This window comes from Podarcis melisellensis, assembly GCF_964234715.1.
Source record: "Podarcis melisellensis genome assembly, chromosome: 9".
Classification (NCBI taxonomy): Eukaryota; Metazoa; Chordata; class Lepidosauria; order Squamata; family Lacertidae; genus Podarcis; species Podarcis melisellensis.
The window spans coordinates 6,592,998-6,737,176 of NC_138541.1; positions in this window are offsets into that span (position 1 = coordinate 6,592,998).

Sequence of the window (144,179 nt, forward strand, 5' to 3'; positions counted from 1 at the left end):
TCATAACCACTACACCACACAGTGGAACGGACCACGTTGGAGCGGGGGTGGACTCTCCTTCATTGGAGGTTTTTAAACAGAGGTTGGATGGACAGCTGTCAGGGATGCTTCCGGTGCGATTCCAGCATTGCAGGGGGTTGGACTAGATGGCCCTTGAGGGGATCGCTTCCATCTCTACAATTCTATGATTCAATGAACAACTGGCTGGAAGGGAAAGGGCTTTAGGAGAAGAGGAGCCAAATGTTCTTGGTGGAGATGACCTATAGCTCCATCCCTCCTTTCAGTGGCACCAATTCCAGGGCGCCCAGGGGGCCCAGGCACCCACAATATTTTTTGCTGTAGGTGCCCAGCCTCTGTGCCTCCCCTGTTTTTCTTTCTTGCCCACCTAGAAATATACTTCACTCTTTCTGTACCCCCACAAACCATTTTTCTGCCACTGATTGCAACTGCTACCCAGCATTGCCAAAAGCCAGGGATGATGTAGCCAGCAGCCTCAAGGGGGGGCCTGCAAATGTTCCCCACACCTGGTCTAGAGGATGGTAACTTTTTTACCACTCCCTGTGCCTTTATGCTGCAGTTTTACGTGCCAGCATTAGGCAATTTTGTTTATCTCCTTCATGCTGTGAAACCTCCCAATTTCTGCAGATGAAGCCATGGCTGAATGCACAGGAGCAGGCCAGGCTATGTTTTTCTGGTCAGTTGGCAAACGTACAACCACCTGAAAGGAAACTTTGCCTGGAGGAGAGAGAGAGAAATTACTTGCATTCCATGCTAACTGCAGAGACATAATGGTCTGACATACTATTATTTTTTTATAACGTCAGTAGCTTATGACTCATTCCCAAGAGAGGGAGGGTTTTTTGCCCCTTCCTGGTCAGTCTTCATATTAAATCTCCATTTAAGCACCACACCACACACTTGCCACTTACAGTGCTACTTTATCTGCATCCTAAATAGGTACACAAAGCTTTGAGAAAGACCGAGAAAAATTAAGCTTATCTGGCTTTTCATTGTCTGTTTTGAATAGTTAGCTTCTGTTTCTTCTCCAGTCTTCGTTCCCTTCAAGGAAATTAATGCACCTCTCTGAAAATAAATTCATGGCATAATTCTTTACTCGAGAGTTGCCACGGAGCAGCCAATAGGATTTGACAGAAGTCTGGCTATACTGGAAGAGAGAGATGCTGGTGGGACACACCAAATATGGTGATGAAATAGCCAAAATGAGCCAGAGTCGCAGGATGTGAGCAGATGAGGTGAGGACCAGATGCTATCCTATACCCCTTCAATCCACAGGCATGCCCTCCCCAAATTGACGTGGTAGCTTTACCTGGGCCAAATAATGCATTTATTTATTTACTTAATGCATTTTTTAAAAAAATGTAACACTCAATGTTTTATAGGCAAAATGAAGGATCCACAGAGTCCATGCGCTAAATGGGAGAAGGGGGGTGGGAAGTAGATATGCATGTGGTCCATCATCAAGAGAGTGTGGGTCAAGACCCCGGCTGCAACCTATTCATGGAGGAGAGGGTGACTGTTGGCTACTAGCCAGATGGCTCTGCTCTGCCTCCACAATGCTGCAGATATTGAATGAGCCATGCAATATAAAGTATTTGGTAGGTAAAGTTAAATTAACTAAAAACAACTTCAGGCAACTGTGTAAATAATAGTTTAATTGTAAATTAGTACAATGGGTATAGTCAGAAGTTTCTTTTCTTTGCTGATTCAAACAGTGGATATAATTATGTCTTGAAAGACCTACATTGGCTCCCGGTACATTTCCGAGCACAATTCAAAGTGTTGGTGCTGACCTTTAAAGCCCTAAACGGCCTCGGCCCAGTAGACCTGAAGGAGCGTCTCCATCCCTATCGTTCTGCCCGGATACTGAGGTCCAGCGCCGAGGGCCTTCTGGCGGTTCCCTCCCTGCGAGAAGCCAAGTTACAGGGAACCAGGCAGAGGGCCTTTTTGGTAGTAGCACCCGCCCTGTGGAACACCCTCCCACCAGATGTCAAAGAGAAAAACAACTACCAGACTTTCAGAAGACATCTGAAGGCAGCCCATTTGGGGAGCTTTTAATGTTTAACAGGTTATTGTATTTTGGTGTTCTGTTGGAAACCACCCAGATGGGCGGGGTATAAATAATATATTATTATCATTGTTGTTGTTGTTGTTGTTGCCTTTACAGTGGTACCTCAGGTTAAGTACTTAATTCGTTCCGGATGTCTGTACTCAACCTGAAACTGTTCTTAAACTGAAGCACCACTTTAGCTAATGGGGCCTCCTGCTGATGCCGCGCCGCCGGATCTAGATTTCTATTCTTATCCTGAAGCAAAGTTCTTAACCTGAAGCACTATTTCTGGGTTAGCAGAGTGTGTAACCTGAAGTGTATGTAACCCCGAGGTACCACTGTATTCACACTTTCATTCTTCTTCTTTCTCTTTGTTTTTTCTTTCTTCTGTTCTTTTCCTTTCCTTTCTTTTTATACTGTATTTATATTCTTTATAATCTTTATAACATAGTGGATGTTATTTTGTTGGTATTGCATGTATTTTAAGAATCTGTTTGTCTAATAAAATCTTCAATAAATAAACAAAATAAATAAATACCAGTTGCTGCAAACCAGAGGATGGCAGAGGGCTCTTGTTCTCAGGTCCTTCTCACCAGTTTCCCACAGGCACTATGAGAACACGTTGGACCAGATGGGCCATTGGCCTGATCCAGCACACTCTTCTCAGGTTATTGTCAGCAACTTGTCCCACATCCAGAGCTGTTCAGGTTCTTGCCTGTGCATCTGTGAATGTCCACATACTAGGAGATGCAACAATCCAGGCATACAGACTCCCCTCAGACAGCTCAGCCTCCTTGCAGTGTGGAGGGGCACATTTGCAATGGTGGGCATTGATCATTCTCTTGTGCACATCAGCCATCATCTCCAGTTCCTGCTCAACTGCCAGCTGCTGAGCCCGCACGAAATTCATCATGCACCCAACTATTTGCCCTTGAAGCTCTAGCCACAGATATCAGCCATGAGGAACCCACTTCACCCAATTTATATATCACTCAACGATAAGAAAATATCTAAGTAGTTTACCAAAACAAAACAAAAAAGGCGGTTTTGTGCATCTCTCATATCATTGCCAGTGGAGCAATTTCATTGAGTGCTGAATTAAACCATAGTCACTTTTCTTCACATTGACTTCCCATTATTCAAAAAGTTTTAAAAGGTTTAAAAGAAGAAAACAGCCACTATCCCCATACACAGAGCACAGGATATGGTGTGATTCAGCACCTAGTGGGAGAAATTAAACTTCACGCTACGTCGATTGTACCATCACTTCTCTCTACTGACTGGAGGCCTGCAAGGCAGCTTATATCCAACGCAACATCATCTGGAGGAGCCACAGATTTCCCATCTCTGGTTTCTTCTGTGCGACAGCCCTGCGACCCCACAGCTCCTTAGGGGGTGGATAACCAGACAGGACAACACATAGATTTATGGGTTCAAATAGGTCACAATTTTATTGGTTGCAAATGTGAATGGTTTGGCATAGGCATTGGGTGAAGCCAAATTATACCACTCCAGCCCATCTGCTGGGAGTGAATTTAAGGATAAACCACCACTTGGGGGGGCTATGACCTACATCAAACAGGGGTGCCCCTGAGTGGTCCCCGTTGGAGGAGTGGTATGACCCTAGCCTCTGCTTGGGGGTTGTACAGAAATCACTCCCCATGGATCCGTTTAACAGGATGCCCTTAACCCAAGAGGGGCAGGCAGAGGCTAGAATCTCCTCGCCAGTCAAGACCAAGGCTTACCTGATGCCTAACCTAAGTTGTGACGATTGCTATGAGGTAAGCAAAGAGCAAATGGCTGGTGTCAACAGCACCCACCGATGACGGTGAGCGGACTACTTGCCTATGATGCTGTTTTTTTGTTTATAGCTCACTCTCCCTCCTCTCTTCCCAAGCAAAAGTGTGATGACTTCAAGAGTAAACAAACCTGGACAGAATTCTCCCATCATCGTGGCAGGAAGAAGAATTAAGTCTCTTGATTATTCTCATCACCAGGTCTCAGCCTAGGGAATATGACTCATGCTGCAGTAAACGGATCACGGGCAACAATAACTTCTGGATTTTGGGCCTGTGTCTTGTATGCAATTGAGTTCTGTCCCTTGGTCAGAACTTTTGCAAGTTCCAGCCTCATGGATCAGCTCCTTTACACTTAGAAGTGAGACACGAGTATCTTCATCTGTGTCACTGCAGAGTTTGTAAAGCCATTCCACCATTCTGGCCCAATTGATGCCCATTTTGTGATGGCCTGGGATTCGGACTTGGAGGCTGAACCTGAGGAATCCCAGCCTGCACAGGAGTCCCCACCTCCAGAACCAGCTGAGCCAGGGCTGGGGCATGAGCCTGTGCTGGATCCTCAGGTGCAGGCGTCAGCTGAGTCTGCTCTGGCTCCGGAGGTGATGGAGGACCCATTGCCTGTAGGTGCTCCACTCTCAGCCCCGTCAGGGGAAGAGGAGGTTGCCTCTGGGTCCGGTAACTCCTGAGCTGCAGAGGCTCAGGGCAGAGAGGCGGAGGGAACTAAGTTCCCGCAGGAGGAGTGCTTGCCTCCAGGCCAAGAGAGGCGAGTCACCTGTGGACTGGGGCCGCCCTATGCCTCAGGGCAGATAAAAGCCAGCCAGCCCCAGTCCCAGGTGGCGGGAGCAACATCGTTGGTAGCTTGTTCCTGCTTGCACCCTGTCCTGCTCTTCTGCCAGAGTTCCTGACCCCACCCGACTCCCTGCCTTGGACCCAGCTACAGCTTTGACGGACAACCTCCATACCGTACCATTGACCGTGGACTGGACTCGGACCTCGCCTCTCAGTTAGCCCCCAGGACCAGCACACATTCTCCTCTCAACCTCAAACATGTGTTTGTGATGAAATCCAAGCAAGGAGAATCCTGGGTACTGTAGTTCCTCCCCTCAAGACGGCATCATTCCCCAGAATTCTTTGGGAGAAGTCATCTGCTTTAAAAGAACATTGAACATGCTTTAAATGTATAGTCCCCATGGAACACCCTGAATTCAGATGTCAAGGAGATAGAGAATTACACAACTTTTAGAAGACATCTGAAGGCAGCTCTGTATTAGGAGGTTTTTATGCTTGGTGTTTTATGTTTTTAGATATGCTGTAAGCCACCCGGAGTGGCTGAGAAAACTCAGCCAGATGGATGTGGTAAAAATAATAACATTATTACTATTACTATTACTATTACTATTACTATTACTAATCTAGCCTGAGTGAGCTCTCCAGGAGCTGTCCTCCCAGGTCATTGCGGTTTCTAGTAGATCAGTGGTTCCCAAACCGACATAGAATTCTTGTTATTCAAAAAATGAACTCCTATTCACATGGAGAAAGCCTAAAAGGCCATTCACTGTTAATAACTCATTCTCAAATTGCCCCCCTTAAAAACTGAATTGTCCCCCTGTGGGGCGTGTGCTCCACATTGGGAACTACAGTACTAGAGGAACCACATGCCAATATTTAGTCAATAATGAATACATCATGCCCTCCATTTGTACTTCTCCCTGGCTTGAATGTGTCCTTGAGCTATGATAATGCCTCTTGTTTACATGGATGGAGAGTTTGCTTAGGAAATTATGAGCCCTAAGAGGCTGGAATGTAACCTGCTGTACAGAAGTGACAGCCAATGAAAAACATTCTTCATTCCAGTTCTTGAGCAACACAATGCTCAGGATAGTGCACTTCACACTGGGTGAATGGAAAGAAAGGGCATATCTCTTTATTACATGCCCTACTTGATGTCCTGGGTACCTCTGGTTAGAAGGATGAAGATTACAGTGGTGCCTCAGGTTAAGTACTTAATTCGTTCCGGCGGTCCCTTCTTAACCTGAAACTGTTCTTAACCTGAAGCACCACTTTAGATAAAGGGGCCTAAGTTCTTAACCCGAGGTACTATTTCTGGGTTAGCGGAGTCTGTAACCTGAAGCGTCTGTAACCTGAAGCGTATGTAACCCGAGGTATCACTGTATATGAATTTCTCCCTCCAATAAACAACATCTCCCTTATCTCTCTACAAAACATTGTTCACCGTTACTCACTGCAGTAACAATATTATCAAGAAGATGCTCCCAAGAGATCAGAGATTTTACTTTTTAACACAAGAGGTACCAACAACCACTAGGGTTGTGTGCCAGATCCTGCTGAATCTTGGGTAACAAACTGAACTGAGACAATTCTGGTCAACCTAGGATTGGCCAGATCAGGCTGAAGCAGCCCTGGAATGCATCAGGTCCACTCCAGTCTAGCAAAAGGTGGGCAGTGTGGTGGTGAGGAGAGGGAGGGGAGAAGGAGACATGCAGGCAATGGATGTGGGTCTTCTTCACCCCCCCCCCACACACATTGCATGCTTAATCAGGGTTTTGTGATTTCACATGTTCCTGCTTAGTCCCACAGAGCCTTGTCTCATAAAGGCCAGCAGTTTCCAAACAGCATTTACCCTCCAACATTTCTCTGAATGAAAATAGGGAAGTCCAATTCTATATTGATAATTTTACTATTTATATCCCACACATCTCACTGGGTTGGCCCAGGCACTCTGAGCAGCTTCCAACATATATAAAAACATAATAAAGCATTAAACATTTTTTAAAAAATTCCCTATACAGGAATGCCTTTAGATGGCTCAGGGGTTGGATAACTCCATACCCTCCAACATTTTCCCAATGAAAATAGGGACATCCTAAGGAAAAGTGGGACATTCCACGATCAAATCAGAAGCCGGGATGGCTTATTTAAATCAGGGACATCCCTGGAAAACAGGGGCACCTGGGGGGTCTGAAACAGGTCTGGGACCACCAAACGTGTGATAGGCAAGGGCATAGCCACAGCAAAATCCTACCCCTCATAAGCACAGTGGAAGAGTCTCGGAGGGCGCAGCAAAACTTCTATGTAGTCACATGCTGTTAGCAACAATCAGACCCTCAGTCCATCTAACAGTGTTACCTGCACTTTGGGACGCAGGTGGCACTGTGGTCTAAACCACTGAGCCTCTTGGGCTTGCCTGTCGGAAGGTTGGCGGTTCGAATCGCCACAGTGGGGCGAGCTCCCGTTGCTCTGTTCCAGCTCCTGCCAACCTAGCACACCAAGGCAAGTGGATAAATAGGTACCTCTGGAGTGGGAGGGGCACGGGTAGTGCTTTGGTTAAAACCACAGGGCCTAGGACTTGCCGATCAGAAGGTCGGCAGTTCAAATCCCCACGACAGCGTGAGCTCCTGTTGCTCGGTCCCTGCTCCTGCCAATCTAGCAGTTCAAAAACACATCAAAGTGCAAGTAGATAAATAGGTACCACTCCGGCGGGAAGGTAAACTGCGTTTCCGTGAGCTGCTCTGGTTCGCCAGAAGCAGCTTAGTCATGCTGGCCACATGACCCGGAAGCTGTATGCCGGCTCCATTGGCCAATAAAGCAAGATGAGCGCCGCAACCCCAGAGTCGGTCACAACTGGACCTAATGGTCGGGGTTCCCTTTACATTTACCTGGGGCGGGAAGGTAAACGGCATTTCCGTGCGCTCTGGTTTACATCGCGGTGTCCCATTGCACCAGAAGCAATTAATTCAGCCAGCCACATGACCCAGAAAGTTGTCTCTGGACAAACGCTGGCTCCCTCAGCTGGCAAGCGAAAAAAGCACCGCAACCCCATTGACTGAACTTAACCATCCAGGGGTCCTTTACCTTTACCTTTATTGCCTACACTGACTGGCAGCAGATCTCCAGGGTTCCAGACAGGAAGCCTTTCTCAGTCCTTCCTAGAGATGCTTAGGGATCAAATCTAGGACCTTTGATGTATGGAGCATGTGCTCTAACACTTTGGCCTGATAAACCACAGCTTGGGCTAGTAATATGACTATTACACATAGATCCTTTGTATTAGAGTGACACCATGAGGCTTTGGAGAGTGCGTGCATCCAGTTATCTAATCCACCCACCAGGCAACGATAGCGCCGTGCAGAGAGACCTTTAAAGTTCCTTGTAATGGAACTGTAATCCACCTACCGCTTAAAGCCACCCGTTCCAACACTGGCATTATTAAAAATAAATATTAATCAGCTGCCCTTTAGCACTATCACCTTCTTACCCCCACTGTTTCAAATGCTGACGTGAAAAATATACGATTTGGTCTTGGCAAGGAGCTTGGAAGCCCACTCCTCCGTCCTTTCTTAAAAAAACCCCGCATCCTTTTTTGATACCATTTCAGAGCCTAATGAGGAGAGATTAAGAGTCATCATGGATATTACACTCTGCTCAGTTGTGGAGTGCAAGCTTTACATTATAAGTGGCATAGATAAGCCCCTCTCCTGCTGAAGATTCGTCAAACAGGTAGCAAGGACCAAGTTCGCACCATCTAGGCTGGGGCTGGGGAAGCCGTTTCAGCTGGAGGGCCACTTTTCCCCATTGGCAACTTTCCAGGGGCCGCACACCAGCGATGGGCAGGTCCTGATGGCAAGGTAGGCAAAGCAACGTTTGTGACAGTTAAGACCACATCCCTGTTGTGCAAAAACCAGAGGGTTGTTTTTTGTTTTGTTTTTTTGCACACATGCAAACACTCTGTTCAAGGGCTATTAGCCATGATGGTTGGAGGCAGGAATGCTTCTGCCGGAAGCCACAGGAGGGGAGAGGGCACTTGTGCTCAGGTCCTGTTTGAGGTTTCCTACAGCCTGGGGGTCATTTTGTACTCACAGCTGTCCATGGAGGTGCAAGTCAATTCTTTATCCAGGGCAGCTGTCTACCAGCTCCATCTGGTACGCAGGTTGAGACCCTACCTGCCCGCAGACTGTCTGGCCAGAATGGTGCATGCCCTGGTTATCTCCCGCTTAGACTAATGCAATGTGCTCTACGTGGGACTACCTTTGAAGGTGACTCAGAAACTACAACTAATCCAGAATGTGGCAGCTAGACTGGTGACTGGGAGCAGCTGCTGAGACTACATACCACCGGTCTTGAAAGACCCACATTGGCTCCCAGTACGTTTCTAAGCACAATTCAAAGTGTTGGTGCTGACCTTTAAAGCCCTAAACAGCCTCGGTCCAGTATACCTGAAGGAGCATCTCCACCCCCATCGTTCTGCCCGGACGCTGAGGTCCAGCTCTGAGGGCCTTCTGGCAGTTCCCTTGCTGCGAGAAGCAAAGCTACAGGGAACCAGGCAGAGGGCCTTCTCGGTAGTGGCACCCACCCTGTGGAACGCCCTCCCACCAGATGTCAAAGAGATAAACAACTACCTGACATTTAGAAGACATCTGAAGGCAGCCCTGTTCAGGGAAGTTTTTAATGTGTGACATTTTAATGTATTTTTAATCTTTGTTGGAATAAATTATTATTATTATTATTATTATTATTATTATTATTATTATTACTACTACTACTACTACTACTACAAACTTCTGGGTGGCCACTGTAAGAACAGGATGCTGAACTAGATGAGCCATTGGCCTGATCCAGCAGCCTCGTCTTCTCTAGAGACACTGCTGCCTCTAACCAGAGCTGGATTTAGGTTTGATGAGGCCCTATGCTACTGAAGGTAATGGGGCCCTTTATATGTCCAGCTGTCCTTTGTCAACAACAAATTGCTGCTGTTTTTTGTGTTGAATATATGCTATATAGTAATTTATGGACCTAGTAGGTATCTAAAGGCATTTGCACGTAACAAAATATGTATTTTATCAAAGTAATTGTTGAACTGAAATACAATCAAGAAGAAGTATATTAATAGTGAAATACAATTAAGAAGAAGTATATTAATAGTGAAATAATTATTAAGCTCTAACTGTATGTAGGTTTTACAGAAGAAACATCTCCATGCAAAGGAGCTGTTAAGTTTTCACTAGAACTTCAGGTACGTTGTTCTGACCCATCTCAACCTCACACGTTAATGTAAATTCTACATTAGCTGAACTTCATAAGCAATCCTACATTTCCTCCTAGTCTATGCCTCTATGTTTTCTACTGGCAGTTAATCACCTAAAAATAGGGGTTGGTGAATCTGCTGATTTCAGTTTCTCACAGCTTGTCATTTTTCCGGTCGTAAGTTCAATTTGCCACATCTCTGCTTTAGTTTGTGATTTAAAAAGAAAAAGATAAAAAAACCCTCAGGAAAATTAATTGGCAGTTTAAGGTGGATTTCTTCTAATATATACATTTCTGGACAAGCAGACAGACCTGTTGCATGTAGACAATATTCATCAGAAACATGGGAACAGTGTGGACAATTTGTACAATTAAGATTCGTCTTGTAGAAAAAAATTCTACAGTAATCAGATCTAGAATATGACAATTCACAGCACCACTTTTCCCCCAAAAGCATTTCCTTTATGTTATTAACCCAGTGGGAACAGAAAAGAGAGGAAATGTCTGGGAGCAAGACAATATGTCTTGATGAGCCAAACAAAAAAAGAGACTTCGGGATATTCTAGAGCAAATTTTCCACAAAAAGTTAGGCCAACAGGTGATGCATTTATTGCATCCCGTGATTGGCATTGGAACAAAATGCCTGTGATGAGGCTGCCATAAAAGTCATTATCTTGCAGCAGTCGAGATCATTTCTGCAAGCTCAGAAATACCTTTAGACTCTAGATGAATGGGAAACTCAGTGGGACGTCCTTGGTTAAAAGCTGCCAATCATGGCAATGGCTACCCGATGCTTTTAAAGCTGATGAGATGCCATAAAATCCAAGCCTTCATTAAGTCTTCTGAGCTGGGGCAGGTGTGGGGATGAGAGGAATACAGATAAGCATGCCGTGCTGAAACATGCAGAATTCTATATCGAATCAAAGGGCAAGATGGGAATCAGAAAGTTATTTCAAGTTAGAGTCCCAAGGTAGCATCCTTTTCATAAACTACATAGGGTCCCCCCTTTTTTACTTTTTAGAAAAGCAAGAGAAAGATGTCCCAAGCCACTAGCTAAGAAAGTAGATTCCAATCACTTCCGCTTCTGAGTCCATTGATACATCACAGGCAAAGGATAAAACTTAGACATTAAGGCATCCCAAATTTCTCAGAATAAAGTTATTTGGGCAGGGGAAACTGATGGATAATCCCACCTCTTCTCCCCTTCCCTGAACAGTATTTTTAAAAAACGCTCCCAATTTCCCGAACCACAAATAACATGGAGAACGTTGGGATATCATTTTCATTCAGTACAGCCTGCCTTGAACTTGCCACCTGAGATCAATTCTCCTAGCTTCAAGCACCAGGTTGCAGAGGACAGAACTCTGCAACCACCACATCTAAAATACCGACCACACAATACAGACCTCTTCAGGTGTTACAACAGCAAGGATGAGTATGTTAACTCCACCACCTCTCTATCACCACTGAATTCATGGAAGGCAAAGGTCTGAAGAGGTGAAGGGGGATTTGGAGAGACTTTCTGCACTATTTAGAACTCTGATTTTCCAGCGTTCTGAAATTACACAAGGCGTCTCTACAACAGAGGCGAGGGAACTTTTCCCAGCTTGAAGGCCACATTCCTTTCTGTGCAAGCTTCCAAGGGCCATTAGCACAATTGTTGTTGTTGTTGTTTAGTCGTGTCCAACTCTTCGTGACCCCATGGACCAGAGCACACCAGGCACTCCTGTCTTTCACTGCCTCCCTCAGTTTGGTTAAACTCATGCTGGTAGCTTTGAGAACACTGTCCAACCATCTCGTCCTGTCATCCCCTTCTTCTTGTGCCCTCCATCTTTCCCAACATCAGGGTCTTTACCAGGGAGTCTTCTCTTCTCATGAGGTGGCCAAAGTATTGGAGCCTCAGCTTCAGGATCTGTCCTTCCAGTGAGCACTCAGGGCTGATTTCCTTAAGAATGGAGAGGTTTGTTCTTCTTGCAGTCCATGGGACTCTCAAGAGTCTCCTCCAGCACCCACTCACCCACCCTTCTCTACTCTCCAGTTAAACAAGCAAGAGTCAGTTTCAATCTCAGGGACGCGTCCAGGCAGGCAATGACATTGGAGGTGTGGAGTGGGGCTGGTGAAGGTTGTGTTCTGGGCAGAGGGTGTGCAGTCCAGGGAAAGGTCTTGGGGAGCAAAAGAGGCATGAATGGACAGATTTGGTCTCCAGTCTTGACGTCTTCCAACCCTGCTCCAAAAGTACAGGCAGCCTACTCCTTTACACCTGTGACATCCACAAGTTGTAATGCAATCGGAACAGTGACAGAGCGGGGGAGGAGCTAGCACTGCCCCCTCCCTCGTGCATTTTCCTTAACCTAATTGTCACACTGGAACCCAAGAGGGCTTTAAAAGAGGATTGGACAAATTCATGGAGAGGACTATAGATGGTTCTTAGCCAAGGGTGCCAACTTGAATTAAATATTGGGGTGGGGAGTGAACCCAGCCCTGAATAATTGGTCACAGGATGTGGCGATGGCAATGCCCATCAACTTTGTGATGCCTGGCTCCCTCAAATATTTTATTGGGGGACAAACGGACCTCTGCCCATGGGAATTGGCTCCTATGTTCTTAGCCATGATGATTATGATTTGACTCCACAGTTGGAAGCAGTAATGCTCCTGAATACCAATTGCTGGAAGATGCAGGAGGGAAAGGGCCAGAGTTGTACCCAGGCTCTCTTGCACCCTTGGCAAGTGTGGGATGTAATCCATTGGAACAGTCAAGGGCAACATTCCTTATTTCCCTAGAGTGGGCACAGGCAGGGGGACTTCCAGTCAGTGTAAATTCCTGTTCCCCTGGTCTGGAGATTCCTCCCCTTGCATGTGATCTGGGAGATGGGTGTAACTCTGGTTGACTCCATAAAAGAGCTGAGTCATGCAGCCATTTTCTCAGTCTCTAGTTTTGTGTTTCCATTGTCTTGTTGTTCTATATTTTGCTGCCATGCTGCTCTCCTGCAGTCATTTTGTTATCTTAATGTCATTTTGATGTCTGCCGGCACTCAGCCAGCAGCACATGAGTTCAGTCTCCATATGAGATGAACTCACATGTTTTTTGTGTAACTAGCAAGTAAAGCCTGCCTTTCAGGGATCATACCATGAACTGAAATGTGAGTAAACTTTTTGTTACTTTACTGAGAAAGACTCTTGTGTCTTTACTCCTTTAGGAGGGATAAAAGGGACCCCAGGAATAAACTTAACTAAGGGATTCAAACGAATCTGCAAACTAGCTTCCAGCTATATTGAGGGAAATCAGCTCTGCTACATCATTTACTAGCATGAGTGAAGGAAGGATAATACTTATTCAATATATTCTTTCCTGATATCCTTAACATTCCCACAGCAAGGAGCTATATCAGCACCTCCAAAGCAAGGAGATGGAAAACAAACTCAGAACGTTTGCTTTTTGTCACCTTTTGTGCTCCACCGGCGACTTCCTCTACAGCAGAGGTTGGCAACCAAAGGCCCGTGGGCCAGATGCGGCCCACTCGCCTTCTCAATCCAGCCCACGAATGGTCCAGGAATCAGCATGTTTTTACATGAGTAGAATGTGTGTTTTTATTTAAAATGCTTCTCTGGGTTATTTGTGGGGCGCAGGAATTCGTTCATCTCCCCCCCCCCAAAAAAAAATAGTCTGGCCCACCACATGGTCTGAGGAATGGTGGACCAGCCCACAGCTGAAAAAGGTTGCTGACCCCTGGTCTACAGCTATAGAGGTCAGGTCGGGTCTGCTCCTCCTCCCCTCCTCTTCCTCCTCCATCAGTCTATCTACCTGCCTGCCTTCCTCCCTCTGCTCACCTCCAGCATGCCTCAGCTGGACCCCTCAGAGCAGTGGAGGACAGTCCACTGGACAGCTCTGGACAGTCCAGAGCTCAGGGAATCCAGATGTTCACAGAGCCAAGGGTCCAGATGGAGAGCTGGAAGCAGCAAGGTGGAGCCAGGAACAAACAGGTGTTGTTTCCAGCATCTGACCACTGCTGAGAGCTCTGTTTAAGAAGGCTGAAGCGAGCTGGTTCTCCTCAGTGCCTTCTCCTCCTGTCCTTGAAGGCTGATGCTCAGCAGGTGGAGTCACTCCACCTTCTCCTCCTTCAGTCTGCTGTTCAGCAGTGAAGCTGACTCCTGGCCTATGGCACCCAGGCGCCAACCTGGTCAAGCTCTAAGTCTGTCCCTGGATTGGGCTCTTGTGCTCAGATCCTGCTTGCTGGTTTCCCACAAGGATTTGGTTGGCCTGTGAAAGAACAGGATGCTGAGCTAAGTGGACCATCAGTCTGATCTGGAAGGCTCTTCTGTTCTTAAGTGGGCTTAAATTTTAGCAGAGCTAGGGGGACGGACCCTGAACATTCAATACAAATCTCATTGTGAATCAAACTTTCTCTGCCCCCCTCCCATGCACGATTGTCTGTGTGGTTTGGAAGCTTGCAAGTTTCCCAGCATATTTGCTGTTCCACCAGAAGAAAGCATCTCACTTCCTCTTCAGGTTCACCCGGGACGGTTTCCATGGCCTTTTCGCGCAAAGGCTTCTTATTGAAATCCTTTTCATAAATTTCTCAGAATTAGCCTTTAAAAGCTGCTGACACTCGGAGTCATTCCCATTTAATAACATCCTCCCCCACTGCTGCAGCCTATTCACAGAGGAAATGGGAAGAAAATGAAATTTCAATATGTGATAGAATGTACTGTAGCAAATCTTCAACGGGGGGGGGGGGATGTACCTCTGATCCCCCCGAGGAAATATGGTTTTAATTGCTTATTCCAGCAGATATATTGCTTATTTATCTAAATATCAAGTTATTCAGATGGGGAGAAGGCGAAGGAAGAAGTGAGGGAATCGGCTGAATTGTACTGTGACAAAAACCATTAATATTTTTCAAGTCATGCGTTGGCTGCTTACGCAAATATGATGAATCCTCCTAAGTAATACAAACATTTCCGTTCTACTAATATGTACCACGGCTAATAAATTAATCTTGCATTGCACTGTAACCCCAAATAAAAAGAATAAAGAGACATAAGGGATGGGATAAACTGGGCCAGCAGCTTTATCTGAAGGTGCAAAATGCTGTTTTAAATGCTGTTTTAATTGTATTGTCATGCATAGCCTTTTTGAAGCAAAATTCTCCAACAAAATCTGCAAAGCCTGTGTGGGGAGCAGCAGAGAGAAAGGCTACTTCTTTCTTGCCTTTTTATCTTCGGGCAAGGCTAGCCCTGTCCCGGACAGAAACCTCAAGATCAGAGGTACCAACTTGAATAAAATATAATAATTGATCACATGATGTGGTGCATGCTCACCATTTGAATGGCAATGTCCATCAACTTGGGGGGGGGCAGCCCCCTTAAAGATTTTATTGTGGGGGTGAAGGGACCCGGCCCCTAGGAGTTGGCTCCTATGCCCAAGATCATTGAATTGAAGTTTGTTTTTAATTGTCGTTGTTTTCCAAAAGTTTTGATCTCTTTGCAGAATGGAAAACGTCCTGTGTTCCCCCTCCACAGCATGAATGATGGTAAGGCAGAGAAAATTCCATCAGAATTCCCTCTGCGGAAAAGGGAAAGGAAAGGAAAAAACATCAGAACGACTTGAAAGACCAAGAAAGGAAGAAATAATAATAATGCATGGAGCACTGACAGAATTGGTTATTGCTGTAAACGTGCTGCAATCTTGCAGGAAATAATTAATATTTTATCTCGGTTTCTTTCGCACGATTCAGCCCTTTCATTCCCTTCTGAATGATACAAAGGATGTTTGCTGAAACAGAAATGGCTGTGTTCTCTTTTCTTCTCCCTCAACACAAGGGATTACTTAATATTAAACCATGTTTGCAGAATAACTTTCAAAATGCTTTTTGGGGAAAAGCTCTTGTAGAACTAAATAGAATCTTTTTTATTGAAAAAGGAGGGAGGGAAGCTTTGTTCTTGAGGTTCCTTTGGGACTTCCAGGTTTGCTCGGGGTTTTTTTTCTTACTCATAGCTTATCATTTGGGCAACATTAGCAGGAAATGGAAAATACCACCATCTTCCACTTCTGCGCTTCATCAAAGAAGAATGGCCCTCTCTGAGCAGAAGTTGCTGAATTACAACTTATTACTAAACTGAAAACTATGGAGAGACCTGGTCTGAATAGAGATATTGGACTCTTGTCTCATTACATATGCTAAAGCTGTTTTTGGTCATCTGCACACTATCCCTTGCTTTTTCCTTTAAGACTAATTGCAGTCGTTAACAGTCGTCAACAGGTTTACCATACCCATTGAGTCTATCACCCATCTCCCACTACCCTCCTGAGAAAAACCCCACCCCACCCCACCCTCCCACTATATATAAGGGTCCGGTGACTTCTGTTTCTGTGGTACCTCAGGTTACAGATGCCTCAGGTTACAGACGCTTCAGGTTACAGACTCCGCTAACCTAGAAATAGTACATCGGGTTAAGAACTTTGCTTCAGGATATATGGAGGTGGGGAAGGAATTTCTCAATGGAATAAAAGCAATCTATACTGAGCAAAAAGCGAAATTAATTGTAAACAATATGATTACGGAGGAAATAGGGATATCCAAAGGTACGCGACAGGGATGTCCACTCTCACCACTGTTATTCATCATGGTACTGGAGGTTCTTTTAAAATCACTAAGAGAAAATGAGACAATAAAAGGGGTCACAGTAGGCCAAAATGAACATAAGGTGAAAGCCTATGCCGATGATCTGGTCATAAGAGTGGAAGAGCCATTGGAAAGTATGAAAAATATACTTATGGAGGTAGAAAGATTCAGCCAAGTAGCAGGATTTATATTGAATAAGAAGACTAAAATAATTGTTAAGAATATGGATCAAGATAAGATAGAGAATATACAGCAACAAGTTGGCATAGAGGTGGTGAAAAAGGTGAAATATCTGGGAATTTGGATAACCCCCCAAAATATAGATTTATATCAGAATAATTATACACCAGTGTGGAATGGGATAAAGAAGGATCTGGAGGTGTGGGGACGAATGAAACTGTCTTTCTGGGGAAGGATTTCAACGATAAAGATGAGCGTGCTACCAAAATTGTTATTTCTGTATCAAACGATTCCAATAATCAAGGGGACCGGGGTACTTAAAGATTGGCAAAGAGTTATTTCTGGCAGGGAAAGAAGTCAAGAATTCAATTTAAGTTATTAACTGATGCAAAGGAAAGAGGAGGCTTCGCCCTGCCAGACTTGAAACTGTACTATGAAGCCTCGTGTCTCTGTTGGTTAAAGGAATGGATAAAATTAGAAAATACAGAATTGTTAGATTTAGAAGGTTTTGATAATAGATTTGGATGGCATGCGTACCTATGGGCAGGAAAGAAGAAAATCCATAAAAGTTTTGAAAACCACATTTTCCGAGGATCGTTAATAGAAGTATGGGAGAGGTATAAAAACCTACTCGAACCAAAAACTCCACACTGGTTGTCTCCGTTAGAGGTTATGTCCGTTAAAAAAACTAACATGAGAAAGAATTGGATTACATACGGAAATTTGACTATGAAAGAAGGGGGGAAATGGAAAATGAAACCTTATGAGGAAGTGAAAGAATTTGTGTACGACTGGTTGCATTATTTGCAGATAAATGAAATGTTTAAAAAAGATTTTAAAGAATATGGATATGCAGAGAAGGACTCAAAATTTCAAATAGATATAATAAATAGTGAATATAAAATCCTATCCAAAATGTATAAGATATTGTTGGAATGGCATACAAAAGATGAAGAAGTTAAATCAGTTATGATAAAATGGGCCAAAGATATTGGATACAATATACAATTTAATGATTGGATAAAATTATGGAATGAAAGTATCAAATTTACTGCATGTACTGCATTAAAAGAAAATATTATGAAAATGATGTATAGATGGTACATTACACCAGTAAAACTTGCAAAAATGTATAAAACATGTAAGAAGTGTTGGAAATGTAAAGAGACAGATGGTTCATTTTTTCATATGTGGTGGGAATGTAAGAAAGTGAAAAGCTTCTGGGAGCTGATATATAATGAATTGAAAAAAATGTTGAAATATACATTTGTTAAGAAACCAGAAGCTTTTCTCTTAGGAATCGTAGGTAATGAAATAAATAGAAAGGACCACAAAATCTTCCAGTATGCAGCAAGAATATTACTGGCTCAGAAATGGAAACAAGAGCAACTACCAACGCTGGAGGAATGGAGAACAAAGCTGATGGACTATGAAGAACTTGATAAACTGACTGGGAAGATCAGATATCAACGAGATCAAAAATTCATCGAGGACTGGGGAAAATTAACAAATTATTGGGAATGTTTAAGTGACAAGGAAATAACGTTAGTGGCATTTAGAGAAGCTCTGTGAAAAAATTAAGTAATATTGTAAAAAAGTAAAATAAAAGAAGGGGGAAGACATAAAGGCAATATAAAAATTTGGAAATGTGTATTTAAAGAAATTAAATACGAATGATTGGCAGGAAAGCCGAAGGAAGTCAAAAGCTGAAAAGCTTAATAGAAACTGTAATGTGGAATGATTATATGTTTGTATGGAAAATTAATAAAATATGATTATAAAAAAAAAGAACTTTTCTTCAGGATAAGAACAGAAATCGCGCGGTGGCAGCGGGAGGCCCCATTAGCTAAAGTGGTACTTCAGGTTAAGAACAGTTTCAGGTTAAGAACAGACCTCCGGAACGAATTAAGTTCTTAACCCAAGGTACCACTGTATCTGAAGAAGTGTGCATGCTCAAGAAAGCTTATACCCAGAACAAACTTAGTTGGTCTCTAAGGTGCTACTGGACAATTTTTTAATTTTTTAAATTTATCCAGTCTGATCAAGCCAGACTGGAACGCTTAAGTAAAGAGATTCAAACAAATCTGCAAACAAGCTTCGTGTTGAATTGAGGGTAATCTGCTTTGCTACATCACTCACTAGCGTGAGTGAGAAAGGATAATATTTAATCAATATATCCTCTTCTATTATCATACTGTCATCCAAGATGGCGGCGCGCATAGACGCTGCGGCTTAGTGCTCTCCCTTTGTTTTTCAGCGTTTTGTTTTTGTTTTTATTATTTTTACTTGTTCTGAGTATGTCTGGCCGGGCAAGAAAGATTTACAGCAGGCAGGAACTTCTGAAGGTCGGGTTACAGTGTGAACAAGCTGTAAGAGCTGATTATTTTCGCCCAGATACCGTTCCTGTGGGAGTAGCCAGGCCACCGGGCTCTCCATGGATTACTATGCCTCCAGGGAGGAGGCGAAGGCGGCGTAGAGACAGGAGGCAAAGGAGGGGTTGTCGGGCCGGCGTCCTGGTAAGATTGCAGAGGAGTCCATCTAAACCACCACTCCCTAGCATATTTCTTGCGAATGTGAGATCTCTTGCCAACAAGATGGATGAATTGAGGCTGCAGGCAGCAAAGAACAGCCTTGTAAAAGATTGCTGCGTTTTATTTGTCATTGAGACATGGCTTCAACCGTCCATACCAGACATAGCTATTCAGTTGGAAGGCTGTGCGGTACATCGTCATGACCGAGGCATGGACTTCGGAAAAACCAAAGGAGGGGGGCTGTGTGTATATGTGAACAAATGCTGGTCCAATAATTCTAAGACTGTGGGCAGTCACTGTTCACCGGATTTGGAATATGTGGCTGTTAAATGTAGACCAGCCTATCTCCCTAGGGAGTTCACAGCTGTTATGCTAACTGGTGTGTACGTGCCACCAGATGCCAATGCCAACTTGGCTTTGGGATGCCTGCAGAGCCTTATCAGCAGCCAGCAAGACAAGTATCCTGAAGCTGTGCACATCATTGCGGGAGACTTCAACCATGTTGAACTTAAAACAGTGCTCCCAACGCTCTATCAGCATGTGAAATGTCCCACAAGAGGGGACAAGACACTGGATAAAGTTTATTCGAATGTAAATCACGGCTATAGGGCTTTACAGCTGCCACATTTGGGCCAGTCCGACCATATGTCTCTGTTCCTGGTACCAGCATATATCCCACTCAGGAAACGGGCTCCCACAATATCAAGGACTGTTAAAATCTGGCCTGAAGGTGCTATTCACCAGCTGCAGGACTGTTTTGAGAGAACCAATTGGGATATTTTCGATCGTTCAGACCTGGAGGAGCACACGGCGGCAGTTCTGTGCTATATCAATCACTGCACAGACACTGTTACAGTAAATAAATCCATCCGGTTTTACCCCAATCAGAAACCCTGGATGAATAGAGAGGTCCAGTGCCTGTTGCGGGAAAGGAACAGGGCTTTCAGGTCGGGCGAGGTGCAGCTTTACAGTGTGGCAAGAGCAAACTTGAAGAGGGGTATTCGACGGGCAAAACTGGATTATAGGCAGAGGATTGAGGATAATTTAAGGAGCAACAACACAAGACAGATGTGGCAGGGGATTCAGCATATTACCAACTACAAACCTAACCTTGGTGCTGTCGACGGTGACCCTTTGCTGGCGGAGGAGCTTAACCTCTTCTTTGCTCGCTTCGAGAAGGAGCCACCTGAGACGCCGGTATTACAGCCACCAGCCCATAGGGGCCCCTCATTCACTGTAGAGGAGCACGAGGTGAGACAGGTATTGAGGATGGTGAATCCGAGGAAGGCTGCTGGACCTGATGGCATCACTGGAAAGGTGTTGAAGGGCTGTGCGGATCAGCTGGCGAGGGTCTTTACTAAGATCTTCAACAAGTCCTTACACCAGTCTATTGTCCCACCCTGCCTGAAGTCGTCAACTATTGTTCCTCTGCCTAAAAAACCCACAATCAGTAGTTTGAATGACTACAGACCAGTTGCACTGACTCCAATCATCATGAAGTGTTTTGAGAAACTGGTGCGCCGTCACATTATTTCCTGTCTTCCATCAACTTTTGACAACTACCAGTTTGCATACAGGGCAAATAGATCCACAGAAGACGCTATCACCACCACTCTCCATGCTGCTCTGTCCCATCTGGAGCAGCCGGGGAGTTATGTGAGGCTGCTGTTTGTGGATTTTAGCTCTGCTTTTAACACTATCCTCCCCATAGACTGGTGTCCAAGCTAGAGGCGATTGGACTCTCCAACTCCACCTGTCTCTGGGTTTTGGATTTTTTGTCAGAACGTTCTCAGAGGGTTAGAGTAGGGTCACATATGTCCAAAGCCCTTAGCCTTAACACCGGCTCACCACAGGGTTGTGTGTTGAGTCCCCTGCTCTATACTCTCTATACGTATGACTGTACAGCCATCTATTCCAGCAACAAAATCATCAAGTTTGCTGATGACACTACGGTGGTGGGGCTCATTTCAGGAGGGGATGAGTCCGCCTATCGGGACGAGGTGGAGCGGCTCTGTGTTTGGTGTGGAGAGAACAATCTGGCTCTTAACACGGCTAAGACCAAGGAATTGGTGGTGGATTACAGGGAAAAAAAGGCGGACATTCAGCCCTTGTATATCAACGGGGAACGGGTGGAGAGGGTGGCGGAATTCAGGTTTTTGGGAGTGACTATCGATCAGGGCATGACTTGGAGCGCAAATACCACTGCTCTGGTGAAGAAGGCCCAGCAGAGAATTTATTTCCTCAGACTTTTAAAGAAGAACAATCTGAGTGAGAGACTGCTGGTGTCCTTCTACCGAGGCTCCATAGAGAGCATTCTCACATACTGTATTTGTGCTTGGTTCTCCAGTTGTACAGCTAGGGAGAGGAAGGTGCTCCAGAAGGTCATAACCACAGCCCAAAGGATTATTGGTCATCCTCTCCCATCTTTGGAAGAACTGTACGGTTCCCGTTGTCTTAGGAAAGCAAACAACATCCTGCAGGATTCATCTCACCCGGGATACAGTCTGTTTGCTCTACTGCCTTCTGGCAGGAGATATAGAAACATCAAGTCAAGGACAAATAGACTGAAAAATAGTTTCTATCCAAGAGCTGTGGCCTTTTTGAATGCTGTAACTCGATAGTGTGACCTGGGAGTTTGATGGGTGTGGGTGTGGGTGTGGCTGGAATGTGGTTTGTTTGGTTGTTGTTGTTGTTTTGCTTTTGTTGTTTTTTAAGGGATGGCATCCAATTTCGTTGCACTTGTGCAATGTTGCACTTGTGTAATGACAATAAAGAATCTATCTATCTATCTATCTATTAACATTCCCACAATGGCTTCCCCCTGAGAATCCTGGACACTGATCTAAAGGTGCTAAGAGTTATTAGGAGACTGCTATCCCCCCCCCCCCGGTAAAGCTCCCAGAATGCTTTTGGGGAAGCCATGACTACTTACAATGATATGCTATTGTGTCTATGGTGTGAACACAAAATATTTGATGGGGGCAGCTCCCCCAAAAAGGTTGATGGGCATTGCCATTCAAATGGGGTGTGTGTGCCATGTCTTGTGCTCAATTTTGTGGGGTGGGCCTTATCTGCCTCCCCACCTCCAATATTATATTCAAGTTGGCAACGCTGAATGTGAATGTGGCCTCAGTGTCGTCACTTGTAGAACTCTGCAAGCAAGAGGATGGGAACAAAACTGCCTATCAGTGGCTCTAGCGCCACCTACTGTTGTCCTCCCTGCCTTCCACCCTATCATTTCCAATAGGTATTGGCCGCCACTTGTCGCAGTGGTGGGGCAGGAGAGAGAGATTGCTTTCAATTTGAAATTCTACACAGGGCAGGCAGCAAAGGAACAGGAGAAAGATGGAGCCAAAGTAATCTGGTGCGTGTGAGGGGCTTAAAGTCAGCAGCATATGCCTAACTGCAGTAGGGAATGAGAACAAAAAGGTTAAGTTAAAGGATCTGGGCGGAACTCACCCTCCCCTGACTAAGAGGAAAGAAAGACACAATTAGGTGCGTCAGCAGAGTGTTCTCTGCTGACGGGTTGCTAATGTAATAGGGGTGTGACCTTCAGAGCTGCCACTGGAAAATGTCACATTGCACATAAGGTAACAAGATGGCTGTGGCCACAATTAGCTTGAGAACATGAGGAGGCTGAACTTAGTGGGTGAGCACATGGAAATCATCACATCACCTATGCAAGGAGGATATCAGGTCTGCATGGTGATGGAGAGCCTGAACAATGAAGCAGGAGACCTCTACTTCAAACCTTGCTGCTGCCATGAATTGACTAGGCATTCCTCGACAAGTCACTTGCTCAGCCTCAGTACCTCCGCCTGCAATATGGGTATAACAGCAACAGCAGTAATAGTGGCTACATTGACAAAACTGCATTTCCATACCGTGTGGACAACGTATGTAGGTGTTAGATGTAGGAATGTAACAGTAGAACAGAGGTGAGGATTGTGTGCTTCTCCAGCTATTGCTGAACTCCAACTCCCATCAGCCCCAGCCAGCTTAGCCAGTGGTGAGAGATGCTGGGAGTTGGAGTACAACAATGTCCAGAGGGCCAAAGAGTCCCTTTCCCTGCACTGCACTGCACTGACATCTTCATACCTGTGGTCAAGGCATAGTCAAGGCCCAATATTCTCTTTCTTAAATTTATAACTTGCCTTTCCTCCATAGAGCTCAGGTTGCCAGCATAGTTTTCCCCACACATGAGGTAGGTCTGGCTGAGAGAGGTGACTGGACCAAGGTCACCCACTGAGCTTCGTGGCTGGCTAGGAATTTGCATCTGGGTTTTCTCAGTCCAAAAATCTAACCACTACACCACATTGCTCTTCATGTCCCTCCCCCCATGTTATATACAGTTCCTGGAAAAAACCAGTTAGAGTGTGATCAATAGAAACACTTGCTTGACTGACTTTTTCTGACAGATTCAGACAAGTATGCAAATTTATTTCTTAATTTAATTGTTGCTTTTTATATTTTGGCTAAAGAATAGCATGCACTAGGTATAATAAAAAGGAGGATTCCCTTAATGCCAAGATCCAGGTTTGGGGCAAGTACTCATTGCTGAGAGGACCCCAACTGATATTTAAAAATTAAAGCACTTGCAGCAAAGTAAAATGTGTAAATATAGGCTGTTAGACCTTTAAAATATCCCTTTTGGAAGTTCCTTCCAAAGTTCCCCTCTTCCCATAGCAAAGAAAAAGATTACGCGTTTGGTAAGTTAAACATGGTTTACTTACAAACTTCAAATGTCAGATTCATGTGCTTTCCATACAGCAGCAAGAAAACATAGACAGTGCAACCTAGGTTCCAAAATGGTAAATATTTCTAAATTTTTTGATAGAAACACAAAGATGGCTTGCTTAAGCCACATGGTCTACCTCCTTACTGGTAAGGTTCACCTGCTGGAATGATGGAAAGTGGGACAACAAAGAGCTTGAGAGTAACCTAGGGGGAGTAACCTATCTTAGCTTGGCAGGGCAGCTTACTCTATGGTCTTAACCCCTTCGTGCATTAATTAGGCTTAAGCATGCTGGTTATATGAGGCTGGATATCCCACATTAATCAACACATTGGATATCAGCGCATTTCAGGCCATATGGGGGAATATTTGCTCTGTATGAAACAGAAATACAAACAGACCCCACTTTCTTGGATTCAGAAGGCTTAGTGAAATTTCACAGTGGGGAGGTTCGTACATTTCTTAAGGTTCTTAATTCTCATAACTTTCATCTGTAGGCTGGTCTCATAGCAGATGATTTTACAGAGTACTGTGCTCACTCAGTGACTAATAAGATGGAGGCATGAGTTAAATACTAAGGATCTGCCTAACTGCAGTGCTTAAGTGCCCACATTATCCTTGAAATGAAGGAAGATGGGGAGGCAACCAGAACAACTGGCCACACTCCTGAGACCTCATTGGTCACAACCCATGACTTCCCAGCAGCCCTGCCAGGTCCAGAGGGTACCACCTGCTACTGAATAAGGGCCAGGCATCCCTTTCTTAACCCGAGAAAACCATTGACAAGGAGGCACAGAGAAACAACAGCATCACATCCAAGCATCCCCACCCCACAAAAACACACACACTTTAATCTTGATTATCTACAAATACAGTGCATTGCTGTCAGGGCTGGATTTGGGTTTGATGAGGCCCTAAGCTACTGAAGGTAATGGGTTCCTTTATATGTCCAGCTGTCCTTTGTCAACAAGAAATTGTCACTGTTTCTTGTGTTGAATATATGCTATATGGTAATTTATGGACCTAATAGGTACCTAAAGCCATTAACACATGCAGAATGTAACAGCCTATATATAGAAATGAGCAAACCAGTGATATTTTAGGGAGCAGGCTAGCAGGCGGGGCCCATTACTTACATCATAGGAGCCTACACAACACAAAACACTGTTGTTGTATGTAGGTTTTATTTTATTTGTTTATTATCTTATATTTTGGAAGTAAACATCCAGGTTTTTTTTCCTTTAAAAAATTTGGGGGGCCCCAAGAGAGTGGGGCCCTAAGCTATAGCTTGTTTAGCTTATACGTAAATCCGGCACTGATTGCTGCAGTGGTGTCCTTCCAACATCTTTCTTTTCGTTTGTGGGAGGAGAGGTAGGGAAGCAAAACAAAAAACGGTCTAGCATTTATCCAAACCATTAATAAAACTTTCCCCTGTAGCAGAATACTGCGCATCACGGGTCTCTCCTTAGTTTAGGATCTGAAGACATATGTTCCCTCACTCTTCACTGGCAAAGCCAAGCCTGGGCTCCACCATCCATCAACCCCCTCCATCAATAATATTCCGCCTTGCTGGCGACGCTTTACATTGGCTAGAGGGATTGTCTTCCTTAATTGCACCATTTATCCTCGGTGACATCTCAGCATACTTCTCTTGCGCTCCCGCGACGCCAACCCAGAGACAAGATTGATCATGCCCCATCATAGCTTCTCATTACAAGGTTGTGAAATCATATTTATGGCAGGACCGCGGCAGAGTCTTGTCTGTCCCTGTGGCCAGTTGATATGTAGCCATTTCATAGGGCTGTGGATGAGGACAGAAAACACCTGGGGCTGGAGAGCTTCTGTGATGACGAGGAATTCCCTGTTCTCTGGGAACACCCCAGCAATGCAAGATAATTCCTTCTCTCACTCGATGTCAGCCTGGCAAAGGAGCAAGCGGAAAGGTTGCTGCTTGGGGGGGGGGGGTAGTTCAGAGAAAAAGTGAGCAAGAAGTGACACAATAGAAGTTTGTAAAATCATTCATGGCATGGAGAAAGTGGATAGAGGGAAGTTTTTCTCCCTCTCTCATAATGCTAGAACTTGTGGACAACCAATGAAGCTCAATGTTGGAAGATTCAAGACAGATAAAAGAAAATACTTCTTCACGCAGCACATAAACTATGGAACTCGCTGCCACAGGATGCAGTGATGGCCCCAACTTGGATGGCTTTAAAAGAGGATTAGACAAATTCATGGGGGATAAGGCTAGCAATGGCTACTAGCTATGTTGGCTAAGCTCTTCCTCCACAGTCAGAGGCAATAATGTTTCTGAAGGCCAGTTTTTGGAAACCACAGGAAGTGAGAGTGCTGTTGTGCTCGGGTCATGCTTGTGGGATTTGAAATGAAATGAAATGCTTTATTGTCACTTGTACAACTTGTATGCAATGAGATTACACGAGCACCCCCACTCAGCTCTCTTAGTCTAAATTCCCCTCGTTTACTGATGCACACCCACCAAACCTGAAAGTCAGTTGCCCTGTTGTTATCTTTTCATTCAGCAGCCTAACAGCCCACGGATAGAAGCTGTTCTTTACCCTGTTGGTGCGACTAATCATGTTTCTATATCTTCTGCCCAAGGGCAGGAGATCAAGTAAGTGCCGGCCAGGGTGTGAATCATCCCTGAGAATTTTCCTCACTCTTCTGAGGCAATGTTCTCCTGCTTTTTCATCCAGCACATTCAAGGGACAGCCTATAATATCTTGTGCTGTATTCACCACCCTCTGTTGGCACTTCCTATCAGTTGACTATCAAACGAGCGTACCACACCGTGATGCAGTATGAAAGGACACTTTCTATTGTTGACCAGTAGAAGGAGATTATCAAATGTTGATTGACATCGTTCTTTCGCAATACTCTGAGGAGATGGAGTCTCTGTTGGGCTTTCTTAACCACCTGGGTTGTATTAATTTTCCAAGTAAGGTGTTCACTGAGATAAACTCCTAGGAATTTAAAGGAAGAGACTCTCTCCACACAGCCCTCCCCAATGTACAGCGGGGCTAGTTCTCCTCTCTTCCTCCGAAAGTCCAACACTATCTCCTTTGTCTTGCTGATATTAAAGTGCAAGTTGCTCCCTAGGCACCATGTAGATTTTTTATTTTTATTTTTTATTTCTAGAGGCATCTGCTGTGAACACAGGATGCTGGATGAGATTGGCCATTGGTTTGATCCAGCAGACTCTTCTTATGTTCTTGAGCTCCTATACTGAAGCTCCTTATACTGTTAGACCACTGGTCCATCAAGCTCCATGATATCTGCACTGACTGGAAGAAGCTCTCCTGGATTTCAAACACAGGTCTCTTCCAGCCCTACCTGGAGAAGCTGGGGGTGCCAACCTAGGACCTTCTGCATGCAAAGGAGATGCTCTGCTAAGCCACAACTCTTCCCCTCTCATGTAATCTGCCATTGCCCTCTGTTTCTGCTTTCCGAATGACTTTGGTAAATCTTTTAAACCCATCTTCTTGTCAAAGTGTATTAAAATTCAACGTAGATGGCAGTAGCAGCAGCAGCAGCTGGCTAATTTCTGTGCGCAGTGCAGCAACTTGCTTCCCTTGCTTGCAACAGAGAGCTGTTGCTTAAGACTTCGATCCCACATCCTTATGCATAAATCACATTTCAAGTCAATGAGATGTACCCGCCAGATAACAGACAGACTGTCATTACCTGGATTTCAGAGCCAAGAGGTGAGCTAGGCTGCAGCTATGAGTTACAATAACCTGAAAGCCTATTCTCCATTGCAAAGCAGTTTAGCTGGAACTCTACCCCCCACCTATTCACCCTCACTGAGTTCTAGATCCACCTTCCCCCAATCTAGTATTCTCCAAATGTTGCTGGACCACAACTCCCATATCCCCTGACCATTGGCCATGTTGACTAGGGCTGATGGGAGTTGAGGTAATGGAGCATTGGAGATTCTAGATGTTGTTTGATCCCAATTGCCATGTGAATGGCACCAGGCTGGGGAAGGTTGTAGATGGCCTGTGATATGCGCACACAGAGGGAGTATAGAGACTGACTTTGGAGATCAAACATGGTTGGAAGAAAGGCTTGCAGGACCTTGGACAGATCACAAGGATCTATTTGCTCCAGTGGAATCCCAGCTGTACCTGAACCATAAGTCTCCTGGCCCTCAAGACAGTTTCTGTGTTCCATCACTTTGTTGAGGCATCAGTATCCTTAAAGAGGAAGCCTTCAGATTTGGGGCTGTGCATTCCATCACTTCTCTGGTACTCTGCTTGGAGCATTCCCTTCGCTTGTGAGTGTGTATTGGAGACCTGGTTTTTGGAGCCTATTTGGAGAAGAATGGTTTCTGGAGACCCAGGTTCAAGGGTCCTGAGCCCCAGAAGTTCTTGGCTGGCACATTTAGGCTTGGTGTGATGCATGAGACCGATACCTTTGCAGGTGACACTAGTGACCTGAATTGGACTGATTCTTCCCCTTCCATGCCAAGAACCCAGAATCATGACAATGATGAGCCAGGCAGACCACTAAACCCTGATCTCCCCTACCCAGGTTTGCTTTTTATTTCCCCACCCTGGTTCTTATTTAAAGGAGTGAAACAGAACTTTAGGCAGTGGCATCCATCTCTACCAACTCTGCCTTTGTTCTGGTCTACTTGTTAGCTCATCATCATGTCTTTAAAGCCCTGGTATTCCTCTTAAAGTTTGTGAGCGGCATGCTAAAGCCATCTGCTGCTTAAAACACAACGGTGTTGGAATAAGTCTTGGTTCCTGCTCCATTTTACATTGTCAGCTGCCATTTTGAGTGTAATTTTGCAACCCAGTAGTACAAAACAGAAAAAAAATCAATTTCGCTTAAACCCAAGACAAGTTGTGGGGCAGTTAAATCTAAATGGGAGAAGATATTTGCAACTGCCTTCTTGGACTGTTCTATGCCTCTCATTCAACAAGTGGAAGACCCAATGTGTCTGCCCAAATCTTCCATCCTCCATGAGTTTGCCTTCCCCTCAACCAGTTTGCCCCAACTGCATCATATTTTTCAAACTTTTGGGCCACACTGCATTTCATGGTGTGGGGAAATGTAGAATATAATGGCTAAAAGAAAAAAAGAAACATTACGAAGGACTTTCTGAAAGTAAGAGCTGTTAGACAGTGGAGCTGACTACCTCAAAATGTGGTGGACTTTCCTTCATGGCAAGTTTTTAAACAGATGATGGATGTCCGTCTATCAGGGATTTCTGCATTGCATGGGGTTGGTCTAGATGACCTTTGTGGGTCCATTTCAACTCTACAATTCTATGAAAGCTATAAGAAACACCCAAACCTAAAGTTATTTGTTGTGGGTGTTTTGTTTTGTTTTAAGATTCTTAAGGAAAGCTTAATCCACACAAATATAATTTTCTAAGCAAGCCAAGGAAAATTTACCTATCTCTAGAAACCATGCATTTAGCAGGCTGTGCAGAACCACACACAGCTTCTGTGTCTCTTTGCAAGGATACAGCCGCTAGCTTTGGGTATCATATTTTTTGGCACACCTGTGGCAAGAATCCCAGAAATGTGTTCATCTCTTTGCCGTTATAATCTGCTTAATAGTGTTCCTAGCTAAGTGCGCTGCTTTAGCACAATGCCAATAAAACATGATTTACAAATTCTCTTAAGAGCTAAATTACATTCACAATGTGCACAATTAAGAGAGAAAGTCATAAAATGTGCCTAATTGCATTTGCCTAATGCAAAGCCTGATATATTTAGCATCATTTTTCTTGGCACAGGTCCCAACCAGCTCTAGGAAAGGGACTAGAGTCTTTTCACATTGTGGACAGGGCAAGGGTCCAGTTCTCATTGCTCAATTCTTCCATGCAATCCTATATGCTAGTAAAGTACTATCATTATATCACCACCTTGGGTTCCATGATGGGAGAACGGCAGAAAAGGAATGTAAACAAAGCTGGGTGGAACATTCTCAATATTAATTTTGTGTCACACATAAAACAATTGTGCAATGAACAGAGCACAGACAAATATTTATGGGGCACATTTATGACATTATTCAACAAATTGGCCTCCTTGTCTGTGGATTTGACCACTAGGCACAATGAGCAAAACCTCCAGAGTGGAGATTTACTTCTGGTTTAAATGCCACAGGATTTAGACCAGAAACCCTGAGTATGAAACAGTGGTTTCCTGCTCCCAGCGCCCCCAGAGCTTTGGGTCAGATGGGAGAACTGGCAGCAGTTCCAGAAGCGGAACTCAGTCAACAGCCCAGAATTCTACTGAGCCAAAGTCAGGTGACGGCAGAGGGTGAACCCATTGTCACCATCACAAAAGTCCTGGAACCTGCACCAGGCTTTGCTGCCTTCTGCCACCCAGCTGCCTGCCTGCTCTGATACTTTGGGCCTGAACATCTGACAGCAGGAGTGCTTCTGCTTAATACAAGACACAAAATCCCATTCATTTTCATTATTAAAAATGTTGTCCACTGTGGATATTTGTTGTGGATATTAAAATCATACTTTCATTTTGTAATTTGTTTGTCAGGGACACACTCATTTTTATTATTCAACTTCATGTGTGTATCTTCCTAATCTTTGCTTATTACAATGTTGGCCTGAATGACAACGACATAATGCAGTGCCTAGGACACTGTTTGCAAATGAGATAGCAAGGAATCAGTCACTGAGTGCACCTCTGCTGCCACCAGAGAAGGCAAACCTCTCACCCCAAAATGAGCAAGGAGACATTCAAAATCCTTTGCACAAACTGGATAATGAAAACGAACTCTGCAGGTACCCTTTCTTTCTTTTTTGCAGAGGTTTTGTAATGAATGAAATCATTTTTTCATATTAATATTAAATTCATATTAAAACAAGCACACACCCCGACTTTTCATCACATGAAAAAACAGAAGGGCCAGCTCATTGCAGTTGTTCTTGGAGAGCTGAAACAAAATTTTGCAAGTTGTTATGAAAAAATCACTTCCTTTCCTTAAATGTGTTGGGAACTCGGCATAGAGAAGAAGAAGAAGAAGAAGAAGAAGAAGAAGAAGAAGAAGAAGAAGAAGAAGAAGAAGAAGAAGAAGAAGAAGAAGAAGAAGTTGTTTTATTTATACCCCGCCTTCCCCAGCCAAGACCGGGCTCAGGGCGGCTAACACCAGGTATAAAAACAATTGATTAAAATACAACTTAAAAACAAGATTAAAATACAACATTAAAATGCAGCCTTATTTCAGTAGAAACTCAAATCAAAAACTTTTGGGGCATGAAAATGTCAAATCTTCACCAAGGCCAACTATCCAGACTGGTCCTACATGGGCCAGAAAAAACACCAAGGAAGTCCCCAAATAGGAGTTCCATCACAGAAAGAGAAATGTAAAAGGAAAGAGGGGAAGGGGATCAAGTTGATTGCAAGCCAAAGGCCAGGTGGAACAACTCTGTCTTACAGGCCCTGCAGAAATAAATCAGATCTGACATTGCATTCTTTTAGCAGCATCAAAAACCCAGTACAAGCCCATATATGTATTAATCCTTGCTGTCTCTTCTTCCTTCAACCCCCAGTCAAAACGAAAAAGGAAATAACACAACTCTGCAGCATCAGATGTCAAGCTTAGGGCACCCTCTTGTGTCCATACGCCATAAATGCATGACTGACTTTTATTCTGTAACTGCTTGCTGTATTTTGCCGCTGCTGATAGAATCATAGAACAGTAGAATTGGAAGGGACCCCAAGGGTTATCTAGTCCAACACCCTGCAATGCAGGAATCTCAGCTAAAGCATCCATGACAAATGGCCATCCAACCTTTGCTTAGAAACCTCCAAGGAAGGAGAGTCCACAACCTCAGGAGGGAGTCTGTTCCAGTGTCGAACACCTGTTACTGCCAGAAAGTTCTTCCTGATGCTTAGTCTGAAATGGACCCCCTTGCTTAGCGAGCCCTCTGGGAAGAACTGGTTCTAAACATGAGACAAGAACTGATTAATCTTGAGTCTTGTGCCACATTAATGCAAAACGATGCATGCATAAACGCTGGGGCACCTGCAGGTTGCCATTTCACACACTGTAGCTCCTGTGATATATTTCAAACTATTGAGAAGATATTGTAGAGGATTTCCATTTTCCCTAATATAGCTAACAAAAGAACACCATACAGTGGTACCTCGGGTTAAATACTTAATTCGTTCTGGAGGTCCGTTCTTAACCTGAAACTGTTCTTAACCTGAGGTACCACTTTAGCTAATGGGGCCTCCCACTGATTTCTCTTCTCATCCTGAAGCAGGATAGACCTGAGGTAATATTTCTGGATTAGCGGAGTCTGTAACCTGAAGCATCTGTAACCCAAAGAACCACTGTATCTGACTTTTAGCAGATACCTGAAAGCAGCCCTGTTTAGGGAAGTCTTTAATGTTTGATGTTTTATTGTGTTTTTGATGTTCTGTTGGGACCGATGGGCAGGGTATAAATTATTATTATTATTATTATTATTATTATTATTATTATTATTATTATTACTGATTTGGATTGAAACCTGCCCTAATAGTAGTGCTCTATTTAAGGACAGAAGAGGCAAGCCCTGTGTTATGGGCACAACTCTCCAGGGTAGGCATGAGGATGGGGAGGAGGAGTATCGTGAAGACCAAAGGGATAATGTAGGATGTTGGAGCACCGACAAAGATGGAGGGACCCATGCTGGATGAAATTATGTAATTGTTTTATATATGGAAGTTCTCTTAATTGTTTTTAAATTTCTGATTGTTCTTCATTGTCTTAGAGTGATCCAGAAACGGAATTAACCAAATAAATAAATAGAGGCATGCCCTCCTTTTTATCTCCACCCATCAAAAAGTTGCAGTATATTATTTGCTTTGGTTCGGTAGAAATGAGAAGCTGGTAGTGGAAGGGGCTCTGAGTCCTTAAATTCACAACTTTATACTTTATCCCATTGAACTGGACAGCTATCATTTTCTTTCCCAGAAAGAAGGTGGGGGGGAGAGAATGGTTTATTAGTTTAAACCAGTACTGCTTTATTGTATCCTTGGGGTCTTAAACTTCTCAACCCCTTTTCCTTTCCTAAGCTTATAAAAGCACTTTTAAAACCATTGATGGATGATCTGTGATATCTAAAGAGCTTTTCCTGATCCCTTAGCTTACCCTGCTCTTCACACACACACAAATACCCCTCTCCCTCCTCCCAGCCTGCTCTGGGCATTTTGCCTAAACCATTCTTTCTCTACTGCTTGGTCTTATTCCCAAGGGAGGAAAGGATCCATCAACCCTGTATCGATCTCCATGTTGTCAGCATAATTTCCTCGTATCAATTTCCCTTTTTCTTGGCTCCAGCCCCACCGTTGCTAGGCCTATTCAGAAATCTCTCAAAGGCCAAGAGGTCAGCCTGCAATTCTCACATACACAGAGAGGTGGAGGAAGAAACTAGGATTGTCATAGTCTTTTCGCAGAAAGAAAGCACACCTCTTTCCAGCACCACGAAACACAGTGAAGACCTGAACTTGGAGCTGGCTGATGATCAGTCATGATGGCGAAACCCCACTTAGGGATGAAAGGAGAAGCTGAATTCTGTACACGTCTAATTTACCTAATCTGCATTTACTGAAACATGACCATCCTTTAACATTCACACCTCTCTGAATGTTGCAAGGCAGTTCTCCAACCAAGTAAGGTATACAAAAAAGCATGTACTGGAGAAAAACGTGCCCATAAATGCATATATTAGTGAAAATAACAAACAACAGTGCATTGTATTGAGGGAGATATTCCTTTGCAAAAACTGTGTACATTGGCCAAAATTGCATACAAAAATGTATGTTTCAGGTGAGATTCGCACTAAAATGCTGAGGAATTTTCCTGAGGGTTTTTAATCACAAACTGTAGCAGAAATGTGGTGAATTGGATTTAAAACTGGGGGGGAAATGGCAGTGAGAAATAAAAAATGACATAGACACCCACGTCTGCTGTGGTTACCCTGTAGGAATTGCCATATGGGCTGAGAGTAATGAATGGCTCCACTGGTGTGTTAACAGTGTTGACTTCTCCAACACCTCACCCTTCCCACCCTTCTTCCTGGTAAGTGTCAATGACTCAACTGCCAGGAGGTCGTTTGAGTGATGTTGCCCCACCATGTCTTCCACTTCTTGCCCCTTCCTGTACTGATGAAAGTCTCCCCTTGCCGCATATGCTACCCAGAACCCCCCAATGGCAAAGAGTATCTCCAGAATGTGAACTTGTTTGTTTCATGGAACCCCATGCAGAAGACCATCTCCAAACAAATAACCTGCTCTCCCAGAACCTCCATATTGTTGAGATTGTGTTCCAATTTATGGACCTCCTTGCCAGTTCTGGGGAACCTGTGTGAATTCCTGTGTGAAGCCATCTGCTCCACATCTCACAAACTAAGGTGTGGATCCGAATTTTGTCATCCACCAGATTTCTCGCTTCCCCATATGTTGCAATGCCATTCTCAGCAATTTGAAAGCATTGGCATATGTAGCTTAGTGTGTGTACAGATAGTAAAGGAAAAAGAGTCACAGGTGAAGTGGCAATGAGATGCAACAACAGGTAAAAACACTCAGAAGTGCCATGAATGATGAGGTCTGCCTGGCACCTTTGCTGAGATCTTTTCTATGCCAGGCAAAGTCACAGCATTTTCCCCCAGACTTTTGATGAACTCAGTGCTTGTTGTTCTCAATGTCGGGTTTTTTTGCTGGTTGGGGGAATATAAGCATTGATAGTTAACAAACTGCAGTTACCCCAGGATATGAGTAATGCCATTGCTTGTTGATCTAAGGGGGGCAGCTCCTTACAAGTGGCATTTAGGCATTGAGAGATCAGGATACATAACCCCCCTTTGAGCCTCTAAGGTAGTCCATTTAAAAGCTTTTACGTGTTTATATGACTATCACACTTTTAAACTTAAAAATCCATTGTTGTATATTGCTTTAAATGTGTGTTTTGCTTTTGGGATTGTAGTTCCATTTGTGTTTCTCAAGCTGGTCTCTGACCATGATTAATTTCATGTTCATGAACTCAGTGCTTATTTTCTGGGGGGATGCAGGGGGACGCGTACCCCTAAACATTTTGTGTTGCCCCAACTGACTGACCGACGGACGGACTGACATGCCAGCTGTCTCCCCAGTAGCAGCACGGACTCTAGCTCCATCATTTTCCCCACCGCTGCCTGGGGACGGGAGTCTGGAGTGGCTGTAGTGGAAGCTCCTCCTCCTCTTGCCAGGTTAGAGTCAGCCAATGAATACTCACCCCTACTCATTCAAGTCGACCCCACCACTGTTGCTGGGGGCCTTCCCATCCTCTCAGCACTGCCGCCGCTTTGCGTCCCTCGTCCAGAGGTTGGGGGGAGGGGGAGAGGGAGAGGGTGTTGTGAATTCTTCGCGGCGCTTTAGCAGAAATGCTCAGAGTTCCAGGTTCTGCAGTGCAGTACATTTATTGTGAGCTTGCCAATCAGAAGTTCGGTGGTTCGAATCCCCGCGACAGGGTGAGCTCCCATTGCTCAGTCCCTGCCCCTGCCAACCTAGCAGTTCGAAAGCACGTCAAAGTGCAAGTAGATAAATAGGTACCGCTCCAGCGGGAAGGTAAACAGCGTTTCCGCGTGCTGCTCTGGTTCGCCAGAAGCAGCTTAGTCATGCTGGCCACTTGACCTGGAAGCTGTACACCGGCTCCCTCGGCCAATAAAGTGAGATGAGCGCCGCAACCCAGAGTAGGCCACGACTGGACCTAACGGTCAGGGGTCCCTTTACCTTTTATATATACTAATATCTACAGGCTATAATACATGAGTAGTTCGTACAGTCAAACAGAGTACCTGGCTGCACCTTCAGGCAAACAGGAAGGCCTTTCTATCTCTCTCTGACCACACTCTTTTACACCACCACCTTACTGCTGGACAGGTTTCCCTTTTAAACCGATGACAGCCATTCAACTGACAGCACATTACTGCTGAGTTATTCTGACCCAGCACATCCATAGAAAGTATTGCAGGCTGATTGCATTAGCCAGCTGCATCAGATAGCAAACTCAAGCCTGCAGACTTGCTATCTCACACAGCATTCTGTGAATCCCGACAGAGGGAGAAGCCAAAATGAGAGTACCCCTAAAGATTATTATTATTATTTTGAAAAAAAAACATTGGATGAACTCTTGCTCTGTTTGACAGTGTGCCGCCACAGCTTTCTGTGACTGTTCAGGGTGGAGATTGCTTTATTTATGTTTTAAATAAATTGCATGTGTTTTTGTGTGACTGAACATAAGTGACTGAACATAAGGGCATAAGAAGAGCCTGTTGGACTAGGCCAATGGGCACCCAGATATCTGTGGGAATCCCTGGAAGATCCATTCACTACTTTCTACTTTCCCAGCAACTAGCATTCAGAAGAATAACGGTCTCTGCTTGTAGAGGCAGATCATAGCCATTGCAAGGCAGATCAATAGCCCTCTCTCCCACGAACGTAACCCCCTTGTAAGTGGGGGGATGCCTGCACCCCACTCCCTCGACCAGAGAGGGCTCCACAGAGCACACTGGGGCTGAGGGTGCTTCACTGAGAAGCTGCAGTTCAGTGGCTCCCCACACGAGGCAGATGCTTACAGGAGCTCCTGGCAAAGGGTTCTGCATCCCTTCAAACTGAGGAAGGTCCTTGCCTGAAGGGGGGGGGATTATCTGATAAGTCATATCCGTGTCTCTATGCAATTTGTTTTGCATTGCGCAAGCAACCCAATATGGCATTAATACTAAATCCGATAAGGTGAGGGAATGGTCCTGTGGGCGCTGATAGAAATCTCCAGATTCATTTCCTTGTTGTTGTTTGCTTGGCAGCTAATCAGGATTTGGCAGCTGGGTAAAAATCTCAGCGCAGTCAGACATAAAAATGTAAAACAGAGGAGTAAGCTCTCTGGTTAATTTCCAAGGAGGCAGGGGACTTAGCGGGGACCACAGTTGCTGTGGCAACCAAGCATGACAATGTATCAGACAAGTTAATTTTAGGAAATCAACTGTTTCTGAAAGTTGTTAAATAAACAGATGGGTTATGTCTTAAAACAGCTCTGGAGCATTTATTCTCCCAAAATAAGGATTGATGCAGTTTGCACAAAACCTGCTCGCATGAGTGTTTTGCTGAGAGGATAGGGTACTTTGAGGGTACGTTGAGACAAGAATGGTGCAACCATTCACCTGAGCACCCTTTGGATCTGGTTTTCACCTCTATAATAGACATAAGCAGCCTTCCCCAACCTGCTGCCCTCCAGATATTTTTTTTAACTACAACTCCCATCATCCTTGACCATTGACCATGCTGGCTGGGGCTCACAGGAGATGTAGTCCAAAATATCTATAAGACTGGGCTAATAAATAATGATCTGTGGGTGAGGCAGCCAATGATGACTCCATTTTATGGTCTGACCTTCAGGATATTTATAGCCTCCGCAGGAATGGAGCACCATTTTCTATATCCCACCCCTGGAGACTGGTGAGCTGGGTGGCTTTTTTAAAACAACAGCAACAATTCTAGGGTGTTTTACTGTACTTTTATCCTGCCAAAGCCCTAGTATCTGCTTGGAATGAGGTTTTGGCCCCCAGACCATGGATACAATTACTCCTAAATACCCTAAACTAAAACATAGAGATGTTTTTGGATCCTTGTTACACCAAGGAGCTGAAGGCAACGAAACAATGGAGCCAGCAGCTATTATTTTTATTATTATTACTAATTTATAAACAGCATGACAGCCTAAGGCCATCAAGGCTGCGAGGGAAAAGATAAAATGAAATTAAAAACAATTAAAACCCCTCCCACAATTAATATTTAGTAAATGACTGGGTTACGCTTCAAGGAAAGCCTTCCTAAACACAAAAAGGTTCCAGTGTTGTATATAGGAAACGTGCATGGAAACTCAATTGCATCCCAGAAGTCATAACACCCAGTCTCACCAGGTCACCGTCAACTCTTAATTAGAAGCAGATAATCTCACCCTGCCAGGACAGCATGGAGCTATTTGCCTGCTTACTTGCTGGGGCTCTATGAAAAAATAAGTGTAGCTGCATGGGACAATTGCAAGCCACAACTAATTGATCTTCTCAGTGGTGCCTGGTTCTGCAGGAACTACGTTAGCACAAACCCTTAACAGCATGTTTTCTCCTCAGTGAGTATCAATTTATTTTTCTGTGGAGTTTGGTATTCAGGTACATGGCCTGCAGAAAACCGGTATGGTCCAATGAGTAGGGCTTATCCTAGCCTCCCATTGCTCCTGTCCTATTGCATGAGGAAGTGGGAATCAGGCCTGTTTCTAACCCCACAAGGTCAACCAACATAACAATGAAGTATTCCATGACAATCTCATTTCTCTTCCATACTATCAGCCTCAGCTGGTCCCCGGATCAGGAATTTTTCTGATACTCCCACCACCGTCAAATGAAAATACTAACTCTAGCATGCTGAAAGAATAAGGAGTCAGTTGGCTTCTCTCACCAACTATTATGAGCTTGAATGTCCCTGTTTGAGGCTCCCCACTGACCACTGCTGGCCTTGTCTGAGAATAACCAGAGCTTCCGAGTCAGCACTCTAATCTTCCTTGAGCATCTGGAAGCTTCATGGACTTGGTCTATGCAAGCATGAGGAACCAAGGGCCTGGGGAACAAATGTGGCCCTGCAGGCCTTTCTGTGTGGTCCTTGGCTCTCCCCAAAGGTCTTGCCCCATCTCCACAAGCCACATTCTTCATTGGTCCAGCTCCACCACTTCCCTGAGTGTCCTTGAATGGTTATAACCCCTCTGAGTTGCTTGGATGGAGGATTTAGAGGTGGGAGGGGTCCACAACCTTCTTTTGTCCAGTACTTTGTCTCCCTACACTTCCCTTAGTGATGACCTTCGCTGACTAAGTGCCTTCACTTGTGCAAAGCCCACATTTACAAGTCATATGTCCTCCAAACGTACCGTCTATGAGTCAAACGTTTCACCGTTTCTCCGTGTATGTATGTGCTTCTGTAGAGCAATGGGCATATGCAGAGTTCCCAGTCCTCTTTCTTATTGCTAGCTGTAGCCTAACCACAAGCTGTATTTACTGTTCTGACGCAGCTAGCTTCTTACTGGATAAGTAAGCAGCTTTCTTACTTTTGAAATACGAAAGGTGCTAAGTCTCAGCATCACTCAAATGAAATTAATTTCATTTCTAAATTTCTCCTACAGTTTCAATCTGAGTTTGAAATCAATAAATGTGGTTTAGCAGGAGAAGTGGGGAAATCAAATTTTGTTTTAGTTTTTGTTTTAAATATGTAAATTCTTCTTATCCTAATACAGTGGTACCTCAGAATTCGAGCGGAATCCATGCCAGAAGTCTATTTGACTTCCAAAACATTCAGGAACCAAGGCACAGCTTCCGATTGGCAGCAGGAAGCTCGTGCAGCCAACTGGAAGCTGCGGAAGCCATGACAGACATTCGGGTTCCAAAGAACATTCGCAAACTGGAACAACCACTTCTGGGGTTGTGGCGTTCAGGAGCCAAAACGTTCAACTCGCAAGGCATTCAGCTTCCAAGGTACAACTGTACACATGTACTTTTCAATTACCTAATTATATATTCAGTGTAAACTCTTCCAAATATCATTGTATTTATCCAAAGACCATGTCTATAAGTTGTCTGTTCATATGTTGCCAATGTTGTCATGCCATCAAGCCATAGATTAAGGGGAATTGTAACTCTATTCTTCCAATTCATCATATCAGTCTCTTGGCCACCATTATTGTGTGCAGAATTCATTTTTGCTGCCTGTTGTCAATTTCCATACAATAGGTATATAGTTCAAGAGCATATTTACCTCTGAAAATCTTAATTATTTCCATGGAGTCTTGTTTCCATAGTCTAGCACTTTCTCCCAAAACTCAGTAAGTGTGGGACACAGTAAAAGCCTATGTTTCAAAGAAGCATTGGTCCATATTGAGTGGGGAGATCAGATTATCTCAAAATATAATCATATGATGACAAGGTGCCTACATATTGTTTGATTCACTACCATGGCTCTCGTGATTTCCCTCACCTTATGGCAGTGATATAGCTACATCCCATATCAGCATTTAACATTGCACTCTGTCATGTCTGGGTCTTCACTGACTGCGTAATATCACATGACATAGCAGGTGTTATTGTCTGCCTCAGAGACATCAGAGCTGGAGGCACTTTCAGTTCCTTTTCCCCAAGCACATAATAATGTATGCAAAATGACACAAGTTTATGCTCTCAATTGTACAAATGCAAAAAGAAAATAACTCTGCACATCTATAAATAGATTGTATTCTATTGCAAGAACATGAGATTCCACAATACTAAAGGAATGGCAGAGAACTAAACCAAGGACCTACCATTTCAAAAAGTATTTTCCAAAGCAAGTACTGGATAATTCACCAATCGAAGGAGATGGGTTCGGAGTTTCTTGGTAATGGCCCCCTAAGTCTGCATCGTTAATTTAACAAGGGAAGCAGTTCTGAGCCAGAAAGGTAAATGGGCAAATTGTCCGCTAGTTAGAAAGAAAAAAGGCAGAGTTGGGGTGTGTGAGCTAGAAGCTAGAGGCCGGCTGTGGGCTGGGCAGCTGAGAGACAGAGCCATGCCTGATTTCTGCTGGGATCCAAGGCTGTGGCTATGGGAGAAGCAAGACCTTATTGGAGGGACTGGGAGAGTTAATGGTGTGAGCCCCTCCATTGTAGGCTCAGGTTGTAAAGGTAAAAGGTAAAGGGACCCCTGACCATTAGGTCCAGTCGTGGCCGACTCTGGGGTTGCGGCACTCATCTCACTTTATTGGCCAAGGGAGCCGGCATACAGCTTCCGGGTCATGTGGCCAGCATGACTAAGCTGCTTCTGGTGAACCAGAGCAGTGCACGGAAATGCCATTTACCTTCCCACCAGAGCAGTACCTATTTATCTACTTGCACTTGACATGCTTTCGAATTGCTAGGTTGGCAGGAGAAAATGTATATGATGGCACTATTGTATGTCAGTCTATAAATCTTATCCCATTTCTCTTTTCAATGTATGGTTCTGCTTGTACCTGTTATTACAAAACAAAAAAATACATGTTGTTGTTGTTTTTTAAAAAAACTCTGCAGCAGAACTGGTTAAACAGTACAATCCTATGCATTTCTACTAAGAAAAAAGTACCGCTGAGTTCATTGGGTGGGCTTCTTTCCACTTAATTGCTCATAAAATTTCATCCTCCTTACAGCCGTGAGGGCTAGACACTCAGCTTTGTTTATTGCCAGGATGAGAAATCTACAACCCTCTAGACATTGCAGGCCCCCAACTCCCAAAAGCCTCAGCCAGCATGGCCAATGATCAGAGATTATGGGTGTCAGTGTCAAGTTACATCTGGAGAGACACAGGTTCTTAATTCCTTGCTTAAAGGAACAAACTTGAAATTCTCGTGTTTTTAGCAAGCTATGAGCTAGCACAGGCTTCCTCAACCTCGGCCCTCCAGATGTTTTGAGACTACAATTCCCATCATCCCTGACCACTGGTCCTGCTAGCTAGGGATCATGGGAGTTGTAGATCAAAAGCACCCAGAGGGCCGAGGGTGAGGAAGCCTGAGCTAGCAGATTCTTTACTGTGGACAGGCCGTTTCTCTACGAATTCCACACTCCGTTTAATCATGATGCGTTTAATGGGGATCCCAACTTCATGGGGACCTCTCCCATAGACCTAATTTGCCATATGAACCAATCTGGACCTTGTATTCATCTTCTGAGGCCCTTCTTTATGTGCCCCCTCCTCAAGAGGTCTGCAGAAGAACAGACCCTTTCTGCGGTGGCTCCCCGTTTGTGGAATGCTCTCCCTGGGGAGACTCACTTGGCATCTTCACTCCACATCTTCAGTCAAAAACTTTCCCCTAGGAAAACCAGGCCTTTGACTTTTAACTATCTGTGGCCTTTTACATGTGGGCAGGCTGTTTCTAATCTATTTCTATTTCCTCTTGGTTTAAATGTCTGTGGGGTTTACTGTCTGTCTGCTTGGGTGGTTGCACGTTGCTTTGGGCTGCCTGCAGGCATCTCTCATTCTCTCTCTAAAAAGAAAAAATGCAAATTTGTGTCATGTGCCTTGAATCCTTTAAATACCCAGCAACGCCCTGCTGGACCTGCAAAATATCTTCTCTAATATTGGCTAACAAAGGAATTCATCTGATAGAAAGGAGATCATTGACTGATCTACAGAGAGGATCTGATCAGCCGACAGAACTAATCAGCACAGCCCAACACCCCAAAAGGCCTTTGTCTAACCTGAGGTAGGTTGCAAGACAGATGGTGAATGTCGATAGCTGCTGGTTGTTCCATAGTTTCTAATTCTCTTGAGCAGATAACAGGCAGCACCGAGAGGCGTTCAGAGCTAAATAATTGGTTGATGACTAATCCCTTCTTCAAAAATGAGAAAGCAATCAGTCCTGTGTTTTGCTGTCTGGGCTTTCCTCTACAGGTGGTATTAAACTTGGAGCCAGCCTTCCTAACGATAATATCCACAAAATGAATTTCCCCAGACTGGCACTTAAATTAAATTTAACCAGAGGCCTGACATGATTTAACGAAATCTCGAGAGGTGGGGGCGGGGACCTAATTCTTTGTCAGAGTAAAAACCACACGCAGAGAGAGGAAAAGCAGGGCAGCAAATGTCTAACTGTGTGGCTTTGCGGGGTGATTTGCTGAGCATTTTAGAATAATGGTTATGAGGATAACTAGATAACTGAACTCCAGTGCTCTGGAAATGTGTGTGTATGCACACACATGCACACACACATTTTTAAAAGACACACTCGGGAAAACCAGAGGAGCCAACATCTAACTGTGTGTCTTTCTTGGTGATGGGACTACAGCAGCAGATGCTTAGATGCAGCGGTGGAGACCCTCTGGCTGTTCCTCTCGAGCAGCCAGTCAGTTCTCTCTGTTGGAAGGCAGAGCTGTGTGTGCCACACAGTCTGTTCTGAACAACTAATCTGATGCCTCAGAGATGTGATGAAGCATTACTGATGCTAAAGATAAGATTCTGCTGCTGACCTGGTCGATTTCTGAACAAGGAATGAGGACCAGGTGCCACCTTGTCCTTGCATTCAGGCAGCAAAATGCCCTTCGCTGGCCCTGTTTGTATTTTAACAACAACAACAACAACAACAACATATATTTATTTATTTATTTATTTATTATTTATTTATTTATTCATTCATTCATTCCCCAGCCACTCTGGGTGGCTTCCAATAAAATATTAAAATACAATAGTATATTAAACATTAAAAGCTTCCACAAACAGGGCTGCCTTCAGATGTCTTCTAAAAGTCTGGTAGTTGTTTTCCTCTTTGACATCTGGCGGGAGGGCGTTCCACAGGGCAGGTGCCACTACTAAGAAGGCCCTCTGGCTGGTTCCCTGTAACTTCGCTTCTCACAGCAAGGGAACCGCCAGAAGGCCCTCGGCACTGGACCTCAGTGTCCGGGCAGAACGATGCGGGTGGAGATGCTCCTTCAGGTATACTGGATTGAGGCCGTTTAGGGCTTTAAAGGTCAGCACCAATGCTTTGAATTGTGCTTGGAAACGTACTGGGAACCAGTGTAGGTCTTTCAAGAATATGTATTAGGATAAGTAGATAACAACTCTGGTGCTATGGAGATACACACACACACACACACACACACACACACACTTTCATAATTGGAGTGTGTTCTCCCCCAAGGGGACTCATTAACTGGGCAGAATTAGGATGGCTAAGTGTCCCACTTTATGGAGGACAGCCCTCTATTTGATGGGCTGCACAATGATGGTCCTCTGTTTGGGAGTGTCCTCTATTTGAGGGCTGTCCAGCCCAAGTCTGGTTTAACAGTGAGGAACTATGAAAAGGGAGAGCAGGTGAGCCTTGAAGTTGCTCATCAACAGCTAACAGTGTACAGTCAACAGACCATAGCACAAGCCACTTGGTGTCCAATGCAATTGCATGCACCTTATTTCTGTTCAAATTTTAGTTGCTGTTTCTAAATTTGCATCTGATGTGCATGCATTACTGCATGCAAACTGGTGTTCTCTCTTTTGGTGATGCAAATCCTCTGCTTTGGCCATGCATCACGGGCCATAGTGTGTTCATTTATACATTGCATTTCCACAAATGCATTGTTTGTGCTGTGGTTGGTAAGCCAAACCAGCCTTACAACAGTCCTGAAAGGTAGATCAGTGTTATTATCACCATCTTGCAGGTGTGGGACTGAGGCTCAGAGAAGGTAGTTTTCCTGAGGCCACCTGCTGAGGAGTCTGTGTCCATTTCAAGCTTCTCCCAAGCTGGTGGAATTCTAGCCAAGGATATTTGTGTCCTGAAACATCCTAGCACATTCCTCTACATTTCCTCTGCTATCTTTATCTTTTAACAGGGAGTGATCTCAGCGAGGAGAGACATGAAAACGAAATTTAACAAGCACTAAGAAGTGTATTTCTGGCTTTTCCAAATGTGTGTGCGTCTGTCTTTTAACTGAACTTATAAATCTGGAGAAGATATAACGGGGAGTGTGAGCGGGGGGGAACCTTGCCTGAAGAAAGATAAGGAAGATGAAATGATAAAAGTCAGAGGCAAGCTGTTAAACTAATTTAGCAATCGAATGAATGAAAGGATGCCGAGCTTTTATCAGGGTGGGTTTGTACTGCCTGCAAAATTTGCCTGGAGCATCACTGACCTTTAAAATTACATTCTGCGCCCAAATATTGTTCTGTTTTTGCTATTTTGCAGCCTCTGTTTATCAAGCTGCTCCCTTTCTATTTACCTTGGGCCTTTCAGAAGCAATTATACAAGAGATGAGAAGCAGCCGCAGATAATATGGACATGGAGTAATAAAAGGAAGGAGAGAGGGAGATTCTTGGGCATAGCTGAGCAAGAAGAAGACTCCAGACCCTACTGCACAAGGCCAGTTAGAATGGTGTCTGTTCCCATTTGGCCCTGTGTTTGGCGGTGGGGAGAGTACCTTTCCCCTCCCTCCACTTCTGGTGCTGCTGGTTGACATCTCAACCCATGGGCTCATCATTGGAGGAAGACTTAGGAAGCCTCAGCATTGTACCAAGTTTCAGGTCTGGCTCCATCTGGGGATGGCAAGCCAGGACCCTTAGATGAGTCCAAAGCAGAGCTGTGCTGTATCATACAGGAGTCAGGCTTATGGTGGCATGGTTGATTGAGTTCTGTAACCATGTAATCATGTGATGATTGATTCTATACACCTGTATTGTTTTTAACTGCTTGTTATGAGCCCGAACACTAGCTGTGCCTGTGAATACTTTCTTTATCCTGAGCAAACCGTTTTGTATGATTGGGTAAGGTATAGTATGAGACTGATATTTTCTAATTTTTATGGTTTACCACACATTGTAATTGGAGTGCTATTTTGTATCATGCAGCTTTTTGGACTGAAGAAGCGTGTAGCGAAACCTGTAATATATCCGGAGAACAGGTCTCCTTTTGCCCGCTTGAGTTATTCTCACCAGGGTGGTGGCTTTGATTTGTCTTCCCGTGATTGATCCATGCATATGGCTTTGTGTTCCCAACTCAAGACCCATTGAAGAACATCTCATCCAGTTCAATCTTTGAAAAACAGCTTTGAAAAACTTTTTCATATTCTTCAGTGTGCTACCCTTGCCGTTGTGGTAGCATGGGGTTGCCGTTCTGTGATTGGACTTACACTACTTGTTGAACGGTTCATTTATCCAGTCTGTATAATGTTTACTGCACATGTAACTTTTTAAGATAGAGTTGTACTTTTATCCACTCCATGTTTACAGTATCTCCAGGCTTTGTCTTGCACATGACACCTTAGTATGTTTGTTGTTTGAATGGTTATAAGTCTACCTCTATTCTAGCTATTATTCTAGTAAATTTGGTTTTATACTTATCAGCCAGTTTGTGGTGGTGTTGTTTTGTTGTATGATTGAGTTCTGAGCCTGTGGGGAAGATGGTACCTCAAAGGCCTGACTGAAGCCTGCCCCATCCAGAGTAAAAGTTTCCTCTCAAGGAGACCTCTGGACCAAAGCAGCAGATAGGAGTCAGCTCAGGTCAAGGTGTGGTTCCAGGACCTCACAGAATCATAGATTTATAGATTTATTGAGCTGGGATGGACCCCAGGTGTAATCTAGTCCAATGCGGAAATTACAGCTAAAGAATCCCTGACAGATAGCCATCCAATCTCTGCTTAGAAATCTCCAAGGAAAGAGAGCCCACAACCTTCCAAGGGAGTCCATTCCAAACAGCTCTTACCACAAGAAAGTTCTTCCTAATGTTCAGTTGGAATCTCCTTCCTTGCAATTTGAAGCCTTTGGTTTGGGTCTTTGTGGGATGTAATCCATTGGGAGCAGACAAGTACAACATTCCTTGTAATGCTAGAGAAGACATGTGAGGGACTGTTTGGTCCAGCCAGATGAAACTTCCTTCTGGCTGGAGCATCCTTCCTTTTGCATGTGATAGAAGGTGGGTGTGACTTAACCTGTCCAGGTAACAAAAGGACAAGTCATGCAGCAGACCACTCTCTTTTTCCACCTTCCTTTTACTGTGTGAACTGCTGGACTGCTAGCTTGCAGTTATTGAGATTATTCTCCCACATGGGGGTAGATCCACATGTACATATTTGTAACTAAGTCTGCCTTCAGGGATCACACTGTGCTCCGCCTGACGCAAGTAAACTTCTTTTATTAGCTTTGAATAAGATTGTGGCGTCTTTATTCTTTTAAGAGGGACTCAAGGGAACTTACCAGGAACATGCAATTCATTCTGAGACAGACTGAATTGTATAATAGTGAGAGGCTCACACGAGCCTGCAACCAGCTATCCTCTGTGCTGTGTGAAGGGGACTGCACTATGCTAAGTAAAGAAACTTGCTAATGCAAGTTAGGAAGGATATTAATACATAGTATATCCTCTCCTACCACCCTGACTATTCCCACAGTCTTCCGCTCTGGAGCAGCAGAAAGCCTCCAAGTTAATCCACCCCATTCCAGACAGGAAGAGCCGCTGGAACAAAGCGGTGTGCCAGCTCTGTGCTTTGACTTTAACTGGAGCTGCTGAGCATGACCTTGGACTGCCTTGACCTTGTCTCTCACCTGCAGCTGTTTGACTATGGAACACCCTGATTGTGGTCTTGCCCCTCCCCCCTTGTATTCCAGTTACCTAGACTAGACTTAGTCATAGTAGTGATGGTGGTGACCATGATGATGGCTGAGAATGGGTTTGATCCTGCCTTGCCCTAAGGGTTCCTTCCAACTCTACAACTCTAGGATTCCTTGTCTCCCAGGTCCTGATCTGGCACTTTAGCCTGTATATAACAGAAGGATTTATCCAAGTCCTTCAGTGTCCCTTAGATGCCCTGTGACCCTGCCATCTCATGCCTGTTCCAACATCACCTTAGCAGGGTGTTCAGTTGTTTCTTTGGGTGTTCCTGGAAATTAGCAGGGGACATGTTTTATTTTCCCTTCTGGGAGAGGAAACAAGCAAGAAGGAAACAAGAAAACGCGCCAATTAATTTGGAGTGGGGGGGGAATGAAGAAACACAACCAAAGCCTGATTCTGCCCCAGCCTTTCAAGTTGTATTAGACAGAGCGGTGAAAGCAATCATTAAAAGCAACACCCTGCAAGCATTTGGCTTGGTTTACATGGAGGCCGAAAGCAAAAACAACATAAAGATGGATGAGTTTGTTAAAAAGGAGAGCAGAATTCAGGTATCGCTTGTGGAGAAAATGAATAGCCCTTTCTTATCCCTGGGAACCGGCCACAAATTCAGCTTCCCTTAATGACCCAGGTCATTAGTAGCTTACAGACCGACTGAAAAATAGTGACAGCCTGGCATTCACTGATAGAATGAAAATGGGGTGTCATTTAAGGTTGATGTCAGGGAGATGCAATTCAATGGTTGTGATTTCTGTTTGGGCACCAAACTCTTGAGTAGCTCCCATTCACTTCGTGGAGGCTTACATAGGAGAGGCATAATGGCTGGTACCCATTAACTGTATTGGTGTGTCTTGTGATTTTGTACCATACAATGTTGTGTTTTCATACAAGTGGGGCTTGGTCCCTACAACTGGCAGGGAAGACCCTGTTGTAATGCCACCTCTGGGTGCTGCCTGACTAGCATTGACATTTGTTGGGGTCTTTTTGGTGGTGGTTCCCCATTTTTGGAATGCCTTCCCTGGTGAGCTGTGTCTCTCATCATTAACACACATTTGAATTTGAAAACACTGTTTACTCAGGGATTGGATGGCTGAAAGATACCATTGCTGGCAACAAACCATTTCTTATTTGGCAATTTTCTTTGTTTGGGCAGGGCAGAAAGGACTGTTGCTGCTCAGTGTGGTTAAGCAAACACTTGAGGAAGAGTTTTGGGTGGAGCTTCCCGAAATAAAATTTTACACCATTTCAAAAATTTTGCAACCCTTCAGAGAATACATATTCCATAAGACAAGTTGTGAATTCAAACAACACTTGCTGGCTTTGAACTCCTTTGTTCAGCCTGGAAACCTTTCAACGCAGAGACTCATTTGTTCTCGTTAAATTAATTGCACAAATACCTGCAGCGTCTTGTGTCAGTTAATGATTTATCCCCACAACACATGGAGAATGGTGAAATGCAGGACAAAGAATGTCAAATGTTGGATCTTAATATACAGATAGTGATTGGGCGGACAGCAACAGTGCCTGGAAACAGACAGACAGGTTATACATCTATAGCATTGACCAGAGGAGGAATAACTGCTGAGAGGAATGCACAGAAAATAAACACTATGATACATCTGTAGCAGTGAAACTGGACACCTTCACCTGCCACCTGCAACGAAGCATATCTCTCCCTTATCGGTCTCTACAGCTGCATCAGGCTCTGTGACTTCCTAATGGTTTGACATCACCCCCAAAGGCAGACTCCTCCATTGCCTCCTGAGACAGATGGATACCAACCAAGGCAGCTGTTTCATTCTTCATAGAACCATCTCATCCAACCCCCTGCAGTTCAGGTATCTCAACTAAAGCATCCATCTCAGATAGACAGATATCCAACCTCTGCTTAAAAACAGCAAATGAAGGAGACTCCCAAGGGAATCTGTCCCACCCACAACCACCCAAGGGAGTCTGTTTTCCTTCCCTGAGCTGCAGCTGTTATTGAGTATTGTGGCGCATAACAAATGCATCATCTGCAATCCTGCAAACGTTCCTCAGTCCCTTATCAATGGAAAGATGAGAAACGAAATTGGCCGATCCGCCCATCTTTTACCCACAAGGCCAACTGCAGCTCAACAGCTCAGTAACTGTCATGATCCTTGACCATCTTAAGAACATAAGAAGACTCTGTTGGCTCAGGCCAAAGGCCCATGTAATTGAACATTATCTGCCTGCTTTTGCAGCTAACACCCAGCTAATGGCATGCACAGATCGCAAGCCACTAAGTCAAACACAATGAAACGAAGAGATGTGGCAGGTTCCTGGTAGGCCCATAGATGATATTATTATTATTTTATTTTATTTTATTTTATTTTATTTTATTTTATTTTATTTTATTTTATTTTATTTTATTTTATTTTATTTTATTTTATTTTATTTTATTTTATTTTATTTTATTGGTTTTCTTTTTTAAAAACACACACACAGTTAATCTTAAACAACTCACTGGTTTAGGATTTTATGAGCCAACCTCTGCCAGGCACTACAGGGGAGAAAGCTATGCAGCAGATCCAACTTGATCTTAAAAGAAAACTAATTACATCAACCCCGTGTTCCTTCAAACAGGCTTTTTTAATCGAACAACGCTTACATCGTGTAGGGTGCTTGTGAAAATATAAACAGCTATTCACCTGCTGAAAATCCCATTAGAGCCAAAAGAAAAGAAGGTGAATTGAACTGAATGAAAGGCTGAACTTTCTCAAAATGTATTTGGAGTCTGCTGTTTAGTAAATAATTAATGGGTACAAATCCTGGCTTTGGTTCAAGATTATAAAAGAGCAAGTATTTTAGAGACCAGAGCAAGTATTTCAGATACCAATATTCCCCCGGGGGCATCCAAACTCGCCTCTGCTGACAAAACTGAAAATATAAAATATATTTTCATTTCATTTCGTTTTATTAAGTGGCACCATCACTTTCTAAACTTACCTCCTTCCTTTTCCCATGGACTATGCTTTTCTGGATTCATTGCAGTGTTGAGGGGGCTGGCCCCGCTGATTCAAAATACTGAGGGGGATGGGTCCCCTTGGAGCCCATATACCCGGTTGGCACGTCTGTGCAATTGAGAACTGTTGTGGCCATTTCATGCGGACCACAACTCTCTCATCCTCAGCTGCAACACATGCCAAAATTTCCCCCCACATAGGGTTGCCCCCTGTCCCTAGAAAAAGGTGATTGTCCTTTTGTGGAGAAAAGTGTCCCCTGTCCTGTTTGGATGCCTTTGTTCATATATTTGAGTTCAATCTATCCCTCATCTTCAAAACTGTGGGAATGTTCAGGGGTGCATGAGAGGATATATTGTGAGATTATATTCTAATCCAATTTGTGCTAACAAGTTCCCAAAATATCAGCAGAGTTTATAGACATTCCCCTTTAAGTTTACAACGGTAGCATGTGCACAGGTTCGCTAGAACCTCTATAATAATTACTCTGGTAATTTCCCCTTTTGTTCCCTCTTAAAATACAAGACACGACAAAGTCTTCATAAAAGTATAAAAGAGTTTACTCATGTTCTGTTCACAATATGATCCCAGAAGGCAGACAGCAAGATAGTCCTTATCTCCTCTCTTGGCTGGGAGCCAAGAGAGCATCCTTAGATGTTTCCTCATCGAAGGAAGATGGCAGAGAGAGAATATGGCTGCCTGCCCTGTGCTTTTATCATTTACCTGCACAGGTGAGGCCACACCCACCTCTGGTCACATGCGGAGGAAGTCCGTCCCAGGAAGTTTACCTGCTTGCTGGACTGACATCCCTCCCCGTGTTCTAACATGTACATTCTAGGAATGTTGTCATTGACTGCTCCTGTGTTTTACATCCCCCAAAAATTGTGTGGGCAGAGGGTGAGTCCGGTTGCAGGAGGAGAGCCAAGAGTGAGAATGAGAGTTAGCATAGGATGCGAGCAGAAAGGGGGGCAGGAGGAGGAGTTTGAGAGAGACAGAGTTTTTGCACAGGGAGAGGGTGGGTCGTGGAGAGCAAGAGAGGGGGGTTGCATGGGCCTGGTTTGTCCTATCCAGAGGGGCAGGGTTTGCTTGGGCAGAGGCAGGTGTGTGGGAGGGTGTGGAAAAGTGAGAGGGGGTGTTGCACTTTTGCAGCGGCCTTGTGCATCTGGTTCGAGCATCTGGTGCATGGGCAGCGAGAAGGAAGGATGGCTGGCCAAAGAGCAAGATTGGAAGATAAATAAATCACTGAGTGCAGTGCAGCAGCCAAAACAAGAGGGCAATTGCCCCCCAAACTCGTTCCTTGCAAAGGTATTGGTGAGCCAGCTCAAATTCTTGCTTTGTGATTGTATTTACACTTGTAAATCAAGGTGCTTTATTATTATTATTATTATTATTATTATTATTATTATTATTATTATTAAATAAAGTGCCGTAAACCATGTGTGCCATTGCAATGGATTGCTTTGAAGTGATTTCTGCAGCAGGTAAATTAAGTGGTAGCCTCCCCAATTCGCCCTACTGACCTGTCCCCTATTTTGCCTGACCAAAGGTGGCAACTTTACCTGCACATCATGGTTAGGCTACTGGAAGGAGGGAGAGAATTATTTTGGCTTAGAGGTTGTATTGCAAGCAAGCAGTAGATAAATCTTGTTAAATAAAAATAAATAAATAAATAAAATTGCACGCAGAAATGTAAGCAGAATTTCATTGACACTGATGAATTTCCACAACGAGGTTTTTCTTTGAAGAGAAAAGATCTTTTAAGAAAAAAGACTATATCTGATGTGGAAATTAACTTAAGATTGGAGGAGAGGGGGAGGAGAATGAGAAACTGAGATGGACAGATTCACTGATCCCTAATTAAAACAAATTTACAAGTTCTACAACAAAAGCCAATGGAAAGAAACAAATGGTTTACTCTTGAATTATCATTCACATTTATCTTTCCCCAGTATTGTTAAAGGCTCTCATAATTTATCACAGGTTTTTAGCATTCAGTTCCATCATTCCTCAATAACTATTGGCCTGTTTGGGTAATTAGCATTAGCTATTGAACATTCCAGCGACTTTGCTATTGATCTACTGTGTAAAAATACTTGATCTATAGCTGCAAATATTTGACTGATCCATAGTTGCTCTGTATATATTTATCACAGTTGAACAAGAACATGCCCTATACGGCTGACAATAAAATAAGCACAAAATGGAGACTATCACATGAAATATCACAATATAAAATCCGGCATGGCCAATGGTCCATCAATATTTATAGGGCAATATCTGGAGAGTCTGTTTTCCTTACCCCTGGGCTGAGAAACTTAGGAATGAATCAAGTGGTAGTTTTTGGTTCAAACATTGCATACCCTCCAACACCAGAGTGAGGCAAACCGGGACATTACCTCGACAGAAGCAGCACCCCGTCTTACTCAAATCCTGCCCCCCTCTTGGCTCCCTCCCTCCCTCACACTTTCACTTGCTGCAGCTCACCGCAGTCACCACAGCCACCACCACAGTCGCCACCGCCGTACTTCTGGAAACTGGTGTCCACTTCCGGAAGCTGGTACCACTTCCGAAAGTAGAGCCCTGGCTTCCAGAAGTATGCCGACCGAAAAGCTGTAGTGGAAGGAGGAAGAAGAGTGGACAATGTTTGGGAATGAAGTAAGTTGGTGTTGTCTTTTGGTTCCATTTTTTGTTGTTGTTCCACACTCTGGTGTTAGCCAACTAGACTTACTTCACCTATCCAGGCAAGCATTGGACTCTTCTGGCCAGGAAGGAGACAAAGAGGGCTTCCTGTTCTCGTTGAGCCTAAAGGGAGACATTGGACACCTGCTGTGCTTCAGATATGAAGTCTTCATGGCCCAATGCCACTCCTCGCGTGCACTTGAGAACTCCTACAAGAGCAATTGTCATGCACAAGCACACAGACACATTAGCATTTCTGACAGGATGTGCAACGCTATTTTGATCCTTCTGGCAAACCCTCACTGCAATCAACTCCCTCCCGGAAACCTATGTCTCCACTGTAGAAGGACGTGTGGATCCAGAATTGGCTTCCACAGCGGACTCACTGTTAAGACCGTGTTCATGGAAGACAATCTTACTCGGCTACGAGTGATCGCCAAAGAAGAAGAGGAATAACATGTTTTAAAGCATGGTGAAATTTTCCGTAGGGGAACAGTTAGGGCCAGAGGCACCAACTTGAGAGGGTGATGGGAAGGCAAAACACACGAGATGTGTCTCCCTCCCTATGCCTTGCAGAAGTTTCCCGGGCTTTGGGAAGGTGGTGCCAGGGGAACATTTAGGGGACTTACCTAGTAGAGATAGAAGGGGCTGGCTGCAAGCTTTGACTTTATTTTTTATTTTATTTTTTGGTCAGGGAGTCTAATTCTCAACCTGATGTCCCTCTCTGCTGCTTTGAAAACATTATCTACTAGCACTGCATTCTTTTGTTTCATTTTGCCTAAGGGACTACGCAAGCCCTCGTTTCTTCTCAGAGGTTTCCAGCAGCCACCCTTAAAGGGATTTTGCAAGGCCTGAGCTGGAAGCAAAGCTCTTTGCAAGACCTCAGCTTCTCCACAAGCTCATTAGCTCGTCGTAGGGCTGCTCTGGGGCAGGGGATGTGGTAAAGGTACATCATAAATCATCCTGAACTTTTGGGACTGGGGTGAGAAAGAAATCCAAGCAAGCAATAAAATAAGCCTTAAGGCATTTTGAAAGAAAGAAAAGCTTTTTACAAGATAATTATAATAGAATTGGCTTAGCCAGCTACACCACCATTTGATCTCAATTGTGCCCAGTGCAACTTTAATGGGGAAGGGTGGGGTGTTCCCAAAGCAGAGATGAGGAGATGATGTTAAACTGCAGCTCCTACCTCCCCTAATTACTGACCATGGTCACTAGGGCTGATTAGAAATGGAGTCCAATAACATTTGGAATGAAACAGGTTCTCATACAAACATAGGCAGCTGCCTTAGTCAGATCATTGGTTTATCTAGCTTGGTGGCAGTGGCTGTCTAGAGTTCCAGGCAAAGAACATTCTCAGACCAACCTGGGGATATTGGACATTGAGCCTGAGAGCTCCTGCATGATCCATGGTGGTTCAAACCAAAGATCTTTCTATCTAGCCCTGCATTCTGCCTCCAAAATTGGCAAGCTGGATACCTCTGGGAAGCCCACAAGGCAGACCTGAAGGCAGCAATTCTCTCTCACTTCTTGAAATTGGCACCTGACACTCAAACGGTATATTTCTGCTGAACATGGAGGGTCTTGTTTAGTGACCGTCACAAATACCCATTGATAGGCCAGTTCTCTCTGCATTGCACTAATCACTTCAAAAAGCCAACTGAGCTATCAGGTATCAAGGACGTTCTTCAGAGTTTCCTTTTAAGAACCCCAAACTAATCATTGCAATAATGGCAACACCTCATTAAATTATGATTGACGGTGATAAAAGAATTAATTCCGCCAGAGTCTGAAGAGTAATTGAATATGCTGCTAGCTTAAATGACTTCTGTCCTTGCAGTCATTCTCACTTAGAAGCTGAAGATGCCATCTGTTGGGACTTTGAAGTGAGAGCATCATTAATTTCTTGCCATCCAATCACAGTGTATGAAGAGCAATCAACAGCCCTGTTTATTCTTTCTTCTCCAGCTGATGATGGCATTGTCACACATTTTAAGCTAGGGAATGACAACTAGAGCCCTAGGGGTTCAGTCTGGGGGGTTTCCTTCATACTTCTGGAAAAGTGCCCCCCCCCCCAAAAAAACCCTCCTCCATTTATTATACATCTCAGATGCTCCTTCTCATCCACACTAAAGCATTCTTGTTTATATGGCATAAGGTAAAGGGACCCCTGACCATTAGGTCCAGTTGTGACCAACTCTGGGGTTGCGGCGCTCATCTCACTATACTGACCGAGGGAGCCAGCGTACAGCTTCCAGGTCATGTGGCCAGCATGACTAAGCCGCTTCTGGCAAACCAGAGCAGCGCACGGAAACACCATTTACCTTCCCGCCAGAGCGGTACCTATTTATCTACTTGCACTTGACGTGCTTTCGAACTGCTAGGTTGGCAGGAGTAGGGAACAAGCAATGGGAGCTCACCCCATCACGGGGATTCAAACCGCCAACCTTCTGATCGGCAAGTCCTAGGCTCTGTGGTTGAACCCACAGCACCACCCATGTCCTTGTTTATATGCAAGCATACCTATAATCGAATTGTAAAGTTGGAAGGGACCCTGAGGGTCATCTAGTCCAACCCCCTGCAATGCAGGAATCACAACTAAAGCACCCATGATATTTTTTTTAAAAAATATTTATTGGGATTTTTAATAAAAGAAATACAAAAATAATAAACAACATTGCTTTGTTTTAACAAAATTTCATAACTTCTTTAGACTTCCTCACGTCTCCCGCTCCCACTTACATCGTTAATAAATTTTTCCAAGCAAATTATCATCTTATTTGCAATTTTGTAACCACTCATTTAAATATAATATAACAGTTCTCCAACAAATTTTGTTTCTCTTAATCTCACTTATCATCAAATTCCGATCCACTTTAGTGATGGCCAATTATTTATAACCAAGCATCCTTCTTAACATTCCACTAAATCACAATATTTCTGTAAATAAATCTTGAATTTCTTCCAATCTTCTTCGATCCTTTCTTCTCCCAGGTCTCGAATTCTGCCAGTCATCTCCGCCAGTTGCATATAGTCCATCAGTTGCATCTGCCATTCTTCCAGTGTGGGTAGATCTTGAGTTTTCCAGTTCTTAGCGACAAGTATCCTTGCTGCTGTTGTTGCATACATAAAGAATGTTCTATCCTTCTTTAACACCTTCTGGCCGACAATACCCAGAAGGAAGGCCTCTGGTTTCTTAGTGAAGGTATACTTAAATACCTTTTTCAACTCATTATATATCATTTCCCAGAAGGCCTTCACTTTAGGGCAGGTCCACCAGAGGTGAAAGAATGTTCCCTCGTTTTCTTTACATTTCCAGCATTTATTATCAGACAAATGGTATATTTTGGCAAGTTTAACTGGGGTCATGTACCATCTGTATATCATTTTCATTACATTTTCCTTCAAAGCATTACATGCAGTAAAGTTCAACCCAGTGGTCCACAACCTTTCCCAGTCTTCAAACATAATGTTATGCCCAATATCCTGTGCCCATTTTATCATAGCCGACTTAACCATTTCGTCTTGTGTATTCCATTTCAACAGCAAGTTATACATTCTTGACTAAAGCACCCATGATAGATAGCCATCCAAGTTCTGCTTTAAGGTCCTACCCATCTAGGTCAGCTTCCAGGACTCAGGCAAGTACCTTAATGCAGCCTTTGCCAACTTGGTGCGCTCCAACTGTTTTGGACTCTAGTTCCCATCAGCCCCAGGTAGCATAGCCAATGGTCAGGGGTGATAGGGGTTGTAGTCCAACAACATCTGGCTTGTATGTATGTATGTATGTATGTATAAATCTGGGTGGCCCAACTTTTCAAACCAAGTGGACCACAAGAGGACTTCAACACATAATCCACAGACCTTGTTGGAGGGGTGAAGCTAAAATTTGAAGCCCCCCTGCCAGCCCTTGCACTACCTTCCCAAAGCTAGCTAAGCTAGACCCTGCCAGAGCCCTCACGCCACTTCTTTTACAAGATTTCAGGAATTAGTTCACTTTTTCAAGCTTCTCCTTCTGGCAAATCGCTGTCTGTTGCCCTGACCGCCTCCAGGTTGGACGAAAGTGCTACCTTGCAGCAGTGATCACCAAAAGCCGTGAAGGATCATTGAACCAGCAGATTGCCTGTCTTCTCCTGCTCTGCTGGGAAATATAAATGTATTTCTCTGCTGTAAAGAATCTAGGAAGGGAAAGTGAGATGGAATTTCAGCTTTTAAGGGTTCTGAATGTGGCCTCCCCAGAGGACAGTAACTCTTTGGTTAGACATCCATGTAAGTGCTGCAAGATACTGTTATGGTTTATTAATGCGCAGTCATCGTGACCTCCAAGGGTTAATTAATAATGCTGGAATCTTTATGCAATTACCTCTCAAAAATATTTCATGAGCAAAATCCTGTTCCTGGGGTGATAGACAGAGTCAGGGCATTAACCAATAAAGAGGCAGTGCAAAAGAGGTCTGCCAATTTAGGAAGTTGGCTGCTCACATGATAAGGAATCGTAGAATTGTAGACTTGGAAGGTGCTCCAACCCACTGCAATGCAGGAATCACAGCTAAATAGTCCCTGACAAATGGCCATCCAGCATCTGTTTAAAAGCCACCATGGAAGGAGCGTCCATCACCTTCTGAGAGAGTCCACTGCACAGTCAAAAATCTCTTACCATCAGAGAGTTCCCCTCATGTTCAGTTGGAATCTCCTTTCTTGTCATTGGAACCCATTAGTTCAAGTCCTATCCTCTAGAGCAGCAGAAAACAAGGTTGCTTTGGCCCAGTATACCTGAAGGAGCGTCTCCACCCCCATTGTTCAGCTGAGGTCCAGCTCTGAGGGCCTTCTGGCGGTTCCTTCCCTGTGAGAAGTGAGGTTACAGGAAACCAGGCAGAGGGCCTTCTTAGTGGTGGTGCCCGCCCTGTGGAATGCCCTCCTATCAGATGTCAAGGAAATAAACAACTACCTGACTTTTAGAAGACATCTGAAGGCAGCCCTGTTTAGGGAAGTTTTTAATGTTTTATGTTTTATCATGTTTTTAATATTCTGTTGGGAACCGCCCAGAGTGGCTGGGGAAACCAAGCCAGATGGGCAGAGTATAAATAATAAATAATTTTTATTTTTATTTTTATTATATTCCATATGACAGCTCTTCAGATATTTGAAGACAGCTAACATATCATTTGATTTGATTATTTAATTTCTATACCACTATATATAACTGCCCACTCACAACTGGCAGATGCAGTGAGTTTATTTTGAACCTAAATAGTACAGTACAGTACTTCAAAAATGTTTTCATCAGTGTGTCTCTCTGGGTTCCCTGCTCCCCTCTGATCCCAAATGACAGAGCATATGCTTGTAAATTTCAAAGTGCTAATTAAACTAAACGTGCCTAAGTAAGGAACTTTTAATATATTTCTTCCAAAAAGAAAAAAAGAAAAAGGAAAGACAAACATGGTCTCCCATTATCAAGAAGGAAAGCAAATACCAGTCTGCTAAAGGCGTTTTAATGGGCTGTGCCATCTGCATTTCAAATGTTGGCCGCCCACATTGAAATCTTTTGACTCCAACATCCACATTTAACCTCTCCCCACAGAAAGTGACACATTGGAGACCCTGCCTGCACTGCTCCGGCACAACCACTGTAATGTTTTGTGGTTATTAAAGTCTATGGGGTACAGCCGCCAAAGCACTCGCTGCCAGATTACTCTAATCGAAAATTGCACGATGCAAAATTGAACCATCCTTTAAGAGCTCAGGAAAGGGAGTAATTGGAATGAAATTGAAATCCTTTCCTCTCCCTTCCCCCCACTAAATTAAGGAGTAGCGGCCTGGTTTTAAATCCCTTCTAACATAGAGAGACCCATAGACTGCAGGATCTCTGGAAAGGTGATTGTTGGACTGAATTCTTCATGTGAGGGTGGGTGGTGCTGTGGTCTGAAACACTGAGCCTCTTGGGCTTGCTGATCAGAAGTTCGGCAGTTTGAATCCCCATGATGGGGTGAGCTCCCGTTGCTCTGTCCCAGCTCTTGCCAGCTAGCAGTTCGAAGCATACCAGCGCAAGTGGATAAATAGGTACCACTGCGGTGGGAAGGTAAACAGCATTTCCATGTGCTTAGTCATGCTGGCCACATGACCCGGAAAGCTGTCTGTGGACAAACGCCAGTTCCCTCAGTCTGAAAAGCAACATGAGCGTTGCAACCCATAGCTGCCTTTGACCAGTCTTAACCGTCCAGGAGATCCTTTCCCTTTTACCTTTTGTCATACCTTTCAAGTACCCCAGAAAAAAATGAGACATCCCATATTTTTCTTGCTAATTAACATCTTGAAAGATAAAATATTCTGGTTAAATATACTGGTAGTGGCAGGTGTTGAACTTCAGTATACTTTATTCACCTCCTTTATTTATACCATATGTGCTACATCAGGAAGATTTTGGACATAAGATGGCAGAATAGAGTCTCAAACAACGATGTGCTCTTCCAAGTACAGATTCCCAGCATGTTCGCACTCCTGCCTCAGTGACACTGAGGCTTGGTCATGCTTACAGGATGGAAGATGGCAGGATCCCCAAGGATGTGTTCTAAGGGGAGCTGGGTTCAGGCACCAGGACAGTTGGCAGACCAACTCTGCTTTTCAAAGTTGTCTGCAGCCATGACATGAAGGCTGGCAACATTGACCCTGCCATGTGGGAATCCCTTGCAGATTATCACAGTGCCTAGGGACAGGCAGTCTGGTCATGTATCCACAGCAGTAAGCAGAGGAGGAATGACCACTGGGAGGAACACAGAGAGAAGAAAGGCCATGGTGCATCTGCAGCAGAATGGCCAGACACCTTCATTTGCCCCAGCTGCAGCAAAACATGCCTCTCCTGTATCAGTCTCTGCTTCCCCAGCAGGCTCACTCCTCCAATGTCTGCCAAAACAGATGGATGCTTGCAACATTTATTTATTCGATTTCCCTTCACTTCTTAGCTGACTAGTTCCCAGAGTGGCTTACAGTAACAAAGTAATCACATTAAAATGCAACAGAGCAGCAATTAAAATGATATTTAAAATCCATCAGTCAAAACAATCAAGGGCAGGTGGAATGACAGATCTGTTGGTTAGGGAACCAAAGTGTAGCAAACCCCACTGAGTTATAATTAATAAATCCTGAAGTGCTGATTCAGGTGGCTGTGTTTGGGGAATGGAGGGAATGTAGCCTTCAGGCTGAAGAACATTCCCTACCCTGCTCTACACCGATTTTTTCTATTAAAAAGAACTTGGACCTGAGCTCAGAAGGTCATTCCACAATAGGGGTGCCCATAAGGATCTGGTGACACCTTGGATCTGGTAGATTGTTTTCGTAGTTTAGTTGTGTCCAACTTTTCATGATCCCATGGACCAGAGCACACCAAGCACTCCTGTCTTCCACTGCCTCCCACAGTTTGGTCAAACACATGCTGGTAGCTTCGAGAACACTGTCCAACCATCTTGTCCTCTGTTGTCCCCTTCTCCTTGTGCCCTCCATCTTTCCCAACATCAGGGTCTTACCCACACATTAAAGTTCTGATGTTGGGGGCATCCATAAGAGACACTCTCCCACTGATTTCAAGAATCAGCTCAGGACAATGAGACAATTTAACGGGAGAAGAAATTCACTATATTTATTTTTCCCGATTAGAACAGGATTTATTTTTCCCTGGTGGTGATTTTCTTGAGTCAAAATGAGAGCACCCCTAAACATTTTTTTTTAAAGCACTGAATTATACCAGAAAAAAATGAGATATACAGATTAAATTGCTGTGTTGGCACTTTGTGATAAATAAGTGGGTTTGGGGTTGCAGTTTGGGCACTTGGTCTCTAAAAGGTTTGCTATCACTGCTCTATGATTATGACTATAGTTCTGAAGTAAACAAAATGAAAATGTAAAGAAGAAAGAATCCAGTGCGTATTCCTACAAGAATTTCAGTTGCAGCCAGTATAGCAATTTGAGAAGTGCTTTTAAGTGGTCTATCTGAACCATCTTTACCTCCATATTCTGGACCATTTGCCATTTCTGAACACCTTCCAAAGGCAGGAGATTGCAGCTGTCCAGTCATGTGGTTACCAGGGCTTGAATCAGTGCTTAGGTCTCTATTCACCAGGAGAGGGTGCAGCTGGCACAGAGTTGGGAAAAGTCACTCTTGACCATCAATCAATGCCACATAAATATGAAACAGCATGGCCTGGTTCAGAATGCCTTCAAACTCTTAGAATTATAGAATATTAGAGTTGATACCCCAAGGATCATCTGGTCTACCCCCTGTAATGCAGGAATCTCAACATCCTCAACTGAAGGCGAGACCACAACCTCCCAAGGGAGTCTGTTCTTGAACCCTATCACCCAATGGGATTGCTATCATATCCAGAACCATGGCACCACAGAATTGTAGAGTTGGAAGGGACCCCAAGGGTCATCTAGTCCAACCCCTGCAATGCAGGAATCTCAGCTAAAGCATCCAAGACAGATGGCCACCCAACCTCTGCTTAAAAGCCTCAAATGAAGGCGAGACCACAACCTCCCAAGGGAGTCTGTTCTTGATCCCTATCACCCAATGGGATTGTTACCATAACCAGAACAGCTGGGATACCTCATCCTAGTTTAATAGGTTAAAGAGGTGTGTCTTCAGCAGCCCAGCTGGTGCAAAACATATTGCTCTTCTTTTGTTTAGAACACGTCATTGAGGTCCATAGGGGGGTCTTGTCATCTGAGCAACCCAGGACCTCCATACATTGCCAGGCTTGTGCCCCAGAGAGGTCACTTGTTGTGGCTAACACAGCAAAAACAATGCAGCAGCTACAAGTCTCCAGCCTCCAGTTTGACTTCACCCCTAGGAGTCTCACTCCATTGTCTCTCAAGACGGACAGATGCCAACAGCATCAACAACTTCAGCAGTCCCCAAAAGCTATGTAATAGAGGTTTCCTGGGCTGCCACCCTCTGAGTGCCTGAGTTCAGTGAAACAACCAGGAAGGCCTCTTCCACTGATCTTAGCATCTCGGTTGTCTGTATGGAAAATCCAGCATGACCTAGGGAAAATATTGGGTAGATTGGTGTACTCCCAGCCCTCTCCCACTAAGAACATAAGAAATGTCCGGCTGGACCAGCCCAAAGGCCCATTTGTCCAACACCCTGTTCCCACAGTGGTCAACACCACTGGGAAGCCTGAAACAGGATATGAGTGCAACAACACTTTCTTGTGTTGCGCACTCCAAGAACTTGTATCCAGACACCAATGGGTGTCTAGAGCCTCATCGTATCAGTGACTTGGACCATGCTGGCTGAAGACATCTTGCTACTTCAAATGGAGCCCAAATATGCTTCCTCTTGCAAAGATCAGAATGTTAATATGAGGGTATGGGATACACCTGATGAGAGAAGGAAGGAGGGGGAAAGTAATTTTCTGGGACATGTCCTAGTTTTTATGGAGTCAGAGAAAAGCCTTTCTATGTACAAATCAAGCATGAAGAACCTGTGGCTTTGCACATGACATCGGACTCCAACTTGTATCCATCCTGGGCATCACAGGCAATGTTCAGGGATAGGGAAAGGTTGAGTGTGACATCATCGGGAGGGATACAGGCACTCTAGCAAGGCTTTTCAAAAAGGTCCTGCTGCAACATTCAGACACCAGTCGTGCCTTCATGAGCTCAGGTGAATTCAGGTTGCTACAGTCTGAGGGTGCGGACCAACCCTTTGCAGATTTTTGCACTTCCTGGCTCATTCTGGTGATGGTCCAGGAGGTGAGTTTGTGGATTCATCCGCTGGCAATGAGAAAAGCATGGAGGACATTCCATTCATTTCCTTAAAGCCACACATAGTGATGGAATCTTTTTGCAGTCCCGTGTAAAAAAAAATGTTCACACTGCATACTCTGTACCCATTAGGGGACCTGCATTCAGAATCCAGCAGCTGTCTGAGTTAAGTGCTAAATATTCACATTGGCAGGTGCTTCATAGTGGAAAATCCATTGCTGTGTTCTTTTTTCCTCCCTCCAAGCCAAACAGGTGCTACAAGTGATGGGCTAATTGCTCCATTACTTGTCTTTAGAAACTAAGGAGGATAGTTAACAGTAATTAAGTTGGGAGTAGAAGGGCTTATGGGTCGGGGGGGGGGCAGAGGAAAAGGATAATTTGTCAAGTGCTGCCCAAGTCTAGGTCTTTGGACCTTGGAATCCAGGGCTGACTGCCTATGCCCTGAGTGCCCCTTTTTTCTAGATCACATCAGCTAGAAATACAGTTAAAATATTGCATTTATTCTCATAGATGATACATTGGAGATATTGCTGGCACAAATACACCCCTAATGGCTTTATGGAGTCTCCTTATAAAAGCAGAACAGGATTACCAGCCATTGCAGTTTGTTTATTGTTCCAAAATTGTTTGAACCATTTCCAGTGTTGTTCAAATTCCATGCAAGCATACATTTCCCCGGCTTGCTCAAATAGCCCAAGTTAATTTATTTGGGGATGGTATATCCCATCATTTAATACACTGTTCTCTGAGTCCTGGTATCTGATTTAGTTTCCTCTCGCTTGTAAACAGCTCTAACTGCTACAATCATATCTAAGAAAGGAGCCTTTTTATCCTTAGCCACCTGCCCTTTAACGTAAGTTAACAAGAATACTTTAGGGTCAAGAGAGAGGTTATTGGGGTTTTTTTCCATAAAGAATTTTATTTATCACTGTCAGAAGTCATTTCCAGAATCTCTTGGCTTCTTTGCATTGCTGACAGCAGGGATAAAAATCTTCTCCCTCTTTGTCGCATTTCCAGCAAACATCAAAATAATCTTCCTATATCTTCTATATTTTTTAGCAGAGCCATTAGCACAGCTTTCTTTTAGAGATGTAGCTGCTGTGTATTTATATATCTGGCTCCACATAAATTTTCACGAGTCCACTGATGCTGCTCTTTGAAAATCCCTATTCCTGGCTGATCCTTCTTAATGTTTAATAAAATATTATAAATCGGAGATAATGACTTTTGGGGGTTTGTTTACTAAGATCGGTTCAAACTGGGTCAGTGGTCTAAAGCAGCCCTCGCAACCTGATACCCTCCAGATCTTCTCATCATCCCTGACCATTGGCCATGCTGGCTGGGAATGATGGAAGTTGTATTCCCACAACATCTGGAGAGCATCACATTGGGGATGGTCACTTAAAGGTCATTACTCCCTTGTCTAATCCTCTGCTGCTGCTGCTGCAAAAAAGCCCTCTAATATGAAATATGCATAAAGAGGAGTGCATCTCCTTCTGAAATAATATGTATATGATTGAGCATTGAAAATCGTTTCATCTTAAATCTTTATTACATCCAGGCTGATATTTTTGACCAAGCTGGTCTTGATCATTTGTGGATAGAGAGTCAAAAGAAAAGATAAGACAGATGCATGGAGGAGAAGGCCATCAATGGCTACACGGCATGATCTGTATGTTCTCTTTCCATGTTTGGAGGCAGTGAATACTTCTGAATGCCAGTTGCTAGGGACCATGAGGAGGAGATGCTGTTTTCGGCTTCCCATTGTGGTATCTGATTGGCCACTGTGGAAACAGGATACTGGAGCACATGGGCCTTTAGTCAGACCCAGCAGGGCTCTTTTTGTAATCTTATGAAAGTGCTTCCTCACAAAATAGAGGGTGGTGGGAAGGGAGACATTTCTAAGAATTTACTGTATTTTTCGCTCCATAAGACACACTTTTTTCCTCCTAAAAGGTAAGGGGAAATGTCTGTGCATCTTATGGAGCGAATGTGTGGTTGATCACTGGCTCCCTTTCTGGTCCCGGCCCCTTGCCCAGGCCTCCATTGTTGAATGTTCTGCAGACAGAGGCTGTTTGTTTCCCCAGCAACATGTGACTGGCTGATTAGATTATCTGTCTGGAAACGCCTCCCTTTCCTTTCCTAAAGAAGCTGCAGAACTGTGAGTTGGACCCCATAAAAACAGGATTTTTTCCCTTTGCAAAGTAAGCTCAACAACTTTGAGCTGATCCTCAAAAAAGGGGGCATTTCCCCTTTGCAAAAGAAACTGCACAACTGTGAGCTGATTCCCCCAAAAATGGGGCTTTCCCCCTTTCCTCCTCTAAAAACTAGGTGTGTCTTATAGTCAGGTGTGTCTTATGGAGTGAGAAATATTTTACATATGAGGTTGCTTAGGGTGGGTTTTTAATTCTAATTTTCTCCCTCCCCCCCCTACTCTCTTGTTTAAAAATGCTGCTCCTGCCCTAAATGGTCTGGGTCCAGGATACCTATAAGCTCATGATGCTGATCATCCTTTGATATCTGTTAAAGATGCTCTGCCCTTCCCTATCACCATCCAAAGTGTGTTTGCTGGGCATGCAGGGCTTCCACTGTTGCACCCAAGCTTTGGAACTCTTGGAAGAACCATGTTGACCCTTCTCTTTCCATGTCTATCGAAATGAAAACTGCCTTGGTTAGATGGGCTGTCAGTTTTGATTATAGGTTTTTTTTAAAAAAAAAAAATCAATACTGCCATTTAGATATCACCTACCTGTGAGTGCTGAATGGACAGCACCTTTGGGGTGTCTGTTCATGGACCATCAGCTTTGAGCACTTTGACATCTCCTGTAATGCTGCCGGGAATAATCGGATCTTTGCTGTGACCTTCATGACTGAGTGGGAATTTGAACCCTGGTCTCCCAGGCCCTAGTCCAGTAGTCTGACCACCGCACTGCTCTTCTCCCCCCTCTCTTTTCCCCTCTCACATGACAAAGGGGACCGCCTGGGGACCCTCAATAAGCTGCTCTTAGCTCTTTGGAAGCACAGCAGCCTATGAGTGCAGTCAATTAATCCATCCATCACGCTTGAAAAGTATTTAATTAGTTTGTTGAATACTCCTCCACCTGAGATTTGGGGATGGGCTGTAAGCTCAAATAAATAAATGAAATAACCCAAATATAGAAATGAAAGATTGAAAATGAGGAATGGCCAGCCTTTCTTTTGCTGATGCATGTTTTCCAGCTTGTTCTCTCTCCCTGTTCACTGTCACTCCCTCTCTGTCTCTCTGTGTCTCTCTCCATCACACACACCACAATTCCCCCCCTTCTCTTGCAGTTCCTGTAAGCTGAGTGAATACTTCCATCTGAGACCTGCCTGGTATAAATGATTCATTGAGAACTTTTGTCAACCCTATTAGTGGTGCAGGAATCGAGGTAAATGTCAAGCCATCTCTGTTAATCCTGCATCCAGGCAGCTGGGAGTAGTTCTCCACCAAGCAATAATGTGTTTGATCTCCAGGAATGTCTGTGTTGATGGCGCACTCTGTTTTGATGGGTTAGCAGCAACAAGTCTTGCTATCAGATACATGGCAGCTCATCTTCCAAGCACAGGGAGGTCCCACGTGTTTGTGCAGATCAGGGCGGAGGGGTATTATTATTTTTTCTCACACTAGAACAGGTTTGGTCAACATGGTGCCTCCAGATGTTTTTGCACTCCAGCTGTGAAGGCTTCCCATAGATGCATGGTAGGCCATTGTGGAAACAAGATGCTAGACCAGATGGTCCTTTGGCATCCTCAAACAGGACTTTTCTTATGCTCTTGATGTGCCCCTGCACTTGAGACTCTGTCTGTGTGTGTGTGTGTGTGTGTGTGTGTCAGGGGGTGGATGATGGGTGATTATAGCACAAATCAACGTGACACTTGGCTTCTACATGCACACCTATGAACACATTTAAGATGTGCCTTTGACCTTTCCGCATCTATGGTTCACACAGCCTCCAATATTTATGTATTTACTTAGACAATTTATTTACCACTTGGGCATGGCTTCCAGAAAATGGCTTGGTGGGCCAAATGGCAATGACTGGTGGGCCAGGTTTGGCTAATAGGAGCCAACTCCTAGCGGCTGAGGACCCTTTCCCCCCCCCCATAAAATATTTGAGGGGACCAGGGCCCCCCAAAGTTGATGGGCATTGCCAGTCAAATGGTGTGCATGTACCACATCTTGTGATAGATTATGTGGGGTGGGGCTTGCCTGGCCCCTCATATTTTATTCCAGTTGGCACCCTTGTGGGCTCATGAGCCACAGGCTCCCCACCACTAATTGGCAAGCACTGATGGATGTGTTATTTTGCAAAGTTTTTTGCAGATAAAATCACTCATATTCGGAAGGAGCTAGACACCACCGTGGGAGCAGGGCTGAGGCGGAAGAGTGCTAGAGCTCTGTCTGGTCAAGTTGCATGGAATCAGTTTCAATCCGTTACCCCCGAGGATGTGGACAGGCTGCTTGGACGTGTGAAACCAACCACCTGTCTCCTTGATCCTTGCCCATCCTGGCTAATAAAAGCAAGCCGGGAAGGGCTGGGCAATGGGCTCTGCGGGGTGGTGAACGCTTCCCTCTGTGAGGGAACATTCCCAGATCCGCTGAAAGAGGTGGTCATTAAACCACTTCTTAAAAAACCATCTTTAGACCCGGCCTGTATGGCCAACTATCGCCCAGTCTCAAATCTTCCATTCTTGGGCAAGGTGATTGAGTGCGTGGTTGCTGAACAACTCCAGGCATGCCTGGAGGATGCGGACCATTTGGATCCCTTCCAATCGGGATTCAGGCCTCATCATGGGACTGAAACTGCCTTGGTCGCGCTGGTTGATGATCTCCAGCGAGCTAGGGACAAAGGTGAGAGTTGTTTCCTAGTTCTGCTGGATCTCTCAGCGGCCTTTGATACAATCGACCATAACATCCTTCTGGACCGTCTAGAGGGGCTGGGCGCTGGGGGCACTGTTATGCAGTGGTTTCGCTCCTTCCTCCTGGGCCGGGTTCAGAAAGTGGTGGGGGGGGATGAGTGTTCAGACCCCTGGGCCCTCAATTGTGGGGTGCCTCAGGGTTCCGTCCTCTCTCCCATGCTTTTTAACATCTATATGAAGCCGCTGGGAGAGATCATCAGGGGGTTTGGACTGGGTGTCCATCAATATGCAGATGATATCCAGCTCTACCTCTCTTTCAAATCAGAACCAGTGAAGGCGGTGAAGGTCCTGTGTGAGTGCCTGGAGGCAGTTGGAGGATGGATGGCGGCTAATGGATTGAGGTTGAATCCTGACAAGACAGAAGTACTGTTTTTGGGGGACAGGGGGCGGGCTGGTGTGGAGGACTCCCTGGTCCTGAATAGGGTAACTGTGCCCCTGAAGGACCAGGTGCGCAGCCTGGGAGTCATTTTGGACTCACAGCTGTCCATGGAGGCGCAGGTCAATTCTGTATCCAGGGCAGCTGTCTACCAACTCCACCTGGTACGCAGGCTGAGACCCTACCTGCCCGCGGACTGTCTCGCCAGAGTGGTGCATGCTCTGGTTATCTCCCGCTTGGACTACTGCAATGCACTCTACGTGGGGCTACCTTTGAAGGTGACTCGGAAACTACAACTAATCCAGAATGCGGCAGCTAGACTGGTGACTGGGGGCGGCCGCCGAGACCACATAACACCAGTCTTGAAAGACCTACATTGGCTCCCAGTACGTTTCCGAGCACAATTCAAAGTGCTGGTGTTGACCTTTAAAGCCCTAAACGGCCTCGGCCCAGTATACCTGAAGGAGCGTCTCCACCCCCATTGTTCTGCCCGGACGCTGAGGTCCAGCGCCGAGGGCCTTCTGGTGGTTCCCTCATTGCAAGAAGCAAAGCTACAGGGTACCAGGCAGAGGGCCTTCTCGGTAGTGGCGCCTGCCCTGTGGAACACCCTCCCATCAGATGTCAAAGCGATAAATAACTACCTGACATTCAGAAGACATCTTAAGGCAGCCCTGTTCAGGGAAGTTTTTAATCTGTGATATTTTAGTGTATTTTTGGTTTCTATGGAAGCCGCCCAGAATGGCTGGGGAAACCCAGCCAGATGGGCAGGGTACAAATAATAAATTATTATTATTATTATTATTATTATTATTATTATTCAAGAAATCCCTATCTCCTAACCATTCATTTCCAATTAAGGAAGCATCAACCAGCCAATCTAGCTAACAAAGGAACAGCCAGCCAGAAGCAGTAAGAATATGGTTGAATCTATATGCTTGCAATATCATTGGGGTGTGGGGAGATAATGGCAGTGCCCCACTGATGAACTGGAGTGGGCTTATAGCTGACTAGCAGAGCAGACATTCATTTTATATGTATGGCATGTTCTTCTCTCGTTCTTGTTTTTCTTCTTCTTTGTACCTTCTGGTTCTGTAAAACAAAGCAATTTTTTTAAAAAAAGATTCATTACAACTTGGGGTTACCGTGTGGGATGGATTGGCAGTTCATAAGTTCAGGATTGACATAATGAAGTGCTCTCTCAAATGCCCATGTACTGAGCATGCCAGAGGCACTAAAAACTGAGGATGGAAGAGAATTGTGTCCACTTCCCATTTTATTGCAAACCTAGCACATTTGCATTTCCCGAAAAGCTCTCCTTTCTAACCCTCACTTCTCCAAATTTTGTGATGCAGTTCTCCGACTAAAGAATGCATACAGAAATTGTGTGTGCTTGTGAAAAATGCACAGAAGAAAGGAGGATACTGGTGAAATTATGGGCAAAAATGAAAGGCAATTCTATTAAGGTAAATAGTAGGGCTGTGCACAGTCCCCAGTGCTCTCAGTTTGGGGTGGGGGACATGCTGGGGCTCCCTGTTTATGCATCTTTCCACGCTGTGCATTTCCCCCTGACAGCATTGGATCACTCCAGGTAACCCCACCCTACCCAGTGCATTCTGGAGTTGGTGCTGCCCAACTGGGGTGCAGTCCAGACCTCCCAAAATCAGTTTCCTTCTGTTTGGTATTCAGCTGAATACCCTGCACAGCCTAAGCAATTGATTTGAAAGATCCATATACTCAGCAGATAGGAGCACATAGGAGAAATGTGCAGAAAAATGTATATGAATTTTCATGCAGGCTTTTTATTTTATTTTATTTTTTCAAAAAACAAATGAAAACATCTGCAGAAATTGGGCAAAGTGAACTTAAAATGACAGGGAGAGATAAACCAAAACTAATGAGTTTCCCATCCAAACTGGAGACTGAGAACGAGCGTCCATTTTTATACGTAGAAAGGCACTTGCCCTCTGTTGCAAGAAACCAGGAACAATTGTGGCTTATCATAGTATATTTGTGTGCACCTGCAGCAAAAACACAGGTGATCTCATTGCTCAGTTCACCGCAGGTGAAAACAAATTTTTCATTGCAGGCAGCATCCCTTAGAGGTCAGTGTCAAGTAAGGCATGATTTCTTGTATTGCTCAAAACACAGAAGCCCCCTCCGGTCATGTTATCGGATATGACAAATGACATTAGCTGAAAAGTTGAGTGGAGAATGTAAGGTAGGCAGAGGAAGGAACTGAACAAGGTTTGCTTTTTAGATACATGATTCCATTTCACCTCTTACGTAAATTTTACTCTTGGTTTGACCTCTGATTGCTCAGAATTCACCTTGAGAGGGGCACGGACACACGAAATCTTAGATCTTGTTGTGCTGTCTCACATCCTGCAGGTGGATGTCTTGCTGACGCAAGACAGATACTGAAAAGAGCACAGGACACCGTGACTCACAAACCTTGTCTTCTTTGAGCTTTGATGTATGCCTTATATTGTTAGGTACAATGCTGAAATCTTTTCAATACAGTGGTTCCAGAGGCCCGTTTGCAACATGAGCAGAAAGCAACCCATGTCTGCGCACGCGCGGGTCACGATTTGCCACTTCTGCGCATGCGCATGATGTCATTTTGTGCATCTGCGCATGCGCGAGTGGTGAAACCCGGAGGTAACCCTTTCTGGTACTTCCAGATCACTGCAGGACGAAACCTGAAAAGACGTATCATGAAGCAAACATAAGATGAGGTATGACTGTATGTTGGGGGGGGGGCTTCCACATATGATGCATAAAGAAGGAATGCCATGGCAAAGAGAGGGAGGATTTTGTGATTTTGAACACTTGTGTAGCATCTGACAGAGTGAAAAGCCAGCAATCAGGGCCGGCCCTACCATTAGACACAGTCCAGCAGCAGTTGTTGGAGTCGTTGGAGGATAGAGCTGTGTGTTCCAGGTGGCTTGCCCTGGGTGCCCTAAGCTAGCCTCCTGCCTTCAGGTGCCATGGAGGATGCTACTTTATCTCCAAGTTTAAAGAAATATTCAACTGCCAATCTGGTTGGCTTTTGCAAGTGGGCAGCATCTTGTCCTTTACTTCAGGAAGCAAAATGTCGCATGCTGGCTCTGCTGTCAACCTGTTGCACTTGGGTATACAGGTGAGCTGAAACCGATTAATTCACATCATTTTCTTCTGCTGAACCATGCCCCCCAGTTTTCCACATTTAGCCTCCTTGGCCCATGCTGCAGAAGTTGTAGTCCTGTCAGAGAAAACTTAAAAGGGGTTCATAGACTGGAGGCATCCCTCCCAAAAAACCCCCCAAAGGATGCAGGCTCCAAGTCAAAAGATAGGCCTCTACTGAAATACAAATGCACCTCAAAAATAAGGAGGAGGCTGTAAAGAACCACATCCAAAGCAATGGCTTTTATACACTTCCAGATTACTCATCTTAATAGCTACAACCCAATGACATCATTCTGAACCAATCAACATCATTTAGTTCTCCAGATCAGCTGTCATCATGATATCATGTGATCACATATAACAATTTTTCAGTCTCTCTCTTTATTAAGCCTTTGACTAACTTTCCTATTTGTTAAATGTTTCCCAATATCCCTTTTCATATGTCTACAAAACAAATCAAGATTATTCACAATTGCCATGCCTAGCTGATTCTCTTTTCATGAATACACTGGACACCATAAATTGTAGCAGTTTATTCTTTTCAGCATTCTGGAACGGATATTTTCAACATGCAGCACTAGTTCTGTGCTGTAAAAACGGTTGGGCACAGGCCTTTTCAGTTTAGCTAGGCCATGGGCTCAAAAGAAAATGGAATCGTCAAAACGATAGCTTTATGAAATTATTAATTTCTCCAATGGTGCAAAACATTTGGAGCGGGGGCACCAGGTTGGGGAAGGCTGATTTACAGATGAAATGTCTATGCAAGCAAATGAGGCTGGAAACAGTGAGAGAAAAGCGTCAGAAGGCAAGAGAACTGAAGTGTGTTGAACACTAACACAGAAATGCAAATGTCTGCTGAGATATCTCGCCGCCACCGCTACCACTGCTTCTTTCAGCTGCATCAAATGTGCTCCTTTGAGAGTAAATCTTGAAAATAGAGGATATTCAGTGCAGTCCTTCATGCGCCTCTGCTTTGGCAAGTGCTGTGTGTTAAATGTCAGCCTCACAAACATCCCCGGAGTGTCTGCAGGGGAAGCAGAGATTTGTTGGAAGCCAAAAATCTGTGCCCACTCCGATAACGCAGGCGCCCGACCAGCAAAGTTGAAACTGGTTCTGTTGAAGGGGAAAGCGAAGGGAGGGACTTTCCACCACACGGAAGCCTGTCAGCTGCTAAGTCGCAGATGTTCTTTTATGCACTGACCTCCTTCTTCTCGACATCCAGAGGAGGAGAGCGAAAAACAAACACCCCGCAAGGAATTTGGTCGCAGGGAGTTAAGCACGCGGCCAAGCTCACTGAAAAGAACAAGCCGAGGAAAGACCGGGTTCATGATGGATTAGACAAGCTCCCCGCTTCAGAGTGAAACTCAAGAGAGTTTGCAAAGCTTGTGTCTGGTCCAGGCCTCTTTTGATAGTCTTGTTTTTGTCTTCAGCTGTCATGGGGCTGCCTGGTTCTCCTCTTCAGCTGAGAAGGAACACCAGGATTCTGCCGGGATTTGGCTGGCACGCGTGAGCTGGCAAAAGGTGCTTGGAGTCTCTAAGGGGCCTTGATTGGTTTGGGCTGGAAATGGAATCACTAGTCACAAGTGGTATTCGGTGGATGAGTATCAGGCTGCTCCAGCATGACCCTTGAAGATGCAGCCTCCACCACAGCCCCCTGGTGGAAGTACAGCAGCAGCAGCAGAGATCATTCAGTTTGTAACATAAGGGGTTAATTCTGTTCTCAGTGTTAGACAACTAGCTGGGAAGCGGGGAGAGGAGGTGTTTCTTAGCAGCCAGCATGATGTTTACTGAGGCAACTCATGCTCTGATTGGCTGTGTAATTCTGAGGGAGTTTTCTCCCTGTATGTTTAGTCAAATGTCTCGCTGCTCTGTTCGAGACCTGAAGTAAGAAAGACAAGATCTCCCTGTTCCTTTTCTCTCATCTTATGTACCGTTTTGCTCAGTTTTGGTCAACCAAGTGTCATCAAGACTGTTGTCTCTCTGGACTCTGCCTGCACTGTTGAAGTGACTTTGCTTCCACCCTGCTTCTTCATTCAGGGACCAAAGCTTCAGTCCTCTGTTGAACTTCTGTCTCCAAGGTACTTGATCCTTTCTCCAAGGTATGTTGAACTCCTGTTGAGTTCAACACACCTTGGATAAAGGATCAAATAGAGTTTGAACTCCAAGTGTAAAAAGAGACCTGCATGATCTTCTCAGGTCTGTCCTGCTATGATCTATGAAGGACTATCAAGTCTCAGAGAAGAGGAGGAGGAGTTTGGTTTTGATATCATACTTTATCACTACCCGAAGGAGTCTCAAAGCAGCTAACAATCTCCTTTCCCTTCCTCCCCCACAACAAACACTCTGTGAGGTGAGTGGGGCTGAGAGACTTCAAAGAAGTGTGACTGGCCCAAGGTCACCCAGCAGCTGCATGTGGAGGAGCGGGGAAGCGAACCCGGTTCACCAGAGTACGAGTCTACCGCTCTTAACCACTACACCACACAGAGCCTCAAATCCCCTTTCATTCATGTAGATCATGTGATGAGTCTCTTAATCCTGAAACAGGAAGAAGGTCCACCTCATCCAACACCCTGTTTTCCCAGTGGCTGACCAGATGCCCCCAAGGGAATCCCACAACCAAGACCAGAGTACAACAGCCCTCTCCTACTTTTGATTTCCAGAAATTGGCATACAGAGCAGAACAAAGCCATCACGGTGACTTGCAGATGATAGCCTCCACTATATTCTGGCAGTGGGTGGATCCATAGACTGTGCTGGGTGGGGCCAGAGCCAATAGGTGGTGTGGCTACCCATCTCCTTCTTCCTCCCCACCCTGTTCTGAGACATTGCAAGTAGGGATGGAGAGGCAATAGAACCTGCCACACACAATATGGTGGATAACGTGCATAGAAAAGAATTGCACAGTAGTTTCCTTTTTCCAGCAGAATGGGGGAAAGGGGAAATCTCAGAAATTTCCTCAGTGGGGCTGGGGGGAGGGGGAGAAAAATGTCTTCTGGCAAATTTTGGCTGCTCTCTATTCCTCACTTTATTTCAGAGCCAGACTTCATTAGAGAAGCTGTTCGACTCTTTGATGCCTACAGTCGGGTATGGAAGCGGCACAGCCATGCCTCAGGATAAACAAGGATGTAGCAAAGAGTGAGGCAGGACAGATTTCATTCTTTAAGCTCCATATATTTGGGCTGCTTTCTTTACGGCTTCCTCTGGTGCAGCTTAAACGGGGCAAGGGGATTCCAGAGACGTAAGTCAGGAAGGGCATGGCCCACCGTTGGGTTCAGCCAGCTTTGTAGGGAAAAAAGAGGTTTGATCCAGACTTAGTCAAGACCTTCCCAATGAGAGAGACAGCTGCACTGGTATTAATTCTGTTTTTTGCTCCAAAGCAGCTCGGGCAAGCAATTTATGGCCTCACTAATTTGCCATTGCTGCCAGGGCTTATTGATTTCATTTTTATCTCTACATGGCCTTCAGGCTGTATTCGCGGCGTCTCAAAATGGAACTCGTATATTTGAGAGAGGGAAAATAAGTACCGGCTGTAGCTTTTGCAGGTGATGTGGGGATTTTATAACTGAGGAGGGGAGAGGGGAGGTGTTGTGTATTACAAAAACGGCAAAATGGCGTAGCCGGTAATATTATGGGAGAATATTGAGATAAATTTTATGGCAGTTGTACAGAGCAATTTGTATGCAGGGAAAGATAAAACCAGCTGCTGTCCATCGCCCTATGGGCAAGCAGGGTTTAGAAGGAAGATGAGGGCCAAAAGTACTTTTACATCGCCATCTGCAAGAAGAACATCGCTATCTGGAAATTAGAACTCCATTAGTTTTAGTCAACTGGATCTAACAGAGGGAAATCATCAGAAAATGTGTCCCAGAACTGTAATACCTTCCCCTGCACTTTCATGAACCTTTCTGAAAATCCAAATATCAGAATTAACCAGATATAATCCTTACCTAAAGCTATTTCTCAGGTTGCCACCTCTCTCTCTGACTGAGGATCCTGTGTCTTGTAATGGCCACATAATGGTGGAGAATGCTCTTCCCACCTTGAGTGGGAAAGATTTGCCACACCCCAGATCCATGGGAAGAAGATCCCAAATGGTTTTGACCTGGGGGGGGATTATTATTGTTATTAGTGGGATGCGGGTGGCACTGTGGTCTAAACCACTGAGGCTCTTGGGCTTGCTGATCAGAAAGTTGGCAGTTCGAATCCCAGTTACGGGGTGAGCTCCCGTTGCTCTGTCCCAGCTCCTGCAAACCTAGCAGTTTGAAAGCATGCCAGTGCGAGTAGATAAATAGGTACTGCTGTGGCGGGAAGGTAAACAGTGTTTCCATGCACTCTGGTTTCCATCACGGTGTTCCATTGCACCAGAAGCAGTTTAGTCCTGCTGGCCACATAACCCGGAAAACTGTCTGTGGACAAACGCTGGCTCCCTCAGCTTGAAAGTGAGATGAGCACCACAAACCCATAGTCGCTTTTGACTGGACTTAACCATCCAGGGGTCCTTTACCTTTTTATCTATTATTATTATTATTATTATTATTATTATTATTATTATTATTGGGAAGGGTCAGGTGGGCCATCTGGCCAATAAACTGGCTCTGCCACAAATACACTGCAGCGTCCTCTCCCTGCCTCTGCAGCATGGACTTTGCTCGTTTCCTGTGAGGAGGCTGTGTAGGCATTTTTGGGGGGGGGGGAGCGCTTGATTAGCTTGGGGCCTTCTCTTTTTTGCTGGAGTGATGTGTTTTGTTTGTCTGTCTATCTGTTTGTTTGTTTAATTGGCTCTTAGTCCAGGCATGAAAGACAAATTAAGATCTGGTGGGGTAAATGCCTGAGGAATTACTGAGTTAAGGGCACTCTTTGTCACCCTACACTGCCCTAGCATTGGGTCCTTTGTGGTGTCCTTTAGACTTGACAGGCTCTCCAGAGTGACAGCCAGCCTGGTGGGGCTACAGGTCAGCATCACATAGCAAGGAGGAAGAGTTCCTTCCAGCCCTTTGCTGCAGTGACACACTGCACACAGCTACCCCCAAGTGCTCTGAACATGAGTTTTATTTTATTAGATAAAGCTACACTTCCTGTTTGGCTATATTGATGGGTTATTCCTGGTGCTTTTACAACCCTGTATTGGAATAGATAAGATATTGTCCCTTTAAGAGAGTAGTTGACGGCTGTTACAGCTCATATAAACGGAGAGATATATCCAGTGTGGAAACAGACATTGTAACATTAACTTATAAAAGTGCTGATAGACTCTTTCGTCCAAACCACCAGGGGTAACTTTCTGTAGTGCAAAAATCCAATAGGGTTCCAGGTGATCTATAATGGTCGTAAATTTATATTAGTATAACATGATACTATCTGGATGCAGTTCCATATTTTTGTTTTCTGGGAGAACTGTTGAGAGACTTTAATATTGTGCACCGTAATTTTCGCCACTGCGCTAAAATATAGCACCTATGAGACACGAAGAAGGACAGTAGCTCAGTGGTGGAGCAAATGTTTTGTGTGCAGAAGGTCCCAGGTTCCATATTCAGCATCTCTATGTAGATTTTGGAATGGCAGGCATTGATGAACTCCTGCCTGCAATACCAGAAGGTAAGGCTATGAATGGCTGCCGATAGGATAGCTAGGCTCTGCCTCAATGATCAGAGGTGGTAACATTTCTGAATACCTGTCAAGGGGCTGTCAGGAGAATGCAGGTCATCCACAGGTCAGGAAAAGGACTTGAGACATGAAATGCAATTTGATTTTATTCACAAAAGTAGAAACACAACGGAGTCCATCTGTCACAGTATGGTTCATGGGTGATCGAAGTCCCGGCAGGGGACTTCAGGACCGGGGCAAGATGGTGGGGTGGGAGCAGGAACAGGGGTCCAGAAGCCAGGAGTCAGGGAGCCAAGAGTCCGAGAGTTCAGAGAGCCGGGAGTCAAGAAGTCAAGGGTCCGAGGATCAAGAAGCAGGGAGTCAAAAAGCCGAGGTTCAAGGATCAGGAAGCAAGAAGCCAAAGGCAGGAAGCATGTTGCTGTGGCAAAGAGTTGAAGTGAAATGCTGACCTTATATCCCTTCCCAGCTCTTGCCACCAGGTGCTGTGAGTTACCAATCAGCCTCACCTGTGAGGCCACACCTTGCCTCTTCAGAGCAAACTTAGGAAGGCCTCAGTCCTGTAAAGTCCTATTGGTTACAGGGACTGGCTCCTGCATGCACACCTGACACCATCTGGGCTAGTATCCCCAGTTGAAGATGTTGCTGGAACTGTCATGTGGCCCCTCCTCCCCTCTCTAGCCTCCTTAGTCTTGACTCCTCCCAAGTAGCTGTAGACTGTGGCAAAGGAGAAGGCTTCCCCTCTGGGCCTGTCTAGGCTGTCGCTCAGCAATGTGCAGGACTTTTCGCATTCTGGGTGTTATGTACTGAATTGAATAGGATCCAAACTGCAACAGTCTGATTGGTTCACTATGAGCTGAATAAAGAGCATGAAATCACTTTGCGACTCTGAGTATATTTCACTGGGTGTCAGGGGAGAGTCAGTAGGAATGCTAGTCCAGATGCTGAGCAATAGAACCAGCTTCCTCCTCCTCTGACAGAGGGGAGTCTTCTCACACTCTTGGCACCCAGCCCTGTCCTAGAATGGCTTCCTTCTTCTCCCCCCCTCCCATGTTCACTTAAACCTCCTGCTTCTAGTACCTCCCAGCTCATCCCTTCGGGAGACTGATCCCCTGTGTCCCACCACCACTGTTCTGGGTCTTCTGTTCTGGCTTCACCATCCCTCACTGTTGTCAGACAGCAAAAAATTAGGGCAACTATCTTTCGACTCACAAGTGAAGAATGAACTAGCCCTTTGGATCCTATTGCAATTAAAACAAATTGGGAATATTATCAAGAGGGTTCATAGTCTGGGCTTCCTCTGGGCAACTCTCTCTTGTTGTCATGGATATATATTACTAATCATACAACCACAAGCCACTGCTGCAGTGAAAAATTTTGCTTATTTAGAACAGTGAATTCTCAAGGGCCCCAGTGATTTAGATTTCACTTCCTCCTGTTCTGCCCCTTGTCTAATTTTCACTCTTTCTGCATTTTTTAATGCATCTGATGTTGTTTCATTTTCCCACCACCAAGAGACTGCAGAGAAGACTGAAGCCGTTATCATGTCACCAAACAAATTAGCATCCTGACAAGCTTGCTTGCAAAGGCAAAAGGTGCTAGCAAAATAGGTATCGTTGTGGAAGGCAATTATTTGGTTTTAAATGGGTAAGAGATCCTGTGGGGAACTGATAGTGACTGAGAGTATGCAGGGCAACCGAGTAATAAATCCAAAGGTGGGGTAGGGGAAAGGCTTCGTGTTCCTCAATCCATGGGTGGGTGGGTATTTTCCCTATGCAGACATTATATATGGTATATATACTGTACAAACATACAGAGAGAATTTTGTTGTTGCTGCTGCTGTAAAGTACTATAGACTTTGGTTTCCAGTGCAGGAAGATACTCAAATGTTACTGAGTGCATTCTAAACATAACAAGAGGCTCTGCCTCTCTAGTTAAAGCTCTGTAAAAATATGTTTGCAGTGAAGCAAGAGGTAAATTAAAGCCTTGGTAACATCTGACTGATGTATCATAGCTAGCTCCTCAAAATTTGGAAGAATGCCATTCCCACTCTTATATGGGGGTGAATTTGCCACGCCTGGTCACTCAAATGGATTCACCATGGGGAGGAGTGCATGAAATGTCAACTGACCAATCTGGATTCCACAGTTTTTACAGGTCCATACAATATACTTCTCTATCCTGCCAAGCCAAAAGTTCAAGGACTCATTCCAGCCAGGACAAGCATTGGGCGAGGCCAGTGAAGTCCATCTGAGGCTTGGGTGGTTCCCCATCTCTGCCTTAAATATTGTAACTGAAATAAAAGATATAGAACTGGTTCAGAATGGTAGGGGCCTGGATGTCAAAGAGCAACTTTGATGAAATGTTAAGTGCAGCCTTCTATTGACCCGGATTTCCAGCTGCAAATTCTACTAATGATGAAATAAATGACAGACTACATGATTCCTACAAAGCCTTTAGGAGGTGTTAGTCAGTTCTGTCAAAGGAATTGTTAACAATGTCCCATGGTGAACTGACATGGAATGTATTAATATCTGCAAAAAAAGAGATCTTCTCCATAATTAGAAGAATTGGGCAAAACTTACGCTCCTTCAGTTAGAAAATGGATTTCATAGGTATGGGATGTGACAGGCATGGATACATTTTTAAACACCACTAATACTTTTCAAGAATAACCCAAGAGCTTTGTGCAACCTTATTATGGCTCAAACTTTTGTAGACAACAGTCACTTCATCAGATGCATGGGATGAAATCCCAGGTTGCTACACAAAGCGTGTTCTCCATAGCAGAGAGCACGTGTTGCGGTTGGGGAAACAGGCCACCCTGCAGTGACTAGGCAAATTTGGTGAGGAACCCAAGCCTGTAAGTGGTTAAATTGGGTTGCTGGGGAGTTTTGATTGTTGCCAATTTGGAGGAGGGGTCAGAGTCTTTAAATACAGGGGCCAGACGTTGGACGTTCTCTTGGCCGTTTTGCACCGGATCACACGCCCTCCCCCCCTTTTATAGGGTGGTTTTTTCTTGATCGCTTGACCTTGCTATGCCTGTCATGGGGTCGTTCACCTTGGTGCGGGGGCCTGGTAGGAATTTTGCCATTTGGCTGATTGGCTGGTGCCATTTGGTTTTTGCCTACTGCGTAGCAAATCGTCACAACTTGTAAGGTTGGCGGTTAGGCATTGGTTAAATTGGTGCTTGGAGGGGTAAGTGCCTATCCCTCCAAATGATACGAAGGGAATTCCGTTAAAGGAATCCAGGGGCTTGCCATTCATTTCGTCCTTGTCCCCGGAGTCGGACTTGGGCCGTGCAAGCCCCACCGGAACATGAGGGTGAGAAGTGATGGACTGTTGCCCGGACTCATTTTCTCACCCAATACTTGTTTCCCACGCTGGCTTCCGTTGGTGTCCGGAAGTGCCAGCTCTGTCCTTGGGGGGCAAGGACAGATAGTCAAACCAACGCCTAAGCAACCACTCACAGTTTTTGTATTTGAATAAAGTTGTGGCCAAAATTATGCCAAAAACCTTAAACAAAAAATCATGTGTGAAGTGTGAATTTTTTGGTGGGTGGCATTGTGGGACTCAACATGCAAACACACAAAATTGTGGAGGTTGGAGTTAAATGACAACTGGATTCGTTTTTAAAAAATCAATTGATGCTTAAATATATGCAAAATGACCCTTCACCTCAGCAAGAACTGGTGGGAACACACTTGCTACAATCACATTTACCTGAGTAAATTGTGTAAAAATAAATTGATTGATAAACTATTGACTGTATAAAAATGCAGGTAAAACTAAGGCAGTGATCGGCAGTGGTTGGTGGCGGCAGAATCTTTGTAGCACTGTTGAGTGAATGAGTAACTGCAGTGGGTAAGGAAATCGTTGCTTCTCTTCAGAAGATCCCAATGAATAAAATTAAAACTTTTAAAACTAGCAAGGGGGTCTATCACTTTCACATTTATCCCATCTTAAATTCAGTTCTCTGCATTTCTGCAGCAATTCATGATTGATTTGTTTTCACATCCTCATGAAAATTCTTTTCATTTCAGTTTCTTCTAATAAACACATCTTTGTACGTAGTTTTTACTTACTTTTTTCTTCTTCACATTTTTGCAAGCTATTCCTCCTAATGTTATTTTCTCAGATGTATTCATTTTTACATACACTTTCCCCAAATATGTGCATTTTTGTAAATATTATTTGGAGAACCACATCATCATATTTGGATAAGTGCACATGTTGAAGGATCGCTGTTTCAGTTCTCATATTGTTCCAGAAAGGGGAAATTTGATCGAGTCATCTTTAAGCATGTATGGGGTCTGTATTAACTGACAAGGTTCGACCCATAAGCCAAACGTACACAAGTCTCCAGCTCATTATATTAACTTTGCTGGAGTTTCTGTAAAAATAACTATACATCTTCATCTATAATGTTGGGTCCAAATTTGTTGTTAACATGGAAAATGTGATTTAAGAATGTTACCAAAAGCCCTGAGTAACTGAGAGAGCAGGTTCTGAGCAGAGCTAGCCAAAAATCAACTCATCACATTGATTTCCCTTCCCAGAACCACTGCCTTAAAATGTAACTCAGCTGAGCACATAAACGTTTAATAGCTGTATATAAAAACATGAATGTATACCTTTCTCGGACCACTGGAGCTGAAGTCAGGAGGGACGTGCTTTTGTATTCATTGGCACAAATCTCTCTCTTTGAGTGCTGGGGGGAGCAGTGCAAAACCCTGACCCCTTTGGTTGCTGTTGGAGATCTGACAACTCTGGAATGTGCTGGTTGCAGTGTTGTATTTGCTTTTATCGCTCCAGCCCCAAAAGAATCTGTGCCTTTTGAAAATTTTATGTCCTTCCCTTTGTTTGCACCGTTTCGAGTTTAGTGCCATCAGCACATTGCAGGCGGTGCTGTCTATTCAGCAAAGACGCTCTTGGAAAGAGGAAAAGGTCAGCACTCAGGAGATTGAAATATGGGAGTTCTCACTGTCCCTCGGGAGGACCACAGTCCTCTTATCACAGGTGCACACAAACAGAGGTTTTCCGGGGGTCCCTTACGCCCTTGGCAAGCAGCTGTATTGGCGCCCCCTCCAGAAAAAATAATCACTTTACTGCCAATGCCCATTAGAAAGTATGACGTTTTACATGACCCATGTACTCAAAGCTTTTGGAGTGAGGGCAACACAAAGTGGAAGGATGGGGGGAGGAAAATGCATTCCTTTGCTTTAGCTGAGATGCCTGGATTGCTGGGAGTTGGACTAGATGACCTTGGTGTCCCTTCCAACTCTACAATTCTAGGATTCTAGGATTCGTGCCATGATGCAAGGACAGGAAGCTTCGACCACGTTTGATCTCATTGCAACACCAGTATTCTTCTTCTTTTTCTTTGGCGATCACTCATTGCTGAGTAAGATTGTCTTCCATAAACATGGTTTTAACAATGTGTCCGTAAGTGACTGTGGAGGCCAATTCTGGATCCACACATCCTTCCACAGTGGGGACATTGGTTCCCGGGCGGGAGTTGATCACGGTGTGGATTTGCCAAGCATGTCTTCCTCTTAGCACGTTTCTCCCTTCTGTCCTGAGTTTGAGTGTCTTCAAAGCCCATGGCACCTTGGTAAAGGCTGTTCTCCAACTGGAGTGCTCACAGGCCAGTGTGACACATCCTCCACACACATGCACATCACATAGTCCATAGTCCAATATTTTTGCACATATCCCGTGGCCTGTGCACATGGTGGGAGCCAGTTTTGCCAACACCCAGGTACATCTCTGCACACAAACCTATCTTGCTCAGAAGCTGGGCAGCCTTTTATTTGAACCTTTCTTCCCTGCTCAGTTTTTATGTTAACATGTTTCGCAGAAGCATTCCTAAGAATCTCAAAGCCAGCCAGAGCTGTGAAAGATGTTCTCTAATGCTGCTGTTTGCTTGGAATGTAGCAGACTGGATGGAGCAGTTCAATGAAAACAAGCTCACCTCACCAAATATGGGGAAGGGATACGGGTCAGTGGTGTAGTGGCCTGGGGTTGCAGAAGGTCAAATTCCCACTGCTGTTTCTGCAGTGGTGTCCTAAAGCCAGCTAAACAACATGTATGCTCCAATACTAAGCATTTAGGAACACTGAAAACACAAGGTGTCAAGAGAATGCTGTGCAGGCTCACCATTCTGTGCATTGAGCTAGGTGGACCAAGATTCTTACACAGTGAATGTTCTTTTGTTTTCATTTTTTTAAAACTGGCTTTGACATTTTTCAATCAGCTCTAATTACTATCTTGGCTTCGGAAAACATTGTTCAACACACCATTCTTCATGTGCATCCTGTGTCGATACAGACCTTTTGACAGTTTTCAATCAATGTCACCCTTTCTCTAACTCAATGTTCTCAATAAGAGGAGCTGACATGCCTGATTATTAATGCTTGCTGCAAACCTACCCCCAATTTCCTAATTATAGCTAAAGTAACGCGGCATGGGTTTGTTCACATGCTTCAGTAGAGCTGTACTTTCTCGGTTGTAACCAGCAGAATATTTCAGGGTGGGTGTTATTTGCTTTTAATATTTGCCTCAACAATTTGTTGCTCCAAACAATATGATTCTATCTTTAGCCGTATAAATCAATATCACTTGCATTCCGCAAGCTGAGTGACATTTCTGAAACCTCCACCCACTCCTGAATGTTGGTAAAGAATGTGGAAGAGGGAAAGGTCTATCAATGCCCCATTTTCAGGTATCCTGTCCTGTTTGCCACTTTCATATCTCTTGTCACCCAGTCGGAAGCTGGAACAGAACCCCCAAGGTCCAACATTCCTTCTCTTCTGCTGCAGAGCTATTATGAAATAGACAATGCCCCAGGTTTTTCAGGGAAAGAGGTAAATATGTTTTTTTTCATGACTTTACTGGGAAGGAGCCTGACAATATTGGTTCCACTACCAAGAAGGCCCAGCTATTGATAGAGACAGAAGTCTAAGGACACTTTCAAATTTCATAATATTCCAAATGCTGAACCCAATAAATTAATGAATGTCAGGCTCTAGCTGAAATTTGAAGTATTGAAGGGAAGATTCCAGGCCAGTGGAAGAATACAGTCTACTTTTCCAAACCAGGGTCTCACCTAGGATAGATTTGTTAACATGGCAAAAGGTGGTCCATATCAAAGATGGCTAGACAGGGGTTGCCAAGGTGACAGGGAGGGGTCAGGCTGTGCTCACATGAAAAATGTGCCTCTTAAAAACTAGGTGGGATAGCAGATGGGTGGGGAGGAGTTGCTTAAAGCAGGAGTTGCTGGGACCAAGAATGGGGAACAAAGGGCAGAATCATCTTGGCTGCTGACTGGAGAGGCTGCAACCCAGAGATTGGGAGTGTGGCTAGATGATCTGGACTCAAACTGGCTGAAGCTATGAGAGGGATCTTGAGGGACATTCTTGGAATATAATGTTCTGCACCATCTCCATGGAAGTCTTGAGGTGCATATAGGTGTACAATAGACTATATAGAAATAGAAGAATGGGTACAAAAACTTGTGGAATATGCAGAAATGACGAAAATTACTGGAAAAATAAGAAATCAAGATAACAAACTTTCTATAAAAGAATGGAAATGGTTTATTGAATATTTAGAAATAAACTGTAAACAGATAAGAACATTGTAATAGCCTGCAGTTTTGTAAGAGTATATATTTAAAGTAGATAGAAAATGAGTAAAATCTGGAATATAAAGGAACAATAAAGAATAAATTTAAGGAATCGCAAAAAGAGGAGGAAGGAAGTCAAGTTTTGAAATGTCAAAATGATTGTAATTTTCTTGAAATGTATATAACTGAAAATCATTATACACACGCTATAGCCTCTGTCATACCCTGAATTCACAACAGACCCTGGGCGAGTGCCTTCCACCCCTGTAATCTTGCAACCGCTTGGCAGAGGTTGGGGTAGCATGTAACAAGATTCAGCCATAATGTGATAGGGATGGGGAAAAGGAGTTGCATGAGGGGAAATCGCAAGATGCTTTTTGTTAGTGTGCTTAGTTAAAACCCTATGGGCTAGGAACTTGAAAAATCAAAAGCTACATTTCTCAAAAAGCCCATGCTTGCACACAGATTATTTGAAGTGCAGTGTGCAGATGAGTGGAATGCAAAAAAAGTGATGAGCAGTTGGACCCATTTGAATTGCAATAGCACATCGCATGATAAATCTTCAGATCTAGCAGAGAGACATCAAGGACTGCTGAAGAGTTCAGTGGAGTTTGAAGATGCATTGAGTTCAGGGGAGCAGAAGGAAGCTCAAATTGGTTTTCTTATGAAAGCCCAGCCGTCTCTTCCAATTCCTACCCTGTGCTTGTGAGGTATTTTCTTTCAGATCAGAGAATCTATGATGGGGGGGAAATATAGACAAATCTTCTCCAGGTGTTCTGGCCTGTGCTTGAAAAGGTGGTGCAGGCAGGAGCACAACAAATCATTTTATTTCCACTCCAGTGACATTTGCTACATCAAGGGGTTTACCTCTGCAGAAGTGAGCGCTTTCATAAATAGAATCAAAAAGGGGAGAAGAGGCAGATAGCTCTGGCAGAAGCAAACACAGGAAGAAAAGCAGGCAGAGTTGTGATCTACTGCAGTTGAAGAAAGAATGGAGACATTCCCTCCATCAGTTACCATTAGTTGCTGTTGTTTCCCTTCTCTTTCCATCACTTGCCCTCAGTGTTCCAAAGCAACAGCAGACGAAACAAGAGGCAACCCCAGCTTCCCTTTACAAAAATATGTTTAGATTCCCCTTCCCTTTTCTTTTCTCTGAGGATATGATCTTAATGGTCTTGCCTGGGTAACTGCTTCTCAGCTACCAATAAATGTGTGCTGGTCCCGGGGGGTTACTGTGAGGTGTGGTCAGAGTCCGGTCCTGGGTCAAGGGTCTGGAGACTGTCCACAAAGGGTGAAGCGGGGTCCAAAGCAAGAAGCTGGGCGTGAATGGGAACTCCAGAAGAGCAGGTCTGGGTCTGGCAGGAACAGGTTTCCAGCGATGTTGCTCCTGCAACCTGGGACTGGGCTGACTGGCCTTTATCTCCTATGAGGCCAGGGGTGGTCCCGGCCCACAGGTGACCCGCCTCTCCTGGCCTTGAGGTGAGCACTCCTCCTGGGAGAACTTAGTTCCCTCCGCCTCTCTGCCCTGAACCTCTGCAGCTCAGGAGAGGCTGGAGGGTTACTGGACCCAGAGGCAACCTCACCTTCCCCTGACAGGGCTGGGAGAGGCGCACCTGCAGGCAATGGGTCCTCAATCACCTCCAGAGCCAGAGTGGATACATCTGGTGTCTGCTCCTGAGGATCCAGCACAGGTGCAGGCCCTTCAGATTCAAGCCCCTGTCGGGCCTAACGTGCAGAGCAGCTCATTCCCAGTGGTCTTACACTATGAAAATTAGTTGCTGAGACGGAAAGTCCCTGCCTCCTCACAGCTGTCTATGTCTCCTCCTTGCCAGGGCTTTTCCTAAGCAATCAGAGACTGCACCTGTGTGAAGCTAACCTCTCCTTCCTCCTTTTCATGGCTCTTTTGGTTCTGAGAGACAAGCAGGAAGGGGAGCAGGCATGAAAGACACCTGTAACTCTTCACCAGCCAAACTCATCTCTGCCTCTGGGCCTTCCTCCTCTCCTGCTTCAGCTTCTGCCTCTGGTTCTGATCTTCTCTCTGCCACGGATTCTCTCTGCTCACCAAGCCCTGTTTCCCCTTCCACCTCTGACACCTCCTCTTCTCAGTCTTCTCCCTCTGACCACTCATTGTGGTTCCACCACCACTCCTCAGGTTCTGAGCCTTCTTCCCTTGGTGGCAGATACTTCCCACCATTGCTCTGCATCCAACCAATCAATGACAGCAGAAATTTCTGTATACTGAACTATTTTAATGCTACTTTGGCTGCTTGCCTGGGTGTTTTGCATATTGTTGTTGTTGATGTGCTTTCCAATGATTTTTTTTATAAAACATTTGGATGTATTCTTTTAAATAGTTGTTCTTAAGCTACACTCACATCCAAGGGCTTAGCTGAGCACGGTTGGCAGGTGAGAAGTGAATGAATGGATGGATGAAAATCCTGCTAATGCCCACACCACCATTTGCCTTCACTGCAGGTGATCAGGTGCAGCCAAGGCTGGTTCTTCACAGAACTCTTACCTGGTAATACCTCTCACTTCTCTGAAAAGCCACCTTTAGCCTAATGCCTTTGGCCAAACTGTTCAGTGCTCCCTCCCAAATGAAAGTAAGCCTACAGGTGTGTGGCAGCATTTGATCATTAAAAGATAAGGGGGCATTTACAATAGCAGGTGCAGTTCAATGTAAGCACATTGAGGACAAAAGGAAATCCTAATTTCATATACAGTGATACCTTGGGTTAAGAACTTGATTCGTTCCGGAGGTCTGTTCTTAACCTGAAACTGTTCTTAACCTGAAGCACCACTTTAGCTAATGGGGCCTCTGTAACCTGAAGCGTCTGTAACCTGAAGTGTCTGTAACCTGAGGTACCACTGCATACACTAATGGGGTCTGAACTGGTGGGGACTGATGGTGAAGGAGACATTATGGTCATGGTGAGTAGCTCAATGTTAAGCCAATGTGTGTGTAGAGGCTGTGAAAAAGCAAAATCTATGCTACGGAACATTAGGAAAGAGATTGAAAATTAAACTGGCAATATCGTAAAGCCTATATTATGATGGGGTCTGAGCTCACGGTGCCTGAAAGAAATCGTTGGGTTATGGCGAAGAGCCTCATGAAAAGGTCAACACAGTGTGTGGCTGCTACTGCAGCAATAACAATAAAATCATGGAGGCTATATCTTATGGCATGCCACCCCAAACTCTGAGCAGTACAAGATTCAGCGGGTTCCAAGTGCTTACCCCAGGGTTCGTGTTTCCTTGTGGAAATAAGGCACAGGGGAGACTGTGGTGTCTTTATGATATATGGTTTTTTTACACATATATACAACCTGAGCATACGATGAAGGGGTTCACAGCCACAAGATCCCAAAAGGGTCTTGTTTCTCCTATAGCCACAGCCTTGGATTCAATCAGAAATCAACCATTGCTTTGCCTTTCTGCCTTTCCAGCCTTCTGCTTCTAGGTCACATCACACCCTAACCACTCTACTCTAAACTCTGGATTTATCTGTTGAAGGAAGAGAGCTCCACCCACCTGTCATCTCACTTGTGCCCCTTGATCTTTTGTTCTCTTGATGGCCCATCACCCAGGAAGCTAGCCTGGCTTGATTAGCTTTTAACATTCACTGGATCCAGGAATTTAGAGGGGTCTGGCACGTCCAAACTTTTTGTGACGTGAGGTGAGGGACAAGATGGTACCCTCCTCCAAGGCACATACAGAAGCCAATTGGACTTGAAACTGGAGAAGGAACAATATCTTCAACTGCAAGTGAGGGCAGCAGGCTAGCATAGGAGGTACAAGGCAAGCCACATGGCATTCACAGCTCTGCCCACTCCCCGCAACTCAGCATCTGCCACCTGAGGCAGCTGCCTCACTCTGCCTCATTGTAGGGCCAGCCCTGGTATGGGCCGTCAGTCTGAACCAACAGGGCTCTTCTCATGTCCTTATGTCAATCAACAACCTGCCAACTTGCCATGTCCATCCGCAGCACTCTCTGAGTTTGGCAGGGAATTCCCTTCCCACTCCCTGCCCTACATGCCAGGAATAGAATCTCACGGTTTCTCGCTCAATTACTGCAGTGCAAATCAATGCTTGCAAGGCAACAGCTCAAAACCAATCCATAGGTTCAGGCTGTTAGCTAATGACAAACAGAGGCGCCATCTCCGTCAGCCAGTCTGGGAAGGGGCTGGTTGAGGGGGGAGCATTGGAGAGAGGGTGGACAGATGCAGCCGCCACAATGCCGTGCTCCTGTAAAACAAAGTGTCAGAGTCTTGCAGTGCAGCAGAATCACTCCCTGCGTCCCAGCTGCTGGCAAAATTGCGTTTCCTGACCTCCCAATTGATAGCTGGAGAACCTTCTGCAGTGACTCTGCTTATTAGCACTCCAGGCACTGGAATAAAAAGGGAGTGCTCCCTTGTAATTATCATCCTGACAATGGTATTTGCACAGGTGTGAGCTTGGGAGGGAACTCTGCAAACCTCAGGGGCTGACTAGAAGCTGCACATTAATGCACAAAACACTGCCCTGTTTAAGACATTCCTCTGCCAATCTAACAGTCATGACTTCCCCCAAAGAATCTTGGAAGCTGTGAATCAATACAGGTGCTGAGAGATGTTAGGAGGCCCCAATTCCCTTCCTGGAGCTACAGTTGCCAGAGTTCCCCGAGAAGAGGTTTTGATTTTTTAAACTACTCTGGGAATTGGGGAAAGGGCAATGCCTTTAAATGCATAGTGCCCTAAATATATGGTGCAGAGGTGGCCTAAAGGGGGGGGGGATCACTTTGTGTGAGTGGGTATTTATTGCATTTCTTTCTTTCTTTCTTTCTTTCTTTCTTTCTTTCTTTCTTTCTTTCTTTCTTTCTTTCTTTCTTTCTTTCTTTCTTTCTTCCTTCCTTCCTTCCTTCCTTCCTTCCTTCCTTCCTTCCTTCCTTCCTTTCTTTCTTTCTTTCTTTCGTCTTCATTCATTCAGTTTATATCTCATCTTCCAACTTGCTGAAGGTGGAACACATGATTGCTGCCTTCTCATTTTATCCTCCGGACAAACCCTGGAAGGAAAGTAGGTAAGTAAGGCTGAGAGATAATTCATTTCATTTATTATATTTCTATGCTGGTTTTCACTCACACAAGTCATAAAGCGGTTTAGAAACAGTAAATGGCAATAACAGAACAGGGCACCACGGCCAAGACACAAATCATATAGAATGATTAAAAGATCCTCAGTAGAACAATTACAGATCATAAGTAAAACAACCACCTTCTATTAAAAAAAAATCTGTTAGCAAAACAACTAATGAAACAAGCTAAACAGTGCAGCCACAACAAAAGGCGTGTTATAAGGTTCACATAGCATTACTGCACTTATATTAACAATATTAACAAACCAAACAAACCAAACTAAGCACTGTTGGGATTCATGCACTCACTCTCCCCACCCCCATGACTCAGAATCATAGATTTGTAGAGTTGGAAGGGACCCAGGGGTCATCTAGTCCAACCCCCTGAAATGCAGGAATCTTCCTCTCAGTTCATCAAAAGACTGGAGGGTAGGACAAGGCAGGAAGGAAAAGCCATTGCCTGATGGTCAGCACAAAGTCACATTCCCCTCACAGATAAGGACTGGCCCAAGGTCACTTTACAAGCTTCATGGCTGTGTGGGTTCCCAGTCTGACACCTTAACCACTACAAGATAAAAGGTGAAGGGACCCCTGACCATTAGGTCCAGTCATGGCTGACTCTGGGGTTGTGGTGCTCATCTCACTTTATTGGCCGAGGGAGCTGGCATACAGCTTCCAGGTCATGTGGCCAGCATGACTAAGCCGCTTCTGGTGAACCAGAGCAGCGCACGGAATGCTGTTTACCTTCCCACCGGAGCAGTATCTATTTATCTACTTGCAGTTTGACGTGCTTTCGAACTGCTAGGTTGGCAGGAGCAGGGACCGAGCAACGGGAGCTCACCCCGTTGCGGGGATTCGAACCGCCCACCTTCTGATCAGCAAGTCCTAGGCTCTGTGGTTTAAACCACAGCGCCACCCGCGTCCCTTAACCACTACAATATACAACATACTCCTGGCTATTTAGAGAGAAGGAGAATCAGAAGGTGGAGAAGGAGGAGCAGTGAACCCTCTCCCTGCCTGCCATTTCCCCACCCCAAATCACTCCCTCGAGTTGATTTCCCCTTGTCCATGAGAGTTTGTGGTACTTATTTCTATTTCACCTCACAAAGATATGTTTTGAACACCACTGTTTGGTGGAGGGTATGATTTGGAGCTGAGGGAGAGGGAAGGGTTAAGCACCCTTTCTCCCCGGGGCCCACGCTTATGTGATGCCTTTACTTTTTGAAAAAAGGACTTGGAGTTTTGTTGCGCATGTTTTCGTGTCACACATTCTCTCCCCCACCCCCACCCCCAATGTGTCCCGTTACAATATCTATTGCAGCTGCTCTTGTTTCACTCCTGCTGCTTTGGGCTACCCAGGTAGGTCGTGCCTGAGATCCTTGTAATCATTTAACAGCTCTGAGACATGGGGATTTGCTCAGTCTTCTAGATAACAGAGCCAGAACGTGCATACACAATTCAGCAGACAGGCAGCTTCAGCTATTGCTAATACTTAGAGATCCAAGAGGAGCAGGAGTGATAGGAATCAGGGCTCAGTCCACCAGCTCCTCTGGCATGTCAGCTGTATCAGGCATCCCCTCCCAGCCCAGTCAGTCATGACAAATAGCTACTATCAAACTTTAAAAATTGACACCCGACTTTGATTTTCTCCTCTTCCCTCCCAGTTCATTTTCCCTTTCGTGTCATGTATTTTACATTGTAAGCTTTTCAGTCAGTGACTGTCTTGATTTAATTGATGACATGTGAGTCACCCTGGGAGCAGTGGCAGAGGAAGAGGAGTGTGGGAAGAGGGCACAGCCCCCGGCAGCACAATCCCGGTGGGGTGCCATCATGGCTCCACCCCTGCCCATGCTGGGTGCCACGCCCTGTAGGTGGCATGCCATGCCCCTGTGGGCAGTGCGCCATGCCCCCGGGATGCGCACCAGTCCTGCCTGCTCTCTGCCCCCGGTGCCAGAGCATGAAGCTCTGCCACTGCCTGGGAGCCTTTTTGGCTGAAGAGTTGAGTATGGTGACTGTGGGTTGCCTCCAGAAAAAAACAACCCTTAACATATTCAAATAATGCACAAAGAGCTCACATGCCCCTGCAACGTGCCTTGCCTCCCCCTACCTTCCAGTGGCCACACATCTATGCCACCCAGCTTGTGCATTTAACACACATGGGAAGGAACTGTACATGCATGTGCACAGAGCTCCAGTAGGAGGTATCATGATTGGTCCAACATTCACCATCTTCTGGAGAAGTTTGATGCATGTACATCAGGCTGATTCCAGAAGCTGGCACGAAGCATAGCTGATGTGCAAAACCTGGCAGGAGAACATGGCTACTGTGTGTTTCTGCACTCCACAATATGTTGCAGGATTAATTGAGTGGTGGTAGCGAGATGTGGTGATTCTGACACTCACCCACTCAAGTCTTCTGCTGTCTCAGTAGAGCAGCTGCAATAAATGCAGAATAACTGATCACAGCCCAGCTGGAATGCAAAGCAAGAACAAAAAGGGCTGATGACCCACTAGGCTAAATGTATATCTGATTTACAAATGAAAATGTTGCAGTGGAAGAGTCTCAGGAAATGGTCATGGCCCTAGAACAGGTGCAGAGTCTTCCTATAACAGTATCTGCTCCCCAGTACTTCCCAAGCGTTCCCATGCCAACACCAGAGTCTGCATCTCATTCTCTAAAAGCAGAGAAGATGCATCTGTCCCCAGACTCAATGACTCGGTTTCAGACTTCTCAGAGAATCAGGAAAGACACCCCCACCCCAGGAAATTCCTCCAAAAATGTCCCTACATCTTGAAAACTCTGTTGCCTAGAGGAAGCCAATGGCTGTGGAATAAGACCCTAGCTAGTAGTAGTGACTGGTGCCCATTTGAACTAGCAGGGAAGGAGGCAGAGGTCACAAGAAGGAGGTGACACAAGAGCCAATGACAAGCAGTTTCCTCCCTATCCTAGCACAGATGATTAAGCTCTAACAATGGCTCCAAGACACTGCTAAGCCAACTTGCTTTTTCTGCCTGAGTTGTAGGACTGCTGGCCATGGTACTGAACCGGCCCCTTGATCCCTGTCCAAGGTCCTGACTTTGCCTTCTCTTACCTTACCTCCAAGTCTGTTGCTCTCCATCTTGCTTGAGCCATCACCTTCCCTTGATGGACATCAAAGACATCACAGTGGATCGGAACAAAAAACACAGCTGTAGCAGAAGCAATGTGGGTCACTGCTTAACCTCCCTCTCAGGGTTGTTGTGATGGTAAAATGCAGAGGAGGAGAACCCTGTATGCGATCTTGAGCTCTTTGGAGGAAAGGGGGGGGTATAAATATAACAATAACAACTTGATTAATAAAGCACATACATTTGTATATGGACACCTTCCAAGGAACAGCCTCCATAAAGTTAAGGGCAGTAATTTTTGGGTTTTCTCATTTTTATCTCCACAATAGTCCTCTAAGGCAGGTTGGGCTGAAATAGACTTAATGGCCCAATGCCACCCAATGAGCTGTGCAGGGATTTGAGCTTATGTCTCCCCATTCATCTAGCTATTACAGCACCAACAGATATAAAGCCAAGCATGTACAATGGCTGAGCAGCAATGTTTCTGCATACTAGTCGCTGGAGACCACAGGGAAGTGCTCTTGTGTTCTGCTCCTGCTTCAAAGTTCCCCACAGGCATCTGGTAGGCCACTGTGAGAACAGAATGCTGGATTAGAGGCTACTGGTCTGATCCAGCAGGCTTTTCTTGTGATCTTGCATCTATCATACCTCTGAAGGAGGACAATACCTACAAACGATGCAATGCTCTGTCCACTCACCACACTGGTTGCTGTGATGAATTATGTGTCTTCACCAGGAAACATGTTGCTCCTGTTCATTTCAGTGGTGTATGCACAGGGGAACATCTTGGTGCATTATGCCCATGGTTTCATGAATTGCCAGTAGAGAAATGCAGTATGCCTATCATATATGCTACCAGGTTCTTTCATCCATCCTTTAGCATAGATTGGTTGGGGGGTGTTTTGTAAGCCGCAGAACGAGAGCTCTGATGCTTCTGCATATGCATACTCTTAGCATCCCTTTTTAAAACAATAAAAGAGAGAGAATAGAATACTTCCTAATCATGGCTAAGTAAGAAACCCAAAATTACTATTTACCCTCTGCTGGGATAGTTACTTACACGCAAAGTGACAAGGTAGCAAACAGCCCACACACACACAATTGCTGTGATTATCCATTCTTTGTTGTTTGAGATATATTTATTTTGGGAAGAGCTGCAATAGGCTTATGCATTTTTACTTGATATGAACCCAGCTCAGAAGCTGAATTTTAAGCCTCATCTTGTGCTCAAACTCAGGGGATGTGTGTGTGTTTTCCAAACAGCCAATCCCCTTTGAACTGCATTATGAAATACAAAATACCTGTATTCTCCCATCTCCTTTTTCACCTTGGTTTTCAAGAAGCCATATTAAATGTACAATATCCTCCCTACGTTCTGCAGATCCACTGCTTCTATTATGATGCCAGTAAAGGGAATGTGGGCTGCTATATAGAATAGATTATCCACATTGGCTATTGTGCCGGCTTCCCTTGGTAGCAAAATTGGGCACAGAGTCTAGTTTCATTATCTCAGTAAATGAATTTAGCATAAGTGAATTCTCCGCAGTACACACACACACAAAAAAATCTCTTGCTGCACTTCTCTGAAGCTCAGCATACAATTCTTGACAGCATAATGGGGTCCAGAGGTGGAATTACTTCCCCTCCAGGGCAAGGGATAAGTTGATAGATGTGTCAGAAAGAATCTCTCACCAACATTTGTGATTAGCTGTACATCTGTGCTGGAGAAAAGACTAAGCGGCCGAACACTGAGTTGAGCCACTGGTCCATCGAAGGCCACCGTTGTGTACAGTGACTGGCAGACAACAATTCTCCAGAGTCTCAGGTAAAGAAAGCCTACCCAACCATGCTAGCAGAGATTGTTTTAACTGATGATGCCAGGAACTGAACCTGGGGTTTGGGGCATGCAAAGTATGTGTGCTATCTCTAAACTACAGCCCTTCCCCTCTCACCCATGCCCAGGAGACTTGGCAAGCTGTTCGTGAGTGAAGCTGGCAGAGGGTCCAGTATAATGCCCTAGGTGAGAACTGCAGTCACAATAACACCTTCACAAGTCTGCCACTGAGAAGTCTGCAAGCAGATTTGAGTGCAGCACCCCACTGTGTTCCTAGCATTGCCTAGTTCTTTTCTGAAGGCATCTAGGTTGGCAGCCATCATTCCCACCTGTTAGAATAGCTATGCAAGTATGTGAAGAAGTTTGCCACCCTGTTTCCCCTTGCTTCCATTCCCCTCCCTTTCCTGTATTGTTTCCTGTGTGGAATTTCAGATTGGAAGCTCTTCAGGGCAGGGACCTGTACTCTTGTATACAGTTAGGCACTCTTGCTGTGATAGTCATCACCCTCACTTGGGTAACTGTGCTATTTTAACATCCTTCCCAAATTGAACCATCTCCTGTTAGCTCATCCTCGTTTCCCAGGCTAGCATCTTTTCACAGTAAGACCATGTGGGCTTTTCTATGCATACGGCAATGCAATGCCTCAGCGCAGCAACAGGCAAATAAGCATGTGCAATGGACCTGTGTTTCTGCACATTTAACAGGGGCTAGCAAGTAGATTGGTTCAAAATTGGCAAAGGAGTACGGCAAGGCTGTATATTGTCTACCTGCTTATTTAACTTATATGCAGAATTCATCATGCGAAAGGCTGAGCTGGATGAATCCCTAGCTGGAATTAAGATCGCTGGAAGAAATATCAACAACCTCAGATTTGTGGCTCACCATCTGTAGAACTCTCTCCCCCTTGAGATCTGCCTGACATCTTCACCAACATTTTTTTGACACCAACTTGACTTTTCCCTAGGCTTTTGATGGACTGAAATTACCGTATTTTTCTATCTATAAGACACCACCATGTATAAGACAGCCCCTATTTTTTGAGCCCAAAATTAAGAAATAAATATTTTAAACATTCCATCTATAAGATGACCCCCTATTTTAAACTTTTAAAAAATGGGGGGGAAATAGTCTTATACACGGAAAAATATGGTATGTTGTTTTGCTGTTCATGGACTGCCCAAGCTTCCTGTTTCTGTTGGGGGGGAGCATGTTGTTTGTGTGAGAGAGATGGTATAGTGTATTTATGTTAATATTTTAGAATGTATTGTAAGGTGCTTGTAGACTTTTGGGTAGCTAACAAGCCTAATAAATCATCATCCACACTATCACTGATTTGAATGGACCAGGATAGCTCAGTCTGTAAGAGCATGACTCTTAATCTCAAGGTTGTAGGTTCGAGTCTCATGCTGGGCAAAAAGATTGCTGCATTGCAGGGGGTTGGGCTAGATGATCCTTGTGGTCACCTCCAACTCTACAATTCTATGATTCTGTGTCCATCTGAACCAAACAACAAACTATATTAAAAGCAATCAAAGGTCATCAGCTCTTGAGTCAGGGGAAGAGAGAGACAGCAGGAGTTCACAGGTTGTTCAATGACACTCAAACTCTTCAGCCTTACCTGGTATGCTGTGTGTGTGTGTGTGTGTGTGTGTGTGTGTGTGTGTGTGTGTGTGTCTTCTGATAACTTAAATATTTGAAAGCAACTAAGCCAGTGTTCCTGATTCAGCTTTTTTCTTTTGACTTTGACTTGACATTAAGGGTCAGAGACCTGAATCATCTAAGACTGCAGTTTGCAAATTATTTAAACCAGATGAAAAATATATGCTGATGGATCTCTTGCAGCCTGTAGGGCATGACCCATTAATTCCCATATGGATGCACTTGCCAACTTTTCAAATTACTGATGGTGAAATCAGACTACCCCTGTTCTTTTGACAACAGCACCTTCCCGTACACACACACAGAGAGAGAGAGAGAGAGAGAGAGAGAGAGAGAGAGAGAGAGAGAGAGAGAGAGAGAGAGCTGTGAATTTTATTCTCCCTATAGAATCACAGGATACGCACATCCCACTATGCAGACACGTGGATTGACCATTGAGCTGGGAGATACCAGAAACTCTATTCGCTGCACAGAAGCAGCAATTGTGAGCATCCTGATAGGACAACCACAGGTGTTAACCATCTGCCTTAAACATGAGGTTTTACATGCTGACAGACTATAATAACTGGCTGGTGGGCCACGTTTGCCTTAGAATCACAAGCTCATAGAATGGTAGAGTTAGAAGGGACTCCAACTCCCATCAGCCACAGCCAGCCTGGTCAGCAGTCAGGGGTGATGGGAGTTGTAGTCCAACAATATCTGGAGGGCCACCACTTCCCTACTTTTACCATGTTGCACACAAGAAAGCATAGGCGCCAATACATGGGTGCCAGCTCTTTTGGGACCCCCGATAATTATTTTTTGGGTGGTAGGCTCCTCCAGTGCTCAGATCAGTCATGGGCAAAACAACAACAAACCTCTGGTTACGTGAAACATATTCAATAAACACACAAGACGTAACCAGCTGTACGTTTGAAAAAATAATATATACTATTCATTGTATTGAATTGTAGATTTCAACAGAAGTACCGTAGTTCATAAAGTTCAACGAAAAAAGCAGAAGACCCAGTGGGCCAATTCATTCTCTAATCAGTTTATGCATAAGGTCCATATATGTGAGAGTGTCTATTCCACCTGTCTGTTCATAGAGTCCAACAATCCACATGAAAGGTTGTTACAGTTCCATAGAATCCTTTCACAGAGTCTAAGACAAGGATTTCCAGAATATTAGCTTTGTTTTGCTGTCTTGGGCTTCATGAGTAGTACAAACTCATATATGATATCACAGAACAGTAGATCTTATAGCATAGTAGTAGCTGCTGTGAAATTCATGTTCCACCAACATGGGACGCACTTTACTAGCCCTTTTAGGAATTCTAGGAACTGTAACAACCTTTTGTGTGGATTGTTGGACTCTATGAACAGACAGGTGGAATAGACACTTTCAGATATATGGACCTTATGCATAAACCGATTAGAGAATGAACTGACCCACTGGATCATCTACTTTTCTTGTTGAACTTTATGAGCTACTTCTGTTGAAATCTACAATTCAATACAATGAATAGTATATAGTATTTTTTCAAACGTACAGCCGGTTACTTCTTGTGTGTTTATTGAATATTTATTACAGACCAGTCATGGGGCAGAGGAGACCAGGCACGGAACTGAGCATGGCATGGCTTCAGTGACCGGCTGTTCCTCTTCCTGCCATGGAGAGTAAGGAGCAGAGAAGCAGTCCCTGGCCAGTGCCAGAGCCAGGAGGAGGTGGCCGATGATGGAGCCAGGCATAGTGCAGCTTGGGGCAGCTTCAGTGACTGGTGGCTCTTTCTCCTCCTGCCGTGTAAAGGGAAGATACGGGAAGCAGCTCCCAACCAGTGGCAGCAGCAGCAGCAAGAGGCCATGTACAAGAGAGGAGGACCTGCCGGCCACTGAAACCACGCTGCTGCCATGTTCAGCTCTGCCCCCTGGCTCCTCCCAACATCCCAATGTCAAGCCTGCATCATCGCCCTCCCCAATCTTCTGTGCAAGTTGGCACCTCTGCATGAAAGCAAATATCTGTGCATCTTTTTAATCACAAATATCATTCTCTCTCCCTTCCACCCACTTCTAGTTGAGAAGAGTAAATTATTTCTCTTCGCACCGGAATAATTTCCTTTTGCCCGGATTTTTATTCTCTGTAATATTTCTCTGCTAAAGACTCCGGCGCTTTGAACTGCTTTATTTTGCTAATCTGGAACTAAAAGGGGAGCAGGGAGGGGGGAAAGGGAGAGTTGCATACAGAAGGAAATGCATTATCTAGACAAGGGTTGGTTCCCTCCTTCACCCCATAAGCGGCAGGGGAATAAGAAATGCATTCAGATAATGTGTTCTGATTGCAACATCCAGATGTTTTCAGAATCTATCTGCATTGAATTTGGGGGGTGGAGAAGAAACACAGTGTGTGTATATAGACAATACCCAGGGCTCTTTTCTTAACTGGAGCTCTCTTCTTCTTCTTCTTCTTCTTCTTCTTCTTCTTCTTCTTCTTCTTCTTCTTCTTCTTCTTCTTCTTCCTCCTCCTCCTCCTCCTCCTCCTCCTCCTCCTCCTCCTCCTCCTCTTCCTCTTCCTAATTGTTTAAACCAATTCATGAACCAAGAATTCATACATTGACCACTAATAATGAAACATATTGTAGATATTTTTCCACATTTATTATGCTAATTTTGTGATATAGAAAGGACATGAGAAAACTTGGTATACTTATTGGTATAGCATTATTCTTGTGTATAAAATCCTTTTTAAAAAAAAAAAAGAGGGGAAAGAAAAGAAAAATAGCACTGACAATACCCCACCTCCCTGTCTCATAACAGTAAATGTTGAGGTCACCCAGGGAATTTGTCCAAAATGTACATGAGTGGCGCTTGTGGGTTAAACCACAGAGCCTAGGACTTGCCGATCAGAAGGCTGGCGGTTCGAATCCCCGCAACGGGGTGAGTTCCTGTTGCTCTGTCCCAGCTCCTGCCAACCTAGCAGTCCGAAAGCATGTCAAAGTACAAGTAGATAAATAGGTACCTCTCCGGGGGGAAGGTCAACGGCGTTTCCGTGTGCTGCTCTGGTTCACCAGAAGCGGCTTAGTCATGCTGGCCATATGACCCAGAAGCTGTATGCCGGCTCCCTTGGCCAATAAAACAAGATGAGCGCCACAACCCCAGAGTTGTCTGTGACTGGACCTAATGGTCAGGGGTCCCTTTTCCTTTACCTTTAAGTTCAAAACAACACACCCTCCCCCCAGAAAATGCATAAATAATCTGGAATCTGCAGTCTGCAATTATGGGGGAGGAAGGAATCTGGTGAGCTGCTCTGGATCCAATCCACCCAGACCAATGTGCACATCTGAACATCTGGAACCTGCACATTGTTGAATTCCCCCCTCACTTATGGATTTTCATACAATGGTGCCCAATGACCGCATCTTCCTTCTCTTGTAATATATATACACATATGTTCCAGCAACCTAGAAAAGCAGGTAGCTTGAACTCCAGAGAAATTGAGCTGGAGTGGAGAACCATTTCAATGAAATTCTTCACAGGAGGAGAAATTCTCCAATAGTTCCTAAAGGTTTTTAGACAAACCTGCTCTTTACGTCAAAATCAGTAGTTTTAATGCATATTTTACATAAACTGCTTAGAGGTTTTGACAATCCAAATGATATATAGAAACCCTGTTAAATAAAATAAAAATGAATAAAATAGGTTTTGGGCTCACCTTCAGCGATGGGTGATATTCAGCTAGGCTTCACTCAGAGTGTTTTTTTAAAAAAATATTTTTTATTAAGGATTTTCTTGTTTTACAGAAGTGTAGTGCCTCGTATTTTTTTCTTCTTCTTCTTCCATGTAGCGTTTTTACAAATCTGTTTCATTTGTTGAGGCATTAGGGGGAGAAGAAAAAAGAAAGAAAAAAGAAAGGGGGTGGAGGGAGGGAAGATGGATGGGGGTGGGGTCGGGTGGCGGTGTTTCTATTATGTTTAATGTATGTAGAGTTTGGTGTCAGCGTTGCTTGTGTTGTTCACTTGTGTTCCTTTGGTGGTGAGAGAGGTTGGGGTTGGCCTAGGATGTGGTTGTTTGCTTGTGATTGGCTGTGGTGATCTTTGTTTTCGTGTGTGACTGAGGTGGGTGGGTGTTTTGGATCAGGTTAGCCATATTGATTTGTATGCTGTTGGTGGATTATTGTCATTGTCCTGTTGGGCTGTGTATGTGATAAAGGGGAGCCATACTGGGGTGAAGGCGTCTTCTTCTGTTTGTCCCCGTGTCAGTTTCAGTTTATTAGTTAATTTCTCTAGTAGGGCTGTTTCCCATACTATTTGGAACCATTGGTCCATGCTTACTCCTGACAGGTCTCTCCAGTGTCTGGTTATGATGTTTCTGGCTGCTGAGAGCAGGTGGGTTATGAGTTCTTTGTGGTGTATGGAAACCAGTGGAGATAACTTAGCTATCTTCATTCTTCTCAATGGGTCTACTCTGAGTGAAACGTAGTTGAATAGTACCCAATGGCAGTAGCATGGTGTGTGGGGTTTTTGGGGTCTCCTTTTCTCAAATTTTCTTTCTGGGATGGCTTTGCCCATGGCAGCAGCCTGGCCACCATTTTGCTTCTCCTTCACAGTGTCCTTGACCCAACCACATTCACAGACATTGTAGGGAGGGAGGTAATTATGGGTGCTGCAAACAATAAAAATAAAAAAATGGTGGTGAAAATTTGGAGATAATCCTTGAAAGTGGTCTTTCTCGGGGTGGGGGGTGAGAAAAATAATGTTTCTCTTCTGAGAATATGTTGGCTCAGCACTCAGACAAATTGATGGCAGACAGGTTAGCTGTTAGTCATAGGAGCTATTAGCTAAATGAGACTTCCATGTAGAGCAGTTTGTCATTGAATGCCAAATGCTGGAGGAAAAGAAGAGAAGGGCCATCACCCTTGTGAGCTCTCATCTGCTTACAAGAAGCATCTGGCTGGGCACCACTGGAAGCAGAATACTGGGCTAGATAAAAGTTTGGCCCAGTCTAGTAGGGAAAATTTTGAATTATGGTGCTGGAGGAGACTCTTGAGAGTCCCATGGACTGCAAGAAGATCAAACCTCTCCATTCTGAAGGAAATCAGCCCTGAGTGCTCACTGGAAGGACAGATCGTGAAGCTGAGGCTCCAATACTTTGGCCACCTCATGAGAAGAGAAAACTCCCGGGAAAAGACCCTGATGTTGGGAAAGATGGAGGGCACAAGGAGAAGGGGACGACAGAGGACGAGGTGGTTGGGTAGTGTCTTTGAAGCTACAAACATGAGTCCGACCAAACTGCGGGAGGCAGTGGAAGACAGAAGTGCCTGGCGTGCTCTGGTCCATGGGGTCATGAAGAGTCGGACACGACTAAATGACTAAACAACAACAAGTAGGGAAAAATGTCAGCAAAAATGGTTTTACGTTATTTCATATTTTCTTGCAAAGGAATAATAGTAAGTAGTAATAATAATAATAAACTTTTATTTATATCCCGTCCTCCCTGCCCAAAGTCGGCCTCAGGGCGGCTAACATCAGATACATAACATTGGCATAAAATCAAACAATAATTAAATTAAAAACATGTCAAAATCAAATTAAAGTCAAATTAGATGGCTTTCCGCAGGGTTAGGGTTGGGAACAGTAAGTGCTCCACTGAATTGAAATTTCAGCCTTCACGACATAGGAAAACAGCCAAGTAAACAGCTATTTTCATGGAGGAGGGTCAAGATATTAACTTGTATGTATGAAATTTCATATATAGCTATATAACCCCTAGTGTAGTAAGATAAGACCTTTGGAGCAGGCATTTTCAAAAAAAAAGTTTTTTATGATCCGCCCTATTAGGGCAGTAATTGTTCCTTGATAATTTGTCACCCCCCCCTCCATGATGGAACCTGGGGATGACCACTCCCGTCCCCCTTCCTACATCCCTGGGGTCAGGGCACACAGTGGGGTCTCAGCTGCCCTACAGCTGGGGGGTGGAGACAGCAGGTCGACAGCGCGGAGCCTGCGGGCACTAAGACACATGGCTCGTATGTGCTGCAGGCCCCGCAGTGACGAGTGCCGCCCGCCATTTTGTCACCCACCCCATCAGGGTGGCATGCGGGGCAGGTTGCACTCCCCGCACCTCCCTTCCTACATCCCTGAGTGGCCACCATAAGGAGATGCTGTTGCTAGGAAGAAGGGAGAAGGAGCCCAGTTGGAGCAAAATAATAATAATAATAATAATAATAATAATAATAATAACAATAATAATAATTTATTTATACCCCGCCCATCTGGCTGGGTTTCTCCAGCCACTCTGGGCGGCTTGCAGCGGAATATTAAAATAGAATAACCTATTAAACATTTAAAGCTTCCCTAAACAGGGCTGCCTACAGATGTCCTCTAAAAATCTGGTAGTTGTTTTTCTCTTTGACATCTGGTGGGAGGGCATTCCACAGGGCAGGTGCCACCACCGAGAAGGCCCTCTGCCTGGTTCCCTGTAACTTGGCTTCTCGCAGTGAGGGAACCGCCAGAAGGCCCTCAGCACTGGACCTCATTTTCAGGGCTTGGTGCATTCTGTTGTCTCTCGCTATTATGAATGAACTCACTCGTTAAAAAGGACTCTACCTTGTTTTCTGTGCTCTTGCTGCAACCGGAGGAGGAATAGCTTTCCTGAAGCCTTGACAAGTGTCAGGCTAGGACCTGGGAGATGAGGGATCAAGTCCTCACTTGGAGGAGGAGGAGGAGTTTGGATTTGATATCCCGCTTTATCACTACCCGAAGGAGTCTCAAAGTGGCTAACATTCTCCTTTCCCTTCCTCCCCCACAACAAACACTCTGTGAGGTGAATGGGGCTGAGAGACTTCAGAGAAGTGTGACAGGCCCAAGGTCACCCAGCAGCTGCATGTGGAGGAGCAGAGACGCGAACCTGGTTCACCAGATTACGAGTCCACCGCTCTTAACCACTACACCACACACTTGGCCCTTGAAGCTCACTGGCTGATGCTGGGCCAGTCACTGCTTCTCAGCCTAACCTACCTCACAGCAATGTCATGGGAATTAAATGAGATGGGGTGAACCATGAAGGCCACCTCGAGCTCCTTGGAAAAAGGTGGGATATGAATGTGACAGACAAACAAACAGTACACAGAGTGTACACTCATTGAATATTACCTGGGAACATCTCTTTAGCCTTTCACTGTAATTGCAAGATCTCTCAAACTGTTTGGCTTCTATCTCTGCTTCGGAAGGTCCTGCATATAGTGTTGCAAGCTTTAAAAGGTACACTGGTCTTTGGAGGTAAAGGATGAGATCAGATTATCCCTCCCATTTAATCATTATGTATTACAAGTTTACTTACACTGAGCGTGGTGGAAGGTAGACTATAAATAAATACTTTCATCAAAATTATTGTTCCTTTCCTCATGTTCTTGCATCAGGTAATCTTTTATCTTCTCCATTGTTTCAGTCGTCTGTCTTCTGCAGACTTTAGAAAAATGCTAACTGTATAATAAATAACCTGTTATTGGGGTGAAAGGATAATGAATGAAAGAAGCAAAGTCAAAATTTGGTAGCTGATAAATCTCAACATTATTATTATTATTATTGGCTGATCTTCACCAGGGGAATCTACAAAAACACATATCCGCAAATAGACAATTTAACTATGGCATAAAAATAATCCTCCCAGTAACTGTGAATCTGCCAGCAACATTAAAGTGAAGTCATTAAAGTGAATATATAACCATACATTTATATAATAACCCTAGCAAGATTTGTGGGTATGTTTCTTTAGATTCTCCTGATGAAGATCAGGAAGCTGAACTGAGGAATGATCTATTAAATAATCAGTGTGTCTTATGTTGCCTTGGCTCCCTGCAATCTATCTAGATTTCAGGGGTAGCCCCCTCCTTTTCTTGGGGGATGGGAGATGGCCTTTGCTTTTTGCAGCGAGTTAATGTTAGAGGAAGCATTTCTATGAATCCCACGCATTGGAGGACAAACTAAGCAGAAAATTGTCACTTGCCGCACAGTACCCTGGCTGCCTCAGAAACCACTCAGTAAGTCTGCATTCCCATGATCTAAATACTCCAACACTTGTAGCTCAGTAGCTGTGTTTTTTTAACAATTTAAAAAACCAAATCATTGAAAACCTTTTGGTTGTTTGCATTTTGCTGAGAGGCAAGAAGGTTTCTAGAACGGCTCAGCAATTTGGAAGCAGCAGGCTTGCACACAACCAAGTGGTTGCCATTTGGGAAGACTGGCTGCCCTTACTCTCCCAGGGCTGTGGACCTTCTGAAAGAACACGATCCCAAGCCGAGGTGAAGTGGTGTGGGGTTGTTGGGGTTAAAGCCATACTGCTATATCTGTAGCAGGGTCCTATAGCTGAGCAATCAGCTTGAAATGAGAGCTTTTTAGCCGTTGAGAAGAATGTATCTCTCTGACTGGAGCCAATCAGAGTGGAAGGACGTGAGTCAGCCACTGAGGATTGGCTCGTAGGGTCACTCTGGAGAAGGCACACAGGAAGAAGAGTGGAATGGATCCGAGGGCTGGATTGCTCTGTTAGTCAGTCATGGTTGCTGTGCAACTTGACTTAGGAGGAGAGTGGGGTTGCATTCTGCCCAAGGCAGTTGTTTTCCTCAAGCATCAAAATGTATTGGCCAACCGTAAAGACATATTACGCAAATATGATGATAAAATATCTGCTTAGCTCTATATTTGTATTGCCATGCTGACATGGACAGAACTTCCTTTCTTTAAAAAGATGAATAAACCCAGTTTAAAAGAAAAAAAGTTTAAGAAGACAATGTAAATTTGTAATATACTGTACTGTGTGTTTTACTTTCAGTGAATTTACAGTAACTCTGAAAAGAGAATAGGCGAGTGAAAATTAGTCGTTTTCTTTAAAATCAGTCTTTAATGTTGCTTGATGTATTGGTCTTTTGTAATTTAAAAAATGTTCAAAGTCATTTTTAGAGTCTTTCTATAGATAAAGGGGAAATGGACCAGCAATGTCTCCCTTACATTCTTAGATCTTCAAATTTGTTCATGCACTGAATGCAATAAAAGCATCACAGTTTCCCTACAGACCATCTACTGTGCGAACAACCTACTTTCTCGGAGAAAATGTTTCCCATTTAAAATAATGATGGGATTTCAGCTGGAAGAGCAAAGTGGGGGAATGAAGTCTGCAGCTCAGAAATCAAAAAATGTGGCTGTGATTCACTTGAGTAAACATGGTTCTGTGTGAAACCCAAGCCAAACGATCAGGCAGCGCAAGTGAAGTGCTTGATACCTCCTTTAATTTTGAGTCCACAAAATCAGACACTCCTGAGAAACACCCTGAGAATTGCCAACATCCTTTCATTGCATGAAGTTGGTGTTTTGTCCTCCTTAATGTCAGGCACACAGCACCTGTAGGAGTCTAAATTGCTTACGTGTTGCCCTTGAAGTCAGGGGTGGGAAAGCAGGCTCTTGAGCTACAAGCCAAGAGGCATCATGCTTATTTTCTGGTGGTGGAGCTCCTCTAGGAGAATCCCAAAAGAACATAGGAAGCAGCCTTTATAATGAGTCAGGCTACTTGTCCATTTAGCTCAGTATGCTCAACACTGATTGGCAGCAGCTGTCCAAGGTTTCAAGCAAGAGACATTCCCATGCCTTGCCTGGAGATGCTGGGGATCTTCTGCATGGGAGGTCCTGCATGGACCCCTGAACCATGGCCCTTGCCCTATAGCATATAATGGTACAACATCTTCGTTATTGTTATGGAATGGATTGATATTGCCACAGGGCCACAGGTGATGCTGTGGTGTAAACCACTGAGCCCAGGGCTTGCCAATCGGAAGGTCAGTGGTTCGAATCCCCATGATGGAGTGAGCTCCCATTGTTTGGTCCCAGCTCCTGCCCACCTAGCAGTTCAAAAGCACGTCAAAGTGCAAGTAGATAAATAGGTACCGCTCCGGCGGGAAGGTAAACAGCATTTCCATGCACTGCTCTGGTTCAGCAGAAGTGGCTTAGTCATGCTGGCTGAGGAAACTCAGCCAGTTGGGTGTGATATAAATTATTATTATTATTATTATTATTATTATTATTATTATTATTATTATTATTATGACCCAGAAGTGGTCTGCAGACAAATGCCGGCTCCCTTGGCCTGTAGAGCGAGACTGCAACCCCAGAGTCGTCTGTGACTGGACCTAATGGTCAGGGGTACCTTTACCTTTTATTCATATTGCAGGAGCTCTATCTCCCGTAAGGAGCAAGTCTATCTTGTGTTGTTATTAGTTATTCCCCCCTCCAAAAAATAAACTCCTAAAGGTTAATGGCCAATTTTGCATGAGATATAGCTCCGGGCACACTGATAAATTGAATGAATTGATATTTTCACTGCCTACGCAATGCAATCTACAGTGCAATATTTATTTTCCTTCTGTATTTAATACTAGCATGATTAAAGCTGCATCGCCTACAATTATACTGCGGCTGTAATTAGCCTCTTGCTGCCCTACCCATATTTCCATACTGACATGACAAATGCCTAGATTGCCCTAAACTCACTCAGCAAAAGGGCAGTGACCTTAGTGTTTCCCAGTACCTCCCATAGCCAGCTACAGGGCACAGTCCATAGATCCCAAGGAAGAGAACGACTCCAATGTCTCAGCAGCAGTCTGTCCTCAAGGAACATAGGAAGCTGCCTTAGAATGAGTTGGTGTAACACTCCATGGAGACCAGTATTGTCTACAGTGACTGACAGGGAGTCTTCCCCAGCCTGGAAATGCTGAGGATTGAACCTGGATAGAGGACAGAGAAGAATGTGTGTGGACAAAGGAGAAATAATAAAACTTACCTCTGTCTGGAAGGAAATGTGACCCTTGTGCTGAAATGTGTTCCCTCCTCCTGCCCCCAAAGGCGGTTGCTGCTGCTTCATCTTGTTTTTCTTCTTCACCTTCTTCTTCTTCTTCTTCTTCTTCTTCTTCTTCTTCATCATCATCCTCATCATCTTCTTCTTCATCATCATCTTCTTCTTCATCTTCATCTTCTTCATCATCATCTTCATCATCACATCTTCATCATCATCATCATCTTGTTCTTCATCATCATCACCTTCTTCTTCATCATCATCATCTTCTTCTTCTTCTCCTCCTCCTTCATCATCTTGTTCTTCTTCATCATCATCTTCTTCTCCTTCATCATCATCTTCTTCTTCTTCATCATCATCATCATCTTCATCATCATCATCTAGTTCTTCTTCTTCATCATCATCTTCTTCTTCATCTTCATCATCATCTAGTTCTTCTTCATCATCATCTTGTTATTCTTCTTCATCATCATCTTGTTGTTCTTCATCATCTTGTTCTTCTCCATCTTCTTCTTCCTCATCTTGTTTTTCTTCTCTTCTTCCTCCTCCTCCTCCTCCTCTTCCTTGTCCTCTTCTCAGCATCACCATTAACTTATTACATACCTTCTGCACAAATAGTCTCAAAAACACAAACAGCAGGTATATTTAAAGCAAATCTGAAAGGACACAAAATAGACACTAATGGCAGAGACCTATTCATGAAGCCCATCAGGGGAAAAACGTTTTCAATTATTTCCAGAAAGTGCAGGTAGTAGGTGCCAGAGGTGATGGGGAGGGGCCTCAGGCTACCCCTGGAATTTTCAAGGGGGGTGGGCTCCGTCCATATCCCACATGTGATGTGAGCATGTCACATGACAATGGCTCCCTGAAGTGCAGGGGAAAGTCAAAGTGCCTGGTGGGCGCCTGCCATATCTTGACAGGAAGGATGCCATACTGAAAGCTCTGCTCTAAGTTAATGCAGATCAGGCTTCTGGGTACTTGCAAGAGAAGCTCTTCCTGCAGACTGCAGTGATCTGCTGTGCATTTGAGGGATAAGGCAACCTCGCATGTAACCTGGTCTTGAGCTTTATAGGGCCTTATATGTTCATACCAGTGTTTTGAACTTGGCTCAGTAGCAGGTTGGAAACCAGTGCAAATTCCACAAAAAAAGGTGTTATGTGCTGGTGGTCGTTTCTCCCCACAAGCAACTTAAACACCACATTCTGCACCAGCTGTAGCCTCCAGAACAACCCTAAGGGCAGCCCACATTGAGCACATTGCATTAATCCAGCCATGAAGTTACGAATGCAATTGTGCTGGTCAATAATGCTGTTATTCGATTGCTTGATGCATTTATATAAAAAATACAGTTTGAATCCATTCTCCCCACTCCTCAAAAAGCATCCCATGTTCAGATGAATGGAGCTATGATTACATTTGCCTAATCTTCTTTCTTCGCTGCCTTTGAAATCCGGCACAGTGTTTGCAGGCCACATATTGACAGCAGACTCAGAAGGCGTTTCGGAGCGGCAGGTTTGATTGCAATGACAAACCTCTATTCTTTTCCTAATAAGCACCAGGCAGAACCTGGGCAATGTTGCATGTGCGCAACCAGCGTCAAGGCCACTGGAGCGCAGGGAACAATTGCCTTAATCTGCACAGGCAGGACTTGATGCAAAAGATGAACACTGTGATCCTATTAAGTCTGCTACACTCAAGCTCTTAACTTGCACTAAGAAAGCCCAGTTTCGCTACCACCTGTCTAATAAGAATGCGAACATTCGATCAGCAGTGGTATGTGATGGGGGGCAGAGTGGCAGTGGCACCCTAATGCAGTGGCTCTGCCACTCGTCACAATGGGGTGAGATGGCTCTGGAGCACAGGCGCCGAGTTGTGCCCAACATTGGGAGTGCTGACGGCATGCGCGCGGTGAGCATCATGTAAGCGATGTCACATGTGTGTGTGACATCTGTTGCATTAGGAGAGGCCAACCAGGCCTCCTCCCGATGCAACATTTGCATGGCAGGCCAAATTAATTTCATGAATGGGATTGGTTCACTGCTGACGTCCCACCAGGCCAAGTAGCATCGGGAGATGCCATGTGGCCTGGGTTGACATCCCACCAGGCCTCCTCTTCCCCCTTCAGATTGGGGGTGAGGAGCTGAGTCCCGTCGCAGCGGATATTGGGGAAACTATAGAGGCCTCCGCCCCATAGAGTTGGCACACCTGCTATGTTGTCAGAAGAGCAGCAGCCTCACAGGTATGTGTGGACCAGCAGAGCTGTCAACCCAGACCTCCTCTGAACTTACCACCGCCGGGAGGCTGCCGCTGATGTGTGTTCAATACAAATAATATAGCATCGTCATTGCATATCAAGATGTCAGGAAAGCCCTGGATATGGGCAGGGTAGCCTATGTGTAGAATAGTTTGCCCCCATAATCAGGGTGCTTAAAAAGTACTCACTTGGTAAGATGTTTCACATCCTTTGTTCAATTCATGTTCAAGAGTGAATTTGGGATGCTAATCCGTGTTTGCGGTGTTGAATACAGAAACAGGATGCAACTGCTACTCTATTTCCTCCCGATAACAGTAGAACTCATGGACATCCTGTAAAGCTGAATGTCAGGAGATTCGGGACAGACAAATGAAAGTCCTTCATCTCACTGTGCATAGTTAAGCTATGGAATTCACTCCCACAATAGGTAGTGAAGGCCAATGACTTGGATGGCTTTAACAGAGGATTGGACAAATCCATGAATGGCTACCAGCCACAATGGCTATACTCTGCCTCCATGGTCAGAGATGGCATGCCTCCAAATACCAGTTGCTAGAAATCACAATTGAGGAGAGTGCTTTTGAGCTCAGGTCCTATTTGCAGGCTTCCTGTGGGCATCTGGTCAGCCACTGTGAGAGCAGGATACTGTTGAATTTTCTGTTCTAGGACCTTACCTGGTATTGATGTCAAGCTCACCAGTCAGTAGTTACCTGGGTCTTCCTTTCCCCCCTTTTTGAAGATGGGGACAACATTTGCCCACCTCCAGTCTGTAGGGACCTCACCTGTTCTCCAGGAATTCTCAAAGATAAAGGGCAAAGGCTCTGAAATTACATCCTTAAGCACCCTTGGATGCAGCTCATCAGGCCCTGGAGATTTGAATTCATTTAAAGTAGCTAGGTGTTCCCTTACTACCTCTTTTCCTATCTTGGGCTGCAGCTCCCTCCTTACATCATTTATTCTGTTGGGCATCCCTTTCCTTTTGGGTGAAGAAAGAGGCAAAGTAGGTGTTGAGTAATTCCACCTTCTCTCTGTCACCCAATAGCATTTCTCCATCTTCCCCATGCAGAGGACCTACCACTTGCTTGTTCTTCCTCTTGCTTCAGACATAGTCGAATAATTTTTTATTTTTATTTTTAACCTCTTTTGCAAGCCTGAGTTCATTCTGAACTTTAGCCAGCCTGACTTCCCCCCTGCAACTGTTGGCTACTTATGTCTTCTACTCCTTTGTGATTTTCCCTTTCTTCCATTTCTTATGTATGCCCTTCTTAGCTCACAGCTCATCTGTAAGCTCGTTGTGCAGCTACATCAGTTTCCTTAGATGCCTCCCACTTTTCTTTTTTGTTGGTATTGTCTGCATTTGGGCCTTCAATATTTCTCCTTTTAGAAACTCCCATCCTTTTTGGACTCCCTTCTCTTTGAGTATTTCTGACCACGGGATCACACCCAGTAGCTCTTAAGCTTTTCAAAATTGGCCACCTTAAAGTCCAGAGTGTGTGTCCGACTACACTCAGTTTTCCCTTGCCTCTATATCCTAAAACCCAGGAGAATGTGATCACTTCCTCCCAAGTTTCTGAGCACTTTCACTTCAATCAGTTTCTCCCTATTGGTGAGGACCAGGTCCAAGATAGATGATCCCCTTGTTGGTTCTTCCACCTTTTGGGAAATGAAATTGTCAGCGATGCAATGGAGGAATTTGTCAGACCTTATACTTTTGGCAGAGCTTGAGTCCCAACAGAGATTGGGGAAGTTGAAGTCCTCCTTGATTATTTTCTCTCTCCTTTTTGAATCTTTGGTAATCTGCTCTAGTAAGGCTTCATCCAAATCTTCAGTCTAGCCTGGCAGTCTATAGCAGACACCCACAGTAAGGTCACTGTTGTTTGTCTCTCCTACAATTTTAACCCATATACTCTCAATCTGCTTTTCATGCTCCAGGTCATGGATTTCTTCATAAGTGTACACATCCTTTATCTACAATGCTACTCCTCCTGCCTTCCTGTTTGGTCTATTCATGAGCTAAGTTTGATTGCTGCTGGTTGCTAACTCCTACTTCAGCCTGGCTTCCTCTCAGCTGTAACTCCTCCCCCTCAGATCCTGTGTTCCCACAGAGCGATCAGCTACACATACCCTCAGGCCTGCAATGAAAGAAAAGTAATCAGGAAAAGTAATCAAGCCTCTAGCAGAGCACTCAGCCACTCCCTGAGGCTTGCTATCAATCTGTCAAATTTTTAAACAGCTCAGAGAAGCAGGCAAGCAAACTCCAAAAGACAAGCTCACTCGCTTCAGTCTCCTCCAGCAATCCTTGTTCCTGGTTGCAAGCTCTGGTCGTGAGCTCCCAGGATCTGCACTGAGCTAAGTTTGACAGCAGCTATTTGCTGCTGGTTCGCTTCTCTACACAGCAGAAGTAAGAGCCAAAAATATGCTGCTCCAGAACTAAATAAAAATGAAGCAAGCTAGAGCAAATATCTCATCATGAGGGCTGAGAAATTTTGCATTAACCGACAAGCGCATAGAGGAGTGATAGCTAAGGAGACCAAAGACACGAGTCAAACATGACACTCCCTGTTCCCTACCCAACTGAGATGAAAGACTATCACATCTAAGCAAAAACTGTAGGAGGCTGCAGCAGCAGAAAAAGATTTTCTAGTGGCGTTCTTTCACTGGGAGAGAAAATGTGAAGCTTTTGGAGAGAAGCCAGACTCTGTGATGGAACAGATTTTTTTTTTTTTTAAGTGACCACTTTTCCCATGGCTCAGGCATTGGCTGGGTTTGCACATCACGCTAAGCCAAACTTTGGCTCGGCATCAATGTGCAAATGCACAGGCTGCTGGAGAGAAGCTGCTTTGTTCCTCCACAGTCCTCAGAGCTGCCTGCCACATCATGCTGCATTAAGCCCAAGTTGGGCTTTACATGTTGTCCAAGCCAGGGCTCATGGTTAGACTCTCTCCCGATTAACCTCAAGCTGTAATCAAACTTTAGCACAGCTCAGCAGGGAAGCAAAAAAGGACTTGAAAAGAGCAAAGTGGCTGTGAACTCCTTTCTGGGAAGCTGCATGGCTGTTTACTGCCTCCAAGATCAAAGGCATAAAAACAGGAGGCCTGTTGGATCAGGCCAATCGCTAACTAATCCAGCAACTTCTCCTCACAGTCACGATCAGATGCCAATGGGAAGCACACAAGCAAAACGTAAGCACAGCAGCACTCTTGTCTATGCTTATGTATCAGGGGCTGGCTGGATGAGGCAGAGTGGTGGGAGACTCCCACCCAGAAGCCCCCCAAGGAGGACAGGGAAGACAAGGACTTAGAGTGGAGGACCTGGTGGTGAGGCAACAGGGAGGAAGAGGCTGGGGAAGAGGCAAACTGGGAGGTGCTGGCAGCTAGGGGTTGGAGTGATCAAGAGGAGTTGGAAGACAGGACAGGACAGAGGTCAGTTTCCAACCACATCTCAACCTGAAGGAGTCGAGTCAGGGAGACCCCGCTGTGTTTCTTTCTGTGAATAAAAATCATTTGCATTTCAAGCCTCCAGCCTTGTCCTGACTTGTGGAGACCTGCATTTCCCTGTCAGCCTCGTGACATTGTGATTCACAGCAACTGCCAACCAGAGGCATAATGGCTCTGACAGTAGAGTTGTTGTTGTTGTTTAGTCGTTTAGTCGTGTCCGACTCTTTGTGACCCCATGGACCAGAGCACGCCAGGGACTACTGTCTTCAACTGCCTCCCGCAGTTTGGTCAGACTCATGTTTGTAGCTTCGAGAACACTGTCCAACCATCCCATCCTCTGTCATCCCCTTCTCCTTGTGCCCTAAATCTTTCCCAACATCAGCGTCTTTTCCAGGGAGTCTTCTCTTTTCATGAGGTGGCTAAAGTATTGGAGCCCCAGCTTCAGGATCTGTCCTTCCAGTGAGCACTCAGGGCTGATTTCCTTCAGAATGGATAGGTTTGATCTTCTTGCAGTCCATGGGACTCTCAAGAGTCTCCTCCAGGACCATAATTCAAAAGCATCAATTCTTCAGTGATCAGCCTTCTTTATGACAGTAGAGAGTAGTAGCCATTGATAGCCTTGCCCTCCATGAATTTGTCCAATCCTCCTTTAAAGCCATCCAGGCTGGTGGCCATCACTGCCTCCTGTTGGAGCATGTGCCATAGTTTATCTATGCACTTCATCTTCCAATATTCAGCTTCATTGGCATCTTGCTTCTCACTGCCAATCAATGGGGCACACCTGGGGCTAATGTGCTCATGACCTGTTGCAGGCTCCCAATAATCATCTGATTGGCCACTGTGACGAACACAATACTGGATTTGATAGGTCTTTGGTTTGATCCAGCAGAGCTCATCTTGAGTTCTCCCACATTTCATTCTGTTTTCTTCTATTTTGTTCTTTTACATGATGCAACATGCAGCAGATAAACAAGATTTTTGCATTTCTCACCTATAAATAGGAATATGGTAGGAGTTGCCTGAGTTTCGGATGCATTTGGAGCTTGAGTTCCTCCCCAGCGGGGGAGATGTATGATCAATCCCATTTTTGAACAGGAAGTTTGATGAGAAGCAGAAACTCCTTGCTTAAGTGTTATTATGCTGTATCTTGTCATGAGCAAAACTACCGCAGCACAGGCTAGTCTTTTCATCCTTCACCCCCATCTAATTCTACATAAACCATAGAAAACACAGTTGCTCCACCACCTGTAAAGCCTCACTAAGGGTTCCATTCCTCAGTCACACTCAAGTGTGACCAAGAGATGGAAGGCTGGAACTGACGCACATATAGACTGTCTACATGTCTGCCACCCTAATGGGTGGGAGAGAGAATTTGCATAATAAGGGGTTCACATTATTTCATTCCCTCCCCTGAAGAATGTTAAAAGCATTGTGAGGTGATCACACTTGCCAGCCCCGCCCTTGCTGATGAAGATGTGTGCAGCGGCCACGCTCCCACACCAATGCACACAACAGCTGCTCTCCACCAGACATGCATTTGGTGCTTGTGAGAAAGCCACTTCCGGCCTGCCCAGGAGGTGGGGTTGCGGGCTTCACGCCCACCCCACATGAGCGGGGGCTGGTCCCAGCCCCCGCAAGAGCAGGGGAATCCCGGCCGGGCCAGCCCCCCCCAGCCAGCCATTCACTGGCTGTTTGGGGGGGCGTGGTTTGCCCTATTTAGAGCCGGCACGGAGGGGGCTCGCCCTCTTTTCGCCGGCTCGCCCTCACGTTTGTTTCCCCGCATATCAGCTGTTCCTGCTTGTTGGAGATCTTATCTCCGATGTCTGGAGCGTTCCTGCCTTGCTTCTTTGTTGCCTTTGTTCTTGAGCTGCAGGGCTCCTCGTGGAATATGCTGTAGCTTCACAGAAAAAGCTCCCTTTCTTTTACAGGGAATTTCCAGCATTCGCTGCTGGTGTTGCTTGATTTCTAAACTGCTTGATTTTCAGGAGTTGTTATCTCTAGTTTTGTGGGGCTTTTCTCCTTCTGGGGGTTTCCCCCTTTGCGCTCCATTCCAGCTGCTGCAGTTTAACACCAGAGCTGTAATTGAGCTAAAATCACTGTGTGTGTGTGTGTTTGTGTGCTTTCCTTACAGCATCTCTTTCACGTCTACAGTTTTACAGGGAGCTCTGTGTGTTTCAGTGCAAGTTCCCTGCCCTCAGGAGCTTGCATGCCCCCTTTAGAGGAATTTATTCAGCTTTGTGGAGTTTTTTTCTGGTGATCCATTGCCTGCCCTCGACTGCTGACTGCCTGTTCTGCAAGGAGCTCAAGGAAGAACGTTTGGCTCCTCTTTGTTAATTCCACGGAGGACGCAGCGCACCCATCCATTCAGGTTTTGCTGTTGGGGCTTCAGGTTTTTAGCTAAGGCTTTGTGCAGGGGAGCGCGGTGCAACTAGGCTGAACAGCAGCTGTGGGAGGAGAGCGGGCTGCGTTTTGTGCCGTTTGTGTTTCTTTTTACTGCCGGGGTGAGGGGCAGAATTTCTTGTTAAATAATCATTTCAGCAGCATTCTTGAGGGGGTGAGTTCTACAGGCTGTTTTATTTTCGCGCGGAAGTTTAGACTTGGAAAGCGTCAGAAGCAGCTGCGCCGTTGCTGGGCAACCAGCGCGCCCCGGCCGCCATTTCATCCGCCCACGTGGCCTTCTGGGCGGCCGCCATTTTACTATAGGCATTCCACATGGGAAGTTATTTTACAAACCCTCCCTTTTAAGTCTAACCGGCGAGAAAACCAGGGGAATAATTAACGTTCATAAGGGGTAGGCTGCGGAATTTTTTTTTTTTTCAGTGTTAAAGGGCTAGCGTTAAGTGTTTCCGCGTGTTCATTGTCGCTAGGCAACGGGAATGCATTACGGCCGCCATTTTGATGGCCCATGCGGCCTTGCGGTGGCAGCCATTTTAGGAGAGGCAAAACCACGTGGGAGCTATCTCCTTTTCGAGTGCCCCTCACTTTCTCCTTGGTTTTAAATTCAAAAGCAATATAAACAATATAAGCAATATAAACAAAGGATGAAAGCGCCATTATTAAAAGAGCGTGCAAGGGGCTGCAGGGAGCCCCTCCTCTTGGTGCATAAGCTTGTATAGAGCTGGCTACAGCGTCTCTGGCTAGGCTGATCTTAGAATTAATATCCTCCAATCAATTTACTGCTTTTGTTTATATTTACACTCTTAAGAATTTCATTCTGGGAATTTACGAAATGCAGTTAAATTAAATTGAAGCATTAGTGCACAGTATATTGGAATTCAAATTATTTCATTCAGCTTGCGGTGCTCTGTGGAGCTGTGTCACTTACTCTCTGTCTAGGCATTAAGTTGTATAATTTGGTATAGTCAACTCATAGTTATAAGGAAAAAGAGATCCGGGTTTTATATCATTTGATTTATTGAAGGGCTTCTTCGCCTGCAATCTCTTGCGATCTTTGCATACAGGTTTATAGGGAATCTAAAGTAAATAGTTCATGCCTCTTCTATGTTCATCTCTTTCTGGTATTTTATCTGTTAGTTTACAAGTATATATTTAATCTGGCAATTTAATTCATTTGGTTGATTTTGATAATAGTGCTTAAGGGCTCTTGGGAGCTTTGCTTGCTTATAGGTTTGTTGCATAAGTCAATTTATCATTTTTCACTGCTGTATTGCTGGGGTACAATTCATAATTCTACCTCTAGCTTGCTGCATAGCTGCTTACATTATCAAAGGTTCTCTTCTGTTTATTACAAACTCAATATTCCTCTAGATACATTGCTTTGAGGTGTGGGCTGGTATTTTGGATTGCTATCCAGTGCAGATAATACTGAGCTACAGTGATATTGTTTGCAGCTAAATACAATTTGTTGGAGATTAGTTAGGCATCTTTGAGTCCTTTAAACTTATCAGTGCAGACAATACTGAACTACCGTGATATTGCTTGCAGCTCACGCATATAATCCAAGCTAGTTGGCGTTGATTTTACTGAACCAGGCTAATTAAGGGTATCAAACTATGTCTGCTCAAGAGAACCAGCTAAATGCAGCTATATCTGGGGTGGCACAAGGGAACCAGGAGGGGTCCCAGGCTTTGTAATGCCCGCTGAATCTGGGGGTGGCATAAGGGAACCAAGAGGGGCCTCAGGCCTTCGTAGTGCCTAGTAACCCACAGACTTCGGCACAGTCTTTTCAATGCTTTTCAGACATTTTATAGGCAATATAGGCCTGCAGACCAGGTGGCAGCGGCACCTCTTGCGCTCACCCAAGAATGCATCCCAGATACGCCACCTAACGTTGTGGACCGCCCCGGCACCTCCGTGGCCACCGCGGCAGTGCTGAGAGCAGCCAATGATTCAACAGTGGGTCCTGTGTCCAAGATGGGTCAGGGTAGCCTCCTGTGCCCTGCGACCTGCAGGCCTAGTCAGTGTTTCCTCTGCTTTTGAAACCTTTGACCAACAATTCAGACCCATGGTCACTGCAGCCTCTTTCGAAATAGTGAGGAGCTCCCTTGCACTTTGGCCTCCTTATTTAGGGTTCCACATTCGGGTAGCAATCCATTTATGCATCCTCACACATAATTACAGTCTACGTGTCCCTGGGTTTCCAATAACAGATCCTCGGGAGGTAGGGCTCATGCTTACAATTATAACCTTTCTGCCTCTCAGTATACCCCAGACTTTCACAGTATTCTACAGGATTCACAACCTCAGCCTTTGCCATAGAAGGGGGCTCCGAAACATCATCGGATGATGAGACGCAGGGGCAACAGGGAGTGTCAGCGGCTGCAGAACAGCACCAGTCTCCAATGATGGGCAAGGGAGAAAGAAGTCTAAGTAAGGAGAAGCATTCGACCAAGAAGAGCAAAAGAAGTAAGCCTTCTGATACCGAGGACGATTCAGAAGAGCTTCCTGCTGCCCACCACCTGCTGCATTCTGAGCGACCAGAATTACTGGATGGAGCATATGGGTCCCTATGTGGAAAAAGGAAATTTGGAAAATTTGAAGCTAATCGAGTCCCTAACCACTTTGCTGGGAGTACAACACGGGTGTGTGCCAGGGGCCAAATTGTAAGTATGCGCATGAATGTGAGAAGTGCCTAGGTAACCACCTAGCGTCTTCATGTTTCAAAGGTAAACAGCCCTTTCCGGGCAGCAGGGGGCATTTCCACCAGGGGTCTCGAAAAGCTCACAGACCCGCCAAAAAGAACAGCCTCAAACTGGTATGAATTTGGCCCTTGACTGTGATGTTCTCTTCTGTTAAGCTCTCACTTCTTAGAACCCTTCTCAATAAATACCCTAAAATAGAGGCAGCAAAGTACCCTGGGAAAGAGTTTCTCTTATGGCTTCAAGATCCTCGTTTCATTACCCCCTAACTTAGGGAACCCCCCCCCCAAAACCAGTTTGGGAAATGCCAGCTATTGCAAAATAGAAATTAAAAGAAATTTCTGGCTGGGAGGGTGGCCGGTCCCTTCAGGGAGCCACCTATAGCGGGTTTACTCATTTCACCTTTAGGCATGGTCCCCCCATAGACTCCAGGAGAGTATCCTATGATCCACAACCTACCCTACCCTAGAGGTGGCTCAGTCAATGATGCAATACCACAGAAGCCTTATTCTGTGAAATATGCCTCCTTTGATCAGGCTATAAAGTGTATGCGCAGGTTCAACAGGGGCGCGCTCTTGGCTAATTGCGACATCGAGCTGACTTTCCGTCTCCTGCCAATTCACCCTGTTGAGGGGGCTTATTCCATAGACAAATCTATGCCGATAGCGTGCTCAGTAGCTTGTGCACTTTGAGTCATTTAGTGCAATTCTGGACTGGGCTCTTCGCTTTAGAACTGGTTCTGAAGGGGTGACCCATTACCTCGATAACTCGTCTCCCCCATCATTAGTAATAGCCCTGATTGCGCTTCTACTTTAGAGGTTTTTACCTGAGGAGCTTGGTGTACCTTTGGTGGCAGACAAACGGAGGGTCCAGTTTTGACCATAACCTATTTTGGATATTGAATTGGACACAATTGCACAGACATCCCACCTACCAAGGGAGAGGCTAGCAGCACTCAAAAATTAATCCTGCAACTTCTTCCCCTCAAGAAGGTCACCCTTGGCCAGCGTAAAGTCACGCTTCGGTCACCTCAACGTTGCATGCTGGGTAGTGTCACCTGGCCACCCCTTTTGCGGGTGATTGGCTAAGCTGGACTGCGCGCTCCGCAACACTGAGTGCGCCTCTCTAATTGGTCAAGTCGGACCTGAAGGTTAGTGCATGGAAAAGTACAGCGGCATTTGCGGGCTGCAGAGTTCAGGAATCACCAGGTATGCTTCTGGGCCGACAATCAAATGGTTGGCAGTGTCCTGTCTAAACAATTTTCGCACTCTCCTAGGGTGGCAAATCTGTCCCAGACCTTTGTCCTTTTGTGCTTAGAATTAAACATTTATTTCTCTACCAAATTTACCCTGGGGTTATCAAGGGCATCATGGATGCACAGGCGTAGCAAATTGCCACAGCCATTCCGGGAGCATCTTTGGAGCCTTGGGAACGTGATGTCCTGAAGGGAGTATTAGCTTCAGGAGCCCCGCCCATGCTTAGATCTTATAAAAAGGCTTGGGTGGATGTTATGGAGTTTCAAGGCAAATTTATAAAATAATAATTATAATAATAGTAAAAAACAATCAAGACAAACAAACAAACAACAACAACAACAAAAAACTAGGCTTGACACACCGCAAGGCAAATTAAAAAAAAAATAAAAAATAAAAAATCCTAGGCTTGACACACCTCCTACCAAGGCTGAAGCTCTGCAATACTTGGTACATTGGAGGGTGTTGGGTCGTGCAGCAAAGATTCTTAAACATCCAGTAGGCGGCAATCTCCTTTTCTGTAAGGTTGTTTAATCCAGAGACCCTGGTGTGGCCTTCTTAGGGTGAAGGGCACTGTAGGGCTGGCGCAGGCTGCGGCCTTCTAAAAGTGATGGTAGAAGGCCCTTAACTTACGACATTCTATGCCAATTCTTAAATAAATAAATAAATAAATAAAAGTAAAATAATAATATTAATAATAATAAATACATTTAAAAAAAAATTAATTAAAAAAAATAATAATTAAGAAGTATCTATTGGTCCGAGGACAAGGCCCAGTTATTTACAGCTGCATACTCCATTGCCTTTGGCGCTATGCGAAGTGGTTTGTAAGGGCCAACCAGATTCCGCTGCCCAAGGTAGTTTGAGAGACCTGACCTTGTTCAGATCCAATTTAGTCCTGCATGTCCAATGTTCCAAAACCAATCAGCAGTAAAGGACACTAAACAATTCATGTACGTGAGACCAACCGTTTCAGGTCCATTCATCAAACATTGGGATGGCTCCGGCCTGGCCTGGCATCAGTCCATGCACGTTATGCGAGGGGCGATTGCTGCCTGCGGTTTACCCTCAGCGGTTTACCCACCGCAGCGGTGCATTTGGGACTCTCATCTGAAAGGATGAAGGACTTGGGGGCAGTGGAAGTCTGATGCATTAAGGGAACTCTGATGCATATAAAGGATATATTAGTAAGTCCTTGTGATTGTTCACAGTATACTTGACCTGGCTTTGTTACCTTCTTTTGCTTTCAGGTGACGTTGTGATGCATATTTGGAGTATAGGCCCTGCACCGTCCACTGGGATAGAAACTATGCCATTAACGAGGACCTAGGGTGCAGGAGCTATGAGGGCGCGCATCTGGATAATCGGACACAGCATGGTGCATTGGGCCAGGGTCCGCACCATCAATTCCGGTCTCGGGCCGCACCTTAGCTACATCAATATATCTTGGATCTCTCAAAGGGGAATGTGCTGGGCCGAAATGTTGCCCGCTATTAGGGCCAGAGTGACAGCGGAGGGCCCCCCAGATGTTTGGTTATCCAATTAGGCGAAAAGAGTTAGCTTATAGAAAGGCAGTCGACTTGATGTGGCACATCTTTAGTGATTTTGAGGAACTTAAGGCCTCTTACCCAAACGTCACTACTATTTTATTTGGGCCTCGTGGATGGAGAGGCAGGTTTGGAGAGATGGCAGGTGCCCGATAGCCATAAATGGGGCGGTGGTGCGTAGAGTGGCAGCCCTGGGTGGGAGTGTCATTGACCACCCGGGCATATGTGTGAGGCCCTCTACCGGTTTGATGGCGTGCATCTTTCGGATGCGGGAAATGATATTTGGCTGATGGCGTGCATCTCTCGTATGCTGGAAATGATATTTGGCTGATGGATGTGGCAAAGGGGATAAGGGATTGGTTTCAGGCATGAGAGTATTGGCGGCGAGCGATTGCTCGTGTGGCGGTAGGCATTGGTAAGAAGGGGTTAAGAGGATGTGTGGGGGGGGAGGAACGCCATCACCTCCCCCCAGCGAGCGAAGGGTGGTCCGTTAAAGGACCCCGGGGGGCGTGGCCCTGTCCGAAGCCTATGGAGGTGTGGGCCAAAGGCACGCCCCAGAGCGGTGACCCGGGGGAGCTCCTAGTCGACGTGCCTCACGGGAGTCTCCCCCGATATAAGGTTAACCCTTCCCCGTGTCTCCAGCAAATGGGCTGGAGCCGGATAGTCGTTAGGACCAATGCCTATGCCAATGCCTCTCATTCCTGAATTCAATAAAGTTGTGGCCTAATTCGCCCAATTAACCTTAAATTTGGTGTCTCGTGTCTTTATTTATCCTGGCGGGGGGCGGGAACTCGCCACGCAAAGCCACTTCCGGCCTGCCCAGGAGGTGGGGTTGCGGGCTTCACGCCCACCCCACATGAGCGGGGGCTGGTCCCAGCCCCCGCAAGAGCAGGGGAATCCCGGCCGGGCCAGCCCCCCCCAGCCAGCCATTCACTGGCTGTTTGGGGGGGCGTGGTTTGCCCTATTTAGAGCCGGCACGGAGGGGGCTCGCCCTCTTTTCGCCGGCTCGCCCTCACGTTTTCCCACCCTCCCTCCCTTTAAGTAGGCTTAGGTAGGTCTTTGACTTTGCTATGGACTTCGGTCTGTCGCCGCAAGGGGCATGGTAGGAATTTTTCCCAATTGGCAATTTCTGGCCTTTTGGTTTTTCGCCTACCTCGTAGCAACTCGTCACAACTTCTCGGCATTTGGCGGTAGGCATTGGTAAGAAGGGGTTAAGAGGATGTGTGGGGGGGGAGGAACGCCATCACCTCCCCCCAGCGAGCGAAGGGTGGTCCGTTAAAGGACCCCGGGGGGCGTGGCCCTGTCCGAAGCCTATGGAGGTGTGGGCCAAAGGCACGCCCCAGAGCGGTGACCCGGGGGAGCTCCTAGTCGACGTGCCTCACGGGAGTCTCCCCCGATATAAGGTTAACCCTTCCCCGTGTCTCCAGCAAATGGGCTGGAGCCGGATAGTCGTTAGGACCAATGCCTATGCCAATGCCTCTCATTCCTGAATTCAATAAAGTTGTGGCCTAATTCGCCCAATTAACCTTAAATTTGGTGTCTCGTGTCTTTATTTATCCTGGCGGGGGGCGGGAACTCGCCACGCAAGTGGTCCCATATCAGTACTAACACATGGATGTAAGATTCTGCTATTAGAGGTATGAGGTGAGATCCTGAGTGGCCCAGGATCTGCCCTCAATGGAAGAAGAGCCGGCTCACAACCACTGAACACATGGCTGTGGGGAAATTCTTCCACCCTGAGGGCCATATTCCCCCATGAGCATCTTTCCAGGGGCCACATTCCAGTGGTGGGCAGGACCACACAGTGAGAAACACATTGGATGAGACAATGAGAAGGGCCCCCTTAGGGTGGGCCCAGGCTGACTGAGATGAAGAGAGGCAATCCTTCTGAAGGACCACAAATTAGTGGAGGACAAGGTTCTCAGAGGCTACCTGCCATGATGGCTATGTTCTGCATCAACAGTAAGAGGCAGTGACCTTTCTGAATGCCCATTTCAGGGAACTGCAGGAGGGGAGAAGGCTCTTGTGCTCGGGTCTTGCTTGAGAGTTAACCACAGGCATCTGGTTGGCCACTGTGAGAACATGATGGTGAACTAGATGGGCCATTGGCCTGAATTAGCAGGCTCTTCTTATGCTACGCACCTTAATGACTATTATAAAGTTACAGTTGTGAGGCTAGATGGTCCAAAACATACTTGGGGAAAGGAGAATTGACACTGTACAGTGCATAAGATATTTATCTCATGCGGCAACACAGAATGAGCTTGCGTGGACTCAAATTCAGAGGAAGTCCCAGGGAAGTGAATAGGGCTTGCTAGCTTGCCTTGTTGGCGCAAGACTGCACCTTTGATAACAGCTGAATGCTCTCTCTCTCTCTCTCTCTCTCTCTCTCACACACACACACACGCACACAAACACACTGCAGTCCTGCATTATCTTGCCCAGCACAACCATGCCATCAGTATTAAATTGCTTCTCTATATCAGTGCTGCATTAGTCACTCACTGTTATCACCAGGTCCTTCTTGTCAAGACAGCTTGATCTCCCCACTGCTTCATTTTACCTCCTTAAGCCCTTGCACTCCTGCACCTGAAGTCCCTGTGAAGACAAATGGAGGGCTGGAGGGCAGGCACAACACACAAAAAGAACAACCCTCATTTGTTTCCATGCTCATATTGGCCAACAACCAAGACTGTGGGCTATTCTTAGCTTTTCTCTCTCTCACACACACCTTCCAGCCCATTCCTGAAATGTTTGCCTGGGTTAATTTAAAACCAGCATACATGACTCAATGGGAAGGTGCATGATGTAAAATTCTGACTGCACAATTAATAGAGCTTGCATGTTCCCTGATACCCTGTTATGGCCCATGCAACTAGGCCCTGCAGCAACATGTCCTATTGGTTGCCCAATATAGAGCCTTATTGGCTGCAATAAAAAGAATCTGATGGATCAGGCCAATGGCCCATCTAGTCCAGTACCCTTTTCTCACAGTATCTGGTTCACTTGATACATAAAGGCAGCAGTTGAAGAACAGCAGTCAAGCAGAAGGTGTTCTTCTCATAATGTGTCAGAGGTATGAAGGGTGATATCACTCAGTCCTATGTGGGCCCCTGGCTGCTGACTAGCCAGCCCTGTCTAATGTGTACAGCAGCTGCCCCGTCCACCTGGCCAGGAAATTGACACATGCTCTGTTCCTGGATCTGATCATGGTGGTGGCCATGGTGAAGAAGAGATCGCCTCCCAGGAGACAGCCAGAACCACCATTGATATTGATGAGGTGTTGCTGCTCTTGTGGACATCCAGTATCTGAATAGACAGGACCATAGATCTCTATATAGTGTGCTTGCTTCTCACTCTTTCCACCCATTCCACTCCCTCTTTCCATCCATTCTGGTTTCCCTGTGTGAGTGTCTGGAAGCGGTTGGAGGATGGCGGCTAACAGATTGAGGATGAATCCTGACAAGACAGAAGTACTGTTTTGGGGGACAGGAGGCGGGCAGGTGTGGAGGATTCCCTGGTCCTGAATCGGGTAACTGTGCCCCTGAAGGACCAGGTGCACAGCCTGGGAGTCATTTTGGACTCACAGCTGTCCATGGAGGTGCAGGTCAATTTTGTGTCTAGGGCAGCTGTTTACCAGCTCCATCTGGTACGTAGGCTGAGACCCTATCCGCCTGCAGACTGTCTCGCCAGAGTGGTACATGCTCTGGTTATTTCCCGCTTGGACTACTGCAATGCGCTCTACGTGGGGCTACCTTTGAAGGTGACCTGGAAACTACAACTAATCCAGAATGTGGCAGCTAGACTGGTGACTGGGAGCAGCCGCCAAGACCATATAACACCGGTCTTGAAATTATTATTATTATTATTGAAAAATTATTATTATTATTGGCTCCCAGTACGTTTCCGAGCACAATTCAAAGGGTTGGTGCTGACCTTTAAAGCCCTAAACGGCCTTGGTCCAGTATATCTGAAGGAGCGTCTCCTCCCCCATCGTTCTGCGCGGACACTGAGGTCCAGCTCCGAGGGCCTTCTGGCGGTTCCCTCACTGCAAGAGGCCAAGTTACAGGGAACCAGGCAGAGGGCCTTCTCGGTAGTGGCGCCCGCCCTGTGGAAATCCCTCCCATCAGATGTCAAAGCAATAAACATCTACCTGACATTCAGAAGACATCTGAAGGCAGCCCTCTTCAGGGAAGTTTTTAATATGTGACATTTTAGTGTATCTTTCATCTTTGTTGGAAGCCGCCCAGAGTGGCTGGGGAAACCCAGCCAGATGGGCGGGGTACAAATAATAAATTATTATTATTATTCTGTCTTTTTAGACTGTGAGCTTGAAGACAGAGACAGCCTTAATACTGTTTTCTTGTATGCTGCTTTGAGAGCATTTCGAGGGGAACGAGGAAGAACAAATGACTTCAATAAAATATTTTTTTCTACTGCAAAGCGGTATGCCCCTTCCCATTGCACCTGGGATGGCAAATGAATCTTACCTCCACTCTGCTGACAGAGTAGCACCCTCCAATGCAGCAGGAGGGACACAGGTGGCACTGTGGGTTAAACCACAGAGCCTAGGGCTTGCCGATCAGAAGGTCGGTGGTTCAAATCCCCGCAACGGGATGAATTCCCGTTGCTCAGTCCCAGCTCCTGCCCACCTAGCAGTTTGAAAGCACATCAAAGTACAAGTAGATAAATAGGTACCACTCCGGTGGGAAGGTAAACGGCATTTCCGTGCGCTGCTCTGTTTCGCCAGAAGCAGTTTAGTCATGCTGACCACATGACCCGGAAGCTCTCTGTGGGCAAACGCCGGCTTCCTCAGCAAATAAAGCGAGATGTGCGCCGCAACCCCAGAGTCATTCGCAACTGGACTTAACAGTCAGGGATCCCTTTACCTTTAATGCAGCAGGAAGTGTGTGACAAGCATACATAGCTCTGATCCCCAGCAGAGGGGGCACTGCTATCCCTCCCATTATGCCACCTGAGATAATTACCTCAATCTGTATCATTGTAGTCCATGGGTCATGATGTCAGTGATGAGTGCTAGGTATTTTGTAGCCATTTGCTCACCTGCATGTTGGTAATATAGAAACCCCCAGGTCTCTATCACCACTTCAGAAGGGTGCTGCCTCTTTCTCCTTCCCATAGCCACCACTACACAAGAGCTGGTTTTCCACCTTTGGCAAACGCCTTCCCTAGCTGCTGAGCTGATTCCGCCTGAGTCCCTCTGCTGCAGCGGTTTCGCTCTGTCCTTTTGCAAATGCTGAAGCCCTGGTAGCTTCCCCTCAAATGCCCCCACCTGCTAGTCACAGCTTCACAACTCTCACCCCGAAGGCATCAGACTTCAAGGGGTGAAACAGCTTTTTCTAATTGGCCGTCCCAACTGAACCGGCAGAACCCAATTTCCACCTACCCCACAAATGCGGAGCAAATGTTTTGCGAAGCTCACACTGTGATCCCAACGTGCTGTTCCTTTCTAAAGGCAATGGCGATTTCTTTGCATAAGAGGTTGCTTGATGCTTCAAGCAGGGTGGCTGTGCAAGGAAGAATACAGTCACACACACTGGTTGGAAGAAAGAGGTTTAATCTTAACAACAGCATTCAAGCGCATGGTATTCACGATCTATTATACATGATGCTGTCCCAGTTTCTGGGAAGTTAAAAAGACTCCTTTCTGAATTGCCAGCTCCCTCGCTGGGAAGATATGAGTCAGGATTATGTTTGTCTTGCTTATTTTATTTCCTGATCCTTGAGATCTGGCCATAGAAAGGAAGGGGCACGTAATTTATGGAATGCAGCAGTGTGCCATTATGTCCAGCAGCGCAGATGGCTTTAAAAGAAGATTAGACAAGTTCTTGGAGGAGAGATGCATCAGCAGCTATTGGTCATCATGGTTACATGGATCCTCCAGTTCAGAGGCACTCTACATCTAAAGACCAGCTGCTAGGGAGCAGCAGTGAGAGAGGGCTGTTGCTGCATGTCCTGTTTGTGAGTTTCCATGGGGCACCTGTTTGGCCACTGTGGCAAGTAAGATTTGTTTTTTTGTCTAGATCAGGGGTGTAATACCTCTAGAAGCTGCTGAGCTACAAGGCCCATCAGGTTCAGCAAGCATGGCCAGCAACATTCGGAGGGTCAGTGGTTCCCCACACCTAGAGTAAGATGGACCTTTGTTCAAATACAGGAGAACTCTTCTTGTGGGACACAGTCACAGAACAGATTTTTTAATGGTGCCAAACCAGCTGTAAGGTTCCCTTAGCTGAGATCCAGCTCTGAGGGCCTTCTGGCCATTACTTCATCGCAAGGAGTGAGGTTACAGGGAACCAGGCAGAGGGCCTTCTTGGTGGTGGCACCTACCCTGTGGAATGCCCTCCCATCCGTTGTCCAGGAAATAAACAACTATCTGAATTTTAGAAGACACCTGAAAGCAGCCCTGTATAGGGAATTTTTTGATATTTGATGTTTTATTGTATTTTAATTTGTTGGGAGCCACCCAGAGTGGCTGAAGCAACCCAGTCAGATGGGTGGCATATAAAATTATTATTATTATTATTATTATTATTATTATTATTATTATTATTAATCTAAAATGCATTTACTTTCTGAAACCTGCATATTTACTTCACATTTCCACCTCCCCACACCTCCTATGTGCTAGACAAATTTCACAGTCATTGGAAACGTTCTCCCACCCATTGGGCAGATGTGACGATTGTCCTGGTTTGCTAATTTCAAGCGCTAGTAAACAGCCACTATTCTGTTGCTGCTTTCATAGCTTGCAGCTATGTTAGAGCTATATCATGGATGGATAACTTGATGAACACATTGACCAAATGTGGGAAAGGCAAATTCCAAGTCCAAGTCCAAGAATGTGCTATCTCCCTTGCTACATCTAGGGCTTCCTTCTGTGCCTAGGCTGCACAACTTGAGAGCACCAGTGAGGGCTCACACACAGGACGAGGCTGTAGCTCAGTGATGGAGCATCTCTGCAAGAGGGCCTCTGCAAGTCAGTGTAGGCAATTCAGACCTATAATGATCAACTGAATGAATAAGAAGCCATTTCCTCTGTTCCTAAAGTTTCTCTCTACCATGCTTGCTTTCTAATTATTTTCTACGGAAGAGCATTCCCAAAGTCAATGGGAACTAAAATCCACTTAATCAACAATTATGTGGATTAAGTGGACCTAGCAGGCCTCATCCTATTCTCATTCTAAATGTGATAGATATAAGCTTCACAGCTCTAAAAGTCTGGGGAAGATGCTATCTCTCACACTTATCTAGCTTACACTGCCAGTCTGAGATCAGACTGGCATAGCCTTTTGTCTGCTGGTGGGGTATGCGTTAATCTTCAGGTGTGCCCCAATGTGCCATTGGTAGCTCCAGCTGTAGGTTACAATAAATCTGCCTGATTGCAGCTGCTCAAGAAACCTCTTTTGCATTGTGTGTCTGGATCTGAGGGTCGAAATGACAACATTAATGCCTGGTTATGAAATCCACTGCCGATGTCTCCATTGTTTCACAGATGCTTTGCCTCCCTTTCTCAAAGTTACCCATTGCTTTATGCAACCATCAATTCCATGGCGCCTCAATGTGCAGCATATTTTCATCAGGCGTCAGCCACGAGGCTGCAGCAAACAGGACTGTACAAAAGATCCTCATTTGAAATGACGACATGCAGTCTTTCAGCCCCAGCTGAACTCCTTTCATTTCTAGTTAGCTTTAGAGCAGTATTTTCAGGGACCCAGAAATACATCATTGCCCACTAATAGCAGTGGTGACCTCCGATCCCAGCATCTGGCGTGTGTTTTTTTTTTCTTTTTCAAAGCTGCTTTATAAAAAAGGCTTGCTAAATAATCCTGCTAAGAGTTTTGGTTATTTGCTTGCTCTTTATATTCCAATTCCTTCTGACCTTTTTATGCTGCTAATTATCAGAGTGCATTTTCGTTTCGGGCTGAAGCGACGCAGCTCCACACTGCTTTAGATTTCAATTGACAGTGACAGCTTATGGGCTCATAATGTTATTAAGACATTCTCCTTGAATTCACGACCTCACCTTGAATTGCTCCATGTCAGTCCCGTTTCCCACCCACCCACCCCCTTTTTTCCATTTTACTAGCATCCCTTTAAAAAACAGATAGCAAACATTTATATGGGGGTGATTTCACAGTGTTTCTCATGGAAGTGAGCTCTGCCCGTGACAATGATAGCGAACCACCATGTTCAGAGGCACTGTATCTGAGAATGTCAGGTGCTGTGTGCAAAATGCAGGGAAGAGCTGTTGCTTTCGTACACTCCTTTTTAAGCTTCCTGAACCATCCAGCTTGACACTGTTGGAAACTGAACGCTGGGATAGAAATATGTTTTGGTCCAATCTACCAGGGACGTGGGTGGCACTGTGGGTTAAATCACAGAGCCTAGGACTTGCTGATCAGAAGGTCGTGGTTCGAATCCCCGCAACGGGGTGAGCTCCCGTTGCTCGGTCCCTGCTCCTGCCAACCTAGCAGTTCAAAAGCACGTCAAAATGCAAGTAGATAAATAGGTACCGCTCCGGCGGGAAGGTGAACATTGTTTCCGTGTGCTGCTCTGGTTCTCCAGAAGCGGCTTAATCATGCTGGCCACATGACCCGGAAGCTGTACGCTGCTTCCCTTGGCCAATAAAGTGAGATGAGCACCGCAACCCTAGAGTTGGCCACAAATGGACCTAATGGTCAGGGGTCCCTTTACCTTTACCTTACCAGGGCTATTGATATGTCCTTAAGGGCAGGATTTAACAGGTGAGTCCTACTAGCAGGAGACAGCACAAGGATTTTCACCTGAGCAATGGGACTTTCCCCCCTCTCCCCCCCCCATGTGCTGTCCTTCCTACTCCCCCCCCCAAGACAGTTGTGTTGGGACGTGAGGGGAGGAGAGACATTTCACTAATCAAACTCCTTTCCCCCCTACTGTCAAAAATCTTTGAATTCTCCAACTACTCCTTGAAACTCTGGAGTCTCCTTTAATGCATTTAGCTTATTTCCATTACGATAAAAATCTCACCCCTAAATTAATTTCACAAAGAGGGGCAGAAAGACCTCTTGATTCAACTTGTTTCCTGTTTCTGGCTTCTGTTCTCTTTCAATCGTAATTCCATCAAACCTTTTGAGAAACTTCCTTAGTTTCCACACATTTGTGTTTCACTCCCTCCTCTGACAACCCCTGAGAATTTCCCTGCTGCTCTCATTCTTATTTTACCTGCTTTCAACTCATTTTGAAATAATAGTCAATCTCCCTTGTTCTGTTGAATGCTTGCATCAATTGCATCTTTCTAGCAACTAGGGGTCCCTTTACGACTAAAAAGTATTGCTTCTGATGTATGCAAAACATTGCTATTTGACAGATCTTAGAATAAGCTTTTTCGCACCAAGCAGTCATTGATTAACACTGCAATAAAAGATAATTGCATGACAGGATTCACATTCCTTGATAAAGTGTCCTATAATAATTCACAAACATTGCTGATCTTTCATAGGATTCTTTAATCCTCTTCATTCACTAATGAGTGTGCATGATATACTCATTATTGCAAATGTATGTGCTTTTATCATTAAGAGGAGCGTGCAAAAACCCCTCTGTTCACTAAAGCGCAGAAGCAGGAACTAGGGTGGCACAGACAGAGTGGCACTGCTCACCTCACTTCTCAACACAAGAATTGGTACTGATTGCTGAGATGTAGAGGAGGAGGGGCAATGTGGTGCGGGCATGGTGGTAGGAACATCAGATTAGTTTTGCTGCTGTGCTCGTACCACACTGAGCTCCTTGCACCTCCCCTATCTCTCTTGGGAATCAGAAGCAATGCTCAATGTGTTGGGAAGGCAAATGAGCAGTGCCACCTTACCTGTGCCATCGATCGCTGACTTGAGTCTACAGATGGAGGAGATATTCAGTTCAACTTTAAAGGTGAGCCATCCTGAATTCACTAATTTCCAGAACAAAATGTGAACTGAATTTCCGAATTTTGCAGTTCACTTCTCCAGCCAAGCAATGTGTACAAAGATGCATATATAGCAGTGCAAATGACACACAAACATGTATTATATTGGGCAAATTTGCATCCAGCAATGTGTATATCAGAAGAAATTTACCATGAAAAGCGGTTGGATTTTCACGAGGACATTTTTTTAAAAAGGAATTCATAAGCTGAAATGTGGAGCGCTGAACTTAAGAATGTAGAAATGAGAAAGAGAGACAAAGTGAAATGGTGAAATTTGCCCATTCCTATTGGAGACCCGTAAATCTGAAGCATAAAACTGTTTTGAGTCGCCTTCGTCTTTGATGGAAAAGGAGTTGCCATGACCTACTTCATAGTTTTATTGCAAAACCTTACCAGGGAACAGTTGTAAGACACATTCCATCCCATCCCGCAAATCTGCAGTCAGTATATGGCTGTCAACGCAACACATGGGGAAATGATACATGACTTGACCCTGCTAATAAACTCCCACTGCTACCTTTAAAATAAACACTCCCTCAATTTCATTGCCTTTTACAGCAGCTTGGTTAATGTCGCATAGGTAGCAGGTTGACCTAGAACTAAGACTAGCAAATGCACAACTGAGACAGCTTTAACAGGAATCGAAGTAATTAAAGGGATTAATATATGTCCAAATGGGATTAAAGGTTGATGGAAATTTTAAGTTCTCTTCAGGCATTTAGCCTGATCATGTGACCCCCCCCCCAATGAGCAGGGGGCTGGGGATGTTTACAATATCCCCAAGTATGTAGGACATGCCCCACTCTGCTCCTGACTAGAGATGGAGGAGAAGTTTAAGTCTGTCCACAGTTAAAGGCAAATCTATGTAAGTCACACATTCTGAAAGAACATGCAAACCGAAGAACCCCACCTCTTCAAGATTCATGTTTCTCTGAATTTTGCAGAGCAGTTTTCCAGCCAAGTAATATGTACAAAAATGCACATACTAAGTCAAAGGATGTGTTAAAATTCATATATCATTGAAAATAATAAAAAATGCCTTATATATGGTAAAATATAGTTTTAATTTTAATTTTTTTATCTTTATTGAATTAAAATACAAATACATAGACATACATAAAGATAAAAAAGAAAAGATAAAGACAAGAAAAGGAAAAGAAAAAAAGAAAACATACAAAACAAGAACTTGCATTATTATGCAATCATTCATTGAATCTCTAAATAAAAGACTTCCAGTTCTTCTCATTGTACTTGTATTGTTATTTACGTTTAACACACAGCTTTCTATTACCCTGATTTGTTTTCGTGTATTCTAATAAATTGACATTTGCACATTGTGTTTTACAAGGATCAGTTTAATTCCACAAGGAGATTTGGACAATATGTTTTTAGGTAATCTTTGAATATTTTCCATTCTTTGTATACTTTCTGGTTTGAGAGCCCTCTTACTTTCCCCGTCATCTTTGCCAGTTCAAGGTATTCAGTCATAAGAGTCTGCCATTCTATTATCGTGGGTGGTGTTTCATTTTTTTTCTTGCCACTCATATTCTGGCTGCTGTTGTTCCGTACATAAACAATGGTCTTATATCTTTTCTGATCTCTGTTGACATGTCAGAGGTAAAATATAATTTTTAGGGGAAATAATTTTTTCAAAAATGTGTATTAAAATGCTGGGGGGGGATCATGAAGATTTATTTTTTAAAAAATACACAAAATGATGTATGAACATGGGCATAGCCAGGAGGCAGGGGGCAGATGCCCCCCTTCAAGTAAATTAATAAAAATGCTTAACTAAAAGTAGAAGTTGTGGAAAGATTTTGGCAGATTTTTCTGAGTACCTGGGGTCAAAAGAAAGTAAATTAAAATTGTTTGGTAAGACATTTTGTTCTGAAACTGCTAGACAGAGGCCATCAGAGCATGGTGACGGGTGGATACCCCCTCCCCAACATATATCCTAGCTATCTGTCCCACCCCCCTGCAACATAATTCCTGGCTACACCCATGTGTACAAATGCAGAGAACTGAATTTAAGATCAGGGGGAAGTGGAAATGACTGGCAGAATCCGAGACCAGGGAGAAGAGTTGGTGGAAGAAGATTGGAGGAAATTTAAAATTTATTTACAGAAACATTGCAAAATTTTTGAATGTTGATGACATTGAAATGAACTGAAGGGGTTCTAGCAATAAGGTAAAAAATAAGATTGGATTGATAACAGATAAATTAATTGGATATGAATTTGCTGAACAAACTCTTAAAAGGGATACAAAAAAGGGAGGCGTGAGGAAGTCAGGAAAACAAGTGAATTAAAGATGAGGGATTAAAAAGAGGGATTTTTGGGTTTTTTTGTTTTTGTTTTTGTTTTCTCTGTGCTTTTTGTTCTTTTGTTTTTTACTTATGTTAAATGTTTGTATTTTTTGTATTTTGTACTTTTATGTTTTTCTTGTGTTTTTTCTTCTTTCTGTTTGTTGTTATTTTTAAAACTTAATAAAATATTATTAAGATCAGGGGGAAATGAAAAAACGGAGAGAACTTAAATTGACCTTCTTGCAATGGTTCGCAAAGGGCTTGTGTGTTCAGCCTCCTTGTAACTAGAGACATTCTTTAACCAGCGTTTTCAGTTGAACAGACTTAAAAGCCGCATCATATCTTTGTACAAATGTTAGGAGTGGAGAAGGCTGGCTGGGAGCACACGAAGAAGCCGAGTTCAGGGCTGGTGCATAGGTACCCGGTTACTTTCATTTTCCTTTCTGCCAGGTGGTTAGGCTGAATGCCTGAAGAGGGCTATAGGGTTGTAAGTTGCTATAGGGTTGTAAGTTGCTGCCGTGGAATGGCCATGTTAGGACAATGAGAATGGAGGATTGGTTGGTGACCTGGGGGAGGGCTCCAGCAGGACGTGTGTCAGGGACTGTGCTGAGGAGGCCTGCACTGAGGAAGAATGGTGGGAGCCACCCCCTCCCTCGATCCTGATCCTGAATCTTCCCAGGAGCAGGCGGACAGTATAGATTTGGAACAGTGGTTTGCAGAGGAGCTGTGCGTTAAACCACTGAGCCTAGGACTTGCCGATCAGAAGGTCGGTGGTTCGAATCCCCGCAACGGGGTGAGCTCCCGTTGCCCGGTCCCTGCTCCTGCCAACCTAGCAGTTCGAAAGCATGTCAAAGTGCAAGTAGATAAATAGGTACCGCTTCGGTGGGAAGGTAAACGGCATTTCCGTGTGCTGCTCTGGTTCACCAGAAGCAACTTAATCATGCTGGCCACATGACCTGGAAGCTGTACGCCGGCTCCCTTGGCCAATAAAGCGAGATGAGCGCTGCAACCCTAGGGTCGGCCACGACTGGACCTAATGGCCAGGGGTCCCTTTACCTTTACCTTTTATAGTTCAGAAGGCAGAAGCTAGGAAATGCTGGATGGGGAACAGCTAGCAGAAGAAACACTAGAAGAGAGAGAGTGAACAGATTCACAGTATCTGGACAGCATTCACCCCCCTTCTCCAAAGACAAGGAGAGCTCAGAAAGTTTTTGAACAGAAAGCACAGAGACTAGAAGCTCAGATTACAAGACGTAGGAGAGACGTACATTAATAGGGATGGGTTGGAGAGAACCTTAATTGGGAGCACCGCCATTTCTAATAGACGTGTTCTTTTCTCTCTCACTGTGATTATTAAAGAATCTAACTAGTAAGACGTTCCTTTCATTTTATCTCTTCTTATTTACTGCCACGAGGGAGAAAGCTGATTCAACGAAGCCTGACAATGTGAGAGCCTCTGCCAGAAGTGGGGCAGTCTGCTAGTGAGGATCCGGGGTTAGGGGGTTCCCTCAACCTGCTGTCTTGTCTCATCCATCCCTGCTACAACAGTCATGAGCCCTTTCTCCATCTCCATCTGACATTCCCGTGTTGCTCCTTGCACTGCCTACCATGACACTTTCAGATACTGGGAGTAGCTCTGTCTACTGAGAGAGGGATGTTCCACCACAGTAAGCTGAGCATTAAAGCCTTTGGGGGGGGGGGGGAATCATTATTTGAGTCTTTCTTCTTCAGAAACTGAGAGCCAGGACAGTTACCATCACAGCTTCCGATAACAAGAGCCCTGCGGGATCAGGCCAATGTCCCCTCTAACCCAGCCTTCTTTTTTCTCGCAGTGGCCAAGAAGTTGTGCCTTACTGAAGCTCGGTATACTTGCTAAAGAATATGAAAGCCCTATCTGTCTAATTAGCTTTGTATTTAAATCCAGAGCCTAATTCCTCTCTTCAAGGCAGACAAAATGAAGTACTTCTGCACACATCACAGAGTTAAACTATTCACTGTAGTGAGTTAATTGGTGTTGGCCACCAATATGGGTGGCTTTAAAAGGAGATTAGACAGATTATTGGGGGATATCAATAGCTGCTATTCATGATGGCTATATTACTGCAGCTTCAGAGGGAATGTGCCTGTGGATACCAGTTGTTAGGAACCACAAGAGGGGGAAATGCTGTGGGCTTCACACAGTGATCATTCATGTGCTGGCAACTGTGGGTCACATATGACATATGTAGGGTTGGCATATGACAACTGTATTATGACCACAGAATGTAGGATTGCCATATTTCAAGAGGTTGTTGAGCTTTTCTTGAAAAGTCTCAGTAAAAATGAAGTTTTTGAGCTATTTTTAAGGGAAATTGAGCAAAATGGCACTCCCAACAGGGGTTGCCATACATCCAGATTTTCCTAGATATTTATAATAATAATAATAATTTTTTATTTATACCCCACCCTTTCCAGTTCAAAAAGCGGGCTCAGGGCTGCTAACAACAAATTTAAAACACTTAATTGTAAAAGCAGCATAAAATACAGTATAAAAACATGAATAACAATAAATTCAAAAATCAATTTTGGCATAATAAGCATTATATAATCCCCAGGGCTAGCTGGCTGAATTGGTCCTACTTGGGCCAGCAAGGAAGCCAGGGGAGAATTAGCTGTGGGGTCTCAGAGCGGGTGATCTTCATAGAAGGGGAGGGGGAGGGAAGGGAAATAAAAGATCAGGCTAACTTCAAATTAAAGGCCAGGTGGAATAGCTCTGTCTTACAGGCCCGACGGAAGGAGGTTGAATCCTGAAGGGCCCAAGTCTCATGGGACAGAGCATTCCACCAGGTTTCAGTGATTTCTGCCTGGACACTGTTTCCGACGGCCGATTGCCGGCTATGTCTGGGAAATTCTGGACGTCTGGCAACCCTACAGGATGGAAGATAGCAGGATCCCCAAGGACATGTTCTACCGAGAGCTGGCTTCTGACACCAGGCCAATTGGCAGACCAACTCTGCGCCACAAAGATGTCTGCAAGCATGACATGAAGGGCCTGCCATGTGGGAATCCCTTGCAGATGACCGCAGTGCCTGGCGACAGACAGTCAGATTGTGCATCCACAGCAGTGACCAGAGGAGGAATGACCACTGGGAGGAGCTTAGAGAGAAGAAACGCCATGGTGAATCTGCAGCAGCCCAAGCAGATGCCTTCATCTGTCCCAGCTGTAACAAAACATGTCTCTTTGAAGGAATGGGTTTCTGAGCAGTCAGTTTAAAACTTACTCAACCCCCCCCCCCCTTTTCTTCTTAGCATTTCTAAAATGCTTTAAATTGAGCGGTTGAGCAAAAGCATAACAAGAACACAGCTGCATAAACAAGGCTCTCTCTCCTTTATCAGTCTGTGACGATAAGGCTGGCCTTGGCCACTCTAAAGTGGAACAGAGATAACACTCTAGGTCTTATCTTACCACAACCCTTATGCACAGACCTAAGTCCGGGAACAAAGCCAAAGTGCGTTCTCGGAGATGACAACCTCTTCCTCCAAAGATAAGAGTAGGAAGAGGAAGATCCTTTTATGGTCAGAAGTACAGGAAGGAATTCCCTTTTATGGTTAAGAATACCAGAGCAAGAACATATGTGATGTCAACCTGCGTACATAGGCTAACGTGGTTGGATTTATATGGGAAGGAGGGAGAGGGTGTCTGGAGGATATATATACTGCATGAAACTTGTCATTTCTTTGGACTTGCTGTGGACTCACCACGCAAGTGCCTTCTGCTATCCGGAGAGCAGAATAAACTCTTTCTTGGAATCAACCTCGGTGTCATTTGACTTCCTTCCTCCTGTCCCGGTGCAACGCAGACCCAATCAGTGAACTCCAACAAGGCTACATCTTCCTTATCTGTCTCTACAGCCACAGCAGGCTCTGCAGGCTTCCAACAGCTTGACCTCACCCCCAAAGGCCCGCTTCTCTGTTGTCTCCAGAGACAGATCGATACCAACAACTATGGCATCTCCATTAGTTGATGGTTTGCTAGTGGGCACAATTCCAAATGCTGGTTTCAACCCTTAAAGCCCCCCGTGGCCAAGGCCCTGAGTACCTCACTAAATGCCTTCAGCTGATGGGTGCCATCAACAAGGAACTAAGGTACATCCTGCATTTGGAGAAAACCAGTTTGGTGGTGGTCCCTGAAGTGTTCTGTGCTCTTCCTTCAGAAATGTGCTTATTTTCCTCTTTGGTCTCTTCCCGGAGGCATGTAAAAACATTTGTATTCTGAACGAGCTAAGTGTCTCTCATTGTTTTCACTGTTCCTCTGAACTTTAAATGTGTTTAAAAGTGTCTTTAGCTGCCTTGCTGTTGACTGATTTTTCCATCCACTGGATATGCGCTTTTTATACACATACAATCCGATAGACACAACACATTCCCTACCCACATGCCTCTGAGGAACCATTTCTGCTAACTGCCCAGGCTTAAAATCATATTTACCTCTGAAGGCTTTTGCAAATATCCCAGGAATAAGCATATTGGATGTGTATTTGCTTAAGGCTTATACTGGAAGCAGATATAAATGTGCATTTCTCTGTGGGAGATGGCGGTTTTCTGCAGGGATCTGATAAGGATATCAGAACAATGTGATATCAACAGTGCACACAGATACATTTTGTGTGTGTGTGTGTGTGTGTGGAAAAATGAAGATTTCTATGGGCCCTGTTTCCACCCTCCCACTTCAAAGACTGGTTCCTTAATCTATCTTGAATAAGGAGCAAAAATCTCTGTGCATCTCTTTGTCAATCATTTTCCTCCTCTTGGGGTTTATAGATGTACTTCTTAAGAGAAGCATTGACCTGATAAGAATATGGATAATGTACCTCTGAACTCTTCAAAGCCTCTGTATTACAATGATACCAAATGTAAGCTGTTTCTTTAAAAATCTGAAAGAAAAACCTGAAGCCGTGCCTTTTTGTTTTTACCTATCCACCTTTCAAATTAAAAAAACCCTGACCTTGAACCTTAACTTAGCAGGCAATTTTCTCAGCAGCCAAAGCAATGATTTAACAAGTAGTCACATTTTTCAAGATCATGCATAGGAATAATACGCAGTGTAACAAAAGCTGGGCACCACCTCTGCTCTCTGCCAAGCAGTAGCAAGTTCCAAGGAGGTTCCAGGCGCTCACCCTGGGTCTGTGTTCCTTTGAGATTCAAGATGCAGCAGAGACTGTCCTAGCTTTAAGAAATATGATTTATTCACATCTTTACACCTTCTGTCTCCATGGAGGGAGTCCAGATCTTATGGCATGGTCTTCTCAGGAAGGGCTTGTATCCGACAGCAGTTCAGCATTGGAGTCAATGGCATCTTTCCCAGCCACCCTTCAGCCAGCCTGCCCAAGATGGATTCCAGTCTTTCTTCTTCCCCTCTTTCTTCCCAGCACAGCTTGCTAAAGACTCTCTTTTCATGTCACCTCAGACACCCAGTCACCCTGGCAACTTTCCAAATCCCCAGTCTCTGTTCACACCTCAGGGCAAAGAGGGACCTGTATTGTTTCCTCATGGCCCTCGCTTGGCCAAGTCAGGAATTCCTCTGCATTTCTCCCTTCACAAATCAAAATCATTTTTCAATTTTAGGGATGGGGGGGGAGGCATCTGTGCTCTTAAGCAAAAAAAGTTAGCCCCCATCCTACAGTGGACATTTTGATAATGGAGACACAGCAGAGCTGTTTTGAATGCTTATAAAAGTATAAATGTGAATGCACTTTGAATGTCCTCTCAACTTGTAGAATCTGCAATGCAGCACCCAGTGCCCCATATACGCATTTGTCTGTATTGCGATCTGGATCAAGCATGGATGTTATATGTGGTTCTTTATAAAGTAACATAAACAACAACAACAGTTCCCTGTTCCAAGGAGCATGCAAGTTAAATTACATCAATGCCTATCATACTCTTTCCTAAATAAGTAAAAGAATTAATTTGATTCAGTGCTGGTACTTTTTATTCTGTTTTTTTATGATTTTATAATCTCATGATGTTTACATTGTTTTATTGTGTGCTGCCATGATTTATTTTCAACAGGTGAGGGGTTTAGAAATATAAATAAAAAAAGCAAAATTCAAGGTGGCTGCATGCATTCTAGGTAATTCCTGTTTTGACAAGGACTGTCATTCCATCAGGTACCAGGAAGGACAAAACAGACACCAGAGAAAAGGTTTCAGCTGCTCAATCAGTCTAGCTTCAGACATTCCATAACAAACGTTAACTGCAGCACAAAACATGTGGAACGCAATGAGAGAAATTAGGTTTTTTAAAAGTAGTTACAAAATCATCTTTACAACGGAGCTGGAGCAACACTACCTTGTCATAATCATTATTGTTATTAGGCACATCTGTGTTTTGTTCACACAGGTTCACCCTTTACTTTACTAGGGAGAATAGTTCAAAAACAGGGGAGAGATTGATGTCATAAGTGCTAGCCAATAGACACATGCAGCAGCTGATCACATGGATTTTCTATTTGATTTTTACACTTTAAGGTAGAAACACAGCTGGTGCTTTAAAAAAAAAGATGGAAAAATAAAGCAGTAGCTTCATTTATTTTTTGTTTATTTTATTTACTAAATTGGTATACTGCCCTCCACCTGCAGATCTCAGAGTGGCTCACAATATAAAAATACAATATAAAAGCAGAAGACACAAGATAAAAACAAGGAGAAAACACACACATACACACACACCAATAACGCCCCCCTTCCCCAGCTGGGCAGCCTTATCTGCCTTCGTGAAAAGGAGAGGTTGGCTTTTCCCTGGTTCAACCTGAAATGAACTGACCCCCTGCAAAACCACTGAAGAGAGAATGACACAGGAGACAGACATCTGTGCTGCTGACAGTGATGACAATATCAAACTGCTCTCACTGCTCATCCCCATTCATTATTTACAGAAGTGTCTACTACTTGCTATGCAAAGACAAAGGCGAAGCGATGAGGCCCTGCCTGAAGGCTCGCAATCAAAGAACAGCAACACAAAAGGGAAGGGCAGTCGGAAGGGCGATAGTGTTGACCCTCTTAGTATCAAGGACTAGAATATGGCTTGTCAGTCTGGAGGATGCGGTTCCTTCTTAGAACAGGAGAGAACCTGCAATAAACCCCTGACTTGGAAGCCTAGGAACTCCTGGTTTGACCACTGGCATCAAGGAGGGAAGGAAGGAAGGAAGGAAGGGAAGGAAGGAGGGAGGGAGGGAGGGAGGGAGGGAGGGAGGGAGGGAGGGAGGAAGGAAGGAAGGAAGGAAGGAAGGAAGGAAGGAAGGAAGGAAGGAAGGAAGGAAGGAAGGAAGGAAGGGTCCTGCCAGTGGTATAGCGGGGGGGGCAAGGGGGGACATGGCCCCAGGCACAGAATTCTGAGAGGACGCAACCCGGCACCCCCAGGGCAGGCTCCCTCACCTTGGCCATGTGGCTGCCATCTTCCAGAGCCGCAGGGAGGCAAGACGCATCCAGGGTGGGCATTCAGGAGCGGCAGCTGCAGTGACACAGTGGCATTACTTGCCCTGGGTGCTGCCAGGGCATGCTACGCCACCTTCCTCCTTCCATGCAAAACTACTAAGCCGCTTTCCACCCAGTTATGAAGTCACCATCATCTCCTGTTCTACAGCCACTTTTGTACCTCTCCTTTAATCTTCACTCGCATTCCAATGCATCCGACTCCCTCCTTTTTCAAACCGTTCTTTGCACACACACTCCTTTTCCCTCCCGTCTCCTTCTTCATTTCACAGTTGGAGGCAGTCGTGCTTCTGAATAGCAGTTGCTGGAAACTGCGCCAAGGGAGAGTGCTCCCTTGCTCAGATCCTGCCTGCGGGTCCCAACTGCAGGCATCTAGGTGGCCATTGTGGGAACAGGAAGCTGCAAGTTTCATTTGTCTGTAAAATAATGTATGGAGCATCATATGTTCATGTAGATGCATAAGAATGTTAAGAAGAGCCTTGTGGATCAGGTAAATGGTCCATCATGCTGAAATCCAGCATCGCCTGAGCTCTGCAAGTGCAGCTATCTCCCGATTGAATTACAGAGTGTTTGAGGACCAGGACATTCACAGGGAAACCAAAAGGCTTGTTTACAAAGCTATTGTACTACCAACCTTACTGTACTGAAACATGGATCACTTATGAACCCCATCTCCAACTCCTCGAAAGATTCCATCAACAGTGTCTCCAAAAATATTTACACATCACTTGGGAAGACAGGCAGACTAATACCAGTGTACTGGAAGAAGCAAAGAACACCAGTGTTGAAGCAATGGTTCTTCAACATCACCTTCGTTGGACTGGTCATGTTGTGCGGATGGCTGATTATCGACTTCCAAAGCAACTACTCTATTCCAAACTTTAAAATGGAAAGTGTAATGCTGGTGGTCAACAAAAAAGGTTTAAAGACTGTCTTAAGGCAAATATTAAAACATGTAGTATAAACACCAACAATTGGGAAACACTTGCCTCCAAGTACTCCAGTTGGAGAACAGCCTTTACCAAAGGAGTCTTGGGCTTTGAAGACACTCAAACTCAGGACACAAAGGAGAAACATTGAGCTCACGGTGTGGTAAATCTACACCGTGATCAACTCCTGCCTGGGAACCTATGTCCCCACTGTGGAAGGATGTGTGGATCCAGAACTGGCCTCCACAGTCTCTTATGGACTCATTGTTAAAACTGTGTTTATGGAAGACAATCTTACTCGGCTACAAGTGATGCCAAAGAATTAGATAGACCAGCATCCTGTTCTCACAGTGGCCAACAAGATGCGCCTGTGAAGTCCACAAGCAGGACCTGGGCTCAAGAGCACTCTCTCCACTTGTGTGGCCCAGCAACTGGTGTTAGAAGAGGCCATTTCCAATTAGGCTCATGCAGGAACGCTCCCAAAACCTGAGATGAGGAAGGAAAACGTTTTCATATAAATGCATCCATAGAACCCTGCCTCTTTTAATTTTAGAAATTAACCCCTGGCCTGTGTTGATGCAGAAAGACAATAGAAAGAGCTGAGTAGAGCTGTATATGGAGCAATGCTCAGCTACCCCAAGGAACTGCTATTTTGCTACACATGAACTACAGACTTTAGCCAACAGCTGCTCGGCTTTTCTTTCAGCTTTGGAGAAAAGAAATCCCAAAGCAGTCCCAAGAAGTAAGACTTGTAAATGATTTACTTTTAGTTCATTGTTAATAAATGATTCCTCCCCCCCCCCCCACTCTTTTTTTTTAGGTTGCTACGAACTCCAGCAAAGTAAAACCCCACTGTGATCCTGAGATGGCTGCATGCAAAGAACAGTGTTAAATTTAGCCACCGCTGTGTTTGCGTATTGGAGACAGGGGTATTTACTTAAGTTAATGAGGAATGTGATCGACTCTAATATATGTATGCAAATGAAAGTAATTAGCATGAGTAAATGAGGAATAGGTTCCAGGGGAAGTTTGCCGTTTGCTTTCTAGAAGTTGTGTGTGTCAGTGATCAAAATAAGATTGGTAAATCTTCCTTTCCGTGTGTGTGTGTGTGTGTGTGTGTGTGTGTGTGTGTGTGTGTTGTAACAACAAGGATGCTAATGTTAGGGCAATGTCATTTTGCTTGGGGCCACATTTGGGCCAGGCTCTGGCAGAGGAAGGGGGATGCAGTGGGTGCGGTCCGCACTGGGTGTTATCCCTGAGGGGGGGTGACATCACCGCCCTGCCCCCCTGGGACGTTCACCACTCGCTGTGGACAGCCCCCCCCCGGACACTCGCCCCACCCCCAAGGACAGCTAGCCCCACCCCCAGGTGCACAACATGTGCGCCACTCTGGGTGCTGGAGCAGCTAGCTCCACCTCTGGGGCCAAGCACTTCCAGTTGCTGACATCTACTGCAGAAATTGAGTGCACACACCTCAGTTCCATTTGTATTATCAGTACCTACTGCAGCAAACTCCCTCAATAAAGATGGGAGCGGGGTAATGTGACTGAGTTTGGGGTGTTTAAAAACTTAAACACTCCTGGCCAGTAACAGTTGAAAGGCCTGATATTCTCTTGATGTGGTAGCAGTTACTGATATCCAGCAGCAAGAAACCTAAGCAATTTTATTTATTTATACATACATACTGAGGCATCTGATCAAGGCCTGTATTTTAAAATGAGCTTAAAGATTTGCAAATATTTGTATGTTTTATGCCAGGCAGAAAACCAGCTGGCTAAGGACTTTGGCAGATGTTTATCCTCCTGGACAAGGCCCCCCTGATTTATAGCAGGAGCCAAAATTCTCAAAGTTGTAAAAGGGAATTATAGGCTAGGAGCAAAGGTTACACTGACCCCACATATTACAGAATACAATCAAGCTGCAAAAACACTAATTAAGAGTTAGTAAATAGTAGGATTTATTGTTTAACAGAAAATAATACCATGTGCCTCCCATTAGGCTTTAGCTACATTTTCCTAAGGTCAAAGGGCAAGAGCTAATGGGAAAAGCAGCTGGCCGAGAAAGGGGGGTGTAAACTAAAGAGTTTTACTTTGCAAAGGTCTTTTCTTCTAAAAAGCTATCTATGTTAATGTATGAGATTTGTTGGCTTAAATGTAATGATGCAAAGGATTTAGAAAGTAAGAAATGTTAGATTCTTATGTTAGATTCTTATTTCATTGATGGTGTGTGAGAATGTGAACCCAAGATCTCTGTTTAAGACAAAATGTAAGACAGAATGGGCCATCTGTTTTAGCCATCTATTTTGGAATGGAGGGGCAACAAGGGCAAAAGGTGATCTAGTAATTAAGGTGCCTTGTTGAGGCAAATGTAAGATATATGGCTACTTGTTTGCCCTTTATGGATTGAAGGAAATATAGTTCTTTGTCTCCCATAAAAGGTAATAGGAAATGGGTGTATCTTTTATGATTGGTTCTAGCAAACAGCCAATAGGAATTTCAACCAGGCTGATTGGACAGAGGCAGCCAAAAGAGGAGCAAGGGGGCTGGGTTGAGGAAATATAAGTGCTGGCCATCAGGGCTGGAGGATAGGCAGAGCTTTGGTAACCATATACCACTGTGCCTATCATTTATTTGTCTGACAAATAAATTATTATTTTAATTTCTCTATTGCTGCGTTGAATATTTCATTCCAGCTAAGCATTAATCACAAGCAGGGTGCTACAATACATACATACATACATACATACATACATACATACACCACCCATGTGGCTGGTTTTCCCCAGCTACTCTGGGTGACTCCCAACAGAATATTAAAAACACCATAAAACATCAAACATTCAAAACTTCCCTAAACAGGGCTGCCTTCAGATGCCTCCTAAAAGTCAGATAGTTGTTTATTTCCTTGACATCTGATGGGAGGGCATTCCACAGGATGGGCGCCACTACCAAGAAGGCCCTCTGCCTGGTTCCCTGCAACCTCACTTCTCACAGTGAGGGAACCTCCAGAAGGCCCTCACAGCTGGACCTCAGTGTCCAGGCTGAACAATAGGGGTGGAGATGCTCCTTCAGGTATACCAGGCCGAGGCAATTTAGGGCTTTAAAGGTCAGCACCAACACTTTGAATTGTGC